The sequence below is a fragment of the Bactrocera neohumeralis genome, chromosome 6 (assembly GCF_024586455.1).
Source record: "Bactrocera neohumeralis isolate Rockhampton chromosome 6, APGP_CSIRO_Bneo_wtdbg2-racon-allhic-juicebox.fasta_v2, whole genome shotgun sequence".
In the NCBI taxonomy this organism is placed as follows: domain Eukaryota; kingdom Metazoa; phylum Arthropoda; class Insecta; order Diptera; family Tephritidae; genus Bactrocera; species Bactrocera neohumeralis.
Window position 1 is genome coordinate 711,631 of NC_065923.1, and position 106,119 is coordinate 817,749.

Consider the following 106,119-nt stretch of genomic DNA (forward strand, 5'->3'; position numbering starts at 1 on the left):
TCAAATTTGGTAAATGCCGCATTAAGCGTTAGACAAACTACGGTTATGTGGTTATTATGCCCTTTTTGGTGTAATCAATATTTTTATTTTTTAAATAGAAGGAAATTTTATGGTATTATACGATATTCGCTGTTGTTATATTTAACCGGTTACTTTAGTACTTCAAAAAATACTCGAAATAGGAGTGCTCATTTAAGGTCAATATGTTGCAATATCAGGGTGTGTGAAGATGTTACTAAACTGATGCAAACGCTTGCAAATATAATCATCAATTATAAAAATTTTTTGTGTGATTACTTAAAACCTTACTAAAAATTCTATATACAACTCTAAGGCTTTTTAAAGCTTCTTCATTGAATGCCCAAACTCCTGTTAATTTTTAATTTACCAAATTTTCGCACTTCGAATTTTCAAACATGTGGCAAAAGTTTAACCCTATTTTTTGTTCAGAGTATTCAAGTATTAAACCAAACAGTTCAAAAGCTTTATTTAAATCGCTTTAGCATTTAAGTAATCTCACTTCAGGATGCCAATTTCTGTTACTTTAAATAGACTCGCACAAGTCAAATTTGAGCAGAAAAGTGACAGAAGGTACAAATAAAGAGAGGTAGAGAGAGAGAGCAAGAGAAGGAGGGCGAATGAGTACAACAAATGGAATATTTATATTTAACAATCTGTAATACTTTTATATAATGACAATTTGTCTTACTGTTTTCCCAGTGTTTCTGGCTAAGGTCAATTACAAATTAACTATACTCACCGCACATACGTGTTTATATGTATGTATATGCTTAGCCGAGTTGAAATAAAACACAAATAATTAATTTATTTTATATTCACGATTAACTAAAAATATTTATTCACGTCATTGCATCAGCGCATACACGTTTTGTTGACTTATTCCTCCATATCCATCATATTACAGTAATTATCATTGGATTACACTGTATGTATGTATGTATGCCCTTATGTTTGTTGTATATAATTCTACAATATGCATTACAGCTTACTTTATGCCTATATAACTGGTAAATACAATGTAAAGTAGTTACACATATTTAATTAATTATTTATGCATATGCATGTATGTGCATGTGTTTCTATATGTACTTAAAATAAACACAATAATAGCGAAGCAAAAATAAATCTTCATCAAATATTTTTAATTTTCCCATTACACTTTTCCATCTGGAATTTTTATAGTTATTGCAAACGCGTATGTGTATGTGTGTGTGTGTGTGAGGAAACACAAGCAATTTTTTTTGCAAGTTATGCATGAGTATGCAAAATGCATTTGTGTGTTTGGACCCATAACTACTGAAGAGCACTGCACTTGCTTGCAAGATTATATAATTTGTAGTAAATTTACCTTTTTAGCTTACTTTTAGTATATTTTTTACAGTTTTTATCTTAATTTGTACATTATTTACAATTAAATAATCATTTTAGAAGCAGCCAAGTAAAACTTAGCAAACTTGGCTTAACTAAAAGCATGTTTTTATTCCATTTTATTTTAATTTATTTTATTATTCAAAAAAAGGCATTTGCAAAATGGAAGTTGGATAAAATATATTTATACTTCTGTGTAATTTTTTCCTCTTTAATAAAAAATTTTTTAATTTTTTTGTTTCAAATCAATTATTTTTCATATTATTTTTAATATACTTATTTGTTTTCAAAATTTTTTCTTATTTTCTTTTAATTATTTCACTTACTAAATTTATTTTAGTGTCAAATTTTTTAAAAATATTTTTAACACATACATACACACTAAATTCTTAGCTATTAAATACACTGCTGACACTTAGACACCTATTCGTACATTTAAAAATGCTCAAGTCTATTATTTGCGAAAACTTTGTTTTATAAATACATACTTTTCCCTTATTATTATTATTTTAATTACATATATTTCTAATGCATAATAATTTTTTTTAATTAATTATTTTTATGTATTTCTGCTTTATTAATACAAATCGCACATTTGAAGGAGAAATGCCGCCAAGCGAATAAATAAATTTACAACGAGCTTATGTATACATGTGTATTACAACGAGATCCTATGCAAGTAAGGAAATAAATCAAACAAAAATTCAGAAATTAGCATTAGCTGGTCGCTAAGCTGCTGCTACTCTCTACTACTTGCTCATTTTATTCAAAGTCACTGGAAACTGTTTGTCTCTTTAACCGTAGTCAACATACAACTTAAAGAAAAACTGTTAACTACAAATCCTACATATTTTCTTAGCATACTTAGCTGCGCTAGACAGCAACCCGCTCGCTTATAGCTTCAACACTAGCCTACGACTAAGCGAGAACTTAAAATAAGGCTTACTTATTCGCATAAAGCAACTATGATATATACTTAGACTTATCAGCTAATTTTTGCATATAATATAGACATGTATACGTGTGTATGTAATTTGGTATACCTAAAACCTACGAACTAACCTATATACGTTGGGGTTAAATAGCAGTCAAAACATTGTATTCTTAAAGAATTCCTACTTCCTCAAAATATCCATAAATATTTATATCATATATGTATATAAGTGTGTGCTTTTTTTAATATATGTATGTGCATATACTATATGGCATACAACTACTAAATTATATTATTGCCTTACCCTGCCCTGGGATACTACACACCTGCACGCTAACGCTTTCACTCCTCGGACGCTTCGATGCATCCGCGCGCTCACTTCCGCACAGCTCAATCCTCATGCGGCACTTCGGCGCTAGCTTGATGCTCCAACTTTATCTTCATGAGCGGCGATTCGCGCGTGGGCGGATAGGCGGCGCCAGCGCCGGCTGCACTTTCAGCATTGCCAAAGAATTCACTGGGGAAGAAGTCTTCGAAGCGCGGACTCTTATTCACCGATTTCTGCAGCAAACCATTGGCGATTGCTTCGAAATCGATGCCGGGCGGTAGCGTTTCGGCGAAACGTTTATTGAACGCGTAATTGGTGGCGTGCTCTTTGTTCTTGTAGTGCGCGTAAGCTGCTGCCGCCGAATCGGCCGCCGCAGTCGCTGTGGCCGGCATCTTTTGGCTACTGGCACTGGATGCGCCAATGGAGCCGCGCGATTGATTGCCATATTGGCGCGCTTGCATGGCCTCCTTTAGTTCACGTTCACGTTCGCGTTCTCTCTCGCGTTCACGTTCGCGCTCACGCTCTCTGGCATAGCCGGCGCCGCTCTGATGCATTTGACTGGCGCGCGTGGCCGCTTGCGCTGGCATCACATTCAAACCGGGTATACCCATTAGGCCGCCGAGCGCGCTCAGATCGGGCATGCTGTCGGAGGTGCGTCGTGCGTCGGCGTGTTGTTTGGCATTCGCCGCCGATACTTGATCTTCGATTTCCGAACGTTGTAGATAAGCTGGCGATTTGTACATGTTCATTGTTTGTGAAATGGGCGATTGCTGTTGTTGTGACATAATTTGGCGGCGCAGTGTTTCGGTCATCGTGGAAAGTGGGCTGGGCGAGTCGGGCGGCGCGAGTGCGGCATTCTGTACGGCCAACTTGGCGGCGTTATGATAACCGTTGGCGGCAGCGGCTGCTACTGCTGCATTACCAGCGGCGCCGAAAGGGGAGCCCTGTGAAGTACAGAAAAAGGTAAGCGAAAATAAATGTTTTAGCTTTTTCTTCTTTATGAAATTATTTTTTTACAAAATTTTCAGTTTTTTACAAATAACTTAAAATTTACCGCTTGCATTTGTCCATTGGCGTACACATGTGCCAGATCCTCTTTAATTTCACGATAATCTCTGAATACAACCGCTTTGATAACCGAACGTATGAGCTCCTCGGGCCACATGCCGAGCAAAATGCGTTGTGGGCGTCCGCGTGCTTTCGGGCGTGGATCGGTGCCGCCATCCAGTGAGGGTCCCAACATATTATGTACGCGATTTGCATATAAAACGAAAGTGGGGTAGGGAATATCATATTTGCGTGCTGCTTGCGATAGCGAGAGACCCTCTTTCAATACGCTGAATATGGCCTCGGCCATTGCCTCAGGACGCCACGACTTTAGGGGACCGCGTTCACGAAACCGCAATTGTTGCACAAGATTTTGCTGATTTGTATTCCAACATTTTTGCCACATCGATTGCAACTGATACTGGTAGCTGTCTGCTGAGACGATGCAGTGGGAAGGAGAAGAGAAATTCGGAATTTGAAATGTCGAGAAATATGGATTTCTTGGGATAATTGCTACATATAGTTTGATAACTATTCACGAAAAATAGATGCATGTGCTTAAGAAAATTTATTTAAATGTAAAATAAATTAAAATAAATATTTGGTATTTGTGAATAATTTAAAAGAGATGTTGGAAATCTTATTTATCTTTTGGCTTAATTTTTATTAAATAATATTATCAATGCTTTTAACTAACCGGTTACGGAAGAGGTCGACGCTGCGCCCATCCAAGGATGTCCACTTTCAATCATTTTAGCCTGCAAAGAAAAGATAAGATATGGTTAGAATTTTTTGTCTACCAGAGATTTATAATATTGGCGATATGTATTTTATAGAGAGCTATTACGAATATAAAATATTACTTATTTTGTTAAACATTTTCTCCTCGTTTTTGAAACTTTTTGTACGGGATCATTAAAACCTTCTAAAATCTTGTATGTTGGTGAAATTTCTACTTTATAACAGACTTAGGCACTATCAAGTTTGCCATAAAGTTTATAAGACTAAGAAGGTAACGATGTGGACCCTATTAAAAATATAAGTATGTAAATGATCTGCATGGTGAGCTGAGTGCATTAGCCATCACTGTCCATCTGAAAATAGTCGAACTAATCCATCAGTTATTAAGACATGGATCTGAAATTATTCACATATTTTTCTATTTTGGATTATTTACCAAACTCATGTTACAATTAAAGAAACTATGTTTTACATCTGCGCATCCTATATTGCGATATATAGATGTCATACAAACTGATATATGCAAATCCAGTCGTTGTATGCGAAACTGTTTTATTTGACAAGATATCTTCACTAAATTTCGCCTGGATTAATGTCCCAGGCTACGGTACAATCTCCGAATAAATTATTCATTATAACAATATAGCAGCTATGCTATACTTTTCATACCCTTTCTTGTTATATCAAATGCACCGGTGAAGGGTATTATAGCTTCGGAGCAGCCGAAGTTACAGTTTCCTCTCAGGAGACTATGGCTGCAACACTCTCAACTCAAATTATATTCTAATTCTGGGTCGATCTGAGCATTGAGTTTTCTCAATAGTCAGAAATAAATTGTAAAATATTAATGGTGAAGGGCTTGCAAAAGTCCACAATTATATAGTGAAATCAAGTTTTGAAAATTTACAAAATATGTGGTCATTTTCATTATTCATTTCCTACAAGGTCTATTATCACCAAGACTAATGTACATACATCCCTCCAAAATATTGTAAGAATATTGTATTGTGTGAACCAAAGGTGCATTTACTTAGGAATCGGTAACTGAGTCGAGTGGCTGCAACATGTCAATTTCAAAACACAAGAACAGACAATGACCAAGAGTTGTTTACAAGAACATTTTATGTTAAGTTATCTTTTTAGCAAAGTTTATCACACAACCCTGCTTCTCTCGGGGTATTACAGAAGTGAGCTTCCTTAGTTTCTAATAATCGTTTGCAGGGTGCAAATATGCCGTATATTCAAAACAGAATTAGAATTATAATACCTCGAAACTTCTAAATATAAAAACTGCACGAAACATCAACAACTCAACTTATCTAAATATTAAATCAAATTTCAAGGCAACTATGGTGCCACATATTAATGGAACAACAAAAAAAAAGCAAAATGCTTGTATAAATCAAACCACAACAACACTTACCCCAGCTGCCTATATTTTTTCAGGCTGCCGTGGGAGCGTCGTCTTGTTTTGTAAACGGCTGCCATAAAGGAAAGTAGCAAGCAGAGTACACATGCCCCAACAAATACACATGAGCCACACATTACTTTTTTCAAACAAAAGGACATGTGTCTATGTGTATGGCGCCCGCTGTACTCAACGAGGCACAGCGCTCATCTCAGCTGCTCAACGGTGTTCGACCTTTGCTGCCTTCGTAGTTGTAAAGTGCAGTTTGTAGCTTGTTTAGACTCGTTCGCGCGCTTGCCATAAAAATGTTTCCGACTTCTATTTCAATTATTCATATATTTTATGGCTTTTTTACAAAGCGCCAATGATATGCATGCACACACACGCACGCGCTCTACAAGTTTGACGAGTATGTGTGTGAACAAATGCAGCTTGGTGGATTTGAATATGAACAGTTGGCGTTTTGTGGCAAGTAAGGATATTTTAGGGGTTTTATACTAAGGTTACAAGTATGTGTGCATAACTGTGTGTTTGTGTGAGTACTTTTAAAGATGTTTACACGCTGTAAACGAGACGCGCTACAGCTGCTTCCACACGCCTAATTTCAAATATTTAACGCAACATTTCTCAGCCTCCTAGCGAAAAATAAAGATGCATGAAAAATGTCTGCCTTATTTGTTTATGTGTGTGCTAACATTTTGCACACTTCTGTAGAAATTTCGGCTTAAAAAACGCACATAATTTCTTTTCACATGAAATATGTATGACAAGCACGTGATCATGTTTATGCTTAAATTAAACAACAACAAAAAAGCGCAAATATTTCGCTTGTCTATATTTATGCGCTCAGGAACTCAGAGTAGGCAACAACGCGCAGGCGAAATTGCTAAAAAAGAACAAGAAACAAAAATTGTATTGAAGCATATGCAAAAAGTGAGCGCTCATCGGTACTAAGCGCGGAACATCGGCTACAAAGTCGAATGCGGGCTTCAAACTCGCAGCATGTATGAAAAAATGACCGCCCCATTGGTCAGGCGCGAAGGCGTCACTAGCCGGCCATGCAACGGAGTTTATTACTTTCCTTTGCAGACATTTCGTTGCATATTTAACGTCGGCACGAAACGAACATCAATTTGTTGCCGCCACAAAAAGCAGTCAACAATGTAATAAAGTAGTAAAGCAACTAAACTATTATACCTATTTGCCTGTATGTGTATGTGTGAACATGCGGCACGCCAACACGCCAACGCTGCCACACACAGTTTATATGCGCCAACTGCTTCGCTGGAAATCCTTTTTGTATTTTTGCGCGCCTTCCTCATTTTGCTTTGGCTTATCCTGCGAGAATAGCGATTTATTTAAAGAGGAATTAGTTGATTCCTTGCTAAGCCATTTCCGTTTCTACACTTTAGTATGCATTTTTTTGCTGAATTATAATTCTTTTCATTTCGTTGCACCGCCTGTATGCAAATGTTGCACGTCTATTAATAAATTTCACAGCAAATAGCATTGCCGCAAATACACGACCCGAAAACACGAAACAATTGAGTCGTGAGCATAACTATGATTCTTGTTAAATTCGCTTCGGCTTTTTTATAGTAAACGCGTATAACAAACGCTCGTTCGCGTCGCTTAACTCGGCTTTCACAACACGCTTAGCATTCAGCTGAACGGAAATGCAGGCTTTTAGGCGCTAACACCGGCTGCGGAACGGCCTGCGTTTGTTGTTGCTTTTCTCCATTTAATCTTTGCTGGTTTCTTGCTTGCCAAGATGGCTCGCTTACATGGGATTTGCGGCAGCGGATGTGAATTTTAATAGCACTTAAAACTTCCGTTATTCACAGAAAATAAAGGAGCCCAACAAAATGGGCTACAGCCGGCATTCGGCTTGACCGCTATTTTGCAATGCTAAACTGAGCGTGTAGACCAATTGTATTCAGTCGGAAAACATATATAAGCCACCCTATCTATATGCTTAAATCTAATACATTATTGTCTTAAGTGTCTATTTATTCATTAATTACAATGTAACCGACACACGCAAATGTAATTTAAGTTTTTTTGGTAGCCGTTATGTAATTCCAAATCGCTTCACTGCACTTTCTTCATGAGAATCTTTTCATGAATTTCCAATAATATCTTTTTATACTCTCGCAACAAAGTTGCTAAGGAGAGTATTATAGTTTTGTTCACATAACGGTTGTTTGTAAGTCCTAAAACTAAAAGAGTCAGATATAGGGTTATATATACCAAAGTGATCAGGGTGACGAGTAGAGTCGAAATCCGGATGTCTGTCTGTCCGTCCGTCCGTCTGTCCGTCCGTCCGTAAGCAAGCTGTAACTTGAGTAAAAATTGAGATATCATGATGAAACTTGGTACACGTATTTCTTGGCTCCATAAGAAGGTTAAGTTCGAAGATGGGCAAAATCGGCCCTCTGCCACGCCCACAAAATGGCGAAAACCGAAAACCTATAAAGTGTCATAACTAAGCCATAAATAAAGGTATTAAAGTGAAATTTGGCACAAAGGATTGCATTAGGGAGGGACATATTTGGACGTAATTTTTTTGCAAAAGTGGGCGTGGTCCCGCCCCCTACTAAGTTTTTTGTACATATCTCGGAAACTACTATAGCTATGTCAACCAAACTATATAGAGTCGTTTCCTTCAGGCATTTCCATATACAGTTCAAAAATGGAAGAAATCGGATAATAACCACGCCCACCTCCCATACAAAGGTTATGTTGAAAATCACTAAAAGTGCGTTAACCGACTAACAAAAAACGTCAGAAACACTCAATTTTACGGAAGAAATGGCAGAAGGAAGCTGCACCCAGGCTTTTTTTTTAAATTTAAAATGGGCGTGGCGTCGCCCACTTATCGACCAAAAACCATATCTCAGGAACTACTAGACCGATTTCAATGAAATTCGGTATATAATATTTTCTTAACACCCTGATGACATGTACAAAATATAGGTGAAATCGGTTCACAACCACGCCTTCTTCCAATATATCGCTATTTTGAATTCCATCTGATGCCTTCTCTGTATAATACATATATACATTAGGAACCAATGATGATAGCGGAATAAAACTTTAATGAAGTCTCGATTATCACTTTATCATGCGAGAGTATAAAATGTTCGGTGACACCCGAACTTAGCCCTTCCTTCCTCGTTAAACTGTTATAATTACGAATTTGACTTGTGCATTGAATAAAACTTTCATATTATTTTCATTAAAATATATGATTACATTATAAAAGCGTTGAAGCAGCTTTTTAAAATTATAAACTTTTAACAATATTTCATTGGAGACAAATAGATTTCCAAATTTAACTTTTACGTATGTGTTGTATGAAGCTTTCCGCTCTTTTTTATTAAATTATGTGCAGACATAATAAAATATTTAGTCACTGCTGGTGCTTGAGCTTTCAGGAAGCTTTGTGTTACATTTAAGTTTGAAAAAAAACGTTCTTCGGACAATATTACGTTTACAAAATTTACTTTTATATATTGTACATTATATGTTGTCGTATCCACTAAGATCCACTTAACTGAAACGGAATTAGTTTTTATTGCCTTATTTTAGTATTAGCTATCCTGCAGTGGTTTCCAAATCTCTCCACTGAGCTTTACGGCAAATTCAATCATTTTCGTTAGCTGGTAACCCTTTGCTTGAATATTTTTTTCAATCCTTAGGAAAAACCTTTCTTCAGCGTTTGCTTCGGAAGCTTTACACCAAGATTTAAGTAAACCTATAAGCTATTTTGATATAACCATACATTGGCAGTGCTTTTTATCGAATATATAATTCATAAAAAGCTTCAGCGGTTTCTTCGAAAACTCTCAGTTGAGCTTTCAGAAAAATTAATAAACAGGTTTGAAATTTATGATTAGCTGGAAACCATTTTCTTAAATATTTCACAAAAAGCTATTCTTCAGAGGTTGCTACGAAAGTTATCAATTGAGCTTTAGATAAAATTAAAACTCATTAATAAACTTCAAAATAATGAAGAAACAATTTTTGGTAAACTTATGTCCAAAAACAATTACGACATGTCTGTAAAGCTTATAGAATATCAGTTTACCTAAGTTTTCCTATTGATGGCAACCCCGATGCTAAAGTAACGAAACAATCATAACGCACTTAAACTTCCGTATCATTATCTCTTTTCATAGTCACTGTCGACTTCTTTTTTACACGCTTACATTTAAGGCATCATAGTAAATATTATATTGCCTTAATTTTACATTCCGTTATATATATACACTATCACTTTAATTAAATAAAATTAAATTTCATTGAACTTGATCATTCATTTCCGTTATCCACAAGTGCATCAGCCGTTCGATCGGCCAAGAAGTTTCGACAGCGTAACGCGTTCCGTTGCAAATTCTTGCTTGCCACACGCCGCATACCTCTTAAGCCCCATTCGCCTTACTTAGCACACTTATACACACACGCACACACTTGCATAAAAACAATATTAATGTATGCAATCTTAATTTATTTCATTGCGAACTATCACTTCCCCTCCCCGCGCCACCATCGTCCACATGAACACCCACACAACGGCCATGCCGCAAGACTGCAAAGTCTTGGAAACTACAAAAGTTGGGTGCGGCGACGTTTAAATTAATTATTTATTATGCGATACGGTTCTTCTTATAAAATTAATGAATGGAATGAGCTCAACAGCAAACAATATAAAATGACTCTACAATGTTGAAGCAGTGAAACGGGCATGACAAAGAAATGGAGCAATGTAGAATGTATGCAAAGAGAGTGTGAGAGAGAGAATGAGCTCACGCTGCAGTGATATTATTCGTGCTGGTAGTTCGACTGTGACCAACTATTCGTGCTTATAAAGGCAAGATTACGTTTTTGTTGCGCTGAATGTACTGACGCCATTGAAGAAAATGCCGCTAAAACTATCAGGCAGACATGAAAGTCAGCTGGAGTGGAAATGAGCAGAAAAAAATGTGAATGTTGAGGATTGAAATGATTGTACACACATATGTACATATATATGTATTTATATAACATATATAAATGAATGAAGTAAGTAGCCTGAGCAAAAGCTCAAAAACTCGGAGTGAAGGAATGGAAATATAAGAAAATTTGTTGTTTTGCGTGAGCGCAAGACTGGGCAGGCAGCAAGTAAGGAAAGTGAGCGATGAAGTCGGCTGCGAAAAATGAGCGAAGCCAAAGCACTACTGCAGATATCTAAATGTGGATGGGAATGAAGTTATTTTACAAAGGCACGGTGTTGAATAGGAAGAGGATACTTATTTTACACACATACATATACATATATGCATACACTTGTATTTATGTGCATTTCGTATGAACGCGTACTCAGTTTTGTACTTTTTTATTGGTAACGGTGGGGCGCGCTGGACAGCTCCATGGTGTGGCTATGCTTGCGGTGGCGGAAGGCATAACACCATATGTGGGCGGTAATAAAATATAGGAATCGAAAATGAATAATAAATAAAGTTATATTATATACGAAATAAAAAACTAATGAGTAAGCCGATGCGCGCTCAAACACACGAACACCTACACTGCGGGTGTTTGGATTCTACACGTATTCTACATATTCTTGTATAATATATGTATGCGGATGTATGTACATATATATATGTATAAAGTGCCACTTGTAAGAAACCCTATTGAAGCCGAAGAAACCACTTCGCAAGATAAGGCATAAGGCAAGGCGCCAGGAATACATATATACATACATACATACATTCGCATTACATACTGGATATTGGCTTATGGCAGCACCATCGCTGGTTACTTATACGTCATGGAGTACGAGAAATGGCATTAAAATTGCATTAGTTTCGAGGAGGCGCGCGTAAAATTGTGAATTTATACTTATTTTATTATATTTTATGCGCATTGGTATGCACCAATACAGCCACACACACATATATTTGTAAATACTTTACTATCAAGGCACATTGTTGCATGTTCTACTACGGTCGCAGACGAAGCGGTGGCAGGCAAGTTATTGCGGTCTGCTCAAGAAAGAATAATCAATATCTGTTATGGCAAATTGTGGCAAGCGGCAAAGTTAATTAAATAAATTACACAGCGAGGCATAGATGAATTTATGTGACTTGCATTGAGGAACTTCTAATTTATTATTATTTTATTATTTAAATTGCCTTTATTAGGAATGATACATTTAATTACTTTATATAATTAATAAAATATACCAATTAACATAATTAGTTAATTAAGTATAAAAATATATTAATATAAAATATAAATTTTAAGCCAGAAATATATAAGTATAGGTATAAAAAAATTGAAAAGCTTTCTTTTACGATTTCAGGTTGGAGTTGATTTAGCAAAAACCATTTCTGAAAGTTTTACGATTTTTTTACGGTATGTAAAGAAAAAGATCAAAAGTTATTTTTGACCCACCCTAATATTATGTAGAATTAATATATTTAGTGATACTTAAAATTAAGAGACCTTTTTAAGGGGGCGTTATATTATTAGGCTAAATTTAGTAGTGTGATTAACTGACCGTCCAGTGTACAACTTATACAATAACAAATTTCGTAAAAAAATAACAAAACTTGTACCACAGCCACTTGGCGTAAGCTTCAGGTCAAAATATAGATCGAAAAAAATTAGTTCCTCCACCGAAAAAATAATATCACTTTAGATAGTAATATTTCCATTATTTGAACAAATTTTATCAACTTTCTTCAGAATAAGTAGAATTTTAAGCAAGAAAGCTTCTTATTATATGTCGTAAAGCATTCAACGCTTACCAAATTTTGCAAGGCAAAATCAAATGAACACTGCACAAGTGAGCTAAATCTGCACATTGTATATCTGCCGGGCATTGTCTCACATATGCACACAATTGTTTATTTGCACGGACGTACCATTATTTATTTGTGTGACTGTGTTTATTGCCACAATCATATCTGATTAATGCATTATATTCGACCTAATGTTCGCCAGCGTTTGCTGCAGCTAAGACAGCGCTGCTGCATGCCCCAAGTAAGTAATTAATTCAAAACATAAGCGCACTAAGTAGCTAACAACAACAAATACACGCAACACTGTGTACATTTGTATGTATGTAAACGTTAACGCTGCGCAATGCGCGTATATAAACATCTAAGTATTTTGACAGCGTCCACTGACAGCGTTGCAGTGGCATATACAGTGGGGCCTCGATGAAAGGTAAAATTGTTTTATTGAAAAAAAAATTTGAACTTTTGCGGACCTTAAGCAAATGCATATATGCCTTTTCAATAAAGATTTTTTTGGTTAAAAGGAAAATATTTAATTTGTAGTAGGTTCTAAGCACACTCACTTATACACTTACACACGCAAGAGTCCTCTGGCCATCTTATTAAGCATGTTATTGTCATATGACAACTAATGCAAGCAATTTGAAGTCTTGTGGGGCTCCTTGGGGTTACTTGACTTTATCATCTGTGCGCACTAGTGCATAATATACTTATACATAGGTATATAAACTGTATACAAAGGTATGTGTATACCTAGGTACACATGCGCATCACTGCAGCAGAGAATTTATTTAGCCAATTTGGAAATCATAAGAGCACAAAGCTGGTTGCAATTAGCAAATATGACTTTAAACGTACATAGCCTAATATACAAGTATATAAATCATTTAACCAAAATTTCGTGAGAATATGATGTCAAATAAAGAACAGTTCAAAACAACAACTTTGTTTTTATTGATCAGTTTATATGGCAGCAATGAGGAGCTTATTGCCAAGAAAAGAGCGTGTGAAAAATATCAGTCCGATATCTTGAAAACTGGGGGGCTAGTTAGCGTATACATATTATATATAGAGAGATAGACGGAAAGGTTTAAATCGACTTAGCTCGTTACGCTGATTCTTAATATAGTATATATACAAGTACTTCGTCGCCGACGTTTGCCTCTCGTTGTTACGAACTTCGTGTGAAATTTCTTATTCCCTGTTCTTAAAGCTTATGGCAGGAGTCTAAAAAGTAGTAAAAATTACAAATACATAATTCAAAAACAAGACGGCGTTCTTTAATAACATTTGCACATACACAAATGCATAAATATACCAGAAAATTCACCTAATCATAACATACATACAAACACAAATGCATTACTTACTACACACTTCTATATACTTGGTGATCATATTCGCGTTTCCATAATATTGATTTAGTCCGCTATATCAGGTATTTCGCCGCTCTGTATGTGCGCGTGCATTATGTGTTTGTTTACCTTCCGCTCGAGCTCAAGTTTGTTTCATTAGTATTAATATTGTTGTAAGTATACAGGTATGTTTGTATGCAATCGCGTAATGATATCAAAATGAAAATTCCTTCCCTTGAACTCTTCGTCACGCCGCTTTATGGTAGCTGTGTGGACATTAGTCTATAATATTTAGGTAGACACTTAGCGAAATCCATTTAGGTATGCACACGCACATATGTACACATACACCTCTGCTTTGTGATGTGTATATTTTGACGTATCAAAATTCGTAAGCAAATCATCGCGTTCAAAATTATCTATAACCGCCAGTTACGGGTAATTAAAGCCCTATTTCCTACAAATGTAAGTCAATCGCTGAAGGTTAAACATGGCGTATACGTAACACTGGTACTTGCAGAACTAGAAGCAACTTTTAAGCATAAGCGTGCGCTAAGGCAAGCATGTAACATTTCAAACAATGCCAACGCTTAAGTTGACCTTTGTTGCTCTAATTTATAAGTACTTTCGAGCGATATAAAAAGTCAAGTATGTTTCTGAGACTTATTTATGATAATAAGTTCAGCTACTTTTGATTTGTAACGATATTTTTAAGCAAAAAAAATGTCCTATATACATTAAGTTCAATGCATTCCGATCCCGATATTTTCCCCCTACACAGGGTGTATTATATTTGCAACACACTGTAGAAAGCACAGGAAATTCTATACATTTTACATTATCAGCACGAACGCAGTCAGAGAACTCGTATCCGAAACAGAAAATTAGGTTAAAACAAGTAAGGAAGGGCTAAGTTCGGGTGTCACCGAACATTTTATACTCTCGCATGATAAAGTGATAATAATTTACATATTTTTTTATTTTGCTGTAAAATTAATTAGATTAGATCAATTTGTGTACTTTGAGTATTGAATTGTATATAATGTATATATGTATTATACAGAGAAGGCATCAGATGGAATTCAAAATAGAAGAAGGCGTGGTTGTGAACCGATTTCACCCATATTTCGTACATGTCATCAGGGTGTTAAGGTGTTATATACCGAATTTCATTGAAATCGGTCTAGTAGTTCCTGAGATATGGTTTTTGGTCCATAAGTGGGCGACGCCACGCCCATTTTCAATTTTTAAAAAAGCCTGGGTGCAGCTTCCTTCTGCCATTTCTTCCGTAAAATTTAGTGTTTCTTACGTTTTTTGTTAGTCGGTTAACGCACTTTTAGTGATTTTCAACATAACCTTTGTCTGGGAGGTGGGCATGGTTATGATCCGATTTCTTCCATTTTTGAACTGTATATGGAAATGCCTGAAGGAAACGACTCTTTAGGGTTTGGTTGACATGGCGATAGTAGTTTCCGAGATATGTACAAAAAACTTAGTAGGGGGCGGGGCCACGCCCACTTTTCCAAAAAAATTACGTTCAAATATGTCCCTCCCTAATGCAATCCTTTGTGCCAAATTTCACTTTAATATCTTTATTTATGGCTTAGTTATGACAGTTTATAGGTTTTCATCATGATATCTCAATTTTTACGCAAGTTACAGCTTGCACGGACGGACGGACGGACAGACAGACATCCGGATTTCAACTCTACTCGTCACCCTGATCACTTTGGTATATATATAACCTTATATCTGACTCTTTTAGTTTTAAGACTTACAAACAACCGTTATGTGAACAAAACTATAATACTCTCCTTAGCAACTTTGTTGCGAGAGTATAAAAATGGAACAATGTCAAGACTTAACCTATCTTCGTTCAAATGGTCATCTTCAGACAATGCGCTTAACTTAACGTTTTATACTCTTGAGACTTGCTGAGATCAGAGACCATGAAATTCCTTCATATACTGGCAAAATTTATTATTTCGTTCCCTGGGCTTCGCGAAATATGTACCCCACATACAAGTCATATGGAGTAAAGTTAGCCGGATGTTCAAAAAATCAATTTCATCTATTTTAGGCACAATGATACACTGTCATGAGTAAAACACGCTTTGCAATTTTCATTGAGATAACTCATAACTTTTACCCCGGCTCCCAAAAAGTTGTCTCATATCATCTCGGAGAAAACCTTTTATGCAAACTCTAACAAAAAGTTCATGTGTTCAAGCTCTCATTCACCTTTATGTGTTTATTGATTTTATTTTTATTCATCCATTTTCCACATAAAAATGTTCTGCGGAAGCAAACAGTCTAACCATACTTAGGTAAAAAACAAACAAAATTAAATAAAAAAAAACAAAAATATAAAAATATTTCCTTAAGAAACAATGTTAACTTTTAAAATATATACCACATGTTTGCTTTCGCTAAATATAAACTATGAACAAATGGTGTATGAGTACGGCTCTAACTGCAGATCTTTCCAACTTTCCAAATATTTATTTATAAGTTCTTTGAAAAGTTCAAAAAAGTTCTAAGAATATCTTTTTTTTGTATTTGTTTATTATTTTATTTTTTGTTTAATATTTGTCGCTGTGCAGCAACACCAAAACTATTTCTAGATAAATAATTCTTATGACATTCTCAAAGTACGCAAATAAAATGCTGCCATTACCGAAATAACTCGAAAATTAGCATAACGTAAAGGAATTCGCATAAGTAAGTCACGCTAAAAGTATAAAATATCGAAAAGAAATCAACAAGAACTTCCATAAGCTGAGCGCCATTCACTGGGCGCATTCTAAATTGAATGATCACATTGATATGTGCCACATATTTACACACCTCATTTTTTTATGGACAAATAATACATAACATATGAAAAAACCAAGTGTGTCTAACTGTATGCAAATGATGTGGGAGTAATGATTTGTGCCAAAAGCAGAAAATCGAAAAAAGAAAAAAGTCTCGACTCTAATTCCATCTACGTCATCGGTGTTGAAAATTGCGCTAAAGACTACGCCACGAAGACGAATGCTAAGTGAAACGATCAGCAGGTTGTCAGTTAACCAAAAGTGCCAAGCACAAGTGGCTTAGTTAATGTGATAAGTTAACGATATGTGGCTAAACACCTTAGAACATGCTATATATATATGCATACATATTTATTGTATGTTTGTATGTATGTGTGTGTGGCATGCGAAAATACTCGCGCATAAAGAGCAAACTAGTTAATTGGAGCTGTTAAATGCGAAGACCGCGTAAGCTGGTGCTTAATTGCTTGCTATTTATTGCCTAAAATCGATCGAAAATAAACAGTTACACCGCAAGTACAGTAGTCGTAATTGGCGTATTTGTACGTGTATGAGTGTGTTTGCGCAAATTAACTGGCAATATGTCGATTTGGTCGCAAAATTATGCTCTTGCTGCATATTTAGTCCAACTACTACAATTTTTTATGTCATTTAAAAGTTATTTTGTCGTAAATTCCACAAACAACATACAGGTGTGTATGTGAAGTGACGAAAATTAACTTAGAAGCCGGTTCGTTAACTTTAGAGCATATACTTCTGCACGTGTTTTGGCATATAATGTCTGCGCACGAATTAGGCAAGATATTTAACTATTCGTGCCTCATAATATTTGACTTCGACTTATTCAAGTTATTTGCAGCTTCACTTATGTATGTATATTGGAGCAGCTGTTGTTTTGTGTAGGAGGGGTGCATTTATTTTATAAGAATAAAAAATTCATGAATATGCAATGGAAATATGACGGGCCATCTAATTTTATTTTTTAATAAATGTCAGCGTCACTTTGGAAAAAAGTCAAATAATTTTCGAAATTTCAAAAAACACATTTTCGAAAAATTTCCATTTTTTTTCAAAATACTCTCATGAGAGAAAAATATTTCCTTGAAACCTGATTAAAAAATGTTCTTCTACAAACTTCGAAAAAATTTCGAAAAACCTTTTTTTTAATTGTTATGATATATCTTTTGAAACCCAAAATGATAAAAAAAATCATAAATAATCGATTTAAAAAAAAATAAATTAATTTCTATTTTTCAAAACTAAATTTTCTAATTTCAAAAATATATTTTCGAAAAACTTAATTGTTAAAGAGGTATTTTCCTGAAACCTGTAATGACCAAATATTCAAAAATAAACGATTGATATAAATCGAAGTTTTAAAATTTTTGAAGAAAGTACAATTAGTGCCGAGATTTCAAAATCAGTATTTTGAAAAACTTTACTTTTCTCACAGTATCTTCATGAGAATTGTAATTCTTGAAACCTTTAATTATTTAAAATTCAAAATCAAACGATTTCTAATAAGTGAGACTTTTTTATATCTTTGAAAAACAAAATTTTGAAAAGTGTCTTGTATGAGAAAGAGATATTTTTCTGAAACCGTAATTGAATAAAAGTTTATAAATAAACGATTTACAAATAATTTTAGAAATTTCAAAATTATATTTTCGTAAAATTATTTTCTTGAAATCTTAAATCATCAAATATTAATAAATAAATGATTAAAATAAATCGTAGTTATCATATTTTAATGTGTAATAAATATCAGCCAGTTTCAGAAAAACTCAAATTAATTTCGAAATTTTCTAAAAATGCTTTCGAAAAACTATAATTTTCTCGAACTAAACTTTTCATGAGAATTATATTTTTGTAGTAAACCTGTAATAATTTAAGCTCCAAAAATAAACGATTTCAATTAAGTGAAATTATTTTCGAAATTTCAGAATTATATTTTTGAATTCTCCCAAAAAGTTTTTCGAAAAAATTAACTTTTGCCAAAGTGACCTTGTGCGATCGCTTTACTCGTCAAAACAAAATCATTTCAAACATCATTGTAACGGTGTAAAATACTGCAGAAGTTTTGTTTTTAATCGGACATAAATCGAAAGTCCTGCTGGTTATGCAAGTCCGCAGATCGTGTCGGATGCAATAGTTCATCATCTTCGGCACTGATCGGGTTTTCAAAATTTCGCTTATTGTGAAAGTCAACGGAAATTTTTTGGCAAAAGTTCTGAACTGTACATTCCTGGATATATGTATGAAAAAGACTTCAGTTTCATTTTTAAAGGTCTAACAGTAAAGAGCACTATTTGTTGCAACACAGAGAAAAATTATGTGATCCTTCCACGATCTAAACATGAACAGTTTACACTTGAACTTTTATATTTTTTTGCCGTAAAATTTTGTGCAGCAGACTAGGGCTATAAATCTCCAAAATCGGGCCACGATCGTAACTCTTTTCGGTATATAGTATTTAATTTATTCAACTTATAACTGTGCATGTGACTATTAGCTACTTTTCACGATTGAAATAAATACTTTTAACCACAATCCGGTAAATGATTCCACAATTCAGGGCACGCCTACTCAAAGCATGCTCGCAGTTTTCGCGTAACTTTTTAAATGCGCTCTGCGCCATTTAGTTTGATTAAATTCCGAAAGCTCCACACTAAGCCACTGCATTTAAATCGAAAATATTTATTGGTATAAATAAGCATGAAGCACACACACACATACAAACAGTTGTAATAGATATACATGTATCTACATAACGGCTGTTGCATTGCAGAAATGAGAGCACAAAAAGGGGAAAAAATCGAAAAAATTTATAGATAATCATATAGTAAATATTGCCGCCTTTTAATTATTAGCTAATTGCTAGTGTTTTCTCCAGTTTTTCTTCGAACAAACCTTATTACTTATTACTTTGTTGTGTTTCGGAATTACAACTCCTGTTTAATTGCAACGAATGACAATTACGGTGTTTAAAAATTGCAAAAACAGCAAAAACAAATCAATGACTATAAAATGCAACAACAACACTAGAGAGATAATAATAACAAATGCAATTGCAATCGTAATAATATTGCAAGAAAGCACTCGCACGCGCTCATATGCATGTCTACATACATACATATATGTATGTATATTTGTGTGTGTGTACACGTGCATCGACAAGTAGTAAATTAATGCAGCTTAACATTTTTATAGTTGCATGCGATGAAAGTAATTTTTTCCATAGTTTCTACCGAGCTGATTGTTTTTTCTATATTTTTTGTTTTGTTTGTGTATTTTTTTCGCAAAACACCATAATCAGCGTCTGGCAAGTGCAGCAGTGAGCAGGCCGGCCACAAACGCTGCCGAGCGCATGGGTGCAATGGTTCGGGCGGAAGCTAGCGGCCAATGGTTTAATCAGAAACGAAAACAAAACAACTGCAATAACAACAACAACGAATTGGAATTGTAATGCAATAAATAATTACACTTAAGTATATGTATAGGAAATGCCCTGCACACAGACACACACCTGCTCGAACTTGTATATGTTATTATATTATTTCACTTGAATGCATGCAAAACGCTGCAAAATGCATAGAAACACACACATGCATGTATAAATGTCCGTATGTCTATGCCAAAGTTTTACTTAAACAAAATTAACTTTATAATTTTTATGGCAATTGCAATGGCAATGGCGGTGAAAGAAGGAAAATTCATCATTGCGAGCAAACGGCAGGCGAAACACAGAAGCAGTTACAAATACACACACATACAAACACATTTACATATAAATACATTCATATACAAGCATATATGGCTATATTATTCTGCTGTAATTTCTCGTGTTCGCCCCTCTTTTGTTGCTTTGCCACTGCAACAACTTGAGTAAGTCATTCAAATTGTTGTTGTTGTGCGAGCACTTTTTATTTAACATATCATTACCGTAGTTTGCAAATTTGTAAATGCATATTTTTTTTTTCTCAATATTTCTTGTGCTTCCTCGTGCAATTTGTGTTTCTGTATGTTTTGTGGCATGAAAATTAACATTTTAGCGCTGCATTTGCATGTTGCAAGATAAACGGCTAATAAGGACTTGTGTGCAGGCAAATTTTCTGCAAAATTTAATGAGTGTGGGAGCAGGAATAATAATTTAGCAATTGTATGCTTCTTTCGCTCTTCTTGGGGCTTCTTTCATATAATTTCTATCCATAATAATCTATATTTTAAACAATTATTGCATGAGACAAGCTCTGTAGTATCTAGAAAGAGCAGAAATAGTCACAAAAGCTTAGTTACACATTTTTATCTAGTCAATTTCTAACTCTCAGAAGGTTACAAGGAGCTTTAACTTGAAAACATGATGTTTCAGAGGACCTCTTACTCAGACTTAAATCAGGTCAAGTCAGGTTAAGGAAACGCATAGAAAATATTTTTTCGTATCTAACGGACTTTTTTTAACTTATGGTTTTCAGTGATACAATAATTCTTTGGAGTTTGGTTTTTTTTAGTTTAGTTTTCCGTTTTATAATAAACAAACTTACTCCGAAACTAAATTTGCAAATATTTTACGAAAGCGTTCAATATTCGGTCGATATTATCTTCCACCAGAGTCGAGAATTCGGAATTCGGGTTTACACAGCGTTTGTCTAGTGGATAAAGCACATCCTCAGAAACGCCGTACATTGCATACAGAAAACGCTTTTGCTGCTATGTAGCAGAGTACGGCCCCCGAACCACAGGGCCCCGAATGAGTCCATTCACCCTTGCCTGCGACATTGGGAGAAGTATCCCTCCAAGAGCTGTTGAGCTATTTTTGTGACCCAACGTGAAGCCGCTTGTCTGCTTACGCAGATAAGCTCGAGACGATTGATGGCTAGGAACAGAGTGTTTGCCACTTTATAGCTGGTACGGTGGCAATTTCTGCAAAAGTGCTCAAAGCTGGACCTTTCGGTGGGAATTTATTCAAGCCAGGTGCGACGATCATTAACCTAAAATCACTTTTAAAACATAATAGCAAAGCCATATCTGAAAACTTCATCCTTCATTTGCATTCTTGTTTAATTTTAAGTGCGTTTCGATCGCATTTAGTCTCCTTAATGCGAACTACATATAACCACATTCGAAACACTTTCCCGCTAGCTATGTATACATTTTTTATATTTTATAAGGAAATTTTATTAATGCTTGTGTTTTGTTCGATTTGCCACTCTCCATCAGCACATTTATAAAAGATTTTTTTTTTTTAAATTTATATCGTTAATATGTGTCTTTTGTTTAAGGGGTCCCGGTGGTCTAGAACGCTCAAATTAAGGGTGTTTTCTGAATTTTTTTAAGGTTTAAAACAGTTTACAGTTTATTTATACACTTATGAAAAATACAAAAATATTTCTTTCTTAAATAAAAAAATTTTAACAATATTAAAAATGGCGTCCAAAAAAGCAATCTTAAAAAATTACTCTCGGTGCCGTTGTCGATTTTGACTCTTCTGAACAACTGAACAAAAAACCAAATAAATTATTAATCAGTAGGAGTGCATCTATCGCTGGTACTACAGCCAAAAAATAAAATTTTTTTGAAGTTCAGATTCTGAAAACAACTATTTTTGGACCAGTTTTAGATCGAAAAAAAATCGAAGTTCCTAAAATTAAAATTTGATCGTAGTCCCCGCGATATATATTAATCTTATAAACACGATATTAATATTTCAAGTGATTTGGATGGACAGTTTTTTTTTTCATCAACGGCACGCCGAAAAAAGTAGTTTTGAGATAAATGAGTTTAAAGTATCCATTCATCGAGCGCCTCGACCGCGCGCTACCTGCTAAAACGGCTATAGAAGCTAAAATAATATGAATATCCTTGCAAAAATTATACAGTATATTCTTAAGGGACTATACTTTCGAACCAACCAAAAAACATCGATTTTTTTTAAATTCTAGACCACCGGGACCCCTTAATAATGTTTGGATTCGGTTACAAAAATTGAATTTTTATGTAGACCAAAATACTTTGTATTAGATATCATAATTTTGTTGAAAATGTGGATTAAGAGATGCTACCTTCATTTAAAATTAAATTTGCCCATACAAATCAGTCGTAAGATATTACTTGTAACCGCTACACTAACAGCTGATTTGTGAGCACATAATATACACAAATATAACTGTACCCTTAACCATTTTAATTAGTAATTTACTAATGGTAATTATATATTGCTAAAATCTCTGTTGATTTCACCGTTTTGACTGCTGTACATAACTGAAAATGATGGGCACAATGCGTCACTTTAGCAAATACATACATAAATTGGGGCTTAACTGGATGTATAGCGGAATACCAAATTAGATGTAAAGTGCACTAGAGATAACAAAGAGAGTACCATACCATACTTGGCAGATGAGAAGGCAAGATAAACGTACACCTTATGTACCTCGATAAGGCCAATTGCAGATAAAGGCACTTTTGAGTGCTGTATTGGAGCTTTACACAAGGTACGGAAGTATGTATGTATTAATATATGATATATTGAAGGATATGAAGGTTTTTCTCTCAAAATTGATAAATCTTTAGTGTCTAAGAGAATTCTTCCTACATATATGATGGACATTTTGGTGACTACTAATTCCTCTTCCAGTAATAAAGAAAAAGTCTATATTTAGTTTTTCAATTTCAATCTTATTTTTGAATTCTAAGACTCTTCGGAAAACTGCTAGTTTACTGTAAAAAATCTCAGATAAATAACTCAAAAACTGAGCGACCAGTTCGCGTATGTATAGACAAACAGGCAGATGGATAGGACTATATCCACTCAGTTCGTCACCATGATCATTTACCAGTTATATGTATTTTTTTAAGATCTCCTGCTCAGGGCCTACAAAAAATAAAGAACTAGCGAAGAAACTGTTTACCAAATTTTTTCCAAAATTTACTTTTAGTAACGTATAATATTGAGAAATTCGTAAAATAAATAAAATATCTATATATTGGTTTTATATATCATAGTCACCGAACAAATCCTGATCATTGAATATTTCTCACACTGTTGAGCAAACATAAACTATATTTTCCATAATTTTACGCTGTTTAGAGAATATATTATATGTACATATGTAAACCTTGTTAGCTGGAGATGCTAAAACTTTGTCTAGCAATGCGCACAAACGTAAGGACAATAATTCTGCAAACTTCAAATATTTCTCAGTTGCATATTTTAGCTTGCGCCATTCTATATTTACAAATTTTAATCCACTGAGGTAACTACACTTCCGTGCCAAATGTGTTTGATGAAAAACTGGCATTCAAAGCAATTTCACTTATCAACTCAGCAACCATAAAATCCAATAACACGAGTGAGTGTGTGCAAAACATAAATGAAATAAAAATTCTAAAATAAAATGTAGCAGAAAGACGCAAGTGCATAGAGCTGCCTGCATTGCTTGAAAGGCGCCACTAGGCGTATACTTTACCTGCAGCGCCAGTGCATTGTCTGCGCGTCTGTGTACAAAAGTAAACGAGCCTACCTGACGCGTAGCAATATTTATTTGCCCACATATTTATATACATTGCGTTGTTGCAAATAAATTTCAAATGTCCAAAACTCGCACACACACACATACGGACACGTAGCTGTGAGTTTGCATAGGCCAGACACGCATACACACTAATCATCAAAATGAAAATGAAAAACTTATTAAAGGACATGAGTAAAAGACCGAGCAGATAAAATGCCACAACACACACACACGAACTTATACGAACGAGTATTTTTATATGGTATGCAATACGTTTGCATGCGTGTATCTGTGTGTGTGACCGTAAAGCAAAGCAACTTAGTTAGTATCAAAACACTTACATGCCACATTTTTTCATAGCTACAAACAAACAGTCGGCTGGTGGCATTAGCTGCGTACTGGCAACACTGCTCCGGCAGCAGCTTGCGGGGCGTGCAACAAGCTAGCCGAGCTCGTACATCACCTGTGCTCCTCATGCTCCTCATATCACTACAAAACTGGCAACTGGCAACTTGCAACTTATGTACAATCGCAAGCCGTTGCAAGCACCCCGTTGCAGCGCGTAGTTTTGCAAGTTGCAACAAGGCTGTCTCTTCAGCGTTTTTATATGTATGTGTGTGTTATATGTGAAAGTGTTTGTGTGTTCTGACAAGAGCAGTGCACAATGCGGTGGCAACAACGGCAATACCAACAAAAACAAAAGTGTATGCACAGCAATGGTGGAGCGCCAACGTCATTGCCTCTACCTGTGTGGGTATGCATGCATGTACCTCGGTGTATGTGTACTGCTGGTGCCCCTCGAAATAATATTTAATATTTAGAGAGAAATAAATATTAAATGAATGTGTTACTTAGAAAATCTAAAGGTATGCATAGAAGCAATCGCAATGCATGCGCCCATGTCTACCTGCACATAGCCACACACACACACTCATGCAAACATGTATGGTTACAAATACAGCGCTGTATAGAATCGGCTGTGGCAGTGACACTTGTGTTTGCCATCAGTTACGGTGGCAGCAAGCAACCAGTCACCCGAATGACCCAATGCTCGCTGTGTGCCATTCGTAGGACTCAACTCGACTCGACTCTATTATACTATTTCGCTGTGTTTTTCGTTTGTCGTTTCCACATACTTTTTGTTGACCACCGCGTGCTCAATTCGCCGGTTGTGGATTAGGTGGGGTGCAGGTGCAAGGGAATGGGCAAAGTTGAAACAGTGCTTTTCAAGCGGTAAACTGGTGGCAATCAATTTTTTGCATACTCTTCACTTTTGTGTTGGTTGTTGTTGGCGGTGGCCTGCTACTTTCTATTACTCTTGCACTAATACAATCAAAATAAAAGAGGTGGCAGCACTAATATATTCGCACGGCTAAGCCAACAAACCAGCAACACAAATCGTCAGCTAAGCAGCGTTTGAGCTCATAAGTCACCACAAACCAAGAAATGTTTGCTTGTGTGTTGTTGAAACCCCGTCGGAATTTTGTACTTAGAAAAAGGTAGGGGAAATATATTATGCAAATTTCGGGAGCAATGTATATATGTTTTGTTCTCTGAAGTAGGGGTAAATTGTAAACACATTTTATTTCGCGTAAGGTAACAGTATTTAAGGTTGTGTACCTCTAGTCACTGTTACAATGGAAAATATTGAATCGAACAAGCAACTGGTACAAACAACTTAAACTGATATAATACATAAACTACATAAACTGGCCAAGTCGCCAAGTCTTTAATAGTAACAAATTAAACATAACTGATATAATTTAAAAAAGAATAGCAAAGAGCAAACCACTTTAATTTGGTATTAAAATCAACCTTGCACTGGTTCTAAATTAGCTATCTCCAGTAATTTATTTTAATAGCAGAGCAAAGCTAAAACCATCTAAACCATAAAGTACCGAATCGAAGACGGCTAATTCTTACTTCAGACTACAATATATTTCTTCCATTTTCTCAGAGGGTATATAACTAACTAACACACATTGATCTTACACAATCTTCATCACCTTGCCTCTACTGATTTCCTTACATATTTGCAATTTATATCTATTTCGTTTACACCCACACACACACACATATGCAAGCACCTCTGCACATATTCAAATTGCCACCCTTTGAAGACACAGGCAAACACACACGCCTAGAAATGCATGGCTAAAACCTTATAAATTATGTAAGACGAGCGTAATTTCTTATTTAAAATGCCATTAAATTTTTTGAATAGAAATTTTCTCGTCTTCTTCGTTCTTTTTTAAGGTGAACAGGGTATGTTAGCGGTGAAGCGAAGGTGCTGTTGTTGGTCGCTTGTAAATCAAACGGTGAGTGATGAATAAGCATGACAATCCGCGTGTGTAAGTGTGTGTGTGTTAATAATAAAAAATGAATATATATGAAACATATAACGGTAATAATATTCAGTGCATTTGCATATTGGCATGTGGTTCACTTGGCTGCGAAGGCAATGGATTCTTACGTGTCTGCTCGTGTGTATAGGTTTGTGTGTGTGTATTGGCATTCATTTACAGTAATTTAGAGTATTTGAAGCTCTGATTATTCTGAACAAAGCAAAGTCCTGCAAAACTACAGGGATTGGACGGCGTGACAGTTGTTGAAGAATGTATGAAGTTGGTAGAGGCCATTTATTGCTCAGTAAATACTATGTACATACTTACACATATTTTATTAAAAATTTTTGTATCTTTTTTGTCCTGTAGAAGTTCTAGTAAACTTAGCTTCCTTGTTGATGATGATGATGTTGTTGATTTGTTTTAAGAGCAAAAATTAATTGCTTCAGAATTGATTAATTATTTTAACCTGTTTTTGAAATATTCTGCAATATCTTCAAGTAGAGGGTTTTAAAACAAAAACAAGTCGCCAACTTATACCTAAACTTAAATACCTATACAGTGTTCACTAAAGCTTCGTATGAAAGCTCCTCAGATTTTAGTCAACATAAAAACTGCATATACACGCACATATATGTGTGTTATACCTACATACGTATAAAGAAGTATTGACATTACCTTGTTCACAGACCTTCGCGCCTAAATGTTGTTATGTGTAGAGTTCAAAACGCCGAAGTGCCTCACTAAATTGCAACGTATAGGCTCACTGAAAACAACTCATGAAATGTGTGCCTAGAACTGCATAGTCAAATACACACCTGTATCTTGTACCATATACATACATATGTGTATGTATGTATTTTGCATTCGCAGCTCAAATAAGTTAGACGACTACTACCACGAGCTTTCACTATTCACTTGTGGATTCTGGCACAAAAAAGTCTGTGCAAATAGTAATTCATTAATTATTTTTTATTCTAAAAGTTTATGTTTATACAAAAGCAGTTAAATACATACCGGGAAACATACATATTTATGCATCTGCATATATGGGTGAAAGCATAGTATATCTCTTCTTGGCTCGTTTTCACTAGTTATTCGTTTATTTTTCATCTAGTGGACATAAATTATTCAAGAGTATGGTAAATGAATGCAATAGGCGATGGTAGGGGGATATGAAGCGATAAAGAGTGTGTTTGGCCGAAGAGAAAGGTTGAGAAGATTGCAAGGAAAAGGAAAAATAAGTAAAATTTAAATTGAGGTGAACATAAATAAAGAAATACTAAATTGAAAAAAAAAATAATTGAATTCGAATTAAAAGAAATCATAAAAAATATCGATTTAAATAAAATAAATAAATTTAATTGAATTTAGTTTTTTAGTAGCATATAGCAGTCATACAAACTGAACGATCAAAATCAAAGCCTTATATTTGTATTGTACAAGATTTTTCCAAGATAACGGTAAACACTCCAAAGAAATTGTTCAGCATATAGCTCATACAAACTGATCGATAAAAATCGAGATAAAGATCTTTTTATACTCTCTTATGCGTTATGATATATCGCTAAACAGTTATTACACATTTTTTTAACAGATGAATATATATAATGTTTTCAAACTGGATTATTGATATATCGAGGTTATTTGGTAATCACCCATACTCGATTATCTGATAAAGAATTTACTTAAAGAGTTTTAAAGTTTTCACTGAAAAATGATCAGGCATTCATCAGACACACATAGAAATTGATAAAAATAAATATTTAATTTATGAACACTTGAGCAGCACTGAAGCGTGTCATAAAAATTGGCTATCTAAGATTTGCCAAGATTTGGATTGTTGTGAATCCAGCGGGCAGCTGGCAAATCGAAAGGCCTAGCGTAATCAAAGAGAGTTAGAATAAAACACTTTGTTTTGTAGAGTTAAACAGGACGATTTTTTCGTTGATATAAAGAGTAAACTGTTGACAGGAAATCAATCCTTTATTAACAATAATTAGTGATTATTATGTTACATAAATATTAATTATATTTTTCTCCAAATCCAAACAAGTGTTTTGGTTACCCTGAATATCTAGATTATTTTGTTAATTTATAACCAGTTTGCAACTAGTTACCAGTTATTTGCTTGTGAAAAGAATAATTCACTAACTAAGTAGTTTCGGTTTGAGGTTTGTACCAGTTATTACTCTCACTGCTGGGTAGGAAAAAATACAAGTAACTTAAGCACAAGATTTCTAAGAAATAAAGTATTGTCTTAAAAGCGAGCGTCACACTTGCCTTCAAGCAAACTCCAAACACCGTCAATCAAATTTAGACCAACTGAACATATTCGTAAAGTTCAATTTGATGCCCATCTGACGCACTAATCGTGCTCAAATAGTTCACATACATATGTTTACGTGTTCATAATTTTTTTTTGTATAAAAGATCATTTATTTATTGCCAAATAACTGTGCGTCAATACACAGGTGTTGATTATTTAAATACTTACTTAAATGATATGACAGCACTAGGCATATTTGCATGTACACATAGCGTACGTTTAAAAGACTTACCTGGAAAGAGAACAAAACAGAGGAAATAATAGTTAGAGAATGGTCATATTTGTGGTAATATATTCGTTATTTGTGCGTAAACACAGACATTTTATGTTATATATAAAATAATGTTAGTAACCTAAACATTTTTTATACAAATAATGTAAAGTTGATTGGGCGAAATGAGCAGGCAGCCGTACTTAGGCCGTCGTTATGACCATTGTGACCTAATGTACAGGAAGTCATCTAACAAATGGAACTTGGAGCTGCGATGTGCAAATATGCAGATAAATCTAATTAAAATTAAAATTAACTAAAAACTAAAACTGCATATTTAAATATACATATGTACATATAGTATACAATGTATGTATACTTACAATCATGTTTTTATACATTTGTATAGTTTCGTTTGGGCACGCGATTTCACTTCCCGAAACGTTGTACATACTTTGTAAGTTTGTATATGTAGGTATGCACAAATGTAACCGTATTATTTCTTGCCATTACTCAAATGCCATTAAAAAGCTGTTATTTGCGTAATTTAAATAAAAAGAAATAAAGTGAACACGCTTGCGTCATTGCCACCGCTACTCCAAGGCAGGAAATTATTCATAATATCAAAAATAAACAATAATAATACAAATAATTGAATATGCCAATTTAAGAAATGGAAAAAGATTGCCTGAGAAACACACAACGGCAGCAACAAAATCACAAATAAATTAAACATAAAACTCTGTGTATTTTCCTTTAATTTCATGTGCAAAACCTTGAGCAAAGCAATACAAAATTAATTCAGCCCACATTTAGGCAATGCAAAGGGCGCAATGAGGGAAATTTAATTATATGAATACAGGTACATATGTATATATGTATATGTATATGAGTATATATATGTACATATAAGTATGTGTATATGTATGTGAGTATGTTAATACGCACAATAACTTGATTATATGCAAGTTTGAATTTGTATGACGGTATTATTAGCGTTATTAACAGTTAACTGCTGGTCTTGTGGGGGTAGAGTGGGTGCCGCATACATATGTATGTAAATATTTAGAAAAGAATGTAGGTATAAACAATATCTTACGCTTAAAATGAAAGAGTTGCAATTTTTATAAACATATGTATATAAATAGATTTATTATATGTACATACATACATAGAAAGAGTCCCGAGTTACCGTCCGAATTTTATATTTCTTTTAAGGTATCTACAATACTATTGTTATTATTCTTATACCTTAAACAGGGCTTAAGTCTGCCATAAAGCTTGGTGAGCTGAGTCCATTTAGACATGTTCGCCTGTATTTACATTAACTTAGTCTCTCAGTTTTTGAGACATCGATTTGGAATTTTGCACATGTGCTTTTCTCTTCAAAGAGCTGCTCATATGTCGGATTCGCCGATATCAGACTATTATAGCATATACATACATATGTATGTATGTAGTTGCCAAACGAACTGACCGATCGACCGATCCTTGTTGGGAACATTTTTTTATTAGACGAAACGAGATATTGTTACAATATTATTTAGTTCAGACAATTAAAGCATATACAATGTAGCTGATCAAAATCAAGCCCTTGTATGGGAAACTTTTTTATTTTACAAAACAGCTTCAGATCATTGTCCAAGCTAAGGCTACAATCTCCGTGTATATTGCTACGACCCATCTACTACAGCTTACATACATATAGCTGCCATACAAACTCTCCGAAGAAAATCAAGATGAAGATTCCCTTTCATATTATAAAAAGCACCTGTAAACGGCATTACAGCTTACCAAACTAAAAGTTTGTTTCTTGCTTCTCTTTTTTATTTGCCTTTTAAATATTTTCAATAATTTGAAGTCAAAATAAACTACTCCAGCAGCATACCTTCTTAGTTAGCGAGCAAACAAAATCTCACGAAAATAATATTGACCAAAATAAATAAATATTCTAAAATGTATTAATAACTGAGTATTTAAAGTAAATAAGTTATTTACATCTGTATGTACATATGTATATTCGCAACAGCGACGACAGCAAAGCAGCTGCCGTTTGACAGAGAAATGGTGTGAAGGATTTCAATAAACACACACGACTACAGAAAAAAATTCTTCAAAGCTGACAAATAAAATGAATTGTTCATTATTTTAAAAAACTTATTAACAAGTTAAGAACTCTTTTTTTATAATATTTAAAAGATTAAAAAAATTCTGGTACAAAAATTTTAAATACGCCACGTATACAAAGAAAAAACACTTTTTCGAAATTCAGAACAAATTTAGAAAGCTGTTTAATAATTTATTTATACCAGCACACATATGACCTTCTAATAAAAAAAAATTAAGTTCAATATACGAGACAAATAGTTAAAAAAAATTAACTGTCGACACGTGTTTTGGTGAAATTTATAATTAATTTTTTTCATAAATTTCGTTGAATTAAATTTTATTTTTATTTATTATTTGAAAATGATATTTCTAAACACACGAAAGCAATATATACATACATACAAATATATCATACATACAAATATATCGTATATTTACTTTTTAAATTATTTAATTGCCTTTTCAATACTTTTTAAGCATTTAAATAAACAAAATTCCGAGTTTTTAATTCAAAAATAAACAATTATGCGCACACGTATATACGTATATGCATCTGTGTGCAACCTACATACACACATGTTTACCGACTGGGCAACCCACTGAACAAAAACAACTTCAAAGCTAAATCTTAAATAAATAAATAAATATAATGAAGTGCAAAAAAGCGAGACGCGTGTACAGCCGAAAAGTTAATGAAATTGTTAACAAAAAAAATTAAAACCAATAACAACAACAACCAAAACACATGAGCACACATTTGCCACCCTAGCGCGGCTGTGCTGCCATTTAATTTAAATATTTTTATAGCGCAAATTTTATTTTTACTTTTTCATTTCAATAACATTAGTCTGTTAAATGGAGCAATATTTGCTGGCTAGATGCAGTATTATGTGCGGATAGCGTGCTGCATTGTCAACATATGATATGGAAAGTAAAAGAAAAATTAAAATTAAAATAAAAACTTATTTCAGCCAGACTATGGAATTCTTCTGAAACTCTTATTGCATCATTTTATGGAATTAATTTTATTGTTGCAATTTCTTGCAAATTAAAAAGGTTGCAGCTTTTCCTATATACAATTTGCATTTCGTATTCAGTTTACTTAACTTTGTTATTATAAGTAAGACAAGAATCTCTTACAACACCTTTTGGTTTGGTGGGATGACTCAATTCGTTGCTTTATTTTTAACACAAAGTCATTATACTTTCATTAAAATTTACATTTATATTTTTCATTCTCTCTTCTATCTCTCTCTCTCTCTCTCTCTCTTAGCTGTGTGGGACTAATTGTTTTTATTTTAATTTTTTTTTTTTTTTGCTAAACGAAATATTGACCGAAAAACACCGCTTAACGACCCTTCAAAGCCAAATTGGCAGCAATGACTAAAACAGTTTAAACGCAAATCAGCAACAACAAAAGCACAGCAAATTAAAATCGTAAATCTCGGAAATGCGTTAATTTATTAATATAACGGTACTTTTAGATTACATAATTCACCAGCACTTTTGGCATGTGATTCATTTGCGTACGTGCGCATGCGCTGGGCATAACCAGAATTGGTAAAACAATTAAAAAAAACATACCAATTCTCCCCAACACACTCATAACTTCACACGTTCGCTTCCTCCGAACTTATGAATTTAAATTTATTTCAGTTGTTAATTGCCTGCCGATTATAAATTGCATTGAATTTTTATTTCTCTCTCATTGCACCAAACATGGAAAAATTAAATCCGTTTCCAAGAATAACGAAGATACCGTTTTAACACCCGAATCTTTGTGAGTTTCATTTTGATACAACTTTTATTCAAGAGTTCTATAGGATATGTACACTTATGTAAACTACTATATATGTACATATATTGACAAGCATGTCTTTACTTTTGTGCTGTTCATTCTGCTCTCCAAAAGTTTTTTCTTCGGTTTCGCCAAAACGGTCAAGAATGGCCCAGCATCTTATGCATACTTTCCCTTCCTACATTGCTTTGATCTGGCTCTCTTGATTGCTCGTTTGATCATTCGACATTTGTATTTTACTTCCTCATCCGACGTCACAAGTAATTTGTTTTCATTTTCTCATTTTAACGCTATATTTTTATTGCAATTTTAAAATTCTTCTCAATATGTGATTCATTCAAGTGCATACTATACATATGTATGTATGTACATATTTATTTAAACTTTTCAATTCGTAAGCTTACTAAATTATGCAAACATTTCAATTCCAGCAGGAAGATTGCGGAAGCTGCCTGTAAGTACAAGAATATTCTGAAAGTGAATGAAAATAACTGTACATTGTTAGCAACTCTTAATGCTTGTTTTCACGACTACCTGGAATATTAAAGCTCTAATATTTTGATCTTCTGCCTTTGTCTCAAAACTTTCAACTTCGATAAATCCTAACACAAAATATCGCAGACTGATCACTTCTGTTTTTCGTCTTTGAATTTGATTTCATATTAAAAATCAGTTCAAAATAACCAAGGTTCTATAGCTGAAAAAATTTCAACATTTAGAAAGATGAGGCGATAAACTCAATTCAATTTTAGCGCCCTCGAAGATCACGAGGCTACGAAAATCTCAATAATGCTGTCTAACAACTAAAATAAGAACAACTTCAGTCGGGACAGGTTAGACCACCAAAGAAAAATTAAAGAAAATTTATGTAGGTTTGAAAGATTAGAAAATCAAAAACTGAAGCTCCCTGGCAATTTCGCAATTACTACTTGTACTATAGGAGTTACAAAATTGCATCAAAAGTATTTACGTGGCTGTGTAGATGTGGTTAGTTAGTTAAGTGATCACAACTAGATTTTTTCTACCGAAAGTCATTGCCTGCAAACAACTTCTTTTTTAGGTTTCATCCATAGATAATGCCCTTTTATGTTGCGTGTGCTCTTTAACTGAATTCTACTTAGCTCTAGCATTAATACCGAACAGTTCATCTGATATTATATCATGCCAAGGCCTAATATATTATATCGGGTGATTTTTTTTGAGGTTAGGATTTTCATGCATTAGTATTTGACAGATCACGTGGGATTTCAGACATGGTGTCAAAGAGAAAGATGCTCAGTATGCTTTGACATTTCATCATGAATAGACTTACTAACGAGCAACGCTTGCAAATCATTGAATTTTATTACCAAAATCAGTGTTCGGTTCGAAATGTGTTTCGCGCTTTACGTCCGATTTATGGTCTACATAATCGACCAAGTGAGCAAACAATTAATGCGATTGTGACCAAGTTTCGCACTCAGTTTACTTTATTGGACATTAAACCGTACAGAAGAGAATATTGCGTCTGTTTCTGAGAGTGTGGCTGAAGACCGTGAAATGTCGATTCGTCGCCGTTCGCAGCAATTGGGTTTGTGTTATTCGACCACATGGAAGATTTTACGCAAAGATCTTGGTGTAAAACCGTATAAAATACAGCTCGTGCAAGAACTGAAGCCGAACGATCTGCCACAACGTCGAATTTTCAGTGAATGGGTCCTAGAAAAGTTGGCAGAAAATCCGCTTTTTTATCGACAAATTTTGTTCAGCGATGAGGCTCATTTCTGGTTGAATGGCTACGTAAATAAGCAAAATTGCCGCATTTGGGGTGAAGAGCAACCAGAAGCCGTTCAAGAACTGCCCATGCATCCCGAAAAATGCACTGTTTGGTGTGGTTTGTACGCTGGTGGAATCATTGGACCGTATTTTTTCAAAGATGCTATACGGTGAATGGCATCGCTATCGTTCGATGCTAACAAACTTTTGTTGCCAAAAATGGAAGAACTGAACTTGGTTGACATGTGGTTTCAACAAGATGGCGCTACATGCCACACAGCTCGCGATTCTATGGCCATTTTGAGGGAAAACTTCGGAGAACAATTCATCTCAAGAAATGGACCCGTAAGTTGGCACCAAGATCTGCGATTTAACGCCTTTAGACTATTTTTTGTGGGGCTACGTCAAGTCTAAAGTCTACAGAAATAAGCCAGCAACTATTCCAGCTTTGGAAGACAACATTTCCGAAGAAATTCGGGCTATTCCGGCCGAAATGCTCGAAAAAGTTGCCCAAAATTGGACTTTCCGAATGGACCACCTAAGACGCAGCCGCGGTCAACATTTAAATGAAATTATCTTCAAAAAGTAAATGTCATGAACCAATCTAACGTTTGATTTAACCGATGAGATTTTGCAAATTTTATGCGTTTTTTTTTATTAAAGCTTTAAAAAATTTATAAAAATTCACTGAAGTGTCGCTGTTACTCAGTTATTTTTCTTATTCATCGTTATCCTTCCCTTATAACTCATACTCGTATACGTTCATATCCTGAACTTTGCTCAGCTCAAAATCAACTTTCCCTCATCATTTCATAAGCGTACAAACTCAAACAAGCTCTGTAGCTAAAAGCGACAGCTGCGAGAGCACACGGCACTAACATATTGGTAGACTTTAATGTCTTGTTATTAATTAATTTATGCAAACACGTTTTACTTTTATTATGTCAAATTTGTGTGTTTGCCTTCTTATGAAATTTATTCTGCATTATTTATTTTAAAATTTTTTTTTTATTTTTTTTTTTATCGTTTTGTTTTTGTGAACATACATACATACATATTTAGCGGCATGTGCGTGTGCCATTTTGTTATTGCTTTATCATTCATTGGCTGCCTCGCTAGCATAAATTATACAAACGATTCCAATATACATATAATAAAATTTGATTAGTTCATGCTGAAAAAGCTGTTAGGGAATTTCATCACTTCGCAGCATACAAAGTGAGATTAGGGCAACGCGAAAAGGGCTTACGAGAAATACGTAGATAGCACATCCGCTCTTAATTACTATTATTATTTCTTTTTTATTATTTTTAAATTTTTTATTTATGTTTTCTGATATATTCTTTTAATTTTTAATTATTTTTTTTAATAACCTTATATTTTAATTTTTTTATTTTTATCTTTTCTTTTCAAGCCTTTTTCGCTTCTTTGGGCTCTTTCTTTTTGTAATTTAAAACATTTGTCAAATCCAGGTGTTTGGCAAACACAGCAACTTTGCAACACGAATAAAACGTTTAAAATTATGCAGAAAAACCTTTTAAAATTGTTATTCAAATTAATTTTTATCAACATTATTTTGAAGTTATAAGATACAACAAACGCCAACAAATTTTAAGTGAAACTGCAACAAACACGAGCGACCAGTTTATTTGCCTTTTTATATACTATATAGCATGTATTTATTTGTGGTTGTTGTTTATCTTCTAATTTGGTTGCTGCCAAAGATATTACCCGAAAGTTTTGGCTTTTATTGTTGCCTTGTCATTATAGCTTAGTTATATTTTATTCATAAGTTGGACTCCACAACTACACATTCATAGCCGCATAAATATATATTAATTTGAGATTTTCGCGTGTCACTATTAAAATAAAAATATATAAAAACTATAAAATTATGTTTGCCCACATTGCTCTGCACACTCTTTATCATCCGTCTTTTTCTCACTGGTTTTTCTTTAATTTGGCTTTATGTTCATAGCCTACTTTTTGGTTGTTTATTAGGTTTTTCACTGCTACAGTGAGTTTATTTGCAATTATATGTTTATCTTTGTACATGTGTAGGGATAGTAATGCGCATGTGCGCCGATTTTCTTCCAAAATATTATTTATTCTACATTTTCGCTATTAAGTCTAATATTTCGAATGCTTTGAGGAATTATGACTTAGCATAGATTACTAATTGTTCTTTATTGGCGTAGACACCGCTTACGCGATTATAGCCGAGTTAACAACTGCGCCAGTCGTTTCTTCTTTTCGCTACGTGGCGCCAATTGGATATTCCAAGCGAAGCCAGGTCCTTCTCCACTTGGTCCTTTCAATGGAGTGGAGGTCTTCCTCTTCCTCCACTTCCCCCGGCGGGTACTGCGTCGAATACTTTCAGAACTGGAGTGTTTTCGTCTATTCGGACAACATGACCTAGCCAGCGTAGCCGCAGTCTTTTAATTCGCAGAACTATATCAATGTCGTCATATATCTCATACAGCTCATCGTCCCATCGAATGCGATATTCGCCATGGCCAACGCGCAAAGGACCATAAATCTTTCGCAGAACTTTTCTCTCGAAAACTCGCAACGTCGACTCATCAGTTGATGTCATCGCCCAAGCCTCTGCACCATATAGCAGGAAGGGAGTTATGAGCGACTTATAGAGTTCGGTTTTTGTTCGTCGAGAGAGGACTTTACTTTTCAATTGCCTACTCAGTCAGAGGTAGCACCTGTTGGCAAGAGTTATCTTGCGTTGGATTTCCAGTCTGACATTGTTGGTGGTGTTTATGCTGGTTCCCAAATATACGAAACTATCTACAACTTCAAAGTTATGACTGTCAACATTATTTTCTCCAGAAGCAGGTTGAAGAAGTCGCACGATAGAGATTCGCCTTGTCTGAAACCTCGTTTGGTGTCGAACGGCTCGGAGAGCTCCTTCCCGATCCTGACGGAGCCTTTCGTGTTGCTCAACGTTAGTTTATTCAGCCGTATTAGTTTAGCGGGGATACCAAATTCAGACATCGCGGCATAAAAGCAACTCCTTTTCGTACTGTCGAAATCGAATTGCTTTGAAATCGACGAACAGGTGGTGTGTGTCGATTCTCCTTTCACGGGTCTTTATGTCATATATCTGAAGAAAATTCATTTCAAGTGCAATTTTATATATTGTACTGTCCTCAAAATTCACCACAAGTTCTCTTAAATCCAAAATAATTACTTTTAATGCTAAATATTGTCAAAATAATTAAGAAATTAAAAAATATTTAAAAATTATCATTGTTAAATCATTTAACCGAATATTAAAAATTAACAACATTTTCATATTTTTTAGCTCAACACCAAATAATTTCCATCTATTTAAAAATAAGGTTAACAACTCGTAACTCATTTTACTCGAGTTAATTTTTTGTCATTTTTTATTATTATGTTTTGCTTGGCTTTTACAAACATCACCTGACACGAAATTCCCATCAAGTGAAAATACAATAAATGACATATCATTATTAAAGCGACACTATATCATATATACAATGTTCATGTATGATTATATGGGTATGTGTATGAGAAAATGGCATATTTTGTTTTATGATTGACAAAGTTAAAAATCGTGGCACGTTCCGCTCAACGCGCTATATGCCGAGCACACGCAAGCAAATGTAAAAGTAAATATCTGTACACGTGTATGTGTGTATGTGCATTAATAAGACAACAATAATTATAATTGTGCATAACATTTCACCTAAATCTAATAAAAGTTGTGTTTTCGAAAACAATTTACAAAACAATAACAACCGCGTATGAATAAAAGTAGTACAATGCGCCTTAAGTTATGTGAGCACGAATATTTATGGTGAATGGAGGTAAAAAATATTTTTGTACACACTGAACGAATTAATGCCCTTTAAGTGAGTAGATTTGATAAGATTTTTAGGTCAGAAAATAAACCGCAGTCTTGAAATTTTGAGAAAGAAAATCAGTTATTGGTAGTTCATACCACTTTGAAACATATACATACATAAATACATAAAAATCTCAAGTAAGCATAACAAAATATTGGACCAATCTAGAGAGCATTTTTTTATCGGAACAAGTACCGCGCGCAGTTAAAATGAAACAGTCCGAGTCAAATTTGATCGTATGAAGCATACGATATGTATAAGTATATTCAAGAGGGGTGTCAAAGAATAAATTACTTATACATACATATGTACATATATAGTAATATCAATATCTATCGAAATATCTAAAGTAATATCAAACCAGCTCAGCTCCAAAAGAAATCATGGGAAAAAATAAAAATAAATTTTAAATTCGAAAAAAAAGTTCAAAAAAAATATGGCAATAAAAAATAAATAAATAAATAATCGACGGCACGTGTAAAAATTTGAGTAATAAAATTTAATTTAATTTAAATATCAAATAACAACAAAAACAAGCAAGGTGAAGCACAAAACGAGAATGCGCGGAATGAATGTCTGTATAAAAGTTATTAATGCCAACAAAAACGCCTTTGTTAATCAATTGTACATATGTGTGTGAGTGTGTTTGGCAAAAGCAAAAGACCAAACGAAGAAACACGAGCCGTAGGAGATACACAGACACAGAGACAAATAGGCGCTAAAATGGATAGCCCAAAATGTTATTGGCCGACTCGAGGAGGCATGTGTGCGAAAATGTTGTCAAACAACTGCAAAAGTGTGTAACAGTAGCAATATTTTGGCATAGGTTGGCGATAGGAAATGAGACGATTTTTTGGCGGATTTTTGTTTTTTTCGTTTTGGTATTTTTTAGTTTTAGATTATTGTAGTTTTCGTTTATTTCGTCTTATTTTATCTTTTATCCCTTTGTATAGGAATTTGCATTTTCGCAAATATATTTATTTATGAATTATATTTACAAATCCACACCATAAAGCTGACATCCGTAATGACTCTAGTAAATATTTCATCAAACTTGATACCAGATTTCATTATCATCGATTGACACTACCCAAATATGTTTTGAAAATATATGTGTATAATGCGAGCAAGTATCTATCACGCTTGGTTACCGAATACTATAGCTATTTGATAAACAAATTGTGAAGAATTCACACGTTCTGAGAATCAGAACCTCGTAGGTTCTGAACATTGCTGAGCTTATCGTCGAGTTGTACTTTCATGAATTTCAAAATTTTGATATCAAATTATTCATTAGAAATTTTAGCTATTTAAATATTAAATTGAAACGAGAGAACGGCAAACTTTTTAGAAACCAAAAAATTATATTTTCCACACATACATACATATTTATATATATAAAAATGTAGAATAATTGATTCATTACAATACAGAAGTGAAATTACAAACAAATTTCTTCAAAGTTAATTTGCTATAAATCAATTTTTCGAAAGTCATGTATTTTACTTTAAATTCCTTCAAGCGTGAAATTGAACTGCTAGTATAATTAAAACTATGACTTTGCTAACAGTTTATTAATGCTGCCTTGAAGCTGTTATTATCATTTTTTAAACGTCTTCAATATAGTATAAGATTTTTAAAAGCTGCAAATTAATGCAATGCAAGAAAAAATAAATATTTTTTAATCATAAGCAAATATAAACTCAGTTATGGGTATTTATGTATGCATACACAATTTATATACAAACACATACATATGTATGTATTTATATAATATAATATGCACACCTTTTATATACATACATATGTGTATTTAATGTGGTGCGTGTCTAAATAGTCACACCGAGAAGAATAATGCACGGAAACGCAACAATTTCAGACACAAATGAAATGTAATGCAATCAAAAGAATAAGTGCATGTATGTGTGTATGTAAAATGCATTAAACGTAGTGAAAACGCATAGTCAGCATGACAAAACGCCTAGGGGGCAATAAAATGAAACAGAAGATATAAAAAAATACAATTTATAATTAAAATTGTAACTCACACACGCACATATTGAACAACTACATAGAAAACACACGCCTACCAGTAGCAACAACATCAACAACCAACCAACACTTAAATAAATTGAAAAAAAAAAATATTTAAAATAAAAAATAACCAAAAAAGAGCAATATAATAACAATAACGCAAGGCATTCATTAAAAAAACGCATATGGGCACATTGCAAGAAAAATCCAAAAGTCATAAAAGCCACAAAAAATTCAAAATTGTGGTGAAAAAAAGCGAAAAAATACACAAACTTCACTTTGCTTAAAATAAAAAAGGTAACAAAGAAAGAAATAATAAATAATTGCCCTGAATAAATTTTGTTATTATAATTTTTTATGCATTTCACAAAAGGCACATTATTGCATGCAGCGCCAGTCCATATGTTGTTCTACATACTTGTGCGTGCACACACACTGCCTTTATGGAAACCCGTAGGAAAATCTGTGCTTTGTAAACGTTCAACATATGGCTAACAGTACTTTCCGAAATTTTGAATTCTTTCTATTTTGAAAATCTCTTTAACAAAGAGTTACTTGCTGCAGAAAATTCAAGCGGTGAGGTGGCACGCGGGAATAACAGATTGCCATATGACACCAAGGAGGAGAACAAATTTTTAACAAACACTCAAGGGATTGTGTTCACCTGTATTCAGACAAACACGTTTCTTATATTTTTTAAAGACATTTTATACTAAATAAATATGTATAAAATGATGTGTATTTACCAAATTTAATGCTTTTGGATAATTATATTAAATTTGAAACATTTTTATATTCCTTTGATTCCGTAGAGTCAATCTTTCGAGAAAAAGGTTTACCGGTAAGAAACACTTTTCTGCCTAAAATTATCTCAAGTTCAAAAGCCAAAAAAGAATGCGTTATTATATTAGCTGAATGCGGATCATTAACGAAGAACTAGTCAAAGGGCTTCTTTAAAAAATGAGTCGTTTTTTGGTGGAAAGATTCAAATTTCAGAGTGTCTTAAAAAGTCAAGATTATTATCACAAATCTTATTCCTTCGATCATTACCTGAAAAATATATATATATCTAAAAAGGTCATGTGAAAAATTTAAGTCGATCGGTCGAAATGTTCCTAACCGACTCTGAAGAGAAACACACATATAGAGTTTTGGGTACCGATTACACTAAGTTAAAAAATAAACGCTCATATCTCCGAAACTATCTACCGGATCAACTTGAATTCACAATGGGATATAACCCCTTAACAGTGTCCTTGCACAGCATATTTTGCTCTTTTTACTATCTCTGCCTGTATATTGAACCAAACTGGCCCTTTCATTACCGAAATTTTGTCCTTTCCCTGCCTTTTTCATATATAATATAAAAAATAGCTTAAAAAACATGTTTTCCTTTTAATAAAACTAAATTTCTTTGTATTCCACCAACTGTCTTTTATCTTTAATATCACGAAATAATTTTTTTATCACCATAACTCATAGCATCACTGGAAGGCCTCATGTAAAATTCTAACAATTTTCCTAGCGGGTCGATAAGTGCATCATTAAAACGAAATGTGTGTGGAGTCTCATTCATCAGTCGATTTGATCGCTCGGCTCGTTCGACTGTTGCGGCAGTCGGGGGGTCGGTCAGGTCGTTCATATAATTCGACGGGGTATGTCATTAAATATTTTTCTTATAAATTGCTAGGAGAAAATTGTAGCATTACATATGCAACTACTACATTTATCTACATACATACATATGTATACAGAAATGTATAGTCTTTTCGTTTTTTTTTCGTTTTCTTTTATGTGCGTATGTAATTAAAGAATAAAATTTGTTTAATGAAAAGGCAGAACATTTTTTTACATTTAATTATAATGGAGGCGTTAATGTTTAAAGTGCATTTGTAGACAAGCATTTGCCGACAATAAACGCGAAACATATACTATACATACATACTTACATGCAATTATAGATAAGTACATACAAACACACATGTATTAATATGTTTTTAATTGAAAAAAATAGAGAAAATTACAGCGACGTCAGTGCAAATGTAATAAATAGGTCAAACAATAATCGTTGAAAGGGCGTGGCAGTTTGGTAGTTTGCGTTCCACATACATATGTACATATGTATGCTTCGTTTGGGCTCGTAACACTTTGTAAGAAATAGTTCTGGTATTTTCTTCTCCGACTCATTGCATACCATTAATTTCACTATTATTATACATATGTATGTGTTTTAAATTTATCGGGAATTTTATGGATATGAAATATGTACATGCCACTTCATTTGACAAATTATATAATAGCAAGGATGGTAAAAATATCGGGGCTTCATTTATACTTATAATGAATATAGTTTAAAAATATGCATTATTAATTTTTTTTTAGCAAAAGGTGCTGATGGCGAGTAGTTATTCTAGTTTACTGAATGATTTAGGGTTACTTAGGGCACTTTGGGTAAAGTTCTAACACAGTAAAGAGTAAGCTTGTCCAAAATTGGAGATCAAATTACGAACTAAAGTATTTCTGAAACTTGCAACACCATTTATCACTATTTAATTAAACAAGTAATTCATGTCAAATTTCGTGAAGATATCTTGCTACATAAAAAGGTTTTTCATACAGGACTTCATTTTGATCGGTCAGTTTGTATAGCAGAGGTTTGATATTCCTGGAGCAATTTTATTTCCTTCTGAATGTCACCAGTATTCTTTCGCGTACCGCGTTTTGACAATCAATGAAGGCCAGAGGGAGAGATCGGGGACAAATGCTTCCGAACCTGAAAATCTCGGAGGGGCTTGGTGCTCTGCAATAATGTTTAGCAGATTATTTTTCTCCAACATTTCATTACAATCATCCGGACTTCGGGTTTTTCTGAGACTCTGAAAAACTTACAAAAACTTTTACAACATATTAAAAAAAGACGCTTTGGCCCAATATAAAAATTGTTTGCAATTAGCTATATAGCCGAAATCACGACAATAAACTTTAAATATTTTCTACTCAGTACACGCTGGTAAAAAATTGATTTTGAGACAGACATTGCCAAAAAAGTAATTAAAATATAAAAGATGAAAATTTATCGTCTTATTTCATCTGTAATCGACGAAAAACGCCGAAATCCAAGGACAGATCTTTCGCTTCCAATAACTTCACAGCCGCTGTATATTTACCAATTTCATTTGTCAAGCTACCATTCTACATTTATAACTGTCTGCTCTCTTTCTCTCTGCATCCGCTAAAATTACGTCAACAAAACAGCTGATAATTCGAATTTCTCTAGAAGAGCCGATATCATAAAATTTTAAAGAAAACCGAAAATTTGTTCACTCATAATAAGGGAGTAAATACGTAAATAACAGTCAATAGGCCTAAAATATAGATTAAAATCAGAAGACCTTTTATTCTTATAAAACTTGAGCCGTCGAAGTAGTTGTCACTTTACAATTTAAATTTCTCTAGTAACAAAACAGATTAAATTTATATAATAAACTTGAAAATACGGGAAATAAATATTCGTTAGCCCTAAAAGATTTAGAGCGACCTAAAAAAATATTAATCCCTCACAGGCATTAAGAAATAAACCCCCAAATAGTTGTGAAGGAAACCCGTAAAAACTAAATCTTTCATAAGCTACCCGCTAAGCCAAACTAATTTACGACAAGGAACACATTATGAAAAGCAAATAAATAAATTTAATTATTTTAAAGATTATATAGTACGTTTTCCAGGTAAGAAACCGCTTAATCGCTTTAACTGCTTTAATAGGCCTAAGTATGTATGTATGTGTCTCCTGGTTGTAGAACAATTCCTTTATGCCTTTACAGCTTGAGTTCTACAATTAGGATGCAAGCGTAAAAGCGTACTTCTTCACCTAAGTTACACACACACACACTGATCGTTCAAGCTACATTTTGTATTCCCAGTTATTTATTTCCCATTTATAGCACTATAAAATTTCGTATTTATAACCAATATCCACACATCCATTCATACATACATTCCATTCTATATGGCAACTCTACAAAAGTAATAAAATAATGACAGACAAAATACAAAGGAAAAGGCAGGGAATATTAAAAATTTATGGGACTGCAGCATTCGAAGATGAAGAAGAAGAAGCAGAGGAACAATAAGAATAAAATTAAAAATTACATGCATACACTTGAGTATTAAGAATAATATATGTATATACACACATACATACATACATACAATGTAGGGGCAAGTAGGTGCGAGGAGTTTTACGAAATTATAAGACGGCAGCGAAGAGACACGGACGAACATAAAGACGCAAATGCATTGAGCTACAAAGAGGATACATTGTGCCGGCTGCTTGCATTCGTCATTGTTGTAAATTACTACTCTTTTCGTAATTTTTGTTGTAATAAAGTAATAAATATTTATAAACGTGCAGTTACTTCACACACACACAGACACACCAACACCAATACTAACACCGCTGCAGAGGCGCACAGGCAAAGCGTCAAAATATGACGTTGCAAGGGAGAGTGAATGCGAGTCAGTGTGCACGTATGGGCATGTCTGTGTTTGCGTCGTTGTTGTTGTTCTTGTATCGGTAAGACGAACGTGCTGGCAGATGCATTTGCATCCAGCCCATAAATACGACGGCGAGGCAAGCATGGCGCAACAACAATAATATTGACTGACAATAACAACAAAAACAACAAGTAATACTGACTGCAATAAAAGTGCATTTCTTCAAACTGAACGAGTAATATCTTATGATGCTACTTTGTTATTATGAGGCTTATATTGTATGTACGTATGTTTGTGTGTGTGCAATGTAGCCGCTGATGCTGCTGCTTGCCTTTTTTGTAGTAGTTGTAATTTTAATGCATTTCAACAGATGTGTTAAAATTCGTAAAGTAATCAAAAAATATCGTAAGAAATGCAAGAAGCAATAAAGCAAACACTCACACAAACGCACATACATATGTACGTGCAGTGCAATTGCGGGGGGTAAGGATGTGTGGGCAACAAAGAAATAAGGAAAAGTGACAGAGGGGATAAGGCACAGTACAACGTTTACACGCATACACACAAACACATAATCAAGCTGAATGGCTGAAACAGGAAGCAACACACCGCAGCAACGGCTAATAACGCGACCAGCGTCTCCAGGAGTAGCGATACAACAAGGTCTACACCAGTTCCACAGCGGTGGCAGCATCAGCGAATACAGATGATGAAATACCGCTTGAAACCACATGCATTTCTGCTTACATACATACAATCGAGCAATTATGACAACAACACAAGAACAGCAGCTGAGTAAGTTGTTGCTTACAGAAAATTAAAACAACAACAAAGCTATCAATCGAGTGCTACAGTGAAAGAACTGCGACTTCAAACGCTGAAGAATGAGTTGCACCAAACACAAACAAAATAACCAACAAATTAAATAAACACACACCACAAAGGTGCTGGTGCGCACTTACATATGTACATGTATGTACATATATAGATACATATTATTTATTAGTATTTCTATATTGGGATGCAGCGAAAGGTCATTTACAGTGGAAACGACACGAATGTATTTTATCCCTTGCCTTAAATTATATTTACAAATGTGACTAACGCAGCAGATCAAATAAATGTCGGCCGTGGAAGGAAACAACAAACTGCCAAATGCCGGTAAAGAATATATCTATACAAGCATACATATATACGCATACTTATGTATTTATGTAAAAATATGAGTGCTCATGTACATACGTACATATGTATGTATGTATGTACTTGGAAGTAAGCATAAGGATCTGCTGCAATTTTAGCGTGGAAATTAATAACTTATAGATTAACATAGCCCATAAAACAGTACGGAAATACAAAAAACAACAGTATTTTCAATAAGTAATATTTTGCGTATTAAAAAATGCTTAGTGCAGAAATTATTTTTACCATAAAGACATTAAATTTATGATAATTTATAATATTTTGTTAATTAAATAAATTTTTTGTTTACAAATTTCATATTTTCAACTGATTATTTTGTTATTTTTATAATTCTACATTTTTATTATTATTTTTTGTTTAAATTGAGGAAGGCTCAATTTTAATTGGTTTATTGGAAGTAATCATTTTAAAATGTTTTAAGATTATTTCTTTAATTGTAATGAAACAAAAAATTAGTTTACAATTTTTTAATATACATACATACTTATATTATAAAAAAAAAAATAATTGAAAAATAAAATGTATATTATTTTAAAATATGGGTATATTAAATTGTTTCTAATAATGTTATTTAACATATTAATTAATAATTCTTAATTGAATTGTTATTTGAGTTATTTTAATATGTTTGTAATTTTAAATTTTATTTAAAAAAAAAGTTTGTAAAACTTTCTGAAATTATTTTTTTATTGTATTAAACAAAATATTATATTTTCAGTAAAAAACAAATGGAAATAAATATTTTTAAATTATAAAATAGAATTTAAATTAAAGCACTGTATAAGATTTTGTTTCATAAAAACAAATTTCATATGTTTTTTTTATTATTGGTCAAGATTAATTATTGTTAAAAAAAAACAAAAGTAAATTTTTCATATACAGCTTCTCGACGGCTTTGCTCTAAAATTAAAGTTATTTACAAATGTACAAACACATATAAATACATATCTACACTCACACAAACCAATAATTAAACAAGTAAGGAAGGGCTAAGTTCGGGTGTCACCGAACATTTTATACTCTCGCACGATAAAGTGATAATCGAGATTTCATTATCAGTCATTTACATATTTTTCAAATACCGTATTTGTGTAAAGTTTTATTCCGCTATCATCATTGGTTCCTAATGTATATATGTATTACACAGAGAAGGCATCAGATGGAATTCAAAATAGCGTTACATTGGAAGAAGGCGTGGTTGTAAACCGATTTCACCCATATTTCGTACATGTCATCACGGTGTTAAGAAAATATTACATACCGAATTTCATTGAAATCGGTTGAGTAGTTCCTGAGATATGGTTTTTGGTCCATAAGTGGGCGAGGGCACGCCCATTTTCAATTTTTAAAAAAAGCCTGGGTGCAGCTTTCTTCTGCCATTTCTTCCGTAAAATTTAGTGTGTCTGACGTTTTTTGTTAGTCGGTTAACGCACTTTTAGTGATTTTCAACATAACCTTTGTATGGGAGGTGGGCGTGGTTATTATCCGATTTCTTCTATTTTTGAACTGTATATGGAAATGCCTGAAGAAAACGACTCTATAGAGCTTGGTTGACATAGCTATAGTAGTTTCCGAGACAAGTGCAAAAAACTTAGTAGGGGGCGGGGCCACGCCCACTTTTCCAAAAAAATTACGTCCAAATATGCCCCTCCCTAATGCGATCCTCTGTGCCAAATTTCACTTTAATACCTTTATTTATGGCTTAGTTATGACACTTTATAGGTTTTCGGTTTTCGCCATTTTGTGGGCGTGGCAGAGGGCCGATTTTGCCCATATTCGAACTTAACCTTCTTATGGAGCCAAGAAATACGTGTACCAAGTCTCATTATGATATCTCAATTTTTACTCAAGTTACAGCTTTCACGGACGGACGGACAGACAGACATCCGGATTTCAACTCTACTCGTCACCCTGATCACTTTGGTATATGTATATAACCCTATATCTGACTCTTTTAGTTTTAGGACTTACAAACAACCGTTATGTGAACAAAACTATAATACTCTCCTTAGCAACTTTGTTGCGAGAGTATAATAAAATATACATACATATGTAATTCTATAACAATTCACCAAATTCATTCCGAATGCTTTATTTCTGAATATTCACTCAAAAGCTGCAAATATATTTATTTTGAACTTCACCGCTCATTATTTAAATATATTTCATAATTATATGATTAAGTTACATACATACATGTACATTTGTATGTATGTATAAGCAACGGTGTACGGATTATAAGTATAAAGCATTTGAAATACAAAGCAACATAGCCACGCTTGGCTCCACAACTAAGCTAATTCGAGTATTTATTAGAACATTTTCAAACTGCAAAACATGCACACACATACACACATATGAGCACACAGCCGCTAACAGAAGCATAAGAGCTTTCCTTAAATCACTTTAATACACCTATAATTACAGCGCCCAAAAGTAGCACACAATATACAAGAGCCAAAACATTTCGCATATACCTACATACATACATACCTACATATGTAAAAGTGTATGAGTTTATGTATGTAGTAAGCGCGCAGAAAGTTCAAAGACCTGCGCGAACGTGTATTACATACATACATATTTTCAGAAGCGAAATTAATTTAAGAAAAAACAATACATAAATAATCCGAATCGTGAAACATTGTACTCGCATTTTTGTGGCAAGCGAAATCTGCAACGAAACTTATTTAGACTGGTGCAAATGGAAAATATGTACATATTTATATTCTAATAAAGAAGCGCACACAAGAGTGCAATCGAAACAAATTTCATACGGCGAAAAACAATTATGGGCACCCTTTTGCCCCGTCTTTGTAATGTTGATTTTATTGCATATACCCTGTAGGGAAATTTTGGCAATAAATTTGGTGCATTACCTACATACATATGTTATATAATGTGAACTTAGTAATGTGTTGGTTGCTGTAAGGAAAGAATGTATAAATTTGTAGCGTTCAGAATTTTAGATCCATTAGCCCTATTAAGTATGGTTAAGCATAAAACTTAGCAATCTAACATAGCAGCTGTGGTGAAATTTTGTCATGATTCTAGTTGAAGACTCCTGAACTCTTCGTGCTGGAACCAGCAACAGCTTCAAAGCTTCAACTACCCATTTCTCTAAAATATGATATCCATACATATGTAGGTTCAACAAAGTGTTCTCGAGGAACGATCCCACAAGAAGTCACTTATACTTATCACAGCTTGTTGTCAAAGTTCGTTGTTGAGTTCACTACTAATCGATTAAAAACCAATCTTTTTGGTGAAAACTTTTTTATTTGCCAAGATACCCTCACGAACTTTGGACGGAGTTTTTTCCAAGTCAACACTGCAATCAGCGAACATATTATTCAGATTGAACAACTATAGCACATACTTAGTGGCCATACAAAATCAAGCTACATACTTATGTACATAGCTTAATTCGTCTTAAAGGTTGTTTACATCCACTCCTTCGCTACCAAGCTCTTCAGACCGCGCATTCACTAAGAGTATCATTTAAAGCAGGGCAAACTTTCGGTTATACACTGGTTGTTATTTTTTAGTCTCCTTAAAGATTCGTAACTATGCCAAAAGCAAATTATTATGAACCGAAGTAAAATGATCAAAATGGGAAAATAATGCCTTTTTAGAGGCTAATGACTAGGATGTACAGTAATATGTAACAGCCGACTTAAGCATTAAAATATCTTTCGAAATATTGGAATTTTAAAAAATATATATAAATAGGAAAATATAACCACGATTAATGTAATGATTCGATTTCAAAATTGTATACCGACGAATATTCCGTTATCTGTTATAAAGGCTTCACGAAGAAGTCCCAAATTAAGGTCTGGCATTCTATAAATACATGCCTATGTCATTAAACTGGCACGCTGTGAACATGGCATAAGACAGACAAATTAATATCCAACTAACCAGTTCCGAAAGCCATTTGAGATCACAATTCAGACCCAACGGATTTGTATGGTGTATGGGAAAATAATTTACACAGACACACAGGTACAAACAAATGAATTATCCGTTGTTGCCAACTCTTGATGTTGCATGATTCATAACGACAATTGTGAATTGTGAAATTATTGTGAAAACGTTAACAACAACAAGCACACGTACGGCTGAATGTGAATAAATGAAAAATAATATATTTGAATTAAAAATAAATACTATGTATTAATTATGAGCGCACAGCGATGGGGATATGAATAAAATCAAATTATATATTATTTGTGCTACAATAAATTACGAGCGTCGCTAACAAATGGCGCGACACAGCCAAAGCACAACGGCGTCTTGCGCGTCATCTTGCGTCTAGGCGAGACTGTTGCTGTGTTGTTGTTGGTAGCTATGACGCAGCTCGTGAGTGAATTGCAAGGAAAGATGTTTAGACGATTGTTCGACGGATTTGTGGAATTGACGTGATGGCAGCGGGGGCAGCGGGGGAGATTGCAACACTGCACGCCATCATCAATGGGATGATTAATAAGAAAATACCTACACATGGTTATACATATGAATAATATTTACTTTTTCATTTATATGTATGTATGTATGTACATATACTATTATTTGCCCTCCGGAGCGATGCTATCATCTTAATTGTGCATATTAAGAGTTTTCAAAGAAACAAAAACAAATGTGAACCAGCGCTGTCGCTGCAATAGTTTCTCGGCCCACTGTGGCCCGGTGCGGCACAAACAACAACTCACCGGCGCAATGACAGTCCGCATTAAAAGTATAAATGTAATAAAAATAATAAAGCGAAATGCGAACGGCTGCGCAGCTTGTGTGTGTGTGCTTAGGTTTAACCCAGCAAGCTAAAATTATAGTTTTCGTGTGAAGCAGACCAATACCAAGCTGCTCGATTCGCCAATTCTCTGTCCGCTATTTTTACACGCTGCATTATTGTCAAAAAATTGGCATATAAAAACAACAAAAAAGTTAGAGATTCTAATTCGTACCAGAGAGCATACGAATTTCTCATTAAGTGTCATAATCGAATCATGCCAAGTACTTGCTTATATATTTTAGTTCAAAATCAATTTCTTACATATATCTAATGTAGTTATAACTAGAAACATGCACTATAAATGATTTGGCGAAATCCATACATTATTATTGATTCAAAAAACATATCGCTATGTTTGAAGAAGAGTATTTTTGGAAAAAAATTTCAAATTTTTTACCGGCTATTACAAATATGGTCAAAAACCGCTGCCATTTTTCAGATTTTTAAATACAGATTGTTTCTTGTCTTAACTGGGATTATGAACTTAAAGCTTCTGGCACGATTCCGATTACTTTGGCGGAGGGGTAAAAAACCGAATTTCCGTATAAATGAGGTATGTGCGGATGGGGGAGCTTCTCCAGAGAAGAAATATCCAAAAATAATATAAAAATAACTTTTCACGATTAAAAGTTCAAAAATTTGCACTAATAACACGTGGTATTTCTCTATGTTTCACTAAATTTTTTCATGTTTTTCACTCTGTATATTTAAATATACACTCTAAACATTAAAATAAGTTCACATTTCACTTTTATTTTGTTATATTTTACCTAAATTGATTAATTTAAAAATCACTTAGCACACTCGTCCTTGAAAAGGTTAGATTGTTTACAATTATGAGGAAAACGAGCCTTGCCACATCTTAAACAGCAAATATCTAGGATTTTTAACAATTTTTCTTTGTTTGTTTTTTCGCGTGATTCTTTTTTCTATATTAACTATATACATATGTAATATGTGATTTATGTAACTGAAGTACTTTCGCATAGTACTCCTTTCTGCGTTAAAATAAAAAATATATATTGAGTTTCGATAAAAAGTGGTTATATTTTTTGGTTATCTTGCACGGATATTGAAACAAAATTTGAGTTTTCGTTATAGAATGGTTAAATTTTGGTTATTTTATCAGCGCTTTCCATTTATTTTTGATAATACGTTGTTTTCTATATTAGGTGACAATATATATTATTATTATATAATATTACCTACTTTTTTGTTTATTAAATTAAATAAAGAAGATATCCATATGAATGGATAGAGGAATTTTTAAGAAAAAAGGAATTTCAGCGAATTTCCTTATTATCACATGGCAGCGCTCCATTTCGTCGTAATTTTTAGGACGCACATGATGTTCACTACGAGTGTAAAATATAATTTTTAAAACAAAGATTTCTTCGGTAAAAAAACTGATAAAATTGTAAAATGTGGATTTATTTAAAAGTTTATAGATTAATTTAATTAATTTGAAGTGAAAAATGTGAGTAAAGTGTGTTTAATGTGGTAAAATAGCTTGTTGAAATGTTCGAATTTTGGGAATTTTTGAACTTTAAGGTCGAATATCTCGTAAACTAAGCGTTTGCGATACCTATATTTTTTAATCAGGAGGACTTCTTTCCAAAGGTACCTTCAAATCGCGGCGCCAAAGAAATCGGAATTGTGCCAAGTTTCTGAAGTCGACTACATCGCGCCTACACCTACATATGTATGTATGTATATGCTCCATCAAGCGACCTTCAAAGGCGTAATTCGAGAAACAATATTGTTTATTTCCATACCCAAGCTTAAGAATTAATTAATGTCATCTAGGCATCATTTTCTTATTTTTTTATATAAAATATAATACTGCTCTACTCTTCGCTACAGCCACTTTGAAGCGACTCTAACCATTCGGTTCGTTGGATTACTCCCATTAACGCACTCGTATGTAAACATGCGTATGCGCATCAGGGTATATAAGGGAATTTAAAAACAAAACTTGCCAGCGGAAAAAACAACAATAACACAGCTATAAAATAAGACTTGTAGAAGAATAAATTAATTTATTTTCAGTACTTACATACATATATTTATTTAGTTTATATTTTTAAATTTTATTACTTCGTTGCAGAAGCCTTACAGCTTACAGCTCAACAGAGTCAAGAAACACACACCGCCACTTACGTGCATACATGCATACATACATACTTTTGTTGTACGCGTTATTTGGTTTGTTATTATAATGAGAAAACAGGCAATCACCAGCGTGTTCCTGGAAAATTCCAACCACACAGAGTTGCTTTTTGTGCGCGTAGACTTCAATGAAAACTTAAGCGATGGGGGCGGAACTAAAGATAATATATTATGCGTGCAATTAAATTAATGTACACACATATACGCACATGCATACATATGTACATGAACACATGAGCGTATTTTAATATCAAAATTAAACGAGTGGCGGCAGCCCAACGGATCGCAAGGGCACACGACGGACCAGGAGCGGCACTGACTGACGGAGCGACAAACTGACAGATATACGGACAAATGGCGATCAGCCACATGTGGCGATTTAAGAATACAACAACCACAGCAGCAGCAACAAAAGAATCATACTTGTATTATAATTATTCCTTCTTTGTTTCATCGAGAGCAATGCCACAGCAAGCCTGTCTTAAAAGTTTTATTGCTTTTTTCGTTATTAGTTGTTTGTTGTTTGTGCCCGTTCAGTTTTATATTAAAAATGTAAATCATGATTTTCTTTGTTATAACTGCTTAAATGAAAAATATTTTCGTATACGTGAATTGTAGTATGTTTTCGCCTTTCAATACAATGTCTTCTTAATGTTTATAACGTTTAATGATTTCATGTGTCTGTCTGTTTGTGCACGCAGACACATGTGTGTGTGTGTGTGTTTCATATATTAAATTTTATTAATTTCTTTTTTTGCTTTTCATTATGCCCACTACAAGGTTGCGTTTTTATTGTTATGAAGTTAATTAATTAATGTTCGCCAGCAGCTGAACAACGTGTTGATCTATACCATGCTTTTATTAAAATATGAAAAATTAATTATTATACGAGTACGCATATGTATGTATGTACGTACATATAGCATATCCGAGCAAGCGTAGGTAATGATATTGTAGATACACGGCGTAATGACAATGAAATCGAAAATGCTGAAAATGCTGAAAATGCTGTGACCCAAAACAAATTGTTTGCGCCAGTAACACACTCTCACTTAATACACCTGCATATGTACATATGTATTTAAAGTATATACATATATTTTTTGTTTCTAGTATGTAAGTATGTGTATGTGTGATCAATAATATCTCAGCGAGATCTCAAAGTGATTAGCGCAATTTGGAATAATTCATTCGATATTTGTCATTTTGCGGTAAAAAAAAAATGTGAAAACAACTTTATCTGAGCATAATTGGTTCATACTGTAGACATACACCGTATGTGCACGTAAGTATGTATCTCGATACAATTTAAATAGGTCAGAGGTTATGTGGGCTAATAATGTAATTCTCGCGGCATATACATATGTACAGCTTAAAATGCCTTAGGATAGATGCAGAAAGTTTAAAATAGGTTTATAGATAATAGGCAGTTTGGCTAGCCTAGGGTTTTCAAAAATATATGTCTTTTTGTTTAAAATAGTATTTAAGCGACTAAAAGCATTATTTAATTGTTCGAATAAAACAGAACATGTGTTTCATGATTCGTACTGTCTAAGCTTTCAGGGCAGCGAGCTTCGGTTTTCGATACTGCACTTTTCAAAACGCCCCTTGACACTTTCAAATGTATCCATTTGAAATTTCAATAGTGTAGAATAATCTTTTCCAGTCGAGTCCCTCATGTAAAAGCTGATTCCAAAGATTGGTCAAAAGCGGCAATTTTGTATGAATATCAATGAATAATTAAATTTATGTACTCAAAAACATATTTAATAAAGCTAAAAAAGTCCATAAAATAAGATTAATGTATTATTAAAGCTCCACATGAGGAAAATGTCAAAAATAATGGCTTTAGAGTGTTTAAAATGAAAAAGAAAGTATCACAAAATCCAACCTGCAGTCAATATTACAACTTCGCTCACTGAGAATTTAGTTCTTCCAGGAAGAAGGCAGTAATCCTTTATAACAAAATATAACCATAAATTCAAAAGCTTACTTTAATGCTCTAGAAGAAAATAAGAAAGCCTGGCGTGGCTCTTATCGGTCGAATTTTTAAACCATTTGTATTTTAATACTTTTCGAGCTCACGTCTACGCTAATAAGAGCTAATAAATTTTATTTTCTCTACGTTTTATTTTCTCTACGTTGTTGTACGTTGCTTGAGTCATAAGCATTCAGAAGTTAAACTCAATTCACATTCCAAATGAATCCCAGTATAATAACTTTAATGCCCGAGTTTTATCAGCTATTTCGAGTCGAACTTCGAGGATTCGGGTGTAACTGACTATTAGGCGATTTATGACAAATATTTGATACAACTTTCAATGCAGTTGCGTGTTAAAAATACAAAATTACAACTTGACAGTTAAGTTACTGCTAAATACATTTAAATGCTCTCAATTAATATTGAATTGTCTCCTTAGTTACTTTTTTGAATTTAATCATTAAATAATGTACGCAGGTGCCTTGGCCCCAATGTACTGCATAATTTATTTACAAAGTGGATGTACTATAAATGCACTGCCATATAATTAAATGCACTAAATTAGTTTAAATTTTTCAAATAAGCTTGCGGTTAATTAAGCAGCCTTTGCTTGAATCGCGAGACATTAAGTAATTTACAAATAACCCAGCCAATACACAAATTGCAAGCAATATATAAGGCAATTAGACTTACTATAATACAAAACAGTTGACGTCACGTTAACCCAGTCAAATAAAAAGTTTTCCGTACAAGACTTATTTTGATTGTCAGTTTGTATGACAGCCATATGCTATAGTAATGTGATCTGAAAAATTTGTTCGGAAATTTTACCGTTCGACTGGACAATAATCTATGCCAATTCTCGTGACCGTATCTTGTCAAATAAATCAGTTTCCATACAGAAACTTGATTTTGAACGGTCAGATCATTTTCTTGGAGAGAAAATGAGGTCTGCAAAATTTCAGATAGATATTTCAAAAATAAAATAAAAAAAACTCTTCCGGGTGCTACAAACTTCAAATTTAATTTACGCTGTTCAGGGTATAAAAAATTATTCTGATGTAATAATAAAAGGTTATGTGATAAGACTCAATCTTACAGCTGCTATTTCTAATACTCAAGTAAGATAAAATTTTTCAGATTGATCGTTGCATGAGTTGTTGTTTCAGCTTTACCTATAGACAAATACATACATATTTCAGAACAACCAAAGGTTAAGTCAAATAGCAAATTGTCTTCGTAAACTCGACCAAATTTAGGAGAGTTGTCTGAAATGCCTATTTGGCAGATAAGATCAAATGTTCAATCGGTTAAGAGTTAATATTTAAAACCCCAATCAAAATAACAGTTTTTTCAATTTTTCTTCTTTTTCCAATGGTATTTTATTTGAATGCTTTAAGCTTGCTAGACTTAGAAATAAATATAGCTCAGACACGTACATATGTATGTATGTAGTTACATAGATTTATATTATTCCCTTGACTTGCTCTCTTTGCGGACAGAAGACGGTAAGAAAGACATAATTAATGAGCGAAGTGAAAAAACAAATAATAAAACTAAATTAAAGTTCGCAAAAACAAAAAAAAAACATAAAGACTCATAGCAAACAGCATCAAGACCAGGCCTTTACTCAGTCACCCGTTGTTGTGGTCTGTATTTTAAATGTGGCTAACGACGCCAGTGTTCGTAATGCAAACTTGCAACGCTTGCAACAGCGTCAGCGACATTAATGAATGAAGCCAAATGTGTAAATAATTTATTAAACAACAACCAAAGACAACTGTAACAGCAACAACCATCAACTAAAGACAAGTTCGGAAAAGCGTCCATGTATGTAATTGAAAAATTGAGAAAATAACTTCAGACTTGTTAAACATTACAAATAATATAAATAATTAATAAAAAGTTGCTAATTTTGCTTGCACAACTGGCGGCCATAATTACAACACTAATAACAAAATTGCAACAATAACAGCAAAGCATGTTTATTTTATGGCGACAATATGCGTTTTGCCAGATAAACGACTATTTGCGAAATTTATTTGAGAAGTGGCTAGGAAATCGCATACAAAATTATATTTTCAATTTGCTAATTACAAATGAAGTGAGCAAATATTTTGTCTCAATCGCCATTAAAAGGTGGTAATTAATATGGGGCGACCTCATAATACAGCTGCAATTAGTTGTATTCAACGCGAAAAATATTGCAAATAATTGTTAATGATCTGTAAAGTTGTTTAATATTTGAACAAATTGTGGCTATAAATGTAGACTTTACACCGAAAGGGCTGAGAAACCAGCAATGTAAATGCGTTTAAAAAAAGTTGTCTTGATATTTTAGCATAGCTAAAACAACTAGTCCCATAATAACCAGTTCGGTACTAGTTAATTAAAAACAAGCTGGTAACTAAATGTTTGTCAGCAGTTCATGTAGCAAAAATTTTAACGAAAAACCATGACAAAATTATTTTGAAAATTTGGTCAACTGCCTCCAGTACAGTAACGACGAAGCACTTGTAACCAGCAGACTTCTCTATTGGGAGCGCACCTGTTTGCGACCACAGTTTGTTCATACCGGGTGCGATGTACCATACATTTACAAATTTACATGCCTGCGTGTTAAGTGTAACTCGTTTGTACGCATGTTTTTTGGTTGCTCCGACACAAACTTACGCGTGTCAAAATAAATACGCACAACATTTGCAAATAACTAACAACAACAACAACAGCGTCAACAGAGCGCAAAACAAATGATAGCGGCATGTAAATATTTGAAGAAAATACAAATTACTATAAATACATAATGTTTGCGCGACTTAGAATTAATGTCATGCGAAAAAGTACAACTACAATTATACACGAAGTGCAACAAAAACAAAGCGAGGAAGTTGACTTAGTGTGGCTTGCAGAATTGCGGTCGCAAGCATTTGCATAGGTGCATCGTTGCCTAGTCCTACAGGAAATTTCAAGCCACTAATTACAGGGTGTGAAATAGCACGTGGCTAACTGTTGTTGTAATGTTGGGATTTTTATTATTTTTTCCAACATAACTGTTAATGATTGTTTAATATTGAATATTAAAAATATATTTTATTATTTTAACCTCTTGTTTTAGATATATTTTCAGCTAGAGTTGCCACCTATCAAAAAAATTAAATTTAAGAAGATTGCTCGAAACATAAGTCGTCTAATAGCCTTGACAGACGGCAGCGTTAATCCGGATTAACTGCGCACTTAATCAGATCCAAATTTGTAGGTGACAGACGGCAGCTATGCGAGTTTGAAACTCTCATAAACAGCTCATTGTCCTTTTTATAATATTTTCAATGAAAATTGATAGAAGATAAACATTACGGTTGTTAGCCGACCAATTTTTACCAAACCATTTTTTATTACAAAAGCATATCACGCATTATTTTTAAAACTGCATCATAACATAGAAGTTTTATTGATATTATATTGAGAATTTGATAAACAGCTGTCAGGGTTGCTTGCATTTCATTCACAATAGATGAAAATTGGCCATTTTTAACAATGTTGCCAACGAAAAACTCACAAACTCCCTAAAATTTTGAGAGTTATTTTTGGATTCAGCAACGGAGTTAGCTGTGGTAACTCCTGAATTAATCCCGAAAAATGCAATTAATCTGGTTTAACGCTGCCGTCTGTCAATGCTATAAGAAAATTGCTGGAAGAGTATTGTAAAAGAATTTAAATAAAATCTGTCGCAAAACGTAAAATTGTTCAATATTATTAAAACTAAATAAAATATAAATTGATAGTCATTGGAAAATACTAGAAAATAAATTAGTTCGAAACATACCAAAAGTCATCTGAGAATGCCACTGAAAATTTTCAATTTGGTCAAAATATGAAATTTGAGAAAAAATGTAAAACTTCAAAGATTTGCTCGAATTGTGACTCTTGTAAAAGTTTTGTTAAAAAATTGAATGGTAAGAAATTTTATAAACGAAGTTGTCACCTGCCGGGAAGCATACACTTTTGGAAATGTGTTAATAAATTTATCTAAAAATGTTTGTGATAAAAAATCTTCGCGATTCTTTAATTTACACTTGTTTTGAATAGTGTTGTCACCTCTTGTTATTTTATGTCAACCGATTTTCCTGCAGGTAATGTTGTAAGCTCCACAAGCACTCAAAACGCTTGTAGGTTTGTGTGCAAGTGTGGTACGAGGAAATACAGGTCTCGAACTGGACTATGCTGTACGGTGACAGTTGTTTTCTCGTTTCTTCTGCACAGCAAACTACAACAAAAGCAACAACCAAGTACCCACCAGCGCGTCTTCGTGAAAATTCCGTACTTTCTGCGCTGCTAACACACTCAACAAACAGACAAATAGTGTTAAGCTAACTTACTAACTAACTAACGGTATGCGACAGCAAATTTGCTAACAAAAACAATAGCAAAATAGCAAATAATAAAAGCAACACTATTAGTATTGTAAAAATGTTAATAAATCGAATGAGAGAGGCGCGGCGGCAAAGAATTTCGAAGCTTCCGAGTGTCTAAAGCGAACATTTTCGATTTTATTTTACTATTTATATTTGTTATTACTGCTGCATTAGTTGTTGGTTTTGTTCAAATATTTTCTCCATATACATACGTCATCCACCACTGTTGTCACTGCTATTTGTTGAAGAATTTTTCTATTACACCAAATATTTGCCTAGACAATTAATATTAAGCGGTAAGCATGGAATTTACGATGCTTCTTCGGCAAATACTCAATGCAGGTGCCGATGCCACTCTAACTGTAAATTAGGTAAATAGCTGCAACAAATTAGTAGTCAAACAGAGCTATCGGAAAGCGAGTAAGTGCAATAAACTCCAATGGAAATTGCTTATTGAAGATTTAGGCCACAACTAATTTCAGCTTTTAGTCGAGGAGCTTGGAAGCGGAGTGGCAGGTATGCGCCTATGCTGAAGTGTGGCAAGCATTTTGCGCGTTAAGTGTGAAAATTTAGCCACTCACGCAGTTATGTTGCGCCACAAGGCATTATATACACACACACATACAGAGTTATGTTCACTTTAAGGCGAAATGCGCCTAGAAGTATAATAAAAAATATCCTACTCCTTGCTTTCGCACTGACATACATATGTGTATGTAGACTAAATATTTACGGTTTAACCACGTCTTTCAAACACTCTGCCACCGAACAGGATGTACTTCAACACACCGCCAAAGTAGGAAGCGTTTGGCCATCAAGGCACACTTTTCTGGCATAATTTCAGGCGCAAGAGCCTTAGTTTGCGCACAGCACTGCACACTTGTCACTCACTCATGCATAGCTGTAAATATGTAGTAGTGTAGTGGTGTTGTAAGCAAGTGTTGCCACTAAATCGAAACATTTTCCACCAAATTGCTCGCACATAAAACGTAAATTGTTTGTGGAACATGCAGGCGGCGTCGACGCCGTTAACAGCAATTGCGCGGAAAACCAGCAGAAATGTTGCTGCAGCGAAGGCATCACTTAAATGTTGCAAGGAGTTACACAACCAAAAGGACATAAGCAAGCACAAGCGGATATGTATTTGCAGTTCCATGTACAATTTGTTGTAGTTATAAGCACTTGAAAGCGCTGAGGCAAAGCAAAAAACACTGCAGCCGGACTTGCGCGCACAGCAACGCCGCAGTACGTGCAACACTTGCACGCCTCGGCGATTCTCAAAAGAAGTGCGGCACAATGCAGGCGCTGAGAGACAGAGAGAGAGAGAAAGTGAGTGAGTGGCGAACGTCGAATGCTGTGCACCTGGCTACTGTCCGTTGCAAGTTGCTCCTTGTTGCAACATTCACGCCTGCAACACCAGCTTTACCTACAGTGAAGCTGCATTCACTTTGGCTGCTGGTGCGTGAGAACAGTGGAAAGTGGTGCTGCTAACAAAACTCAGCCGACAACACAAGCATACATGTATAGAGGTGTGTTTGTGGCAATTTCTTACCTCTATTTGCCACTAGCAGTTTCCTCAATCATAGCCAGCATTACTGTTGCTGTTAGCATTGCTTTTACTAACGGCACATAAATTACACGCGGAAACGGACGCTCAATGTGCCGCCAAGTGGACGCGCAATTTCTTTGCTAACTGCCTCTTAGCCGCGTGCCACCAGCTGCCTTTCATTGTACATTTTCAGTTCTTTCTTACCTGCAACATTTCGTCAGCGCTTCCCTTTATGCGCTTAAAGCAAAAAGGATGGCAGACTTAAATGCCCTTTTAGTGTTCGTTTGTATATAAATGTGCATTTAAAGCAACACGTGCAACAGGCGCACAGCAAATGTGGCAAGTTCTACAACTTGCAGTGGCATAAGCGAAATATTGCGGCGTTGCAACAACAATGTTTTGTTGAAAATTTGTAGTAGAACTCTTGCCAAGGATATTTGCAGAACGTGGCTTTTTTTGTTTTTGCAAATGAGTTTAGTATTTTTATGAGCGCCAGTATACTTTTCGGTGCAGGATACTTTTTTAAGCATTTTTATGAGGTCTACTGGTATGCGAGAGCGACAATACAATTAATCGCGCATTGCATGACTGCCAATATTGATCACAAACATGACTTTATTGACCATTGTCCTATTTAACAGTAAACACTACTCATAAACACTGAGTTAAGTTTGTTAAAAAATTCTTTTACTCGCTTTTGTTAGACGACAAAACCATATGGGAACAAGAAATTAAACACAGAATTACTTAGAATCGCTGTCAAACCCAAATCCATAAACTGGAGTTTTTAGAAAAGCTTAAATATAGTTTGGCCTTCGCACATAAGCTCAAAATCATAAACTTGAGTTTGTGAAGCTACTTTTATTCAGATTTGGAAATCGCTCTGAAACTCAAAATTATACACTGTAGTTTGTAGAGCAACTTAATGTAGAGTAGGCAATCTCCCTCAAGTTCAATGCCAACCTCAAGTTCAAGAGTAGTTTTGACAATTTTTCATAAACTCCAAACCATAAACTCGAGTTTATGAAGTAACTTCAACTTTGAATCCGCACTGTAACGGCAGAATCTCTGAAAAAGTTGCTGTGATCGGACCACAATAGCATAAATGTGTCCGATCAAAATTAAAATAAAGATCCTTTTATACCCTTTTATGCTATAAGAACTTTCCCTCAGATGGGTGTGCAGCCGAAGTTAACGTTTTTTCTTGTCTACTAATATTTTAAGGTTATGTCAAAAAATCGTAGAGAAAGAGCAGCATAGAATATTACCTATTATATTAAAATTAAGACGATAACAGATTAACACAAATTCAAAATATATAGTACATATTTACTTAAACATTTCAAGCGCAGTTTAATGTGCCACTTTTAGTCTTCGTCATTATTTTATAAATTATTTCTAAACAAACAAGTTACAAAACACAATTTTTCTCATTAAGCGATGGAAATTTATTATGAAAATAATTTGTTTTTCCTAAATAGTTATTTATTTAACAAAATTACTATGATACTTGTAATTATTTATAATTAAGAGACGATATCGCCTTACTAATCCCAACTAACTGCATACATTCCTATCATATAACTGCTTGCCTTAAGCCATTGCCACACAGCCGTGTCATGTACTAATTACTAAGCAATAAGTTGTAAAGTTTTATTACTTGAATTATATCGCGCATTTATCAAATTATAAAATATATTCGTGTGCTATTACACGCACATGCACACATGTTGACTATATATGGCGATGAGTTGAGGAATTGCTTGTTTATTTGAATTTTAATATTTTCCGCCTTACAAAATATCTGCGCTTAGTTAAGCTCTGAACGCAATTTATTTATTTACTAATCTATAATATGTTATTAAACGCGGTTTTTATATGGCGTACCTTGACAATCTTATCTGGCATTAAATTGTTATTATTATGGCTTGTTGTTGCTGGCGTTTAGGCGCTATCATAGCCGCTAACAACAAGGTAATACGCTTTCGACAATCTAACAATTTGAGTTTAAGTAATATTTAGTTTATATGGGTTTTTATTATTTTATTTTCTTAAATACAACATTAAAATATATCTATGCGTGCTTGTGTGTGTGAATAGCGTGTACGTATAATACATACATATATTATATGGCAACGATTTAATATTGCCGTGTGATTAAAGTGATAAGCATTTTTATTATACGGCGATTGTAATTTAATAAAATTAGTTACTATGTATACGCATATATATGCTAAATGTATGTTTGTATGTGTGTGCCTGTGCGTGCTTAATATTTCAGCGCGTCCGACGTACTGTCGTAATGTCTTTTATACATTTTAAGTGGAAACAAATATTAATTTTATTGATCGCATACATTCTATAAATATGCAAAGACATACACACACATATATATGTACGTACATGCATGCAAAATCATGTCTATGTCGGTTTATAGCATTCGAGTCAAGGTTATTGCTATTTGAGCGAAGCTAAAAATTGGTAATATTTAATAAAGTAATAAACTAATTGAGTGATTATAAATTTTATTTGACACTATTTGCATTATAAACTCACTTACATAGTAGTCTATGCATACATACACGCCAAAATACTAAAATACGAGTAACTGTATCGCATATATGTGGAATCGCACTGCGAGTATTCGTAAGCGCGTATGGTGCAAAGGTCGCTCGATATTTGTAACAAAATTTTTGATTTGTCGATTGGTTAATAAGCTTGTAGACACTTGTAGCCACGTGCTTTCATTTAACTGTTATGCATACTTATATTTCCAACCATTACTATTTTTGTAATTATGCAAGCAAAAGCATGAAAACCGACTTTTCATTGCACAAGTCGAAATTTTAAATAATGTTTGAATATAACAGAGCATAACTGTACTTGGTTAAATATATTACGATATACTTTCATATTTTGTGAAGAAAGGCGAAATATTTCTTATCAACAGGGTCATAAAATATCTTGTGTTCCAAATGTTGTCTAAAAATGCTACAAAACTTTTAAGCGAATACTCTCCATTTAGTATTTATGTGATTACAAATCAGCATCACATGCCTATATATTTTAAGGGATCGAAAAAACGTTTTGTTTTTGTTGCATTATCGGATAGATATGAACACTATAATAAACGTACTCTCAAAATTGAAATCGAAATTCAAATTATGACGGTCGCTACTCGTTTATTGTAGAAAGAGAACAGGGTTTTTCTCAAAATTTAAAACGGTTTCCACTCTCAAAGAAAGAGTTTTGAATATATCTAGTTCCAATTTGGAGAGAACATTTTTAACTTCATTCTCTATCTAGCTATTGAGAAGACGCTCAGCACCACTAAGGGGTTAGGGGTTGTCAGAATTTTCAAAATTTTTTTTTGCATTTTCGTTAAGTGTAATATCTTAAAACTAGTCTCTGAAAATTTCACGTTGATCCGATAATTAGTTTTTGAGTTATTCGACAAATAACAAAGAGAGCTCGGGCACTTCAAAGCGCTAGTGTGAAACTTTAAACGCGTTTTTCTCAAAACTATGTTTTTTGAACTGGTGACAACTGTAACTCGAAAACCGCACAGTAGATTTTAATGAAATTTATACAGCTTTTAGAATACAATAAACTCGGGCCTGATCGAAGGATTTTTTTTTTTTCAAAAATTTCGATTTTTTAAGATCAATTAACTGTTGATTTTTGTACACTCGCAACAAAGTTGTTTTGTTCACATAACGATTGTTTGTAAGTCCTAAAACTAAAACCAAAGTGATCAGGATGACGAGTAGAGTTGAAATCCGGATGTCTGTCTGTCTCCGTCCGTCCGTCCGTGCAAGCTGTAACTTGAGTAAAAATTGAGATATCATGATGAAACTTGGTACACGTATTCCTTGGCTCCATAAGAAGGTTAAGTTCGAAGATGGGCAAAATCGGCCCACTGCCACGCCCACAAAATGGCGGAAACCGAAAACCTATAAAGTGTCATAACTAAGCCATAAATAAAGATATTAAAGTGAAATTTAGCACAAAGGATTGCATTAGGGAGGTGCATATTTGGACGTAATTTTTTTGGAAAAGTGGGTGTGGCCCCGCTCCTACTAAGTTTTTTGTACATATCTCGGAAACTACTATAGTTATGTCAACCAAGCTCTATAGAGTCGTTTCCTTCAGGCATTTTCATATACAGTTCACAAATGGAAGAAATCGGATGATAACCACGCCCACCTCCCATATTATGTTGAAAATCACTAAAAGTGGGTTAACCGACTAACAAAAAACGTCAGAAACACTCAATTTTACGGAACAAATGGCAGAAGGAAGCTGCACCCAGGCTTTTGTTTTAAATTGAAAATGGGCGTGGCGTCGCCTACTTATGGACCAAAACCATATCTCAGGAACTACTACTCTATTTAATTTTACAGCAAAATAAAAAAACATGTATCAATACATCTTCTATAAAATGTACAATGAAAGTAAAACTCTCTTTCAGGGACGAGAAAATTATAATATAAACGTCGTTGATGTTAATCAGTTCAGCAGGCAAGTCCTCTATATTATCTCCACAAAGTCGAATGGTTGGATAACTATCTATGGAGTTAATGAAAAGTGACAACTAGTAAATAATTGCCCGCTGAATGCTCTGGCTGCTATACGAGACATTGGTATTGTGTATGGCCATTGAGTGCCCCCGTGAGGAACATCCATGCCATTACTAGTACTTTGAGAAAAAAATAGGAACACTTTGTTCATAATTTCAAAATTCTTACCGTGCGATTCTGTACTGTGATACTGTCTCAAGTCTCTAAATTTGAGATTTTGAGTTAGAGACAATTTTTGAGACTTGAGACGATTTTGCTATTCTGTAAGTGACAGTCACAAAATCTATTACATTTCATTATTCAGAGATGTTTTTAAACATGAATGAAAATAAATTTGTCGATAACAAATATTAAGTTTTCTATAACATAGTCAAAAAACATAATTATCAATAAAAGTAAAAATATATGTTAACTTTGTTTCATAATATTTACGAAATTTATGTAAAATTGATTTATTTTTAACCTTTTCGTGTTTGAGTTGCTTACAAAATAGAAAATAACTACAATTGATTAATATCTGTGATGATCTCTATTCAGTATATTCAAAATGGCAGACAAGAGTTCTTTTTGGTTTTGTGACCTGCTAATTACCAGGTCTCAAGTTTGAGTCAATATTTTGAGACTAACGCTAGAGACTGTTTAGTGAATAGTAACTAGTCACTAATTGAGATTTTACCACAAAATGTCTCAAATAGAGACTAGAGACTGGTTACAGAATCCCGCTATTAATTTATTCTTCAAAGTCTATGTCGTCGACCGCAAAGTAATTTCCCTTGGCTCCAATTCATTTGCGCAAACGATTTTTACGATGCTCGAAACAATTGTTAAAATATATGTATTTCCGGAATAGCCGTCAATGCGCGCAGCGATTCACGTTTAATGTTTTCAATTGACTCAAAACGGTTTACCCGAAGTGGTTGTCTGAGTTTTCTGAATAACCAGAAGTCACACGGAGCTAAATCAGGCGATTCGGTGGCTGCGGCATTATATTGGTTGAAAATCTGGCGAAAAACTCACGAAGAATCAGTGCAGTATTCGACGGTGTATTATCGTGGTGCTAAAACCAAGAGTTGTCGGCCCCAAAATGATCTTTCAGAATAGTTTTCACTGATCCTTACAAAGATGTCAGGAAGATGTCTGACTGTTAAACGTCCATTCTCAAGCACCAAAACTTAGAAATAAAAATTTGCTGTTACCTTTAAAAACCCTTTAACGGAAATTCTCTGCCGTTATTAAGCAGCCAGCTAACAAAAGGTTGTGAATACCATTAACTCAATTAAAAAATGTGAAATGTAATGACTCATTCAGCAATTATGTATGTCGCTTGGAGTGCACTTTGGTACCTTCATACATATGTACACGCTGCACGCAGACATACACATACTAATGCGTAACAATAACAATAATAATAATATAATCAATATGCACCTGTATTTATGTACATATGTGTGCACCTAAGCATGTATGTATATTTATAAAGTCAAAGTGTTCATATACATATATGTACCTGCGTAAATAATTATAATTTTTTGACACCATAATGTTATATGCTGCTTTGACATTTCCGTCTTACAATCAAACACAAGTCGAACGCAGACAATCGAGTCGAGAAGTCAGCGGAAAGTGACTGAAAGGTAGGAAAAAATATGACCTGCAGCGAAATTTGTAACTGATGTCGCGCAGACGGATGCAAATAAATGTTTTTTTTTTCAAATGCATGTATGGATGTGATAATGTGTGTATGCAAGGCAGATAGGCGATAAAGATACGATTTCGTGCAGACACACACGCACACATGTTGGTTGTTGGAAGAGTCAGCGCTGAATGCAAATAAAATGCATGCAGAATGACGTACTTATGTATGTATGCATGTAAAAATATTTCTTGCTTTACATGTGTGTGTGTGTGCGTGTGTGTAATTTGTGACTGACTGCCTTGAGGGCAGGCAAAAAGAAAACAAAACAGAAAAAACTACTTAATTATAACACATTATTTTATTGTCGATTGTTATTTCTATAATTGAGCAAAACTTAACCGTCGATGTTAGTGTATACACACGTACTTATTTATATGTGTGTATGTGTATGTGCACTCCGCTAAGACACTCGGTAATTATATACATACGATTATTTATTATATTTGTATTTAATGGGCAGCACCGCCGACAGACGGTGTGAGTCTTGCTGGTGTGCGCAGTGGGAGGAATGTAATGTACACAACAAAAAAAAAACAACTACAGCAACGAGCGCAAATGAAACAAAATTGAAGGGAAATTGTGCTACATTAATTTTGTTACTTTTAATTGCACGCCATTGCGCTCAATTTCTTTGCAAGTCACTTTTCTAGCAGCAGCGGCAGGAGTACCGGAGGAGCCAAGCAAACAAAATTATAACAACAAACAAACGTAATAATAATGACAGCGCAGGTCGGCGATGGATAATGCTGAGTCAACACACATACATATGTATGTATATATGTACGTATGTACATTTGTATGAGAGCGAGAGCTCAGCTAAACTGAGATATTCATTCATTGGACTTAGAAGTGTCTGTACACTTATATTAGGGTGGGTCAAAAAACGAATATTTACATACATATGTACTTCTTTAGAGAATCTACGAGACTGTGGCATCTTTTCAGTAGTATGCTTTGCCATGATTGCTGCACTACGGTCCACAACTCGTTGTTTTTTGTGTTTATCCTTCCACATCCTTTCTTGACATCTGCCCAACGGTTTTCAATAGGATTGAGGCCAGGGGATTGAGCTGGCCTATCCATGACCTCAACTCCATTGACCCGAAACCACTTTTTTACCACCCTACTGGTGTGCTTCGGGTCATTATCCTGCTGAAATATCCTTTTCAGCGGCATGTCCTCTTCAGCAAATGGTCTCATAATATGCTGCATTATATCCACGTATCTGTATCGGTCCATTATACCAGTAATCTTGTGAATTGGGACTACACAAAAAATTGGGCCTGTAAGAAAAACAGCCCAAACCATGATATTCAAACCGCAATGCTTCAAAGTTTTTGTGCTGAATCTGGGGCCGTACTCTGCATTAGGGGAGCGTCTTAGATACTGGCGGGACCCTTTACCGCCGTATAGAACAACTTTCGACACGTCTGTCCACAAGATGTTGCGCCATTTCTCTATCGGTCAATTCAGGTGTCCTTTGGCGAATTAAAGACGTCTTGCTACATGAGTTTTTTTTACTAACGGTACTTTTCGAGGACAGTGGACATATAAATTATGTTCATGTAGAAGTCTTCTCACTGTATGAACACCGCAGGCCAGGTTAAGTTCATTCCGAATCTCCATAGCTGACATTCTAGGTCGAGTCTTGGCACATCTTACCAACTATTCGTGTAAAATTCTCAGAAAGAATCCATCTTACGTCCCTTTTTTCACATTTTTTTATAAATAATTGCATTGCAAATCGTTGTGGCTTCACACCCTACAAGTCTTTCCACTCCGTTTACCGTTGTTTATGACAGATTGAATCCATTCTCGTTTTTCTTCATTACAGTGCTTTCCGCGGCCCAATAAAAGGGGCAAAGTCATATTTTTTTAGCTTTTTGCATTGAATAATAAATAAAAGATTAGGAAACTTACTTTTTGTTTGATAAAATTAAATTTTTTTTTAGTAAAAATTATCTGTTTGTAATCAGCTCACCGTTCACTACTATTCTATTGCTCGCTCATAAAAACAGATATCCCAATAAAATTGGCTCTAAAAAAGTAACGGTAAGTGTTTCACACTTATTGTTGTGAATAATTGGACCGTTATACTTCAGAGAATATAACTAAAATAATGATCGATGGCAATATCATAAAATAAACAAAATTTAAAGAAAAACTCTCTTGACCAATAGGCACTACTATTTCAATGCTCGCAACTGTATATATGTATATACATATGTGTACATAAATATGTACAAACTGACCAGATAGATTTTCATTAAGGCACCAAGCGAAAAAAAACATTTTTTTGATCCACCCTAATATAGATATGTACATATATTACATATTAAAATAAAATTTTTATATATAAATATATTTCTTAATTTCATACACTTTCATACTTAAATATATTTTTATTTTTTTATGTACATACATACATATGCATGCATATTTACATCACACTGTGCATTTGCAATTATAGCCGCAGTAAGTAGAAAAAACTTACAACAATAATACTCGTAATAATAATAATAATAATAACAATGTAAATACAATTGTCCAATCGTAGGACTGTTGCCGCTTTGACCGCTTACTCGCCCCCACCACCCCCGCGCCACACACTATTCCCGCCATTCTCGAAATAAATAATTTTGTACATTTTATTTTCATCTTATATATATGTATATGTATGTATGTATATGTATGTATGTATATGTATATACAGAGTCCGTATGTTTTCTTTGTGTTTGCGCTTCGTTGCCTCGCCGCTGCCAGAAGGGCAAATACCTATAATTTTCCTGCAACAATTACGCGCGGCGGCGAGTAAAAACAAAAAACAGAAACTGAGCAAATACAACTGGCATGGCCCAGCAAATAATGTTCCGACGACAACAACAACAATAAACACGCTTTATTGGCGGCAAAAAGTACGAATACAATAACTGTGTATACAGATGTACGCAATGAGAGTGTGCATTTCTCGGAGCATTAGGGAGGTGCGCGGTTTTTGACTCTTTCTAATTTTAGAGGACTTTTTGTTTTTCTTTGCAATTCTTTAGATTTTTTCAAGCGGCAAGAAAGCTGTGAAAAAGTATTTTTTTAAAAGTTCCAGCTCTTCTGATGAAAGCACCATATCAGAAAGCGAAGAGGGCACCACGTCCAATTCTTTTTATTTTCTGTGTTTTGAGAAATATTAGGAGCATTTTTTCAAAAACTCCAAGATCAATTTTCAATAGAACTATTTTTCTATTTGCCACATTTTATGGGAAATAACTAAATTTTTAGACTAAATTGATTTTTCGATTGCCGCTGAGCATGCATGTCTAGACATTTTCTGAAACATTCAACATCCACTTTAATACGGTAACCACAAATATTATTTACATTAAATCTGCTGAATAAATTTGTTGCTGCTTTTAAACGAAAATTGTGCGATAAGCGAGCGAAGAAATCGTCGAAAAGACCTAGCTCAACGCTAATTACCAAGCACACAGTACATTTATATAAGAATGGTATGAGAAATCCGTATATTGGACTCTAATGGATGTCCCTGAAAAATGATTCAACATCCATCAGCTCTTCTTAAGTAATGACTAATGTAGCAATTTACTTATAGTATTATATAAACAAAGATTAAAATTCGGTGGAATTTTCGAAGTGATGAGCAGTAGAATCCTTTCTTTCTTTCTCAATCCACGAACATTAATCTGATCGCTACTAACGGAGTACTCAGCCGCATTCTTGAATCGAGACCTAAGCAGTGTCCCACTCTAATGCGAAAAATCTACTTACATGTATGCACATTATTGTTCGTATATAAGTATGTCTCAATATAAATGAAATAAAAACAATAACAATAATACGTTCGCATTTAAAAAATATGATTGCAACAGAAAGCAAACAAATAAAACTACAAAATATAAATTGTATAAAATAAATAACAAGGTAGGTAGGTACACAGCGGCATTACAAGAAAGCAAACACACCCACACACACAAGCGCACAGTCAAAGCGCGCAGCTATAGGACAAACAAGCAAATAAATAAATATTTCGAAGCAATTGAGGCAGCCTTCCAACCAACCAACCGACCAGCCCGCCAGCGAGAAATTACACCGAACGCAGCCAAGAAAGACACACGGCACAGCCGACGAAGGCGAAGGCGAAGGCGAAGTTATGCAGCGGTGCAAGTCGGTCACTTAGTGTGTGTGCGCGCGCGTGGAGGGACTGTGCGACGGTGGCAACGCTGCTCTCCAAATAACATGGAATAAAATAAAATTGATATGAATCAATAACAGATGAAAGAAAAATTGACAAACACAAACACACATACATATGTAGATACACTCATGTGCATAAGTAAAGTGGCATGAAGCAAGTTGCGAACCGCCGTGCAACGCCACAGAAGTAGCGGCGCAGAAAAATATGCCCGCTGCCACAAGATTTGCCGTAGATAGGCCCCAACATACGCACATACCTGCATACATAAGTATGTATGTGTGTTCAATTATTGATATATTTGAATCGGCAGCAAGAAGTACTCGTACTCGAGTAATCATAATAATTTTAAAGTCGGCGGCGGCAAACGCAAAAACACGATGTTTGCTCATTTGCTACATGGTGCGATTGTTGCCGCATTTTGGGGCAGGTTGTGGGTATGCGCGTGAATTGTGTAGCAGAGCGCGTGTCTGGTGTGAGGTAGTAGGGGGATGAGAACTCGAAGAGTTGGTACATAAAGAGATTCAGTTGCTCATACATTTGCATGAACGTGGAAAATATTAATGGAGTAAATTTTTAAAATGCGCCGCAGCATCGTTTTCAAATAAAGAATGTGACCCAATAAACAATGAGACCTGAGTCAAAGTTAAGCTCAATCTGAAAAATAGCATATTCTCAAATGTACGAAGCTGTTTCTCAATGGGTGTTCAACTCATGAACAATGACATTCTCAACGAAAGGTGCAAACAAGTTCATCAAAAATGTTGTTGCATCAACTTCCCCGAATTTTATTTTTTTTTTTGGTTAAATGAAGCTTAAAATCTCACCTTTTCAACGTTATATGGTACGATACAATGTGATTGGTAGCACCGGAGATATACGCCTGCAACGGCAACTATTGACAAAATATGAAACAACTTTTTCGACTACCAAATATTAAGCCTAGTAAAAATAAATCCATCATATTTCCATTAGGCGGCTTCAGTAACTCGTCCATCATGCCGTATTATTATAATTGGCTTTCATCTTAAAAAGCCCTTAGACAGTTTTGTGATTGCTAGACCGAGTTTTGTTTAAACATGCGTCAAAAACGGGCTCCATAAAAGATGGAAAACTAATTGTGGAAAATATCGACCGTTATGTAAGCACTTTTTCGACTTTTTGGAAAAGTGTTTAAGCCTGAAGGCAGGGCAGCATCCACTTTCAGCTGCTTTCACACGACCAAGCTCTTAATCTGGGATTGTAGTATCAACAATTGAACCACCGCAGAAAGCAATTGCACAGAAGTGGTCAGATCTGGCCGATAAGAGAAGAACTGTATTCCATCAAGAATCGTCAAAAAATTTAAGGATATAATTTGGTTCTGATATGAACGGATTACTATATTATATGTTCCTGTCTATGGGCAATAATTTTGAAAACATTGTTTCAAGAGAAGCCTATTAAAATTGACCGTCAAATTTTTTTCTCGAACAAAATATGATAATCTGATGACTTACATACATATACTACATATGTATAACATTTTCTAACTTAGCTGAGAAGACTTGTTCTAAAATATCACCAGCATATTGTTTTAAAAGACAATTTTAGTCATGGAATTATTACATTTTAAGACAACCTCAACTAATCATAAGAATAATATTTATTATGGCAACTGCTACCGTAAACTTATAATTTAGCAGAAGCTGTTCTAAATCAAACTATTTTTCGCTAGAGAAAAAGAGAATTTTCATTTAGAGCAAATTTTGAATGGGCGGGGAACTCGTTACAGAAATAAAAACCACCGACAACACTAAGAACTACTACATTTTAAGAGAACAACAATAAATTTCAAGTAAATCTGCAATCAATCAATTTTCTATCAAACTGCGGACTACTTCGGTCAATAAATTATGATTTTACCTTTTCATCAGCGCACCGAAAGCTGCACAGCACAAAACCATTATTACCGAAAACGCAAACGATATGTGCCGACGAAATTGAATGATAAATGCATAACAGCAAACAAAAACAAAAATAACAAATTTTCATCAAAAGTAAATGAAAATAAAATAAATAGCAAAGCAAAGAGCGAAAAAGTCAAAGAACTCACAACAAAGGCAACGCTGACTGACCGTCTAACTGGCAGACGACTGACAGCCTGACAGACGGACAGACGCGCTGCGTTCTTTAATGTCGATTTGTCAGCTGACTTGTCTTATTATCAGACAGACCTATCAGCACTGAAAAGCAACAAGCCAACCAAACCATGCCTGTCAAGCCAGCCAGCTAATGGAAGTCAAGTAGTGGATGACGACGACAACGACGATGACGGCGACGGCGAACCGCCGAACAGGCCAAGCAAAAATGTAAACAAAGCGCGAAGTCACAACAATGCCAGCGTGCACAGATGAAAATGCTGGGCAGCCACAAATGCGAACTGGTGTGCTCCCGAGAATAAAGAACCAAACAAAAGAAGCCAACAACAAAGGCGAAGAAACAGCTTCCCAAAAGCAATAACACATTGGATGTTTGTACATTTTTATATATGTATATATGCGTGAGTGTGCCGTTGTGTTTGCATGTTTGCCGCTGTTTTCACTCGTACGAACGCGCGCCGTAGATGAGGCAACGAAAAGACGCTGCGACAGCGACAGTTGGCAAGGTGACGTCACTTGGCATTTAGCTTTTATTTTTTGTGTTAATGTTTTTGTAATGTTTTCTGCTTTTAACTCGCTTCGCTGCTACTTGTGGGGTTGCGCGCTTGCTGCCAATGCGTCAACGCTGGCCGCTAACAGCTGCTAATGCTTCTAGTCGTAACCTTTAATGTCGTCGTTGTTGTTGCTACAATTGTAAACACACGTGCGCACATACCCACATGTAAAGCTGTGTGCGCCTGACGTTATTGTTGCTCACATTTTTCGTTTTTGTGAATGAAAACGAATGAATGAAACGGCTGTGGCGTGGCGTGGCGTGGCGCGGCGCGGCGTATCTGGACGCGTTGTGAAGTAGCGCGCGCTGCCACCAATTTTACTACGCGCTGCAAGTGTGAACTCTTCAGTAGCAGCAAGGTAGTCAAATTTTGTACCAGCACACACACACACACGTGAACACATTCTTGTGCGAATAAATGTTGGTTCGTCGCGTGTCGGCGCTTGCCATCAATTTATAGTGAATGAACGAGCGAGCGTCTCACAAGCTTTGCTGTTGTTGTTGTATGGTGTCTTGAGTGTGTAGTATTGGAAAAACCGTAGTAGATTGCATTACGCAACAGGCGGGCAGAAGTCGTAGCAAGCAAGCGCGCACGTGTGTGTGTGTGTGTGCTCGCATGACTAACACAATTGACTAAGAAGCGTTGTTGGCGGAAGTTTGTGAACAAAAAGCACGGCGCTTGTGTTGTCGCCTGGTAGGGTGCTGCTAAGCAAGCGTGAGCGTTTAATGTGTTTTTGTGCGCCAAAATTTGCTACCAGCTGCAAGTGGCTGTTACCGACTGGCAAGTCAAGCTCAAGTGGCAGCAACGTGTTTCTACTAAAAGGCAAAGAGAGCGTGAAAGAGCGTACACCGTAATGTGAGAAATTTGCGAGCGAAATTGGAGAAAACTAGCAGGCGCTGATGAAGGACGACACAAACTCGCCGCGTGCACTTCCACAATTGCTTCCAACAAGTTAACAAAATTTATAAGTAATTCGTGTGGATACATAGCAACTTTATTACTTGTACATGTATATTTGTGTTTTTGGAGCAAACAGCTACCACCCGCCATCTTCCGAACTTGGTTTGCTGGTGATTTGACTTCGTGATCCTTCAACGTCTTCCTACAAATTCAAGCATACAAGTTTGGACGCATACTTTTTTACATACATACATATGTGTGTATTTATGTAGCACAGGCATCAAAAGAATTTATAAATACATATGTACATACGTACATATGTACAGGTTCATTGTATATATCTGTCTGGCTGTGTGTTTGTATGCATTCGTATTTTTTGTGTTCATTGCTCTCGCTGCATTTGCGACTACATTACCACCCTATTAAGTCGGAAAGTTCATTCTTTGCATTATAAGAATTTCTTTGTCTTGATATTAATTCTAAGAAAAACCAAGCACAGTGTAACAGTACTTACTAAAATCTACTTAATATAATATTAAATTGCAATATATTTGAACACATAACATATTTTTCGTTTATAACGGTATCCCTCCCTGTCTGTTAATCTACCAATAAAGGGTACTTTTACTTAAAGATTACCATATTTTTAAGAGACGGATTTCGGTGTAAAAAATTTTAACCAACCAAAAGTTACAGATTATGATATTAAAATATTAAACTTAAATAGTTGATGGAAGGTCTTGAGACAACAAGCCAGATCTCTCAAATAGTAACGGCACTCTATCTGGCATTGCTAAGGACCAAAACTGACCTACGCGTGGCTCACGAGCCTACCAGATGAACTTAACTTTCCCTTAAGGGGTTGTATACACGTATAAGTAAGAAATTGGATTTTTGTGAATTTGTCTATTGATTTCATTACTAGTTTTAAGTCGATTGTAATTTATTCATATTTAGGGGATCAGAGAGTCAGAGATTAATTTTGAAACTTTATAGATTTCCTTAATATCATAGCCGATCTAACAAGATCTCTGAAAAACATTTACAATTCAAATTGCCATAAAAAATCGAATTTATCATCAAAAATATTATTTCTTCTATCATTGCTTCGCAACAATGTATATCTAAGAAGGTATAAAAAATGAACTATTTTGCGGGGTCAATAATTCTCTCCAAAAACCAGGTTTATTCTCACCCGCATTTTTAAAAACTTCCGAAATATTTTGGCCGATTTTGCCGACTTACATGGCGAGTAAGACCACAGTGCAAGCGAGTGAAGACATTATCCAGGCACACAGACAACTAGCTATATTCTTAACGCCAAACGGTGCATCGAACTCAGTTCGCCACCCACTTTATGGCCATATACCATACTGTTTGCAAGTCCATGCAACGCCGCAGACGCTTGCTTATACATAATGCTTGCGCACATTTTTATTGTCTACATTTCTAATTTATTTTCAATAAATTAACAAAGAAATGCCAAAAGTAAGCGCCAATACTGACAGATGCTTAGCAATTGCGGGGGGTATGTGTTCAATTTCCAATTGGATAAAGAAATAAACCTAATGAATGTAATTAAATTTTAAAGTCAATAGACGTTTACTTAGAAAACTGAGTTACAATAATTATTTTTTACACTCTTCAAATATTTGCAATTCGAAATTTCTGTTTAAGGTGTATTAAGGGACTTGCGCAATAGTTGTGGCGCGAAGCAATAGCAGCCGCTTTCTAAAGTGAGTCTTCAGTTCGATTATAGGATTCTTGGTAAAATTGGTGTGAGTTATTACCCTCGACATAGCTATGTGAGTACATTGTGCAGATCGAACTACTATAAGTTATAGCTGCCACACAAACTAAACGACCAAAATCTAGTTAAGATATTTGTATGCTGAATTTCGCTTGAGAAGGATATTAGAGCTTCGATGCAGCCTAACTTAACGGTTTTTTACTCCTCGACAGCCGCAACGAAGACGCACTCCCTTGAGACGCTATGAAATCAAAAAGAGAGTGAGCACAAATCGCCGCAGAATAGCGCTCATTTATCTGCACAAATATACTCGTTTTAGTTGTAATGAAGAGTTTCAATAATTAATTATAGTGTTTTTAATTTCCTGCCGCGCCATTATAAGCAAGAAAAGCTTGCAAAGCGAAGAAGCAATTGGCGCTCACTCAAATGCAGGCTACTGCCACCCCTTTACGATGCTTTTATTTTATTTTCATTACACATTTCATTTAATAACGAGCTTTGAGCTCGGCTGTTCGCACAATACGCAATTTATTCGCCCTTTAGTTAAATTATTTGTGCACATACACACGTGAAAGACGCATGTACATATACATATGTGTATGTAAATAAATAAATATGTAAATACAGACATCGCAATATTAATCCGCAGTATGCGCCCTATTTTTGACCTCCTTTCGCTTGAACCTCGCGCATTACAGGTGTCGTCCCGCCTTAGCCATCCGGCTGTACGCCATGCGGCCGCGCTTACTTCAACGCATAAATGCATTTTTATTAAAAATTACGGCATTGGCGCATATTTATTGTAAGTGCATAACAAAGTAGGCGCATTCAAATGACAAACATTTTATTATTCGCCGTTTATGCATACAAAGTACGAACAAATAAAATGTAAAAATATTTGCAAATTTACTTAAATTGTTCAGGTAATGATTTTTCAATTATAAACATACTTATAGACTTAGAAAATTACATAAATATATATGCATGTATATTTATTTCATTTTCCAAGCGCCCAGTTCCATTGCGAGTTTTTGTTGTTATTGTCGTTTTTTCGCAAATTAGTTAGTAATTTAGTGTATTGTTGTTGTCGTTTTTTTTTTGTTTTTTTTGCTTAGCTGCAATTGTTTATGTACTTAGTTATTCGCCATTTATTTATGTAAATGTGAAATTGGAAATTTGCATAGCACACATTGTAGCGCAAGCACACACGGATGGAGACCGAGACGGAGACTTACGCGTGCCTGCGACCGCGGCCAAACACTCAAGTTTGCCTAACACAAACACACGCTCATATGTATATGTATATGTACTTGTGTAAATTTGCAAGTTTGTAGGGACCTATTCACCTGCGCGCCGCGGCCCAGCTGCAACTTGGTTAAGTTAAGCGCAACTTGAGTGCAGCCTAGTGGCCCACATGTCCGTGACAGACGTGCGCCAGCGCTCTACCCCCCGCTGCCGGCGCGCCACCCTTCAAAACACTTATTAAGCAAACGGTATTTGTTCAGCACACGCACACACACACACGCACAGGACGTTAGTGTGTATTAGGCGCACACAAAGTCACAAGACAAACAAGCAGTCAGTCAGTTGGTCGAAACGTCACAGTCACTCTGTTAGAGGCGCAGTCAGTCGCTCAGTTAGCTGATTTTCTAATCAGCCTAGAAATTCAGCCGCTTGGCTTGAAATACTTTTTCATTTTATGTTAATGACAAAATTGCATAATGAATTTAATGTAAGTGCGTACACACACACGCATACAAGGAAATACATGTCTACTCGCCTAAATAATAATCATAACAATAAAGTGTGTGTGTGTGTGTTTGTGTGCTTGTGTTCGTTTAAATGTCTCCAAAGACGAATAATGCCTTGCAAACGGAGTAAATATTGACAGAAGAACGCATGATTTCTATTTATTTAGCAATTTATTTGATTTTTACTTTGTTTTATGCAAATTAAATTGCTCATTTATGATTTAAGCTTGATTATACTTAAATGTGCATTTTAGCTCACTAATTGCCTTATCTGCGGTTTTATAATGTGCCTCAATTGAGAGTGAACGCAGTCGTAATAAATATATTTTGTAAGATTTTGGTTAAGCTTTTCTGGAAAGCTTAATTCCATGCTGTTCCCAATCGAACCGTTACCGTTACGACAAAGGTCGTACACAGTCAGATCGCACGAATAGTATTCTCGCCCACACTTTAATACTTCAGTGGCATAAAGAACTTGCAGAGTGGCGAATCGAATGTGCAACTGGTATAAATTCAATGTACTGGCTTATTCGACGATTACACCTCTTTTATGAGGCGTCCAGGGAGTGAATACAACTGAAAAACTTTGTTGTTGCCTTCTTCAATAAACTAGTTTCCATGCTCATTCATTGATCGACCAGTTTGTAAGGTGGCTATCTACTATAGTGGTCCGATCTAAACATGCTGATCGGTGTTTGTACCATTGTCATGAACAATAATTAGGGTTTCCAACGGATTCCTCTAAGTGTTACAAGCCTCAAGGCAAATTTAAATGTTTAGAATAAACCCGAACATGGAGATAAAGTAAATCAAAACATATATTTACTAATCGGAACATTATTGTCCTCAGCGAAAGTCCTGGGCGTGAACAAGAAGCACCATTCTTAATAATACAAGAAAAAATCCTACTAATTATTCGAATACCATCTTTTTAGAACAATTAATGTAATAATACAGCATTTTTTCTACAAAGTTCTACTTATAAAAAGATTTGAATTCCTATTGTTTAGATGTATTTGGGAAGCCTCCATATTTTGAGGAGAGCTTTGAATAGGCCTACGATATAAATTTGTATTTATATTAAATGGATGAAGAGGACACAAAAAAGTTATTCTTAGGGCACGATGCAACAATGAGAAAACCGTGATAAAAGACAGCATTGAAAGTCATAAATAGTAGAAGTGAATGTAGAGCTATATGTGTATCACAGTCATTTTAATAATATGTTCTTCAATTTTGACTATACATAGCCTAAACACTATAACAAAATCGACTAAATACTGATAGATATACTTATTTAGTGTGACAAAAATAACAAATAGTTTCATGCTTAAAACAATTAATGCGACATTTCAAATTAATAAAAAAAAATAGTTCATCAAAATACAACCTCTTAAACTGTCCAATTATTTATAAAACTGTATAAACACTTACCCTTTCTTCCTCGCGAATCATCTCAGCGATTTCTGGTTTGATCTCCAGCTCATCATGATGTCCCACCGCGGATGAAATATTTGCAGCCCCAGCGGTTCCTGCGCCAGCGGCGCCTGCGCCAGCACCAGCAGCCAGAGAAGCGCCCAGGGCAGAAGCCATAGCCGCGTGTGAGTGCGCCGCTGCATGCAACTGATGTTGGGCGGCCAACTGTTGGGCCGCAGCTGCGGCATGATGATGATGATGCGGGTGATGCGGATGATGTGGATTCACGCCCAAAGCAGCTGCTGCGGCGGCGGCGGCGACGGGATTGGAATGTACATTCAAGGGCATGCCGCTTGCAGTAGCTGCTGCTGCTGCGGCTGCGGCTGCGGCTGGTGAAGACATTGCACCTTTGAGACTGCTAGCCGACGGCATAGATGGTGGACGATATGAGTGACCGGTGGCAAGTGATGTGGGTGTGTCTGGTGCACTCGGTGTTGAGCTGCAAAGCGTTGGTGTTGATGAGCTGGCAGCCGTTGGTGCTGAAGCTGTTGCAATGGCGGACTGTGAGTTGCTTAGATTGGCATTTGCTGCGGCGTTGTTGGTAGTGTTGGGGTTTGGCGAAGCGAAAGGATTGCGTACAATGGTGGATGTGGTCACGGCAACGGGTGGTTGTTGTGGGGTAGTACTGGCATCAGCGCCACTTGTTTCGTCAATGGTAGCGTTGGTTGTTTGCGTATTGGGCTCCGCTGACTCGGTTGTTGGCTGCATTGAAGCATTGGCACCGAAACGTGACAAATTGCTATCGGTGAATAGACCATCTCGCGAACGCTTGCGTTGACGCTGTGCAGCCAAATTTAGATCAAGGGCGGCAGCATGTGGAAAAACCTTGCCCATTGTAGGATCCAGCATGCGTGCGCGTTTTGGCTTTTGGCAACCATCTTCGCCACTTTCTGTATCATCATCGCTTTCGGCATCCTCCTCCTCATCGAAAATGGTCATGCGCTGTTCGGGCATCATAGGATGTGGTGCGGCCATACCATGACCACTGCCGGCGCTCACCTCCGCCAAACCGCGTATCTTCAACATTTCGGCGACTTTCAGCAAAGGATTTATCTGCTCTTGACTGACATTGATCTCACCTTTATACATGAACTCCATTATGGCCTTCAGCTCTTCCCATCTCACATCGCGCATTATAATTATGGGATGTTGACAAGGATTATCGTAGAAGAGCGCTTGGAAGTATGGCGAGCAAGCGGATAGCACCATCTTGTGCGCCTTGATGGACTGACCTTCGCAGGCGAGCGTTACATCTACAAAGGACTCATTCTGCAGCAGCTCATCGAAGACATTTGTCAAATTGGTTTGATAGTTGTTCCAGCGCAAGCAGAACTGCTGTTGCTGTGAATTTGTTGCCACCGCAGCGGCTGCGGCCAATTGCTTCTTCGACTTCAAGCCGAGCGGCGAAATGGACTTACGTGCCGCTAACGGTGTTGACTGCTTCGTCAACTTCGATATGCGCATTGGCATATGAATCGCTCCATCCAGACCGCGCCGCTGCTCGAATCCAAACAGCGCAGCATTCATGCGCGTCAATATCTCTGCTGAAGCTGAGTCCAAGCTGCGTCGGTGATGATCGGGCGATGTGGGTAGGGAACGAGATTTGGGTAGCTGCACGTCAACGTGCAAGTCGGGATCATCATCAAGTGCCGAACTCAAGCCAACCACTTCGCTGGTAGTGAAGGGGCGTGGTGGTGGCGTTATATCACCACTCACCACTGCGCCTACAGTCTTGGCGGCTGCAATAGCATTTGTTTCACTGGTTTTGTCAAGCGACATGCTATTCGCCGTTTCAGCAGCCGGCTGCTGCTCCATAGCGTCTGCTTGTGTTGATGTGTGCTGCTCGAGTTGCTGCGCGGCGTGTGCTGTGTTGACCGGTGTTTGTTCCGGCACCTCGTTATAGGCGTTGGTTGTTGTTGTGATTTTAGCTTCGACTATATTGCTGCCAATCTGAAATGAGGCTGCGGCGCATGCGCGTGTGTTTGCTCCGTTCTCACTGATCTCGGATAGTGGCGATTGATAGTCGGCAATTAAGCGATCGGCCGTTTCGGTGTGTTTTTGTGTGTAGTCAATAATGTCTTTTGTCATATCCATTTTACCTTCGGTTTTTGTTTTGCTTATAGCTTTTGTGATATATATCAGTATTCAGTTTATTATAATACAGTTTTTAAGCACTTGTTTGCAAGTGTAGCACATTTTTCAAATAGTTTATCGATCTTTAAAGTTTGAGAAAAAAATATTTAAGAATTTAGTTTTTGTTTTTCGTTTGATAGGCATTGATCTTTTAATCGAAAAATATACGAGACAATTTTTGTGGAGCTGTAAATTCCTACACAACTATGAGCTTTCCGATTTATCATGATTTTTTTCAAATATAAAATTCATAAGAAGAAACTTGGCCTTAAAAGAATGAAACTTCAACCGTTAATATCTTTAAACGGTTAGGTATTCAAATTCCTACAAAACCTTTGAAAGGAAATATTCTTTTCAAATAGTTGGAAGCGAGGTATAGATTTTTCTAACTGATAATAAGAAAAAAATTGAGGGACTTGCCCTTTACAATTAACAGCTCATACTTGGAGGGAATTTCTTAGCGGTTTCGGGGAGGGTTTTAGAAGTTCGAAATTAATAATTATTCAAAATTGATTCAGAATCGGTTTCTTTTGGGCATTTGAAGACTTTCTTTGGAAAATAAAAATAATATTGGTCAAATTTAATTTTTAAAATATTTTTAATAAAAAATTTACACTTTTTCTAGACATAAATTCTAAATAGGCTTTCGTTCCAAGCAAGTTTTTCTATTTAATACATATCAAAATAAAGTTGAAAGAATTTTTGTTTCAAAAAGTATTCAAAATGACGTTTTCTACGGTTATTTTTCTAATTCCTTTTTATAATTAGTTACGAGAAAAATAAAGATTAAATATACACAGCGAAAATCTTGCTCTTAATTTTCGAAAACTATATCATTGTATTTTTCAAGATATAAAAAAGCGAAAAGTATATTAATTTTCACACTTTGAAAAAATAACAGTAATTTGCTCTCAAAAATGGTAAAAATAGTTTTTGAATTTAAAAATAATTTCTTTTTAATTTTAAGTGAATAAATGTTCATATATGAGCTTCTCAAAAGGCGATTGATTTTTACGTTAAATATATGCATATTTTCAATTATCAGAAAATATTTCAATAAACTTTAGATAAATCATTTAAAAGTCTAAATTTTAATTTTTTGAACTCTGTATAGATTCTGAATTTTCCTTGACTACTTTGTGATAGTATGTTCTTTCCTTAAGAAAAGAAACTATTTAACATTTTTTTGAAATGTTTAGCCTTTTTTTGATTTATTTTTAATTTTTTTTACAAAATTCAAAACCAATCAAAACCTACTGGAAATTTTTTTTAAATTTTTTTTTTAATTTTCATCTAATTAACGTTAATTGGAAGACAAAAAGCAAATCTCGTAAATGTTTGGATTAAAGTATAATTTTTTAAGTAACACTTTTTTACTTTTACATTATACATATGTATATGTATGTATGTACATACATACTACATATGTATATCATTTCTAAAAGTTGTATTTAAAAAAAAAATTAATACTAAGAAAATACCCTAAATTCGACCCTAATATTTAAAAATGTGCACCCTGAAAATAAAATTTTTTTATTTCGCTTTTTTTTGTAATAAATGAATACTGAAAATATCCTTCACTCCAAGACAAAATCATAAAAAGTTATCCCTTAAACGTTGTTCGCCAGCTTCGGATGCACATAAAACTTTCCCAAACACACAATTTCAGGTAACGTTAACAACAACAACAATTAAGACACTAAAGGCAAAAAACAAAAAAAACTAACAGAATGCTATAAAAATCATTTATTGAACAGCCACAGCAACAGCAGCAACAAACAGCACATAGCTACTCGTGCTTTCCGAGAAGGTGTGAACTGTCTGCCAGCTGCGACCGCAAAGGCAAAAGTTGCCGCAAAACACAAAATCGCCTCGAAACACACGAAACCAATACGATTCACATAACTGTGTATTGAGCTGCTTCTGCTGCTGCGGCAGCTCCGCCACCTTCTCGCCCAAGCGCAGGGCAATTTATCTCGAGCACAAGCGTACAGCAGCGCTACGCATTATGTTGCTGAACTATTGCTGCTGCTGCTGCTGCTACTGCCGTACCGTTTGGCTATTTTGGTGGTGTTTTTGTTGCAGCTGTTTTGCTTCGTTATTTATTAATTTTATTTTAATGTTATTTATATTAATTATGTATGTAGCACATACATACACACACACATACAAATATTTGTACATTCGTGCGTACAAGCGTACAATTCGTGGCAGTAATTGAGTGAGCGGCAAAGGGTGGCCGCAGCATAATGTAGCGCACAACAAGCGCATTTAAAATATATGTATGTACGCATGTACTGCTACATGCCGCCGCACGTTACTATTTGATATAAAAGTATAGTATATATTTATATAACTTCACGCACACATGCGCATACAACAATAATGTATGTAAAAGAACATTGGCACAAATAAATAATTGTGGAGACACATAAAAATATATTGCTGTTGTTGTTACTGCTGTTGGTTGCTGGGTCCACCAAGGAGTGCCGTGGTGGCATGGTGGCGTGGCATAGCCTTGCGATGGCGTGTATGTCAATAATTTCTTTCATGTATTTATTTATTTTATTTATTTAATTTATTAATGCTGCTGCCACAGTCGCTGCTGCCGTTTGAAGCAATTCCGCTATGCTATGGCGCAGCCACTTTCCTGCTTTATATTAATTTTATTACTTTATTGCTTTTGTTGCTGCGCTTCTTATTTGTACTGTCAATTTTTTCGCTTTTTTGAAATTTTTTTGAGTCCTTACTAGTGCCTTCCTATACACTGTATGTTTGTATGTGGTTATACGATTATTAATGTGAGTATTTTTGTAGTTATGAGTGTGTATCGGTTTGGCTCCAAATACATTGCGCTTATAGCATATAAATATATGTATATATGTAAATATAATAAATTGCACCAAAGTTTTGGCAGTTCGTTCGTTTATCTTCTCCTTTGTTAGGCAACCAATTACTGTGGGCACGCACAGTGTGACAAAAGCAAACACTTTAGATAAAAAAATGGAACTTTTATACGAAAAAAATATGATTAAAATTTTATGTTTAACAAAAAAATATGAAAATATGAATGTGAAGCGAAAAAAAAATTTAATAAGAAGTTTTATTCACGTAAGCATTTCATATACATTTTTGTCTGAAAAAAACTTTGCTATATAGTAATGTATTATTCAATATTAAAATTTTAACTTTTGATAAAAAAAATTTTCATATAAAAAAAATTTTATTAAAAATGTAATAATTGGGGTACTCACAACCCGTCGTAAAGCATCGTAAAATCTTAAATTATAAATTTTTACACTTGTTTAAAAAAATTGTTGTTGGATTCCATACGAAAATGAGCTTACGCATTTTCAATTCTCAATGCTATGTTTTCGAATCGTTATAACTTATAACTTTATGAGACTTGTGAAAACCCTAATTGAATAAAAATAATTTTACCCAAGAAATTAACTTTATTTCATAACAAAGCGATAGAATTTTTTTTTTGTTTTCAAAATTTTTAATATTTTTTAAGCCTGTTACTTGTTTTTCAAGGGTTTTCTCTACTTTTCATTGTATTATTATTTAAATATTTGGGTATTATCACTTCACAATTCGGTTGCAAATTTTCTTCGAAAACTTTCATTTTTTCTTCATAAAATTTGAGATTTTCAAATTTTCTTCAAAAAACTCAACTCCGCCCAACTTTCCAACACATCTCAAGAATGCCTTCCAAAACACTCATTCTCATCTCTCTAAATAATCGCTAGATCTGTTTTCTAGCTACTTCTAACTCTCGCACGAAAGCGTTTAACTGTCGACACACCTCTTTCCTAAATATTTCCCAAAACCTGTTTATTGTCTTGGTGTACTTCATTTCACACAACTTTTATCATTGTGCCCTCTATGTGCAACCTTTCTGCTTGTCCGTTTACTACACTGTCGCCAGCCCAATCCTCGCCGTTAATACTAATTAATGTTGCCCCACTCTCACGGCATTACAACAGACCGCGTCGGAAATCCGACTTACTCAACTTAGCTGCTACGGCACACTCCTCCTTTTTTCTTAGCGTCTTTTCAGCCAAAAACGAAGACGATTCTATTTTATTTATATTTCTACTTTATAAGACAGCGTATTTAATGCGGCCTCATACACTTGCCGCCCGGTTGGGCTCAAGCACTTTGTATACAAATGTATTTCCACAGTGTCGCTGCTGAGTGGCTCCTTTGGGTGGCTGGCTGACTGGCTGGCTGCAAGTTTGCAAAGATCGTCGTCTTTCGCAGTCTACGAAGAAAACAAAAGCACACACGTACAGACAAAGCTGCGCACAGCTCCGACAACTATGTACCATAACCGTTATAATAATGAGGCGAGCGTATGAAAGTAAGGACATCCGGCTGTCCTTAGCATCAAGGCTGTTATGCTGTGTGTCTGAGGCTGAGTCTGAATCTCTGAGGCAGTAGCAACCTGGGCGCGCGCGTCTGTGTGTTTGTTGTTTGGTGGGTGGCTGATTGAGGAGCTGGTTTTGGTTTGTAAGGCGCGCGTAAACACGCTTATACTTGTAATATGCAACAACTACGGCATGCACGGTAGCAGCAAAAGCGATGAAAAACAATGTGCACAACAATAAAAACAAAAGGAACCTGCGAAACGACAATGGCAACGGCAGCAACGGCAACAGTAACAACAATAACAACAATTATTGTACAAGTAGTACATAAAGGAGCCTGGGTGGCTGGCGGAAGCAGGCGAACAACAACGGTGGCAAACTGAAGTGTAATAAATTAATAAATTACAAATTTGTTGCGCTGCAGCGCTGGAAACTTTTTCACTGTTCACTGCTGTTCACAGCTTTTTACTGCTGCGCTGGCTTTTTCTGCGCGCATTAATTTAAGTTTTATTTATACGGTTTTGTTACTGCTCTATATGTAGCTATATATATTTTTTGTTTCATACATACATACATACATATTTTATGTTTTGTTCTGAAAATCGATTTTCGCCGTTTGCGTTGCGCATAAATAATCACTTTTTCACCGATTTCTTATAAAACTTTTTTTCACGCCAACAAAATAATTATGCAGACTTGTCATTCACTTGTAGTTCACTTTTTTTGCAAGAAACTCATTTATTATAAATTCACAAGTTGCTTCACAGTTTGTAATTTTCACAAAATTATTTTGTTTATACAAATTTTGGTTTGTTTTTGTTTCAATTATTTTTTTTGCAAACTTTGTTGCGCGCTTCACGATTGCTAATGCTGCGGCTGTTGCCATACATCACATCGCAACGCATCGAAAATAAACAGATCGCATCCAACATTTACTTTACTCATTCACAAAATGTGTGCGCGCGGTCGCTTTGGCCGTTCAATCAAAACGGTTGCTGTTCATCATCACAAAGCAAATCACTTCTTCACACACTCTCGTCGGCGTTAATTCTATTCAATTTCAATCAGATGAACGACACGACACAACAGTTGAATGCGAACTGAACTCGCGTACGTGAATTAAACTCAATGTTTGCGGTTGAACGTGGATACACTGCAGCTTGCAGCGTCGCTAGCAGCGCTGCCCACTCCCGTGACACTCACACTGCGGGCAGGCCGCCTGCTTCGCCAATTGGGTTCGTTTGAGTGGCTCGCAGCCGCTTCAGCTCAGCTGTTGTGTCGTGTGCTGGTGTGCGTGAGCGCCGGAAAGCCACTTCTTTGCATGTGTGCGCTCACGCTCTCTCTCTCCGTACGCAATGCACTGCCGCTACGTTTGTGGGCTGCTGTTGTTGTTGTTGCTGATGATACCTCTGCTACAACTGCTGCGTGCCGCTTTGGGGGTGTGTGTCTGCATCTTGTGGCGCTGACGGCGAATTCGCTGCATTCGCTCTCTGTTTCATTTCCTCATAATTCCGTGTGTTGGCAAAACACCCCTGCTACTTTTGCGTCAGCTTTGAGATTTGTGCTTTTGTTTGGCTTAGGTTTTTTGGTTACAGAGAATTGCCCAAATATTTAAGAGCAGATAATTATTGTTGAGAACATTTGAAATCTTTCAGCACCGATGAGCATTTTTATTTGCATTTTTTGAACACTTTGATTTGAATTTATGTATTTAACATGTATTAGTTGGCAAATTTCTTCTTAAGACAATTTACGAAATTTATAATTTTCCAACCTCGTAATTTTCAAAAATTATTTTATGAAAGCAAAATCAAGAAATATATAGAAAGCAGATTAAACCACTTCATGTGATGTTTGTTTGGTAGTAAAAATGTAGCTTACGGAATTAGATATACCCAACTATAATTTACAAAATTTTTCATAAAAATTTTGAGTGTTTAGATAACAGCATTAGAGTTACATAGTTACAAAATGCTTTTGCTATCTCTAATCCATCAATATAGGAACAAAACAGAGCTGAAGAAATCCCAAACATACATTATTAACGTGTTCAGAAATAAGATTAAAATAAATGTATTTTTTGCCGCGAAAAGTAATTATAAATAATTTTAAAAATACTATATATGTATGTACATTGTATATGTAAGTAGGTTAAAAGTTAGTTAGAAAAATCAAGATCATTAACGCAAGATATTTACCATTGTTTTTGAAACAAAGTGTGAGATTTTAGTTTGAAAAAAATGTATGCCTATAAAAAATTATACACAAATATACTGAATAAAATGTCTAATGATTTTTTTGTATATTCAGTTTCTTATAAATTCTTCATTCGTTCATAAATTTTTGTCTGCACCTAAGTATTATTTCTGTTCGATAATTTTTCTATCACTTCAAAAGTCATTCGCTCCACCCATTATTTGGGTTTTGTAAAATCTGATATTAATGCTAATATCCTGAACAAACCTGCATGCCATATCCAAGTCAGATTTGTAAAAAAATCTTAAATGTGTAACTACGTATATTTTACCGACATATCTGCGTAAGTTATAAATTTATTTTAACATTTTCTGCGTTTACTGGGATACTAGAATACTCCAAGGACAATTTTATAATTTAGCAGAAAAGTATTTTTGTATCCCCGACTAGGATATATTAAGTTTGCCACGATGTTTGTAACAACCGAAAAGGAACATCGGAGGTTCTATGGAATGTACACATACTGCGTGTAAATGATCAGAGTGACGAGCTGAGTCAATTTAGCCATGTCCGTATGTATGAACTCGAACTTGTCCCTCGGTTTTTGAGATATCGATCTGAAATTTTGCACATGTCATTTTTTCCACAAGAAGCTGCGCATTTATCGAAACTGCCGATATCGGAACAGCTATCGTAAAAATGGCCGATCAAAACCAAGACGTTTTTAGAAAACTTTTTAACCTTGAATATTTTTTTTTTATTACAAACATTTTTAAAACTTTAACAATGTTTTATATCACTACAACTAGTTTCAAAAACTAACGAGCAGTTTGATTTGAATAACTTGAAAACAAATTACATAGAAATTAATAGTAATATTCATACATATACGGTATATAGTATAATTAATTTCTTTATATTTTAGCTTCCAACTAAGCTATGTGGTTTTTTGCGACATAATCGACTAGAGAGGCATGTGTCTAAAAGAAGATTTCTCGCCTCCTCGTTCACATGTGCATTAAGCCTTTTGTAGTGGGCATCTGCCTGACTCCTTATTTCTTCGGCGACTGTATTCATCTTTGAATTTTGGTATAAATAATTATCTCCTACTACTTAATATCAAACCTGGAGGTAGAAGGAAGTAGAAATCCGTTGATCGGTAACATTTTCAAATTCAGTTATACACATACATATGTAGTTGCTATAAGAGATGCACTTGTGGAGATTATTATAGCTAGGGGGCAGCCGAAGGTTTGTTTTTCTTGTTTTATATGACTTTTTAAATGCTTTTAATTAGATGTAAATTATTATATAATATACATATATGCATATCTTAATGAAACTCGATTCAAAGCGATATTCCAGGGGTTACGATTTCCTCTTGTTGTACTTTTTTGAGAAATTTATACGTAATTTATATAACTAAGATATTTAGATTCTTACAATATAACTAAGGTATTTAGATTATTGTTGTTCCTTTTTATATCTATTCACCTTTAATAATATTTATTTTAACCATACTAAAACCATATAAATTATAATATTCATTAATCTCGTTTAGTGAAAAAAAATAGTTGTCGAGGTGAAACAACAAAATTCCAGTCATATATTCCCTCGACTTATGTAGAAACTCGATAAAAACTAATAATTGTACAAAATAATACCTCAGCAGATCGATTTGGGGCTACGGACGGTATCTACCGATAAAATATATTTCGTAGTGTGAAAATAGACCACTGGGTTAAAACTGGTAACCACAATGCAGAACTTATAATTTTTGTTTTTTTTGAAGCGAACCACGGAAAATGCTCGTCTTTCGAAAACAATTGTTTTCTTGGTCCTTGGTCCTGTTAATCAACAAGTTTACCTTAACAACCTTAGTTAATTGAATTTAATTGCTGGTCTTACATTTTTTAATTAAATATTGTTATCCAAACTTCCAAATTCAAAAACGTTCTTTTCTAAAACTTCTTTAAATGCAGATATTTTAATCATTGGTCAAGTTTTCCATCAAATTCGTATATATCTGTTTGCCTCACATTTATTCTAACTTGCTATAAATAATATGATTATCAAAACTTTCAAATTGAAAAATTTTCTTTACTACAAACAGCAACCTCGAATATTTCCTCAGCCTTGACCATTTACCAGTGAGATTCCGAATTTTGCGAAATAATCTTAGAGATGGAAAAAATCATTTTATGATTTCAATTAGTCAGAGAGTCCACATGATATTCGCGTGATGTGTTGGCCACCCAATGGCGTACATCTGTATGCATGCAGCAAATACACACACACACACATGTATATATGTTTGCATATGACTACAAGCTACTATCTAATATTGAACATGAGTAAGCTGCTTTATACTTTCATTAATAGGCAAAAACACACATATGTATGTATATACTTCTATGTGTGTACGTATGTATGTATGTATATGCTTACATAATTGCAGATATGTGCATAGAAGCGTGTATGAATGTCTCATAAGTCAAAATTTATTTGTATGCAAATTCTACATTGTTGTAGGCTCCAATAGCTGCACCTTTCCCATACAACGAAGCAATTACAACGCGACCAACTGCATGCAAAAAGTAGTTTTATTCATCTTCATCTACATATGTATATGTATCATAAACATATGTACATATGTACATACATATGTACATAGATAGCGTACATATAAAAACCAGTCGACGGGTGCAACAGCGCCCAGTTTTGCAATGGTAGTTTTGGTAGAGGCGTTTGCGTCCAGCCACCTTGAAGACATTTCTGCAGCTGCAAGAAAGAAAGAGAAGAGCAACAGCGACGAGCGCTGCTGTAACGAAAAAAGTCTTTCACTTCCACTTCGTCGGCAATGGCTGTGCGGTATCGTCGACGACAACGACGGCAACTACGACGACGACGACGATAGTTTGGCCCATCGCTTGCAAAAAGCTTGCATAATTGTTCTTGTTGCCGATGTGCTGCCGTCTGTTTAGCCATCCAAGTCGTTCAATGTGGACACAGAGTTGGAGAATTGCTTGTGAAAAAGAACAACAACGCTAAGCCACGCCTCCCACAGTGTGCTTGTAGTTGTTGTTGCACATAGCAGGGAATGAGTGTACTTTTTATGTGTGCTCAGCCAACACGGCTCCTACCAAAGCCGACCTGCGACTGTCACATTGCCAAGCGTACAAGAAAGCCCTCAGCCCCACGCAGCACAAACAGCAACCGTGTGTGGTATGGTGTAGCCCCGTGCTCTCGCACATATCGTTGGTGTTGTTGTTGGGTACGTGCTATACAATTGCTTCGCTCATTTGTTCATTGGGCACAGTCGCTCTCGCTCGTTGGCTCTTCTTAACTGCGGCGTTTTTGTTGTGCTGGGGCAATGTTGGAGCTGTGAAAAAAGAGCAAAAATCATGTTTGCATATTAACAGTATGCTGAAAAAACCGTTTCCACAAGCAGCAACAACCACAAGTGACAACAACAATTTCACTGTGCATTCCCGCAAATGGAGAGAGTAAGCAACAACAAAGCAACGTCCTGACGTCACACGGTAGGCGGCGCTAAAAATGAATTTCCCGTGTTTGGTAAACGAATGTACGAATCGCACAGTCGGTGGGGAGTGTGAGCAGACGTCGGATAGGGGAAAAGTGGTAGGCGCTGGACACGAAGGCGTTATAACGCAACGATATGTGTGTGTGTGTGTGATGAGTGTTGTTGTTGTTGTTTAAACTGGTGGTGCTCGTGGTGCAGGGTATATAGTAGGTGGTCACAATGCTCGAATATGTGTTTGTTGTTGTTAGTTTTATTGCTATTGTCGTTGTTGTCACCAATGCCACGTGCTCGCTTGTGGGCAATCAGTAACAACCACAACAACACATGCTATTAATATAATACAACAAAAACTTTACGGCAGTACAACAACAGCAACAACAGTAATGCATTAGCCAATGCCATGCGCTATTGCATGCATATTTATATAATTGTTGTTGCTAGTTTTTTGCACACACAATTGTTGTTGGCATTGCGTAAATTTTCATATTTAAATTCGCGTATATGCTTGATGTTGCTGTCGTTGCTATTTCTTGTTCGAATGTTGCAGCCCACTCACCGTTGATTGGCGACAAAATCCGCCCCTAAAGCAAATTTATAATTTCAATAAATTCTATATTTTATTACACAACAACTGCACCAGCAACAACAACTATAATTTACACAGATTGATTGCGCGTGAGTTAGCATTGGGTGACTGATTTGTCCGGCTTGTTTACAACAACAAAGTGCAACTTATCGCAATTAGTCAAGAAAAAGTAGGTGTACTCTCCATTTACTCACTTGCGCCGATGACTATTTCTAAGAAATCTATAAATTATATATTGTTTTAAGTAAATTTGACTAAAGGTTATAATTATTATTATTATATTATTGTGTAAGCAATTTTAATGCAAATGACAACTTTGAATAAAATGCAGAGGTTTGAGCGCAGCAAATCTCTGAATTTATTTATTAATGATGACTCAAGCCATTAAATAAATTGCTTAAATCATATTTTCTACGAAGTGGTCGGAATCTAAAATGATGTAACTAAATTATAAATAAATAAGTGATCTCACCTCTCCATTGACCTTAGTCTCTCTCTTGCTTAGAATATTAATTATTATAGGAGCGCATTTTTTTCATTTCACTTGCATTAAGTCAGAATGTTACGAGGGCTGCTATATATATTCTGGCCTAGGGCAACACTGAGTGTTGCCAGGTGCAATCTGACATTTCCATTGGAAAGTTTGACATTCTTTAGCGTAACATCACTCAGAACGTTTTGTCATTTAATCGTGAATTGTTTTATTTACAGGGAATTAAAAAATTCATCTCGGCCAAAAAATGGAATTAACTCGTGAACATTTTCGTGCGATCATTTTTCACAACTTTCGACGTGGATTATCACGACAAGAGTGCATCGATGAACTAAAATCTTTGTATGTATGTCTATGAAGCACCATCCTATAGCACTGTGAAAAACTGGTACAACGAATTCAATCGTGGCCGACGCTTGCTCAAAGATGAATTCCGTGAAGGTCGTCCAAAAACAGCCGTTGTGTCAGAAAACATCGATGCCGTTCGTGAACTGATAATGCAAGACCGTCATGTAACATACCTTCAGATAGAGGCATGCCTATGCATTTCTCCCACCAGCATACATTCGATATTGCATGAACATCTGGCCGTAAAAAAGGTTTGTTCTCGTTGGATCCCGCACAATTTGACAATCGCTCAAAAAAGGCTCGTGTGGATTGGTGTAAAGAAATGCTGAAAAAATACGATCGCGGTGCTTCAAAAGACGTTTATAAGATCGTCACAGGTGACGAATCATGGATCTATGCGTATGAGCCTGAAACAAAACAGCAATCGACAAAAAAAAAAAAAAAAATATAAAAAAAAAAAAAAAAAAAACATTTTCGTTGATAAATATGCCTATTTACATTATTAGGCCAGAAATATATATGTATATGTAGCAATCTACGTATTAATTCCATTGATATCGGAAGTGAAGAAACTTCCCGTGCGAATCTACCAAATTTTCGAAATATAAATTCTGAAGAATAGAAGAAATAAGCAAGAAAAACGTTAGCTTCGGCTGATACGAAACTACATATAATGGTCTTCACAGATGCATTTTTTATAGCAGTTACTAATAAAAAAGAAATATATTTTATGAACATGTTTATCTTGGTTTTGATCGATTGGTGTTGATGTTGTAGCGGTAGTATTCTGCTGAGTTGAAAAACAAATCCGGGTCCGTTCCGGTTACGTAGACCCGGCTGTCGTAGGTCAGTCACTTTGTATCATAGCTGTCTGCTATAGTGGTCCGATAAAGTAAATGATCAGAGATTGCGTTGCTTTGGGCCATAATCTATGCCAAACTTTAAGAATATATCCTGTCAAATAAAAAAAGTTTTCCATGCAGAGGCTTGATTTTGATCGATCAGTTTATATAACAGATATGTATATCTTATAGGGGTTCAATATCGAGAGTTACGACAAATGATCAGATCGATATCCGGTAAACTGTGGGACTAGTCACTTATATACAGACAGGGGGACATGTTTGATTATTTATATATGTATGTATAGGGTTTCCGACGTTTCATTTTGGGTGTAAAAAACTTAATATGACCTATTTACGGTAATTCAAATATCCGCTGTTAAGAAATTAGAGGTCTTACGAAGGGCGTTTTAAGGTTATATTATGTATCGTAAGAGCAGGAGACTCGCAAGATTATAGTTGAAATTTCCGATCGAGGTAAAATTCAGCGTAGAAAACAATTTAAGTGAACATTTCTCATTAAAGGTTACTACTTCGATTTATGATAAAGTATTGCCTTCTTGGCAAGAAACGGAAGCGGCACAAACTCCAGTAGTGACGGAGGAAAAGGGGTGCGAAGCCCAAACGACTCTGGAAATCGACTCCGTCCCTTCGGACGTGATGAGTGGATCGTCGATCGATGGATCTGTCATTGATCTCGAGCAGCTATATGGGACGGCAGCGGATGGAGGTGCTCATACTTTTGGTTAGAAGTCTTAATATTTACTCGGTATTTACTCGATTTTATTTAATTTGAGAGCATAGACTGAGGGTTGCGAGAGTGTGGACGAAAATGCTTTGACTAATACGCACTTTTGCATCTACCATTTTAACAATACAGGTTATCTCTATTATCTGAAAAGCTCCCGAAAAACGCGCCGTAAAGTTTAATAGTAGTCGGAATAACTATATATCACCATTTGGATCGCTCGGGTAATAACTAAAGCTGCAATTCAAGAAAAAGGCGAGGTTTTAACCTAAATCTAAACCATCTAATTTCATGCAACAAAATAACTGTACAGAAATTTTAAAAAGGAAACATCGACAAAACATGTTCTCATAATTTTTTCAACTGCCATGAAATCTTTAAGAAGTTATAAATTTTGTTTGCGAATGTATACATCGAACCTTGAAATTTACATTCTTCAATTGCTTTAAACAAAACACTAAGAGACATCTATGTTGTTGCAATAAAAAATACGAAAAAAGTGAAAAGGAAAAATCTAACATTCAAATAGGAAATGAAAACTGTTTCCGACTCAAAGAGTTAGCGAAAAATAGAGCACAAAAAAAAAAAACAAAATAGAAAATGTCAATAAGAAGTAGTAGTGAGATGGAATGAGTCAGAAAAGAAAAATGGCTGCCCAAGATGCGTTAGTTGATGGATGAAAGCAATGACTTCAAAGTGGAATTATTGAGAGATGAATCAGTGTGTACAGCGCGGACAAATTGAGGTGCTCGACAGAAAATCGATTAAAAAGAAATCCAGCCAGCACCAACAACCGCAGCGACATCCGCTTCAAAGTTAACCTCCACGGAATGGGTTGTGTAGAAGCGAAAAACTAACAGCGACGAATAAGAAAATTGGAAGAGTACAGGAAGTGAACACTTCCACTTACGTAAAGCAATTGTAAAGCTTTTTGATGGTCATCAGTACACTGAGCTGGTAATATGACGTAGATGTCCAAAGCAATAGGCACTTTGCACACATTTGAAATCATTCATTTAAAGACAATATCGGGGGAAAAGTAAGAAAACCTCTTAAAAAGGAATATCCTCGAACTCAGTTGAACAAACTGCCACCAGCATACCAGTTACTGCAAAAATTAAAGTTTTATACAAATTATTATCAAATAACGTAACTTAACCTCGCCTTTCTTATCAATAAATCTGGCCTTGACTGAATTTCAATTAGTCAATGATCAATTTTTGAAGAAATTCTAAAAGCTGTGCACCATTTTAAAGATTTCAAAGATTGATTAAAACCCTTTCGGAAATTTGAACTTTATGCAACAACAATAGACGTTATTGAAAGGTTCAAAATATTAGGTTTAAAATTCAATTCTTTTACTTTATACTCTCGAAATATTAAGAAAAACAGATAAAGAATTGTATGGCAGAAATTTTAATTTATTTTTCAAACGTCAATTCTGGCCTCTAGACTAGGAAACCCATTTAATTTGTCGAAAAGCTTCATTTGACTGTGATCTCGTCTAAATGGATGTTACCACATTTAATAGACCCTATCCTGAGTTTTAAGTCTTCTTTCAACAAGTAATGAACATAATGTGAACCTTTCTAATAACCGGAAAATACTTGGAGCTAATAGAAAACACCAACTGTGCGATCAAACAGAGATCATACATCTAACTCCTACCCAGGGCTTGGAAAAGTTATTCCAGCTGAGCTTAGAAGGGTTTAGCAAATTACAAATATCTTTTACATAGTACACTACCCATGGTTTCTTCTCTGTAAGTGAATTATTCGGAGGAATTAAAGACATTTTTTTCCAAATGCAAGGTATTGATTGGATAATTTATAAAACTTCCACCATTATATTTTGAAAACTTCCTTTGACGATATTTTTATACCCTGAATATGATATACTATACATATGTATGTATAAAGTTTGCCATGAAGTTCGTAACTTTTCAGAATGAAACGTCGGAGACCTATAAATGATCAACGCGACATGCTGAATTGATTTAGCCATGTCCGTCCGTTTGTCCGCCTGTATATACTGATTCCTTACTTCTTCAGTTATGGAAGCTGCTAATTTTTCAGAACCGCCGGTACCGAACCACTATACGAGTAGAATATATTTAGATTATCTTTTTTACACGTTTATGCTCTAAAAAAGGTACCTCAGGAGGATGTTATAGCTTCGGTGCAGCCGAAGTTAATGTTTCTTCTTATTTCTTTAACCAAAACGATGATTTTTAAAACCGACACTATAAAAATAATATTACCTTTCTCTTCTGACTCAGTTAAAGCCTCCATGACTATCGAATATTTGTACTTTTTGCAACAAATTTCTTCATATCTAAAATTGTCGTAATTTATTCAGAATTTTAAATCCAACTGTTTTTTAATAACGTTTTCAATATAACTAAAAGTATGTATAGATCTGTTCTTCGATTAGCACATTAGAATATAGATTTCTTGCAAAGAAAAAAATCATTCGTATAAAAGCAAAAAGGCAAAGGGGTCCAAATGCATACCAAAACAAAGCGAAGAAAAATATGTCAGCTTTTCCGTACAAAGCACGTTCGATGTATCTTTTCGATGTTTGCATACACACACATACACATATGCATATGCAAATGCAGTGCAAAACTAACGCAAATAAGCTTTCGCTGTAAAATTATACGAATTTCTCGTAAAAAATAGCAGCATTAAAAAATTGTCACCAATCGCATTTACTCGCACGACACCAACGATAAACCACCGACTGAAACAAAGAAAAATAAGAGCCTACAAAATTACGACATTGCCAAGAGAAATGAACGCAAGCAAGGCTAAACGAGCGCGAGTAAAGTGTAGTATACTAATGACTGGTCCACTACCGGTACGATTCAAATTAAAAGTTGACAGAGAGAGAGAAAAAACAGCATTGTTATCTTAGTGCAGTGTAGAGAAATATCTCAATGCTCAAAATGCAGTTGAGTTCCTTATTAAATCCTTAACACAAACTTTTTATCAGAAACCCCTACATCTTTTTTAATCGGATTTACGAGGGGTTATTTTCTCTGAATCAAGTTTATTTTTTTAAGATCCAATACCCACTAAAATTTTGATCAAATGTACCCCAGAGAAGGGTTTAAAAACGCACTTGCAACATCAGAACGAATTGTGGACGATATGCTTTACTGTTTCACATATCACTTTCGGCAGAATTTTTGATCTGAACTTTGATAGTTCGGAAGATTTATGTGTTCGCTATTAAATCGATTAGCTGCTGATCCCTCTTCATCCTCCGTTTTAATACAGCACTCAACTTTTATCATCGGATGTACGAGAACATTAATTCAATCAACTTCGACTTGAAGACTCTAGTTCATGGTTTTCTTTTTTATTTCACTCCGTCTGATACACAAGATCTCTGCTCTCAATTCCAAGTGAGTTAGCATGGTGTTCTTCCTAATAACGATTATGTCTTTGGGGACGATGCAGAGAGGGACCGGAGTTTCCTTTTATGGAATCACCTAGCATTGTGTTTCTATTTCGATTTATCACAAAATAATAAATTCAATTAAGCTTTTCGGATCTAACGGTCGGATCAAAGAGCTTTGTTTGCTGATGGCTAATTGTAAAAAAATATAATCTGGGAAAGAATAAAATGCGATAAGCGAACTGTAGGAACTCATACAGAAAACTAGTCATTAAACGCGAATACTTTCAAAACTAGTCGGTTGTACTGCCATTTCTGTTCGAACACTTACGGGCATTTGCATTTATGTAGAGTTGTAGAAAGCCTTTCTTCGTCCCCCCACATTTCATCCATACAAGCGATAGGCAAAGAGAGAGATCACAGCGCGCAAAAACGTTGCACTTGGTGGCAGCTGCTAGGGACATGCGAGGCTATCTCAACGTACGTACAATCCCTCACACCCACACACCCACAATGGATGGGCGCAATACTCAAGTCAGCTGCAAAAGGCCTATGGGTATGGTAAGGAGTGAAATTTTCGAGATTGTTCTCGGACTTGCCACACTGCCGTGTTTTTTATACATATGTATGCGCCAGGCAATAGCGCCAGCTTTGCTCATCCTAGCTATTCTGCCGCACTAGTAGAAGCCCAAACATCAGCGTCGCCATCGTCGTCGTCATCACAATCATCAACGACACTCGATATCCTGGCGGATGCTGCATCTATGAACTGCGCCACACACGGACACCGATTGTGCGTTTGTTGTTTCTGGCAAGTAAGAAGATATGGTTGCGGCATCTGCGGCGTGTGGAGCCGGTCTGCGGATATAACGGTATGCAAAATCGAAAATTTTCCAAACAGACATTAGATTTTCTTCCGCCATAGTTTTATTTCTATTTCGCCTCTGCCGCTCGCCATGGCCAAAAGCTCAGATATGCACACATACATGCATACATATGTAGATATATATATATGTATGTGCATATGTACACACCTAGTTATTGTATTTGCTTCCATTACGCTTGTTGTAGTTGCTGTAGTTTTTTACAACGCACCCTGCACTGCACTGGCCATGCTTGGCTTCCGGCGCATCAGCGTCCGCCTCTTCCTTCTCACAGCTTCTTCCTTTATTGCGTTATACGCGAGCCTACTTCAACTTGGACGCACACTTTCACAAAGGATTCTAATGATTTCTCTGCGCGCTAATGTTTACTTGTCCGGCCACTCTGGTTCGGCCATCTTCCCTTCCACGAGCTTACGTCGGCTTTAGCCTCTCCGTATATGCGTGGTCCTTGTTTAGAAATCACTAGTAACGGTATAGCAAAAACCCACATGCACACGCATGGCGATGTGCGTTTCGAGCCCAATATGCGATTTTATTTTAAGTTTTGTTGTTGTTGCTTCGTTTTTATTGGCGGCCCCTGTAAATCGCCGCCGTTGAGGAATAAGCGGAAGAAACATGGCCACCTCGGCTCAGGAACAGGAAATGCGATTCTGCAAAGGATTGCAAAGCATTGCACACACATTTGCACTGTCCGCTTTTCATTACCTTCGCCAGTCGACGAATTCGTTTGTTGGTTATTCGACGTTTGCTTGTGGCAATAACGCAAATAAATTCAATCGAGCTCCAAGTTTGCACACTGCAATCTAAAGCCGTTTTGTTTATGCGCCTCCACAAGTTTCGTTGCGTTCAAAGAATGCGTTGAGATGTTAAAGGGTGTACCTGCACAGAGAAATTTGGAAAAATATTCTTCTTCGTGTAAGGAAATGTGCTGCTTTGAAAAACCTGCGATTTCGAAATTTTCTAGAATTCTACGAATTATTTTCGGAAATTGAATCCAGGAACAAAAATTTTTCAAACCCATTGATATTTTTGTGTGTTAAAAAACTTTTGACTGTCTCCACTCAAAATAAGACCACGAAATTCGTCGAAATTCCCTGAGCGATATTACCATATCTGAGAGAATTAAAACATCCAACTTAAATAGTAATCAATACCAAATTAAGACTAGGCTTAGGTTAGGTTTTAATAAGAAAATTGGAGTTCCCATCGGTTTTAACTAACGAAACTAACAATTCACCGCTGTAGTGATCAAGTATCCCTGCCCTTGGCAACAAATAAAAGTTCTGCAATGCTTAAATAAGAAGCCTTCACAAAACCGATAAATTTTTAGAAAATTAACCCGTAGCAGAATATACCGTCGAATTGAATGAGTGTATAACTTCTGGAGATTCCTTGCTTGAAATCCCGACAAATTGACGATTATCTGTTCAGTACAGTACCAATGGAAAATTATCGACAGCCTCGGATGAGAGACCCCCCTTTTGATGACGACCATGGGAAACGAGAAAAGGACTACGATTTATGGTCCTTTGCGCGTTGGCCACGGCGAATATCGCATTCGATGGAACCATGAGCTGTATGAGATATATGACGACATTGACATAGTTCAGCGAATCAAAAGACAGCGGCTACGCTGGCTAGGTCATGTTGTCCGAATGGACGAAAACACTCCAGCTCTGAAAGTGTTCGACGCAGTACACGCCGGGGGAAGCAGAGGAAGAGGATGACCTCCACTCCGTTGGAAGGACCTGGCTTCGCTTGGAATATCCAATTGGCGCCCCGTAGCAAAAAGAAGAAACGACTGGCGCGCTGTTGTTAAAGTGGCGTAAACGGTGTCTACGCCAATAAAGAATAAGAAGAAGATCGGTTCCGCTCTCACTTTGTCGGGAACCACAGCAGAGCCATAGCATAACAAAGTAAAAGTATGTGCTATGGCTCCCGACAAAGTGAGAGCGGTAGCAATAGCAAAATGAAATGCTACGGGAGTAGCTTATTCGTGTTAATCATATGACGTGGTAAACCAAGGAAATTCCTAAATCTTTTGGGTAGAATGAATTAACCTTTACCGCACCCTGTATCGGGTTACGCGAAAACTATTAATTTAAGAAGCTCGAAATCATCCAACTGAATTGTGAAAGCAATAGACGGACAATGGAATAGCAGGGATATATTGAAGGTGGAAAACGCTGAATCCTTTTGAAAGCTGCTCATGTGCAGCAAAAATAGAACAACAGCACTCACGCACCACGCAAAATCAGCAAGTGAACAATAAAACAATCAAAAAGCAGCGGCAACAACAAGGAAGAACGCCATAAATTACCATTTTAGTTTGCAAAGCGCCGTAAAGAAAATATGAGTTACACACACACATCCAATGCAAATACATTCGATGCACAACAATAGGCAACTGTGGGAATTACAGCAAAAGTGATTAGAATGTTAAGGGATATAGAGATAGTGGTGGCTAGGTGGGTGGTAAGTTCCACCTTATCTATATAGATCTTATAAGATCTTTGTAACGCGAATATTTGCGATTATTTGAAAACTTAATTTAATTTGAAGGAATGAAGTTACCACCCTTGACCATTTTCATACATTATTATCGAAGATGTGACATGACATATCACTTCAGCTGGCCCTCTCAGTTCATAAGGTTAAGGATCCGTGAACAACCATCCTTACCTTCAGACCTCAAAAGAATTGCTATTATTAGACCTTGTATACTTTGTTCATTATAGAGCTAATTTTGAGCTAGCTTTATAGAAACTTTAAGCAGTTTATACAAAAAAATATTTAAATAAGAAATAATTATTTAACAACAGAATAATGTTACTAAAGAATACTGCTTTCTTCCCTTCGTTCCAAATGGAAGCAGGTGACGAAAAAATTGAGGAATGTCAAATTCTTCACTAGAGTTAGTATAAGATTAAGATTCCACATCATAGTGTCTATCCACATCTCTGATGATAGAAATTGGGTTTTGAAAATATCTGCTTCTTCTTTATTGTTGTAGATATCGCTTACGCAGTTATAGCCGAGTTTAGCCAGTAAAAAAAATATAAAATATTTCTTCTTGCCCGCATTCATTACCAGAGCCATTTGCTTTGCTTCCTTGTCCAGTTTAGAAAAAGCAAAACGAATGGCGCGGATTTTGAGGCCAATAATACCTCTTATAGAAATGTATGGACACTCTTATAGAAGACAATCTTCTAATCCTATTCTATACAGATCTGCAGATCAAATTATTTTCTCCAAGAGTAGATTGAAGAAGTCGCGCGATAGGAAATCACCTTGTCTGAAACCTAGTTTTGTATCAAACAGCTTGGAGAGGTTTTTCCCTATTAGTTTTTCGGGGATGTCACAACATGATCTGGTTAGGGGCTTTTCGATCCGGAAACAGCCAAGTAGCTTGATGAATGTTCCTGCACTGAAATCTAGGTCAGTGCTCCTAAATGCGCTCCAACCGCTTATAGAAAGCATTGTCCTACTCTTCCACTGAGATGTGAGGGTAAATTAGCGATATATTGAAGAACTTCGCTTTGATGCGGATTGTGGATAGACGTCGGAGTCTATCTCCCACCAGGAAGCCCACACCGAATTTGAACTCCTTTATATGGGCTCTATAGTATAGTATGAAAGAACCTAATCGTCTTAGTCCTTTTCCTGTCCATCGCCCATCTTAGACGGCGGTGACGTTAGCCTTTACTCTCACGAGAACATCAACAAGCCGGGCAGCGGCACCTTCCCAATTAAGGAACTGGACATTCCAATTTCATATTTGGCATAGCAATTAAGGACAGTCCTGCCAACTTAGCAAATTTTATTTTTGAAATATAATTTACCCTAAATTTCCGGGCTTTTTTTGTCACTAGTTATGTAAAAGAATCGTTTGTGGCTCCATCTTCCAAGTTTGGAAATATTGTGACGAATTTATCGAATATTTGCTTGAAATTATACAAACCAAGGATTAAATCATCATAATTGCTCAATACTAAACAACCAAGTCAATAAAGAAGAAGATACACTGGTGTTTCGTCACACAATACAATATAGTAAACAATTTCGTCCACACTTAAAGAATCTAAAAACAAGTAAGGAAGGGCTAAGTTCGGGTGTCACCGAACATTCTATACTCTCGCATGATAAAGTGATAACCGAGCTTTTATTATCCGCCATTTAAATATTTTTCAAATACCGTATTTGTGTAAAGTTTTATTCCGCTATCATCATTGGTTCCTAATGTATGTATGTATTACACAGAGAAGGCATCAGATGGAATTCAAAATAGCGTTACATTGGAAGAAGGCGTGGTTGTAAACCGATTTCACCCATATTTCGTACATGTCATCACGGTGTTAAGAAAATATTATATACCGAATTTCATTGAAATCGGTCTAGTAGTTCCTGAGATATGGTTTTTGGTCCATAAGTGGGCGAAGCCACGCCCATTTTCAATTTTTAAAAAAAGCCTGGGTGCAGCTTTCTTCTGCCATTTCTTCCGTAAAATTTAGTGTTTCTGACGTTTTTTGTTAGTCGGTTAACGCACTTTTAGTGATTTTCAACATAACCTTGGTATGGGAGGTGGGCGTGGTTATTATCCGATTTCTTCTATTTTTGAACTGTATATGGAAATACCTGAAGAAAACGACTCTATAGAGCTTGGTTGACATAGCTATAGTAGTTTCCGAGATGTACAAAAAACTTAGTAGGGCGCGGGCCACGCCCACTTTTCCAAAACAATTGCGTCCAAATATGCCCCTCCCTAATGCGATCCTCTGTGCCAAATTTCACTTTAATACCTTTATTTATGGCTTAGTTATGACACTTTATAGGTTTTCGGTTTTCGCCATTTTGTGGGCGTGGCAGAGGGCCGATTTTGCCCATATTCGAACTTAACCTTCTTATGGAGCCAAGAAATACGTGTACCAAGTCTCATCATGATATCTCAATTTTTACTCAAGTTACAGATTGCACGGACGGACGCACAGACGAACGGACAGACAAACATCCGGATTTCAACTCTACTCGTCACCCTGATCCCTTTGGTATATATAACCCTATATCTGACTCTTTTAGTTTTAGGACTTACAAACAACCGTTATGTGAAAAAAACTATAATACTCTCCTTAATTACTTTCTTCTGAACTAGAATCTGTGTGGGCAAATACTCAGCTTCAGGCTTCACAACATGCATAACAATTCTGGATAAGAAACGTCACGAAAAATTTGCTCACGCTAGGCGTAGCTCCACTTCTCTTAAAACAAGTAAGGAAGAGCTAAGTACGGGTGCAAACGAAGATTTTATACTTTTGCAACTTGCAGGAATCATGTGACGGAAATACTTTATGGTGTAAAACGTCAACCAGATGATCGGAATCCAAACAATTTTATATATACAAGTACTATATATAACTCATATGTACACTGACCGGCATATTCGGCATAATTCACACATTCGGAGAGCGGGGATAGTATCGATCCGATTTTATTTATTTTTGCCAACACTACATATATGTATGCTATTAGCAAGCCACATTTTTTATACTAAGGGACCCGCATACCAAATTTCATCAAAATACCTCAAATTTTGCTCAAGTTACAGCTTGCACGGACGAACAGACATACAGTCCCCCCGATTTCAACTTTTCCCGTCACCCTGATCATTTATGTATATGTATAACCCTATATGTATCTATCTCGATTAGTGATACGTGTAGCTGTAAGGTGAACAAAACTATAATATTCTGTAGCGACAGGTTGGAAGAGTATAAAAAGTTATCTCAGCGTTAATAGCAGAATTTCTTTTAATTAAAACCATAAACTAGGTATTGTACGAAGGAAAAACAAAAAACATAAAAATTCTAGCTTTAGCATATGTTTTTACAAAAAATTCAAATTTTTGTGAAAACTTTTTGACGCTTTTGTTTTTTCAATAGTTGTAATTGAACAAAAATTTCCAAGACCTCCAAGGTCTTATGTTTTATTTTATTATATTTTAAGATCGGTTGAGTAGTTCTCGAGAAATCTTGACAACCGACTTTGAAAAAACAGTTTCGCGAAAAAAATGTTTAAAGTTTTAAGTGACAATAGAACGCTGAACTCGAGAGCGCCACTTTTTAAGCCTTTATCTCCA

The 106,119-nt window shown here is 35.3% G+C and overlaps 1 protein-coding gene across 4 annotated transcripts; it reads right to left on the minus strand.

The window, feature by feature from the left end:
* Positions 1–820: 820 nt before the first annotated feature.
* Positions 821–88,029, minus strand: LOC126761226 (protein bric-a-brac 2). Of its 4 annotated transcripts, none has more exons than XM_050477214.1 (5): positions 87,522–88,029; positions 80,396–82,653; positions 4,396–4,456; positions 3,706–4,133; positions 821–3,595 (listed from the first exon to the last, which is right to left on the minus strand). In XM_050477214.1, the coding sequence occupies exons 2-5, from the start codon at positions 82,529–82,531 to the stop codon at positions 2,714–2,716; spliced, it is 3,507 nt and encodes a 1,168-aa protein (XP_050333171.1). In that variant the 5' UTR covers positions 82,532–82,653; positions 87,522–88,029; the 3' UTR covers positions 821–2,713. The 4 variants fall into 4 exon arrangements, with proteins under 4 accessions (XP_050333171.1, XP_050333170.1, XP_050333172.1 ...); XM_050477213.1 differs by having other exon boundaries at positions 87,518–88,029; XM_050477215.1 differs by having other exon boundaries at positions 3,706–4,130; positions 87,350–88,029.
* Positions 88,030–106,119: the final 18,090 nt, after the last annotated feature.

Bases quoted from the DNA above. Each gene is read 5' to 3' on its own strand.
- LOC126761226 (XM_050477214.1), bottom strand. From the start codon at position 82,531: ATGGATATGACAAAAGACATTATTGACTACACACAAAAACACACCGAA. The intron at 4,134-4,395 runs GTTAGTTAAAAG...GCATCGTCTCAG, and splicing joins GTCGACCTCTTCCGTAACCG to CAGACAGCTACCAGTATCAG. The intron at 3,596-3,705 runs GTAAATTTTAAG...TGTACTTCACAG, and splicing joins CCAATGGACAAATGCAAGCG to GGCTCCCCTTTCGGCGCCGC.